General features: G+C 37.4%; 1 protein-coding gene across 1 annotated transcript; it reads right to left on the bottom strand.

Annotated features, from left to right (window-relative positions):
- Positions 1 to 55,783: 55,783 nt before the first annotated feature.
- Positions 55,784 to 115,820, bottom strand: LOC131041585 (monooxygenase 2). Its single transcript, XM_057974719.2, has 6 exons — positions 115,462 to 115,820; positions 113,733 to 113,879; positions 112,724 to 112,789; positions 79,209 to 79,371; positions 56,766 to 56,994; positions 55,784 to 56,504 (listed from the first exon to the last, which is right to left on the bottom strand). The coding sequence occupies exons 1-6, from the start codon at positions 115,677 to 115,679 to the stop codon at positions 55,978 to 55,980; spliced, it is 1,350 nt and encodes a 449-aa protein (XP_057830702.2). The 5' UTR covers positions 115,680 to 115,820; the 3' UTR covers positions 55,784 to 55,977.
- Positions 115,821 to 144,179: the final 28,359 nt, after the last annotated feature.

The raw sequence follows: 144,179 nt of genomic DNA, 5'->3' as shown, positions 1-144,179 counted from the left end.
TCAACAACACCATCATTTACTGTGTTCTTGTTCTTGTTCCAAAATCATGGCTTGTCCTTTCCTTTAAAATCTTATTTATTCTCTTTGAATATCTTGATGATACTGTATGCGGGAAAAGCGGGTCGATAGAACTCAATATGTAAAAATATTCTTAAAGACTTGTCCACACACACACACAGGACTTCTTCGTGCAAGCTATGGAGTCATGAAGTATAACTCAGCTTCCCAAGGTGGGTCCCATGGTTCTCTATCTTACAATGTCCCTCAAACCAATATTTTTGCTCTCAGATCACTGAGCAAAATGGTTTAGGGATGGCAAATGCAAGAACGAGGGATGCTTTGATAGATTTTAGAATAAAATGCATCCTAAGCTATGCATGATCTTAGAAATGCAATAAACTAGATGATAAGATTGACAAGGTTAGTATGAGTACTATCCTAACATGATATATTTAGTCTATGATTGAGCTAAATGATAAAGAAAATATTCTAAACATGCATATTTAGACTAATTCCTGATTTAAAAGAGGCTAAAATGATGAGCATAAAAATGATATGAAAGCTTGAATGTATTTGAGCATAAGTATGATACTACAAATTTGAAGGATGATCTAAAATGGAGGAATGAGAGCTCTATTTATAGCAAAAACAGGGCAATGGATGGTCAGGATTGAAAGAGTTGATCAAGGGTTGAGTTTGAAAGTTGGGGATCCATGTTTGTAATTGGCACCAATGAAATGGTGACAAGTGTCAACATAGGGTTGGGTTGAGAGAAGGGGTTGGAGGCATTAAATGCCTGAGAAGACCTTATGGTTATCTAGAGGGTAAGGGTCAAGTCTAAGTTAAGATTACCCATTGGATTAAGAGTTAATCCAAGGATAAACCCTTGTGCAAATGATTAAGAGATAATCATGGTCAAAGCATTAAATGCTTGATGAGACCCTTGGGTTGGATGAAGGTTGAGTTAAAAGAAATTCTTTAACCATGTAAGAGGGTTTGAGTTAACCATTAATGGTTATGAAGACTTTGGGGAATTAAGTGGTTGAAGGCTTGAAGCCTTTAATGGTTATCAAAGACTTTGAGGAATTAAGTGGTTGAAGGCTTGAAGCCTTTAATGGTTATCAAAGACTATAAGGTTTTGAGAAGTGACTTCCCTTTGCTTAGGGATGTGACAAAGTTTAGAAGATGGGTTAGGTTAATTAGAAGCGATTAGAAGAGTCTAGAAGGGATTAGATAGGGGTTTAGGATGCAAGTGGGAGATGTAGGAAAATGCAAGTGGATGGAGGGATAATAGGATTTAATTGAAATAAAGTTAATTTAATTCAATTTGGTTGTAATTTGGGGAAATTAAATAAATTAGATTTATTTAATTTGGGATAACTATTTAATTAAATTTGAATTTAATTAAAGTGGATAGGGGGGATTTAATTGAATAAAATGATTTATTCATTAAATGGTAAAAAGAAGTCTAGTGAATTTAATTTAAATAAATTGAGTAATTTACTTAATTAAATAGAGGAATGTGGATAATTTAATTAAATTGGATTTAATTAAATAGAGACATGAACATAAAATATTCATTTAGGAATATGGTCATTTTTATACGTCTACATTTTGCCCCTCTTTGAAGTGACGTGTGTGCACATGTTATTTCAAAGAAAATGATGCGTTATCATGATTTATGATCAAATGCAATTTTTGTGTTGCTCTTTTGATTTGCAAGTCGTGCCCCAGATTTGATTTGATGCGTGATGCCCTAGATTCGATATTTTGATGGTGATGCCCCCTCGGGAGATGAATCAATTTTTTTGAAATTTTTTGATTTGATTTGATGAGTTGCGTGTGATGTGTAGGATTTCATCTATGTAAAAGGTGGGTAAATTGATTCATCTCCCGATAAGTTACAAGTTTTCGGGTATAAGGGAGACCGCGACTATAGTACAGGTCCGTTTGGCTAACCCTAATTTCATTTTCCTCCTATAAAAGGGGAAAATAGCTTTGATTTGATTCATTTGTGCCTTGTTGACTTTGGAGAAAGAGAATTTGGTCTAAAGAGAAAATGTCTATTTCGTATTCCAGACACCATTTCGAGCGCGTTCGGAGGTACCGGAGACCTGCAGCGTATGGACCACCAGTAAGTCAACATTTTTGACCCTCTTTTGATTTCTGATTTGGTCATTTTTAGTCATTTTTTTATTTTTAAAACTCGGTTTTAGCGTTTTAGCGCGTCAAAGTCGTAGATTAGCGCATACGAACTTTTAAGTAGCGCATCAAGTCTATTTTAGAGGTGCGTCCGAAATAAAATAGGGTAGCGCATAGGAAATATGGGTTAGCGCATAGATGCAGAATAGCGCATGGCGATAGTCGAGTAGCGCATCAGGTCAGCAGGTTAGCGCGTAGGGTTAACCTAGCGCATATGGGTCACAGGGGTTCGCATGGGTAAGGGGGTTTAGCGCGTAGGGCTAACCTAGCGCATAGGGTCAAACAGGTAGCGCCCGAGAGGTATAGATTAGCGCGTGGGTAGGGTTTAGTGCATAGGGTGGGTTAGGTGGCGCATGGGGGGAAAAGGTTAGCACGTAGAGGCAGTCTAGCGCATAGGGTAAATAGATTAGCGCGTAGGAAAAATAGCCTAGCGCGTGAGTAAAGTTTAGCGCAGCGGGAGTCTGTTTTAGCGCATCTGGAAAAAATTTTGCAAGATGAGGTGTTTTGTAAATTTGTTGTGTCTGCTGTTATGATTTTATGGATTTGTCCAATATGAGTGTCGATATAACTTGTTTTGATTTGCGATTTTTCAAGTTATGTATAGATATCAATGTGGTGTTTTGATCAAAATATGATTGATTTGCATACCCTGTTTCAAGTTCAATGTGTGAAGCCTGATTTGTGTTACAAGCTGGTATGGGTTGGAAACTTGAGTTGTGTTACAAGCTGATATGGGTGGGAAACTTGAGTTGTTTTACAAGTTTATGTGATTGTGGAGACTTGAGTTGTGTTACAAGTTTTGATATGGTGTTTGATAACTTGAATTGTTTTACAAGTTGATATGAAATGATAGGATTTTGAACTTGATGTAGATGAGCAAATTGTTGCATGTTGTTGATGTGAGTTTGATTTTGATATCTTTGTTTTAATGTGGAAACTGATATTGGATTTGTTTTGCTTGTTGACAGGAGCGCTTGGGTGTGGTTCAGTCACGGGAGAGATTTTCGAGACCGTGGACATTGATACCGCAGTTGACCCAGGCTTATCTGGACATCATTGAGAGATGTGGGTTGACCTGCCTTTTGGATATGCCTCCAGGTCAAAGGGATTCTCTATGGGATGGGGACTGGTATTGGAGGAGATGGTCACACAGGGGCGGAGATTTTCATGGGGATCAACTATGCTGGCCCATCTGTACAGGGGCCTACATGAGGTGGTATACCTCAGTTACGGCAGTTTGTCAGCTGGTGTGACACTGTTACAGGTATGGTGTTGGGAGCACATTCCAGCGGCGAGGCCACTAGCAGATAGAGACAGGCCCGTGGGATGCGCATATACGTACGGATACAGGGGTCTAGTTGTCCAGTGCAAGCTAGGCAAACTAGAGCATTGGAGGAGAGTGTTTGATGATATAGATACGGTCACCTGGCGACGGTATACAGGATGCGAGGTGTGGGCAGAGGATGGGCTGGAGATGCCCTTTGTTTTTATGACCAGATACCTGATTGGGAGGACCCTGTTTGTGATAGAGAGGTTTGTGGTGACCCGAGTTTTGAGACGGTTTGGGCACCAGCAGGGTATTCCACAAGGAGCGTGCCTATATGCACGTCGGAGGCAGGATGTAGCAGATTGGGGCCCGACCATTGATAGCACAGTGGCGGTGGAGGAGTTTGTCGGGTTGGCAGGGCAGATATGGGATTATGCCCCAGAGATTCAGGATGCGGGCATGACTGATGAGTTTGCTAGATTGTTTGTTGCGCGGGCGATGGCCAGGATATCTGATCCTAAGGAGATGCTGCTAGCATTCGATGATGATGATGAGGAGGAGGGAGAGGGAGATGATGAGGATGATGGAGATGATAGAGGAGGAGGACAAGGGAGAGGAGTCAGAGGGAGACGGGGAGATAGAGGGAGGAGAGGAGATAGGGGTGTGGAGAGAGCGGTGAGACAGGGGGTGATAGACAGGGGGAGAGGTGGATTAGCTATTGGAGCTGGTGGAGAGGGGAGAGTGGGGGAGGTGCTAGCTGCAGTGGGGGGTACTGATGAGGCGAGGCGAACAACACAGAGGAGGAGGACGGATGTGCTCCCACCCCCAGCACCAAGGACAGGCAGGGTTGGAGGGGTTGCCCCTGCACAGGTACCACTACGGGTTTGGGTCCCTACACATATTGAGGATGCGCATATCTGGACCCTACAGGTGACTATACAGCAGCTGCAGGCACATATTTTGACATATCAGTGGTAGATCGCGCAGTTGACTACTGAGCAGGACACCGAGATAGAGCGGAGGGGGCGAGCGGAGGAGCTGGTATCCAGCATGCAGAGAGCAGCGGCGGGTGGTCCGATGAGAGACACCTTGAGAGAGCTAGCATTGAGAGCTCAGGAGGCGAAGTATTATCGGTGGCACTATGAGGCTGCGGTACCCAGGGACCGGCGAGTACAGAGCTTTACACAGTCGAGATCCAGTCGATCTCGAGATACTGGGTCGCGGTCTGAGAGCCGAGGTGTTACAGGGCCACCGAGACGGGACCCTCTCGGAGATCCAAGGGCAGGTGCATCTGGAGCTAGACCATCTCCGTCAGAGGATAGTCATACTTGAGAGACGTGGTCTCTTTTGTATTTTTGATCATTGTTATTCTTTGTACTGGACACAGTGTTTGATACATTTTGTACCTTTTGATCATTTTTGAGATATATATATATATATATATATATATATATATATATATATATATATATATACGACACCATTTTCTTTGATCATGTGGTGTGTTTATCTAGATGCATGTTATGTGGGTTATTTCTTTACTTTATGATAGTGCAATGCTTAAAAATATGATATAATGTATGATGCAAGATGTATGTTTGTGAAATGTATCTTGAAAATGAGATGTATGATTATGAGATGTAAAATGTAAAAGGATATGCAAACATGTTAAATGATATGCAACTAATGGTAAAATGATATGCAACTATGTTTTTGGTAGCATCCTCATTCTGTATTTGCCATCCGATATAGCCATATGTTGTTTGCTTTCTTTTTAGGTGTCATCATTGAGCATTGATTTGTTTAGGATATGTTGAAAATTTATACAAGTATAATGGTATAATTGAACCATAATGACTTGAGAAAATTTTACATGATATTTGATTTTGCAAGATAGCACAAGCGTCAAGGTATAATTGAACCTGGACGACCTGAGTGCGTATTGCGTAAACAGACAAGATTAGATCATTTGTATGCGTGAAGTGGAATCAGACCTTTAGTGATATTCGATGTATCACGTCTCGAGGCAAGTATTCACACAGTACAAGTGATCGCCTCCTAGACAGAAGACTAAGAAAATATTGGAAGTTCTTCATGATCTATAGCCTTTGAAGCTTTTAGTGAGAAAAGGAAGAGAATCCAATAATTCAAAAAGTTCAAAAATGCAAAACTAGTTAAGATTTTTATGCGATAATGCAACATTTAATACTTCAGAAAATCATCCATCCTTGGTATTTCTGGTGAATTGTTTTGTTTTGTTTTGCGATGAAGCGTAGTTTTTGGTTGTTGGATGTCATGCTTTTGAGTTTGGCAAATAGTTTTGATGTCTTGAATGTTTGCAATATTTAGACGATTTGAATGCCCCTAGCTGAGTGTGCCTCTTGATGTGAATATGTACAGTGATTTCCAAGCCATGGTGAAAGGTGGTAAGAGGATATATATGGATAAACCAGGATAGGGACTACGGTAAGTATGTTTTGAATGGATATGTGCTAAGTATCGGGCGATGGCCGATAGTGTTTGTATGGATAAAATGGTATGGAGATAGATAGGAGAGTCGTTCTTTCACAAGAGCACATGTTTACCAAGTTTTCACCATTTGTTTTTATTGTACTTTGTTTTTGCTTTTTTTTGGATTTTTTTTTTTTTTTTGCTTTTTCCGTGCACTAGGCTACTTAAGTGTAGTATTTCTTCAGATGGATGTTGTTAGTTGGTTCGTCAAGCACATCTCCTTCTGAATTTGTTAGTTGATAGGCACCTAATCCATAGACTGATATGATAACATAGGGACGCAACTAGTTAGGTTCAAATTTCCCTTTCTTTTCCCGATCTTGCTGATTTCTTGGATTTTCTTTGAGTACTAGGTCACCAACTTTGAAGTTGCGGGGAATGACCTTGTGATTGTAGCTCGTGCACATGCGTTGTTGATATGCTTTGAGATGAGTGTAAGCATGCTGACGTCTTTCATCCAATAGTTCGAGTTCTTGCAGTCGATTAACTCGATACTCTTCATCTGGGATTAAGCCTTTCAAAGAGACTCTGAGAGATGGGATTTCTACTTCCAGGGGTAAAATGGCTTCTGATCCATATACCAATGAGTATGGTGTTGCTCCTGTAGGTGTGCGGATGCTGGTTCTGTATGCCCAAAGTGCTGGATTGAGTTGGACGTGTCAATCTTTGCCTGCATCATTTACTGTTTTCTTGAGGATTTTCAAGATAGTTTTGTTAGATGCTTCCGCTTGACCATTTCCCTGTGGGTAGTATGGTGTAGAGAACCTATGTTGGATGTTGAATTTTTCACATAGTTCTTGGACATCTTGATTTTTGAAAGGCCGTCCATTATCTGTGATGATTGAACTTGGAATTCCATATCTGCAGATCAGATAATTGAGGATAAAAGAGGCAATTTGTTTCCCAGTCACTGTGGTCATGGGAATTGCTTCTATCCATTTGGTAAAGTATTCTGTTGCTGTTATAATGAACTTGTGCCCATTTGAAGATGAAGGATGAATTTTGCCCACTAAGTTGAGTCCCCACTGACAAAAAGGCTAGGATATTGTAAATGGCTGCAGTTCCTGTGCTGGTGCATGTATCAGATTACCATTGATCTGACATTTAGGACATTTCTTAGCGAAGTGATATGAGTCTTTCTCCATTGTAGGCCAGTAGTATCCCATCCTTAGAAGCTTTTTAGCAAGAGTAGTACCACTTGAATGTGTGCCACAAATACCTTCGTGAAGCTCGTGTAAAGCAGAATTGGAATCATTACGATCAAGGCAACGAAGAAGAGTACCATCTAGACCTCTACGATACAAAGTATCAGCGGTAAGGGTGTAACGGGCAGCTTGTCGAATAAAGTTACATTTTTGGTTATGGGATTGGTCAATTGGTAAGATATTGTGCTTGAGGTAGTCGTATATTGGTCCATATAACGAAGAATCTGAACCAGTCAAGGCATAGATAACCCGAGATTCAGAGTGGTCATAGGCGGGGGAGAACAGTTGCTCTACCAGGAACTCGTAACGACTCTGTTGCTCTGGAATTTGTAGTAATGAAGCGATAGTAGCCATTGCATCAGCTTCTTTGTTGTTCAATCTTGGTATTTGCTCGAAGGTGATGTGCACAAAATACTGTTTGAAGTCATCCACCATTCGCTTGTAGGGTAGTAGCTTGTCATCCTTTGTCTAATAGTTGTTGTTGATTTGATGGATGACCAGTTGCGAGTCCCCATAAACTTTCAACTCTGTGATTTTCCATTCGTCGACCATTTTGATACCTATAACTAATGCCTCATATTCAGCCACATTATTTGTGCATGGAAACATAAGTCTATATGATCTTGGTATAGTGTGTCCTTCAGGAGTGATGAACAGAATGCCAGCACCTGAACCATGTTGTGTATAGGATCCATCAAAATATAGGGTCCATTGTCTGGTAGAAAGAGCAAGAACGTCCCTGTCTGGAAATTCAATCTCCATGGTGTGTTTGCCTGGTAGCGGTGCTTCAACCAACTGATCTACAATTGCTTGTCCTTTGATTGCTCATCTTTCTGTGTATTGGATGTCAAATTCATTGAGAATCATGACCCATTTAGCCAATCGGCCTGTAAGAGCTGCTTTACTGAGTAGATATTTGAGAGGATCAATTTTTGCAACTAGCTTAATGGTGTGTGCTAGCATATAATGTCGGAACTTCTGAGATGCGAAGACCACTGTTAGGCAAGCCTTTTCAATGAATGTATAGTTGAGTTCATAGCCATTCAATGTCCTACTGATGTAATATATGGCGCGTTCCTTCCCTTGTTGATCTTCTTGTGCCAATAGTGCCCCCAACGATATATCTGTTGTTGAGATATATAGGATAAGAGGCTTTCCGACGACTGGTGGTACTAGAACTGGTGGATTCATCAGGTACTGTTTGATTTGGTAAAAAGATTCTGCACACTTGGTCTCGCATCTGAATGGTACATTTTTGTGTAGTAAATGGTTAAATGGTAGACTTTTATCTGCTAGTTGAGTGATGAATCACCTGATTGATTGAAGTCGTCCTTGTAGAGATCTGAGTTGACTGATATTCTTTGGTGGTGGCATGTCCATAATGGCTTGTACCTTTGCTAGATCTACTTCAATACCTTTAGCTGAGACTATATAGCCTAGTAACTTGCCTGATGTAACCCCGAAGACACACTTCTTAGGGTTGAGCCTGACTTGGAATTTTTCCAACCGATCAAAGATCTTTGTTAGGATGCTGAGATGTTCTATTCTGGTGAAGGATTTAGCTAGTAAATCATCCACATAGTCTTCCATAAATGTGTGCATCATGTCATGGAATATTGTTGTCATTGCTCTTTGATAAGTGGCCCCTGCATTCTTTAAGCCAAAAGGCATAACATTCCAACAATACGTTCCCCAAGGACAGGTGAACGCGGTTTTATCTTGATCTTCTGGGGCTATTTTGATTTGATTATAGCCTGAGAAACTGTCCATTAGTGAGAGTATTGCATGGCCTGCTGTGAGATCTACAATTATGTCGATACTGGGCAGAAGAAAGTCGTCCTTTGGACAAGCTTTATTGACGTCTCTGAAGTCAATGCATATTCTGATACTACCATATGGTTTTGATACTGGAACGATATTGGAAATCCATTCTGCATAGTCAATGGGTCGGATGAATCCGACATCTAATAATTTCTTTAGTTCAGTTTTGACCATGAGTGCCACCCGCGGATTCATCTTTCGTAGCTTTTGTTTGACTGGTTTAACTCCTAAAGAGATGGACAAGTGATGCATGATTAAGTGTGGATCCACTCCAGGCATATCAGCATATGACCAAGCAAAGTTAATTTGCTGTTCTTTAAAGAAAATAATGAATGCTGACCTTTCTTCCTCTGTCAGAGATTCTGCAAGGTGTAGGTTTCTGACTGCTTCCGTGGTACCAATGTTGATTGATTGAGTGGGCTCAATCAATATGGGTGATCGCTCATGAAAGTGCTCAGGAAGAGTGCCAAGTCTCCCATCGTTAGGTGCCTTAAAAAGGTTTTCACCCTCAGATGCGTCCTTTATTTTTACTTTTTTGTGATCTAGAGCTGCCATTGACTAGTTTTCAGCATCAGATTCTTGATTTGGTTCATTTTTGCGACTGAGAGACTTGGCACTCCCTGGTTTGTAGACATCATTACTTTGTTCACCGGTAGAGCCTATTTTCGGATTTACGGTACATAGGTAATGGATAATAGACTCATCATCTGGGAAAATTGGTAGATCATGGATTTCCGGTTCATCCCAGTCGATGAGGTCAGGAAAGACAAGCGGTAAGGAATCGTTAGGTGGATCAAGTTCGGCTACTGTGAGTGTTAGGACAGAGTTTTCATCGTGATTGTTCTTGGTTTTAAAGAAGTCCAGGATTTCGTTGAGGTCTTCGATGGTATTATCTTCCACATAGACTTGCTCATAATGTTTCTGTTCGCTTTCCGTGGCATCATAGATATTCTACGGTCCAAATTCAAGAGGTCTATCTCTTGCGCTATGTTTTTCTTGAGAAAGAGATATAGAATCAATATCATTAGGGATATCTGTAGTAGCATTGGAGCAAGTACTCCATTCATATTCATTGGAATCAGTCTCCGAGGCATCATCCCAGATTCTATCAGTGCTGTAAACTGGTATGTTATATGGTGAAAACAAATCTTTGATGATAGATACCATTTTGATAGTTTTTGTTGATTCTGTGTCAGAGCCGTCTTCTATTTTCTGTATTTGTTCATAGACTGTGCTTCCTCGGGGAGAAACAAAGGTATCCGGAGATGATTTTATTTGTTCTTGAGATATGGGTGTTTGAATATGAGCTACTGCTGCAGATATGTCCCTTTTGTGTTTTAGAAGCTTTTCCTGATGTAACTTCTGATCTTGACGTTCCCATGCCTTGCAGATTGTTTCTGCTGATTCAAAGAGTGTTGCCTACCAGGATTCTTCTTTGTACTTCGTCTTTACTTTCCATTGAGGTTCTGTAGTTAGGTGGGGTGGCCTTTTTAATAGGAAAGTGAGCTCACAACCCAATCCTGCTTTGTTTCTATTGGGTTGTGAAGGAAGATTTATAGGTTCAGTGACTCCTTCCTTGCGTTTCCCAATATGTCCTTTACCGTCATATCCCATTTGTTGCATGATTAAGTATCCTTTTCCATATAGGTGTGTAGGTAGAACAATGTCCAGAGCAGCTTCTCTATTATCTTCTTTCTCATCTTTGTATAACCAGCTAAGAATATCCTTGTCTTCTGATTCATGTGCTAGAGTACTCAATTGGATGAAGGTACCATCAAATTTGGTGATGGGCTGAGTGACCAGATGCGTTGATGTAGTAGGCAATCCATGAGATCTAGGTGATGTTGGCAATTTGGCCAAACATAAAGGCTCCAAAGAGTATCCTCCCATACCTTGGTCTTTGATTTGCATTTTCTGTTTGAAGTCTCCCCATAAGGAGTTGGATTTTGCTGTTTGTTGATCTGATGTTGAAGATCGCTGCTTTTCTCTATTATGAGGAACCAAACTGTCTTGGGCTACCCCCATTGCGTTGCAATGTTCAAATGGATTGTGATTAGCAGATATGGAGACTTCTTGTCCGTCATAAGGAAATTTGACACACTGGTGATACGTAGAAGGTACTGCTTGCATTTCATGTATCCAGGGTCATCCTAACAAAATATTGTAGGTGAGATCAATATCTAAGACCTAACATATAGTAGCTTTTTGCACTGGTCCTACTTGAATGGGTAATATCACAGTTCCTTTAGAGGACCTTTCCTCATCATCATATGCCTTTATGGTAATCTTCTTGCAGGGATCAATAGATTCTTCTGAGAAGCCTAATGCATGGATAAGCTTTAAAGTACATATATTAAGTTCGGCTCCTCCATCTATTAGGACTCTTTTTACTCAGTGTTTGCAAACAATGACTTCGATATGGAGAGGAGTATTATGCAGATGGCTTAAGGAAGCATCGTCATGTTCTGAGAAGGTGAAGTTATGAGGTCGAGTCATATGGGCGACCATGGCTTGAAATCTGTCTGTATCCAAATTTTGAGGTACATTGGTTTCCAATAGCGCTTGTTCTAATATGTCTTTGTGCTTTGGTGATAGTTTCAACAATTCTAGTGTAGATATTTGTGCTGGAGTTTTACGGAGTTGGCTAACCAGGTCATATTGGATTTTTGGTGTGGTAGTCGTAGGTGCAGTATGTCCTTTCAAGACATATTTCTGAGTTCGGGTTGTTACATTGACAGATTCATGATCACGCTTATCTCGGATGGTGATGACATTTACTTGATGATCTTCAGATGATATGTGATTTATGGTGTTGTTGTAGATATGGTTGACACGAGCTCCGCGTGTATTATCCAAGGTTGAAGCTCCATCTTTGTAATTTGGAAGAGGATTTTTAAAGGCTCCATAATCACCATTTGTTTTGAGACCATCTATTGTTAAGTCACCTCGATCAATCATATCTTGCACCATGTGTTTTAACCTCATGCAATCGTTCGTCTGATGACCCTTGTTACAATAGTAATCACAATAGTGTGAATCATTCCACCAAGGTGGTTTGATTTGAGGTTCATAGTTGTTGATTGAAGGCAAAGAAAGAATCTTGTGTGCCAAAAGTTCTTTGAATGTTGATTCTAGTGATTGCCCCAGTGGTGTGAAGATACGTTTTTGGAAATTGTTTGTGTTGTTGCGTGAATTGTTGCTAGGTCCTGGATTCATGTTTTTGCTTTGAGTATTATTGGTGTTGTTTCTGTTGAGTTGTCCTTGATCGGTGTTTGGTGCATATGTGTGAGCATTTGGATTAGCAGTTTTAGGATTTTTCGTGTTTTGAGGATTTCCAAATAATGCGAGCACTGGTTGCTTAGATTTGGGATCATATGATTCATTGTTGCCTTCATTTTTATTTCGAGTCCAAAATCGAGATTTGTCAAGGTTGGTATTATTCTGGTTATTGCAGTTTGATGAGTTTGTTCCTTCCTTGTAGAATTTGAGTGTTCCCTTTTTGACACATGCTTCCTCTACTTGAATGTCATTCTCAATTAATTTAGCGAAAGATGGTATGCATTGAAGTTTTAGTCTATAACTCATTTCACTATTCAAGTTATCGATGAAGATTTCCATTTTCTCCTTCTCGGGAATATCTCGAGGATATCTGGATACCATACGTCGTCAGCGTTGAAGGAATATCATGAATGTTTCATTGTTCTTTTGTTTGGTGTTGCAAACATCTAGCATGGTTATGGCATGTTGGATGTTGTAGGAATATTGGGCTATGAATTTGTTAACCAATTCATCAAATGATCTGACAGGTGGTGTAATTTTGGATAACCATTCCATGGTTTGCCCTCCCAAGCTTCTTGGGAATAACCTCATCAAATAGGTGTCATCATGAGCAAATTCAAGGCTCATGGTGCAAAATTCTCGAACATGATCTCGGGGATCACTTTTCCCATCATATTTATCAAATTTGGGAACGTCAGAGTTTGGAGGAAAAGGGATCATGTTTAATCTTCTGTCAAATGGATAAGGACAGATTTCGTTTAAAGAGTACCGCACTGTTGTACCTTGTTGCATATCCTGTATTTGCCTTTGCAACAGTTGCATTTGTTGAGTAAGGGCAGCCAAAGGTATATTGTCTTGTCGAGGGAAAATTTCTTCCCTTGTATTTGTTCTCAGCTGAAAAGGTGTGGTAAATGGTATATTTTGCTCTGGTGTTTCTAGTTCGGGTATACGCATTTCTGGTATGCATTGTTCTGGAATGTGTTGCTCAGGTATGTGTTGTTCAAAGTTACGGGTTTCTTCTTCTCTTTGTTGTTCTTGATATGCATATTGTCGAGATCCAGTTTTAAAGATGTTTGAGTCTAAATCTTCAGGAAGTTTAATGCCTTTACTTGTAAGCATGAGCAGATATTTTTCTTTGTCATTTTCCATGAGTCTTTCTACAAGCTTTTGGAATGAAGGGTTTTCCTGACATTCCTGAAGAAGTGCTTCAGTAATTTCAGGTTCTTCTAAGGGTGGAACTTCAAAAGGATTTGACAATCTTCGATTCATACTAGACTTAGCGTGTGTCTCGCTTTGTTGGTTTCTTTGAGAGCGAGTAACAGGCATTTTAGTAGAAACTCTTAGTGATGAAAGGGACAAAAGTCTCGTTGATATGTTGCTAGGGGGTGGGTGGTTCTAGTCGAGGTGTGTTATAAGTGATACACTTGTCAGGTAAGAATGTTGGATTGATTTTACCTCCGTGGTTTATGATTTGATTAAAAGCAGACTTTTGACAGTAGGCTCTTGTCTTCAAGGGTTCTTTGTCAAATTCGTTGGATTTGTTTTGGATATAACATTTGACGTGATGAAGGAATACCCGATGAGATTTGAATAGTTGACGATTGATGTATAAAAACTTGTTTCTCTTGATGAATTTGGAAAAACTAGGTTGTTATTTCTTCAACGTGATGTTACGATAAAGGTTCTTTCTTCTCAGAATATGAGGATTAGTCATGCATGAGTAATCAATGGTTTCCTTTTGATTTGTTTGGATTCAGTTGATCTTGTTTGAAAAATTTCAAATCTTACTTTATCAAAGTGAAGGTTTAGATGCCCTTTCACGACAAAGTGTGTCAAATGATATGGATAAAAGTCTCCCGATATGGAGACTGGATTTGACAACTTGAAAATTTTAAACAAGTGGTTTTTGTAAGATAAAATCTGTAAGATGGTAAAGGATTTTGTTGATACTAATGATGAGATTTTCATATTATGATAAGATAGACATGTTTTATCGTGCGATTCATTTAGGATTTTACAACGTTTGTTTTGACACAAATTTAGCTCAAGAAATAGTCTTAACGGTTTGTTTTTGCTATTCTTGTTTGATGAAAAATGATGTTTGATGAAGAAGACTTCGGAAAATGTTTTCAAAAATTTTAAAATTCCTCACTGTTTTTGTGTTTTGGATCACGTGCTAAAATAGAGACTATATGCGCTACAAAATTTACCCCACGCGCTAAAACAAGGACCACACGCGCTAGGCTGCCCCTAGACACGCGCTAAAGTTTTGAATGTTCAAAAATGTTTTCTATTTGTTTTGAAAAATCTATGCGCTACCCTGGGCCTGCAACGCGCTAACCTGTGAACCTGATGCGCTAATGTTTAGCCTCCACGCGCTAAGCTGATGCTTCCACGCGCTAGACAGTCTTTTTGATGCGCTAAAATGATTTCACACTATTTTGCCTTGAGATGAAACACTACTGTTTGGAACCGACGCGCTAATTTAATGTTTTGATGTGCTAACAAAAAGTCTGCACGCGCTAAGAAGTTGCTCTTATGCGCTAAACTGCCCTGATTTTTCCTTTGGTTGGTTTGTTGCAAATTTTGAATTTTTGTCGTGGATTTTTCAAGTTTGATGGATGATTTTCTGAAGTAGTAAATGCAAGCACGACACAAAAAGTACAACCATTTTGCCTAATCTAACAAAAAGTGTATGTTCTGCGAGGATGTGTTCAAATCCCCAATGTTTTAACAGGTTTTGATACGAATAATACACTTCAGAAAGACTCTTTAGTCAAGGGTCATAAATAACATCATAGCCCACTAGTCTCGATACTCCGTCAGCTCAAACAGCCGTGTCACCCCCTAGAGGGCGCCCGTTTTTTTGCCTTTTGCTAGAAATTAACCCAAAGTGAATTGCTTCACAGTTGAGTAGTTATCTTGGGAGATATACGGTGAGTAATCTTGGGGGCAGATTCTTCCCCACCCTTGCACTATGATGTTATAAATATCTGGTTACTGACTCGGTTCAAAGCTTCTATTTCTATGGTTCGTAATCAGGCTTCCCGTTCAGCCGTTAGTGATAAACTCCCTCAGGAGGCTTCCCAACCTTTAGAACAAAGGCTTTACGTATCTCAAGGATACTGGGGGAAGGCTAATCGCTGCGCGCAACCGTTGAAAAGGACTTTCGTCACTTTCCATGTTTGATTATAGTGGGTTGGAATTCTTGGCGTCAAAGTCGTTCCCCACTTAGGTCGTTCCCTTCACACCGGCCATAAACGACTTTAAGAGTTGATTTCAACTCCTCGGGAAGGCAGGCCTGCTAAAGGATTTAAATGCAGTATGACTGAAAGCGTAAGAGTAGGCCGACTTTTTGATCACCTAGTTAAGGGGAGAGCATATACCTTCTACTTTCGAGACAAGGCAAACAAGGTTCTTTTTATCTTTCAAGTCAATGATTTTCTAAGATCTATATGGAGATTGTTACTCCATGAAAACATGGTGTTCTTTTTATTTCCTTCAAAGCAATGATTTTCTAATCTAGGGAAATTATGTGGTCAACAAAGCAAAATTTTGATCTTGGTGGTCAACAAAAGAAATCGATAAAAGGGGAAGGACTTCCCTCTTTGATTTTAAACAAAATTTAAAGTGAGGTTCTTTTTTCTTGCAAAATGTAAAATTGATCCTTTTAAGCACCAAAGGATGGTGATATTCTTTTTACCCCTTTCTTGCAAAAATAAAGATTGTTTTGTTCCTTTTAGAACCCAAATTTGAGAAAGTTTTTCCTAGAAAAAGTAAGAAAAGATTGTTGTTGTGGTTCGTTTTACAGCCCAAAGTAAGGTGAGTTCAATTTTATTCAACAAGAATTAAAATGACTCTAAATTTTAACTAACTTAACTAAGTTAGCAAAAATCTAAAACTATTTGTAATTCTACAAATAAAATCCAGCTCTACCTGCAAGAAATCGTCAGAGTCCTGTAAAAATTCCAATCAAATAGTTAGAAAAATTTGGATTTTAGTGGACTTCTACAAGTCTAAATTTAATTTTGGTTACAATTTTAATTTTTGCCTTCTGTCTGTGATGCGCTACAGAAAAGACTGTACGCGCTACAATATAACCTAGATGCACTAAAATAATGTCCCAATGCGCTACACTGTTTACTGGATGCGCTACTCTGTGTGTCGAAAGCGCTGCTCTGTTTTTCTCCCACGCTGATACCTACAGGAAAATTAGTGATTTGATGCGCTAAAAGATGGACTTCATGCGCTGGATGATGAACTCCACGCGCTAAACAATGGACTGGATGCGCTAGGCTGTTAATCGGATGCGCTAGGCTGTTAACCGGATGTGCTAAACAGTGATCTTAACGCGCTAATTCATTTTTCCCGCATGCCTGCAAAAGTGGTTAAATTCAAAAACCGATTTGATATATGGGGTTGAGCCCCACGGTGGGCGCCAGAAATGTATGTGGGAAAAGCGGGTCGATAGAACTCAATATGTAAAAATATTCTAAAAGACTTGTCCACACACACACACATGACTTCTTGGTGCGAGCTATGGAGTCATGAAGTATAACTCAACTTCCCAAGGTGGGTCCCATGGTTCTCTATCTTACAATGTCCCTCAAACCAATATTTTTGCTCTCAGATCACTGAGCAAAATGGTTTAGGGATGGCAAATGCAAGAACGAGGGATGCTTTGATAGATTTTAGAATAAAATGCATCCTAAGCTATGCATGATCTTAGAAATGCAATAAACTAGATGATAAGATTGACAAGGTTAGTATGAGTACTATCCTAACATGATATATTTAGTCTATGATTGAGCTAAATGATAAAGAAAATATTCTAAACATGCATATTTAGACTAATTCCTGATTTAAAAGAGGCTAAAATGATGAGCATAAAAATGATATGAAAGCTTGAATGTATTTGAGCATAAGTATGATACTACAAATTTGAAGGATGATCTAAAATGGAGGAATGAGAGCTCTATTTATAGCAAAAACAGGGCAATGGATGGTCAGGATTGAAAGAGTTGATCAAGGGTTGAGTTTGAAAGTTGGGGATCCATGTTTGTAATTGGCACCAATGAAATGGTGACAAGTGTCAACATAGGGTTGGGTTGAGAGAAGGGGTTGGAGGCATTAAATGCCTGAGAAGACCTTATGGTTATCTAGAGGGTAAGGGTCAAGTCTAAGTTAAGATTACCCATTGGATTAAGAGTTAATCCAAGGATAAACCCTTGTGCAAATGATTAAGAGATAATCATGGTCAAAGCATTAAATGCTTGATGAGACCCTTGGGTTGGATGAAGGTTGAGTTAAAAGAAATTCTTTAACCATGTAAGAGGGTTTGAGTTAACCATTAATGGTTATGAAGACTTTGGGGAATTAAGTGGTTGAAGGCTTGAAGCCTTTAATGGTTATCAAAGACTTTGAGGAATTAAGTGGTTGAAGGCTTGAAGCCTTTAATGGTTATCAAAGACTATAAGGTTTTGAGAAGTGACTTCCCTTTGCTTAGGGATGTGACAAAGTTTAGAAGATGGGTTAGGTTAATTAGAAGCGATTAGAAGAGTCTAGAAGGGATTAGATAGGGGTTTAGGATGCAAGTGGGAGATGTAGGAAAATGCAAGTGGATGGAGGGATAATAGGATTTAATTGAAATAAAGTTAATTTAATTCAATTTGGTTGTAATTTGGGGAAATTAAATAAATTAGATTTATTTAATTTGGGATAACTATTTAATTAAATTTGAATTTAATTAAAGTGGATAGGGGGGATTTAATTGAATAAAATGATTTATTCATTAAATGGTAAAAAGAAGTCTAGTGAATTTAATTTAAATAAATTGAGTAATTTACTTAATTAAATAGATGAATGTGGATAATTTAATTAAATTGGATTTAATTAAATAGAGACATGAACATAAAATATTCATTTAGGAATATGGTCATTTTTATACGTCTATAGATACATTGCTCAATTAAGACCTTATTTGTTGCTAAGCCTCTCTCAATGACTTCCTTAAAAGTGGACAAACAAGCTTTCCTCAAGTCATAACCAATTTCTCTGTTGACATTCTGTGTAAACATCTCTACCATTTGTTTTTTGTGGAATCTTGCAAGAGCATTTGTTGCCTAAATTCCTCCATCTTTGTAAGAATGATGAAAATGACTCCCCATCTTTCTGTTTGGTATTGCACAAAGTGGCAACTGATATATCTGTCTCTATGTTATATGAGAAATGTTGGATAAATGCCTTTGCTAAGTCACCCCATGACTTAATTCCAGGTGGAAGTTGGGAGAACAATTCCATAGCTTGTTCACCTAGTCTTTGTGGAAACAATCTCATCAAGTATGCTTCTTCTATTGCTACCTCAATACAAGCTATGAAAAATTGTCTTATATGTGCCTTAGCGTCTCCTTTGCCCCTGTACTTTTTAAACTTTGGTGTTACGAAGTGTGTAGGAAATGGAGGCATTGAAATGTTTCTATCAAATGGATAGGGACATATATCTCTCATTGTGTAAGTTGGTTTTGGTATATTGATGTCCTCCATCTTCTTTTGTAGGTCCTTGATCTGTTGTTCCAAATTGTTTTTGGGTGGAGACAGACTTCTTGGACCATATCCCATGCCTGAGCCACCGGGTGGAGGAGGAGAATAATGCATATATGGATGGTATTGATCGTAAACATGTTCATATGGATGGGATCTATAATGATAATGCGTGTAGGGACCACCTGATATAGGGTCATAAGGTATATCATGAGTTTTATCTTGTGTATTTCCCCCATATTTGACACGGGGTTTTCTTGTATCCAAATGTTGAGCATGCCTCTGGGTCTCCAATTTCTTTTGAGTTTGGTCCTTAGTATTGGTATGTGGTTGAGTGTATTTATCCACATAAGATTTCCATAAGGGTCTGTGTAGATGGAATTGTTCATGAGATGTTCTTTCTTGAGTATCATAAGCTTGACCATGTGTATTTGGGATCTCAGGTTTTTGAAACAAGGATGATGGTGACTCAAGCACGAAACGTGGTCCTATATAACCTCCACTATTAGGTCTCGTTTGATCCATGTTGACTTGATTTTCTTGAGTAGGACGATTTTCTATTATTTGGGATATGTCAATATCGTGAGGTATCTTAGCTCCAATTTGTGCCATCACTTGTAGGAAATATTGTCTATCTCTTCTCATAATTTCTTGTGTCATCTTGTTGAAATGAGGATCCATGATTGCATCTTCCACCTCTGCTAAGTGTACTGAAATGTTGTCGACATTATCATCTTGTGCATCATTGTTGTTTGTATTATTTGTGTTCTCAATATTCTGAATGTTTCTATAGATGTCCATGTCAGGTAATGTGGTATGATCAGAATTAAAAATATATATCATTGTCGTACTCATAGCCACTCATGTTTGCGGACTCTTGAGCCTCTTTAGCTTCCCTCCAAGATTTTTGGGAACAAGTTTCAACCATGAACTAGGTCTTGACCAAGATGTGTGAGACTAGATGAAAATGGAAAGAGTATGGAAGACCAAGAATTGGATAAAATGTAAATGCATCTAAGGTGTACTTTCAATGTCCAAAGTGTAAGACCACGTATGTATGTAGTAGAGTAGGTTTGACTTCCAAAGAGATGATAGATTTCTTGATGAGGTAAGTTGACCTTGACTCCAAGTAAGACCAAATGAAACCCAAAGGTGATAGACCTTGATGAGGGACCACTTAGCAAAATGTTGTTGTACGTATTGTGTTGACAAAGTAAGATGGGGACAAAAAAGTGACCTTTTGACACAAGTTTAGACAAATGTGACTATAATGCAAGGTGTAAAGCAATGATGAACTCTGTGAGACCCAAAAATAGGTTGAATGTTGGATGAAAACCTGGAGAAATAACCTAGGAAGCACAAGAATTCTGAAATTGATTGCTCTTGTTTACTAGATTGTAAGTTTTCCCAATACTGAATACAGACGTGCTTGTATCCTTCACAGACGCGGTTATTAAACACAGACTTGACTAGATACTACACAAGCGCGTTTCTAAGAATCTTATGAATATATAGTTTGCTGCGATGACATGAATGCGGTCAAAGTACACCAATGTGTTTTTGTAAGACACAAACGTGTTTCTAAAGCCTGAGTGCAATTTTTCCAATTTGTGAAGTTGTTGTTGTGACCAAATCTGAATTTTTGACCATTTTTTCATGACAAGAGGACACAATGTTGATGAGGACTCTATGTTTGCAGGTGTTTAGACTCAAAATGAATCAAAAGAAAGTGTGTTGTTTGATGTAAAAATGTGTTGCATACACTTGAAGAAACAAAAGACACAATGTTTTGATGTTTGGTCTTGAATGTTTGAATGTTTAAAAGAAGACAAGCACAATTCCTATGGTTGTCCAGGACAATAGTTGTTGATCCCACATGGGGTTTCCCTCGAGGTTACGCTATTCAAAGTGGATACTTAGGTGCTTGACCCCACTGGCTCCACCCTTGGCACTCACTTCTCCGAGACAACCAAGCACCAGTCCCCACAAAAAATCCCCATGACGAACCTTGTACCTCTACTAAGAACCGTATGTGTGTGGGCCACTCCATAGGTTCGACCTCCTGCCTCAACAACAAGAAGAATGTTGGCTTTCTAAAACAAAAAAGGTGCTAGTAAGGGCATCCGCTCATGTGGCTATACATGCAACACTTTCAGCTCTGTAATTATAGAAGGCTCCCAGTTGGTAAGGGTTACACCCTACTATTGATCAAATAAATTTGATCAAACGGGTTTATGGGGAGGCATAGTGTTGATATGGACTAATAAGCACACGTTACCCATGGCTTTCACCATGGATACAATTATTTATAGTGGTTCGGAAGAGGGGGGTAGTGCCTCGCTACCACTTGGGTCATTCCCTCCTCACTAGTAGTCCTAGTGACCACACGAGGAGGCAGGCCCTCTAAAGATTAAACTGAAAGAGCCTATTGCTCAAGACACAAAAGACACTGGTTCAATTTTAGTGCACCAATTGAAGTGTTTTCTAATCTATGAAAACAAAGCACACAATGAAAATGAAAATGAAACCCTTGCCAAGGTCCTGCAACAAAGATTTGTTAGTATTTTGGATTGTTTCAAATGATTACCCCTACCTGCAAGCAAACAAGTTAGGTTTATTTTAACAAAATCCCAAAACACTTTGTGAAAAATAGGGGCCTTCGATGCACAATTTTCTTCCAAAGACAAGTTGCACCACTTTGTTAGTTAGATCACAAGATATTAGCTTAAATGAACCAAATCTAAAACCCTAAATGCAAGATAAAATGATGAAATAGAAACCCTAAATGAGGAACTGAAAAATGCAGAACACGAAAAACAAATGTAGAGAACACATACACTATTAAACCAATCACAAACGCAATTTAAACTCACATATGCCCCTCAAGACTACACAGATGCAACTGAAATGAAAACCTGCAATTTGAAAAATAAAAATGTTGTCGGGAACACAGACGCAATTTTGGAATGCGCAAACGCGATTTAAACTCACAAATGCCCCTGAAGACTACATAGATGCAACTAAAATGAAAACCTACAATCTAGAAAATAAAAATTGTTAGGAATAAGGTGTCTCAACCTTGGATAATTCCTATTCTTATTATTTGTTTTTTAAAATGTATTTCTTGCAAATAATGTAATTAAGTGTGAGTGTACATGTCTAGTTGGCATGTTGATGTGTCACTCCACTTGATGTGTCGGCATCTTGAATTGTGTGTAAGGAGATCATGGCTGAAACGGTTATGACGGATTCCTATGACACGTAAGAGCTATTTCTAGGAGATTTCAATGACGGGTGAAGACATGCAAGACATGTGGCAATTGATAAAGTTGAGAATGGTAAAACCCTAATATGGCTATCTTTGGAAGTTGCCCTAAAAAGGAAAGCGCATAAGCATTTTTTAGGGTTACAGACTGTGATACAAAAAGAGTGTATTGTTGGTATGATATCGAGCTATTGGATTTTTGTCTTAAAGTGTCGATTGTCTCCTGAAAGAACTTGCATTGCAAGTGTGTTGTAACCGTTGTGTTGAAGATAATACATTGTGCAGGTTTTGGAGTGCTGGGATTTTTTACCGAAAGGTTTTCCCTAGGGTAAATCATTGTGTCATTCTCTATTTTCTGTATGCATGGTATATGGCTGCAATATCTTTGTTAAAGTAGTTAACGAATCTGAAATTGTAAGGATTTAAAAGAATTTGCACAATACTTTCCTCTAGAGATTAGTGTAGGAAGCTGTTTCCGCACCCGAGTTTCCTTACAAAAATGTTGTCAGGAACACAGACATGATTTTGGAATGCGCAAATGCGACATAAAAAGAAAAACGTGATTTCAAAGGGCGTAGACGCAAAAAGTCAAAATGTTGTCGGAAAATGTTGGATCTGCAACTTCAAAAAATCAAAATCTACAACAAAAGATGTTAAATGCAAAAGGGACAAGAGTCCCACCAGGCGTGCCAAAAGGTGTATGGTGAAAAGTGGATACTGGAAACAACAATATTGAAAGACTAAATGAATTCAACCACAAAACCCTAGCCTAACAACAACAAAGATCCACCATAACATATGAAGATTACCTAAGACAATGCAAATCAACAAAATCAAAAAGATTATACCATCACATGTCCACTAGGGTTTGAATCTCCACTATTCCTATCTCCATTGATCTTGCTTGATATATTTGCTCTCAGATTTTATGTGTGCATAAGAGCTCAACAAAGAACGAAAATGTGGTTGATAACTTGATTGCAAAAGATTTATTAGAATGCTCATTAGCTGAATAAGATGCTTAGGGTTGATAATAGAAGAAACATCTCCTTATATAGAAGACACTTTAGAAAATAAAGGGATAAGATTAAGAGGTGTAAAGGATAAATGGTCAGCTAGGATTAAAGGGTAGGTAGAAGAAATCATAAAATAATAAACGGGGTAGGTAGGAGAAGAATTAAGAGATGAATGACATGTGTTATGGGTAGAAAAGGCTAATGAATTAATTAAATAAATAAAGATCTATTTAATAAATAGAGGAAATGGGATCAATTAAATAAATAAAATATATATTTAATTTAGGAAAAGGACAATTACAAATAAATAAAAGATTTATTTAATTAATAGAAGACTTGGGATAAAATAATTAAAAAAATAAAAATATTTATTTAATTAGAGAGGACAATTTTAGGTGTCTACAAATATATTTAAAAGTCGTTCCAATATTAGCAATTTATAAATTGTTCAATGTATGTTTATTATTCATACGTATCATTGTTTTCTTCTAAAACATTTACATGCATTCACATTATTACACAAGAGGTCAATTTAGTCCATGCTTCTCCCAATTCTTGAAATAACCTATCCATCTAGTGAAAGATATGCCAAACAATCAAGTTGATCTTGGGATTCATCTTAACGAAGGATCCCAACTCCTCACCATAGATGACTACATGAAGCTATTAATAGAGCAAGACAAGAGGAAGAAGGAAATTCATCTTTTAAAAGATAGGAAGAGAGAATAGATAGAACAATGGAAGTTAGAAAGAATTGTGACAATGAACTTTAAGGAGCAACTCAAAATTGAAAAGGACCTTCAACGACAAGAAAATGACACACAAAGACAACAACAAAAGATAGAGGATAAACAAAAAAAAAGAAGCAACAAAGGAAAGAATAAAAAGTGTCTAAAAAGGAGAAAGAAGATGAAAGGGCTAGAAAAGAGGTTGCAAAGGAAAGGCATCTCAACGCTACTTCAAATCCCTTGCCAAAACAACATAAAATTTTGAAAGATCTTCTTTCTATTCAATGCCCCTAGTATTGTCCATCATCGCCTCAGACATGTATAATTGAAACCCAATCAAGTTCCATTCTTACAGATTCTGAGATAACATACTTGGATGGAGAGTTTGGTGGGAAAGCTTTAGAGGATAACAATACATCAATAGAAAGATTCCCATCATCTGGATTCTCTTTTTCAGTTTGGTTTACATGATATGAATGTTTATTATTAAGGCAAAAACAGGTTTTGAAGGGACCCGAAACCCTTTACAATAAGATTTTGAATGGATCTGGAACCCTTAACTAGAAAGTTGCCCTAACATAATGAACATGAAAGCACCAAACAACCATGCATAAAAATGGCACCCATAGACAAAAACATGGGTTTTTTCTAAAATAGGCTTCCACAACCTAAAACAAAGCTGCAAAAAGAACAACTAGGAGTCAGCTAAAAACCAGTCCCCAACCAAGAACCATCAAGATTTACATTTAGAGCTACTCTTGTGGGATCGAAGAGTCATGTCAAAAGAAGTCTTAGAGAACTTAGCTTTCTTGCCCTTAACAGAAATCCAACCCTCTTCCACTTGTGTTGCCTTATCATGCCAAGTCAACGCACCATTATCCTAAGACTGAGTGTCTGCAACCACTATCTCAGAGATATCATCGATATTCTTCTCTGCAGGCACGACCTTATCAGAAAAGCCACTAGATTTGATAGTTGGAACGCTATCACCAGAAATTGCAGCCTGAGGCTCATTCTCTCTCACTTTAGGGGTTTCAACATGATAATCTTGCATCACTTCAGCAACCCCACCATTAACATCAAGAGAGCATGCCCCTAGAACCTATGATTCCATCGCAACCACCTTAGAAAAACTCCTATGTTGCCTAGATTTCTTCTCGACCGTGTAATGTTGTGGAGAAGCACCTATCCACCAAGTGGTCATCATTGCCTTTTTCTCAAATCCACATTGTGCAGCCACGTGACCTGTTTTAAAACATCTTCTACATCGAAAGGGAATCCCTTCATAGTCCAAAGATTGAACCCAAGAACGCTTAGAAGATTTAAGTAAAATCTCAACAGGCAGGCCTTTTGAAACATCCATTTCAACCAAAATGCAGGCTAAGGTGGAGTGATAAATATCACATGATTCATCATCCACCATAAAAAAACCTCCAAGGACATCACCCACTTCTTCTAAAAGAGGATCAAACCATAAATGAAGGGGGAGATTAGGAAGCCGAACCCAAAATGGGATCTTATTGAATGTTTCGGAAGAAGGGTTGAAATTAGAGTGCCAAGGTGGTGCAGGAGCACCTAGTTTTTAGTGCATTTTCAAATTTTTGGTGTGATAGTACTTATTTTGGATTGGGTTTGTGAATAATAGACTACTCAGAGGTCCAGATGTGTGTTGGATATGCATTTAAAGGATGATTGTCAACTAGGTTATTTGTTTGCTAAAATTTGGCCTATGAGCCCTTGTAAGCCTAAAATGGCATGAATTTGCATTTTGATGTAAAATATCTTGGAAAGCCTCATTAGGCATTTAGGAATGTCATTTTAGTGTTATGTAGTCATCCTGGGAGGTTTAGGATGAGTGGCAATGCATAAAATGTAAAAATGCACATTTTAGCAAAAGTTGTCATTGTTGCTCGACAACATTTTGCAACTTTTGAGCAACGTTTACATTTTTTAACACATCGGTGGTTAGGATCCATATGGCATATAAAATTCTTTGAGATGGATTGTAAACGGGTTGGCAAAAGCCTTGAGCAAGTTAGAATAGATCGTGAAGACATTTTCCAGATTTTACCTTGCATTTTCTCAATTTTTGAGCAACAGTCCGTACATAATGGATTGATTCTACTACTATTCTTTCATGATTGATTAGTGTATGAAATTGAAGTGCTCAGAAGGTGTTTGTGATTGTTTTTAGTGCAAGTTTGAAGTGTGTTATTAAATTTGCATTGCTCTTGCCCTAAGCAAGGGTTTAAGAGCCCAAATATGGTTCCAACTTGAAATCCCTTGAGTTTTGCTCAATAACCCTTGGGATTAAACCCATGGAACCCTTGTAGAATGTAAATATGTTTTGTATTGGCCTAGAAGTTGTTGAAAAGCCATTTTCCATCATTTCCTAGGTGAGCTCAGTCATAGCCCGGTTAGGAAAATGATTGAATTATTGCATATGCTTGTAGAGATGACCAGTTGTGAAGATGCCAAGTGTTTGGCATGAGAAACTAATGTGTGGAAGAGCCTATGTGGAAGGGTGGAGGTGTGACAGAGTAGAGAAGACCACAAACCCATTGGAGAAGACTGTTAAGTCCCAAAACCCTCTATAAACATCATTTTTTGGTTCCATACCAGTACGGATAGACCTGATTATCTCACTCGATGGATTCAAAAGTTCATCCAAAATGGTACTCAGATCACAAAAGAGGTTGGAAGGTTATTTGAGTGATTTTTGAACAATTCCTCAAAAACTGGTAAGGTAGGGCTTATTGGGGCTCTAGGGCTACTAGCCCTAAAAAATAGGAGAAAGATGGAACTATGAAGAAATGATGGTAAGCCAATTGAAGAACCAGTTGAATGACATGGAAACACCTTTAGAACGCCTACTACAACCCCTGCAAGTACATGTTAGAGGATTACATAGCTTAGAGAATGGATTTACCCTTGTGAATCTCAACCATGCTTGAAGCAACTATTGAGCACAATTTGATAGGGAGCACTCCTAGAGAGTTTGAGTGTTTTGGTTTGTTAAATGACCAATAAAGAGTGAAAGGAGTCCACTAAAATATCACCCAACTACCTATTGAGAAAGGTGAAACTCTCTTTGAGAGCCCCTCCCCATCAAAGTGGTATCAGAGCAACTAAGATTTGGGAAGAAGCCAGTTCATGTCAGAGACTGAGTCAGTAGGAGAAAATAGTCTAAGGATGGTGACCAATGCAAAGTTAGCCAAGAAGGTAGAAGATCAAGAGGAAGAGAATAGACTCCTCAGGGTAAGATTACAATAGTTGGAGAGAAAACTAGATGCATTTGAAGACAAGACTGAGAAAGTGACAATCAAAGTCAATGAAGGGAAGGGTAAAGAAGTAGTAGAAGAGGATAGCACACCTGAACCAGATCCTATTCTACCTAAAGAACCTTTCCTTAGAGCCATAAAGGCCTTAGGAGGAAAATCCTTAGAAGGAGTGCCACTTTTTTGTGCAAAAATGGAACCAAAAGTAGTCATGGAATGGATTGAAGGATTGGAGAATCACTTTGAATGTGATGAAATTAGTGAGGCACAAACGGTGAAGGTAGCCAAATCTAGATTGAGAGGAGCAACCTTGACTTGGTGGAAGTTCATCCAAGAGGAGACGCAAAAGGAGGGTAAGACCCCAATAGCCACTTGGAAAGGAATGCTAGCCAAGGTGAAAGAAGCATATATCCCTGAAGATTATGAAATCCAATTACACAAGAGGAGACAAAACTTGAGACAAAGACAACTAGATGTGAGCAGCTACACTGAAGAATTTAAGAAGTTGTGTTTGAGATCCAAGGTAGTGGAAGATGAAAGCATCAAGGTAGCCAAGTATTTGAATGGCTTGAGATGGAATATTCAAGAAGAGTTGAGTTTGTTATGTCCTAGTACTGTTCATAAGTGCTATCAATTGGCACTCAAGGTGGAAGAGAAGAGGAAAAAGAAATAAGAGCAAAACAACAGAGGTAGAGGTAGGGGAAGAGATGGCAGAGGTCATAGAGATAGCTATGGTGGAAGAAGTGTAGACCAAAGATCCCAAGGGGAATCCAAGCTGGTAGAGCAAAGTGGGGATTCCAATAGTAAGAGAAGCTATAGAGGAGGGGGGTCTAGAAACTCTAGTAGAAGAAGGTCTAATGGATCAGGAAGAGGGTCCTATTTCACTAGAATGAAGTGCTACAATTGCCAATATCTTGGACACCCAGCCTATATATCTCCTAAGAAGTCTTCTTCATCCCAAGGAGTTGAGAGGAGAGTGAATTATGTTCAAGAAGATACAACAAACATGAAGGCATCAGAAGTGAGTTTAGATTCAGAGGTTGGAGAAAATCTCACGATAAGAAGAGTCTTGATTAAAGAACCGATTAAGGAGGAACCTAGCCAAAGAAGATCCTTGTTTAGGATAAAATGCAAGATTATGGGAAAAGTATGTAGAGTGGTGGTGGATTCAGGGTCCACTGATAACACAGTGTCAGAAGAAGGAGTGAGTAAGCTCAATCTACAAAGAATACCACATAGTGATCCTTATAGGGTTACTTGGCTCAACAAGGGGCATCATGTTCTTGTGAATGAACAAACTTGGGTGGAGTTCACTATAGGAGGCTACAAGGACAAAATCTTGTGTGACATCTTACCAATGGATGCTTGCCACCTACTCCTAGGTAGGCCTTGGCAGTTTGACAAAAAAACAATACACCATGGGGAGAAGAATGCCTATACTTTTCAAAAGGATGGAATCACCTATAAAATTCAGTCCATAGGAGACCAAGAAGAGGGCAGATCAAAGGGTCCTAATGTGCTGCTAGTTGGTAAGAAGGAGTTCATTAACACACTCAAGGAAGGAGAAGGAGTGGGGTTTGCAATTGTAGTAAAACCAAAAGAAGAAAGCAAGGAGAAGAAAGTATGCATTCCCAATGAAGTGCAACATATCCTAAATTAGTTTAAGGACATTATCAGTGATGAAACACCAGCAGCCTTGCCTCCTCAACGTGCCATAAGTCACCAAATTGACTTCATACCCGAAGCCTCATTGCCTAATAAGGCAGCCTATAAAATGACACAGGAGTAGAACAAGGAGGTAGCTAAGCAAATACAAGAACTCTTGGACAATGTTATGATAAGGAAGAGCATCAACCCATGTGCAATACCCATCGTTTTGGCCCCAAAGAAGGGAGGTACTTGGAGACTTTGCACTGATTCTAGAGCTATCAACCGGATTACAATAGGTATAGATTTCCCATTCCAAGGATTGAAGATTTGATGGATTGTTTAGGAGGTACAAAATACTTCACCAAGATAGACCTCAAGAGTGGTTACCACCAAATTAGAATCAAGGAGGGAGATGAATGTAAGACAACATTCAAGACCACATAAGGACTTTATGAATGACTTGTTATGCCATTTGGACTCACAAATTCTCCTAGCACATTCATGAGACTCATGAATGAAGTACTCAAAGACTATATTGGTAAATTTGTTGTTGTTTATTTAGATGGCATCTTGGTTTTTAGAAAATTTAAAGATGAACATCTTAAACATATAGAGATTGTATTGAGGAAACTATGTGATGAGCAACTAACCATCAATTTGGAGAAATGTGAGTTTATGAAATAGGAATTGATATATCTTGGATTTGTAATCTCAAGAGGTGAAGCCATAATCAGTTGGCCTACACCTAAGACAACGAGTGAAGTAAGGAATTTTCATGGCTAAACACAATTCTATAGGAAGTTCATCAAAGGATTCAGTGAGATATGTGCACCCATGCTTGACACAATCAAAGGAGGTGTGAAGACCAAGTTTCAATGGACAAAAGAAACACACAAAGGATTTGATCTCTTGAAGAAAAAGGTGGCTACTCAACCGGTACTAGTTCTTCCAAGCTTTGAAAAGCTCTTTACCATTGAATGTGATGCAAGCAACATAGTAGTTGGATCAGTCTGAAGTCAAGACAATAGAATGGTTACATTTTTCAATGAAAAGCTCAATGATGCCAAGAAAATGTATTCTTCTTATGATTTGGAGTTGTATGCACTTATTCAATCCCTTAGGAAGTGAAGGCATTATTTGTTGCCTAAATAATTTGTGGTTTATACTGATAATCAAGCTCTTAGCTTTCTCAATTCTCAAGAAAAGTTGAATCATAGGCATATTAAATGGGTAGAGTATTTGTAGTCATATACCTTTACCATTAAACACAATAAGGATCAGTGTGATAAAGTTGTTGATGCATTAAGTAGAAGGTTGCTAACAATGCAAGAAGTGCAACTCAAGAGCATTGGAGGGGATAGTTTCAAGGGGTTATATCAAGATGATGAAGACTTTGTTGCTGCCTACAAGGTTTGCCAAGAGTTTAGAAACCATTTTCATAGTGAATATGCAGATTTCACCTTAGAAGATGGTCTTTTGTTTAAGGGAGGACAACTTTGTGTACCTAAAGGGTCTATGAGAGAAAATTTGATGCAAGAGAAGCACAATGGTTGCCTAAGTGGACATTTTGGCTTGAACAAGACCTTAGAACTTGTCCAAAGATTATACTATTGGCCTAAGATGCAAAGGGACATCAGGAAATATGTGGAGCAATGTGTGGTTTGCCAAAGAGCTAAGGGTACCTCTTCTAATGTTGGTCTTTATCAACCTTTACCTATTCCAAACCGGCCATGGGAGTGTGTAAGTATGGATTTTGTTGTTGGTTTGCCTAAGACCAAATCAGGTTTTGATAGTATCTATGTTGTGGTAGATAAATTTATCAAGATGGCCCATTTTATTCCATGTAAGGTGACTCATAATGCTAGTCATATTGCTCATTTGTTTTTCAAGGAATACATTAGGATTCATGGCTTACCTATCAGCATAGTATCAGATAGAGATGTAAAGCTTATTGGTCATTTTTGGAAGACCTTATGGCAAAGATTGGGTACTAACTTGTCTTTCAACTCAACCTATCATCCTGGATGGCTAAATAGAGGTGGTCAATAGAACACTTGGAAACCTTCTTAGATGTTTGACAAAGGAGTATGGACAAGCTTGGAATCAAATCATCTATCAAGCTGAGTTTGCCTATAATGACAGTGTGAATAGATCAACTAGTAAGAGCCCTTTTGAGATTGTGTATGGCCTTCACCCCAGACATGTTTTGGAGCTCAGAGATGTTGGAAATATGGGACAGTAGAGTGGACATTCTATGGACATGGCTCAATCCATGCAAGAGATTCATGAGCCGGTTAGGACAACCTTACTAGACACCTCTCAAAGGATCAAAGAAAAGGTAGATGAGAAAAGAAAGGATATACAATCTATTGTTGGGGACTTGGTCATGGTTCATTTGAACAAAGCAAGACTTCAGAAAGGTGTCCCTAGTAAACTTCAGATGAGGAGGATTGGACCTTGTAAGATCTTGGCAAAGTATGGAAACAATGCTTACAAACTAGATCTTCCATATTCAATGTTGCAGATTTGGTGCAGTATAAAGACACGCTTCCAAAGGAATGTAGAAGAGTCTCAGAGGTATCTTAATCACTTTCAGACCTGCCCTTACCACCTGCAACCATGCCACAAGCCAAGAAAGTGTTAGATTCTAGAGTTCACAAGAAGACAAGGCATACTGCCTATATGAAGAATTTGATAAAATGGCAGAACCTTCCATCATCTGAGTCTACTTGGGTACCTGAGGCAGAATTTTCTAAGCTTAGAATTCCCTTTTCTTTGTTACCTAAAGGAGACACTTGACTTCTTTCTCATTCGGGGAGTATGGTGCAGGAGCACCTAGTTTTTAGTGCATTTTCAAAATTTTGGTGTGATAGTCCTTATTTTGGATTAGGTTTGTGAATAATGGACCACTCAAAGGTCCAAATGTGTGTTGGATATGCATTTGAAGGATAATTCTTAACTAGGTTATTTGTTTGCTAAAATTTGGCCTATGAGCCCTTGTAAGCCTAAAATGGCATGAATTTGCATTTTGATGTAAAATGTATTAGGAAGCCTCATTAGGCATTTAGGCATGTCATTTTAATGTTATGTAGTCATCCTAGGAGGTTTAGGATGAGTGGCATGCATAAAATGTAAAAATTTACATTTTAGCAAAAGTTGTTATTGTTGCTCGACAACATTTTGCAACTTTTGAGCAACTTTTGCATTTTTTAGCACATCGGTGTTTAGGAAATTGATGAAGAGTTGGTTAGGATCCATATGGAATATAAAATTCTCTGAGAAGGAATGTAAACAGGTTGGAAAAATCCTTGAGTAAGTTTGAATAGATTGTGAAGACATTTTCGAGATTTTACCTTGCATTTTCTCAATTTTTGAGCAGCAGTCCATACATAATGGATTGATTCTACTTCTGATCTTTCATGGTTGCTTAGTGTATGACATTTTAGTGCTCAAAAGGTGTTTGTGATTGTTTTTAGTGTATGTTTGAAGTGTGTTATTAAATTTGCATTGTTGTCACCTTGAGCAAGGGTTTAAGAGCCCAAATATGGTTCCAACTTGAAATCCCTTGAGTTTTTCTCAATAAACCTTGGGACTCGAGCCATGGAACCCTTGTATGTGTAAATATGTTTTGTATTGGCCTGGAATTTGTTGAAAATCCATTTTCCATCATTTCCTAGGCGAGCTCAATCATAGCCCGGTTAGGAAAATGATTGAATTATTGCATATGCTTGCAAGGATGACCAGTTGTGAAGATGCCAAGTGTTTGGCATGATAAATTAACGTGTATCAGAGCCTTTGTGAAAGGGTGGGGGTGTGACAGAGTAGAGAATACCACAAACCCATTGGAGAAGACTATTAAGTCCCAAAACCCTCTATAAATGCCATTTTTGGGTTCTGTACCAATACAGATAGACTTGATTATCTCACCTGATGGATTCAAAATTTCATCCAAAAGGGTACTCAGGTCACAAAAGAGGTTGGAAGGTTCTTTGAGTGATTTTTGAACAATTCCTCAAAAACCAGTAAGGTATGGCTAATTGGGGCTCTAGGGCTACTAGCCCTAGAAAATAGGAGAAAGGGGGAACGATGAAGAAATGATGGTAAGCCAATTGAAGAACCAGTTGAATGGAATGGAAACACCTTTATAACACCTACTACAACCCCTGCAAGTACATGTTAGAAGATTAAATAGCTTAGAGGTTGGATTTACCCATGTGAATCTCAACCATGCTTGAAGCAACTATTGATCACAATTTGATAGGGAGCACTCCTAGAGAGTTTGAGTGGTTTGGTTTGTTAAATAACTAGTAAAGAGTGAAACAAGCCTACTAAAATATCACCCAGCTACCTATTGAGCAAGGTGAAACTCTCTTCGAGAACCCCTCCCCATCACAAGGCTTAATCATTAACAAAAATCTGTCCTCCCAACTACAAGAAAGATCACATAAGATTTTGTTTCGATCCTAAGCATTATCAAACTTAGCAATAAAAAACCCCTTAGCCATGGGGAAAATATGAACTTTACCAATAATAAGAGGCTCCCATTGTTCAGAGATCTAGGTGTGCAGTTGAGGGAGGCTAGGCCAAAAACCCCTAGACTGACACATCACACCATGCAAGGAGAGAACATAGGCATTATGATCAATTTACTCTTTTGTCTCAGCTTTCAGATTAATGGAAATGGCATTTGCAACAATAATGAACCCACCATAAAATGACCTTCTCCCTTGTTGAGACCATAGAGCCTCACCAATCCACTTCTGCCCAACAGACATAGTCGCCAGCATCTGACAGCTTTCCAGAAAGCCACACACCCTGCAAACCACCAACAACAGAGGCACGGGGGCGGGATGAAACATCCACTCCACCCATAGGGGAGGAAGCACGCCTAGAGGCAATGCCACCGAGATCCCCAGTAGGAACGACGAAGGTCGAGGGTTGTGAAGCACCATCATCAGTTTTTGTAATCGCCCTATGGGCAGGAAGAGTCATTGCAGAGTAAAGCGCCATAACTAAATGATATGAATACGTAATTATGGTGTTAATACAACATGATAGAATGCATGCCAATTTTGTATTTGTCAATGTTTTCAAGTTTTTCTTAACATTGAAAGAACCAAGTTCTCATCTCGAGAATTGTTGTGTTATGTGAGTAACTAGTACATCTGCAATACCAATATAGTTGACCGTGTGTTATCAACAATGAATGATCAAGATTATAATGTTGTTTCTTGTTTATTGTTTCTCTAAATAGAAACGAATATATAAGCATCCATATGTATATGTGGTAATCAGTTTCAAAAAGGATTTCTTATAAAGTCTATATGGATTCATGTATTCTCAATTTTGTCATATCCAATGTTCTAACTCTAACCATTTATATTAGACATGCATTTGTATGCACGAATGCATGCATACATACACATGTCTATGTATTCATGTATGCATGAATGCATATAGATGTATGTATGTTGGCATCATACAAACATACATATATTACATTTGTTGATGTCAGTTACATGCATATCACAAATATATAAATCTTAAGTGCAAACAACATTATAACAATAATAATTAGAGCCTCAATGGATTCATGTAAAATAAACAAGGCTAAATCTAAAATGCAACAATGTAAATGAACAACGCTAAATGTTAAATGAGACAATGTTTATATACGTCTATAAGATAGTATAATTGAAGAAGCATGCAATACAATTTAATCCAAATCAATGCAATTGAATTGGTTTACATATAAATGTTTATATGTGATCATATCCCTAGTCCAAAATTCTATCATTTTCCTAATTGTGTGATCATATAAATTGAAAGAAGTCATGCATAAAACACTTAACATTAACCCATAAAAACCAATATATATGTATGTGTGTATGTATGTATATACGTGCACACGCACACACACACACGTGTGTGTATGTGTATGTGTATGTATGTATGCATATATGTATATACATGCGTATATATTTACATATATATGTACATATCTATATGTATCTACATATATATAGATATGTGTGTGTGTGTATAATACATGCATATATGTACATTTGTGTGTGTGTGTGTACACACACACACATGTATATATATACATGTGTAAATACGTTACATATATTTTTATATATGTATATATATACATACATCTATATATACCTGTGTGTATATATATATATATATATATATATATATACATGTTTATGTATATGTATATATATGTACACACATACACACATGTATATGTATATGTATATATATGTACACACACATATATATATATATATATATATACATATGTGTATGTATGTATATATGTATATGTGTATATGTGTGTGTGTATGTATATATAATACATGCATATATACATGTGTGTATATATATACATATACATATAGATATATGCATATATACATACATATATATGTATATACATGTAAACACACACACACACACACACATATGTATGTTGTTTATTAGCACTATTTTTCAGCTTGAAGACCCTCCTTTTTTAATTTTATTTTGAGCATTTGGAGGAGTACAATTTGTGGGGGCTTTCATTTTAGTTTCTAATTTCATCTTAGAAATCTTATAACATTTTTTTGGCTCTTATTTTGTTGTGGCTCACATGGTTGTAAGCATTTTTTTTTCACACACACACACACACACACACACACATGTATATTGATACACACACACACACACATACATACATACATATACATATACATATACGTATACGTATATGTCTATATATATATATATATATATATATGCAATGTCCCATTTTTAGCAGTTATCTAGCAATTTGTCGTTAGCCCTTTTTGCCTTGGTCCCAAGGGCTAACCAGCAGGGATTAGTGTTGGATTTGGTTTAGGCAAATTCAATTTCTGGCCAATCAGAGTTGATTTGACAGGGTTTTCAAAAACTTACTATTAGTTTGAACATACTGTCAAGTGAATTTTGGAGCGAATTTGGTTGACTTCATTTTGGTGCATTTAATTGTCTGTTTGGATTGCATTTTAAATGGACAAATCAATTATTCAGGCAAAAATCAAAAGTTTCTAAAGTTAAATTTAATTATTTAACTTAAGGGGTTATTTAATGTTGAAGCTCATGTTAAAAAAATAAATATTAAAAGTACCCCTTCTTTTTGGAGACATAAGGGGATAATAATATTTTATTCTACTTTCCATTTATCTCACATTGTTAGTGCCTTGGGATGTGTGCCAAAGAGAAGTGATAAATATGAGCATTTAATGAGGATTTAGGCATATGAGGAAATGGTGTATTCTTGAAATTTGAGTTTTCTGGAAGTTCTTTCTGTAAATCCTTTGGCTTTTGAGGACGTTTCCCCTTGAAGGTAGAATTCTCTACGCCTATGAAAGATCAAGTCTGGAGAATAAATCCAATTGGAGCATTGAATTAGTGTTAAGAGATGCACTTTTAGACTATTCTGTGTATGTTCAGCTGTGGAATCAATTCGCAGAATTTGAGGGCCAAAGTTTATCTTTTCATAGCATTATAGTTTGGTCTCAGGTAGAACGAACTTGAAGGAGAACAAACTACATCAATTATCTAGTAAGAAGCACTTCCTAGCACATTATATTGGGTTGTTGTTAATACTACAGTTTGACAAGCATGGGTATTATAACATAAAATCGTGTGGTGTTGTTGGAGTAGCGTTTAAGCATTGCGGCTACAGAACTTTAATGTTTCATAGATATAACAGTGGCGTAACTTGGCTAGGTGTTAATATTCACTAGATGGGCGTGAAAATACCTCTGCTGGAGCGTGGTTGTATACATTCTAGGCGTGACCAATTACATTGGTTGTACTTGGTTTTAACCATCAGCTGGAGTGTATAGGTATTTGTTTGGCGTGAACACCACCTTACATCTGTTCTTGACAATCTGAATTGGTGGGCGTGGAAATACTCCCTACTGGTTGTGTGAGTATGTAGAGAGTAGAAGTCAACAAGCCGAAGCATAGAGAACGTTAAGTTTGGAACGTGGTGCAGGAGGATAGATATCTTCTTCGGCTTAATTAAACCAGGTTCCATTTGCAAAGGATATTATTTTTTTTGAATGATTTTGGAGTTGTAGTGTCATAAAATTGTAACCCTTGCAATTTTCAACCACATTAGGGTCTTCATGTTGGCAAACTGAATCCCTAAGACTGATTGGAGACCCGAGACTTGCTCAATCCTCGAAACTGCACCTTTTTCTGCCCTCCACACTACCCAGAACCTGCTTTATGCCCTGGATAAGGGCAGGACAAGGGCGTGGCACCCCTGTCCCTGCCCTATTTTGGGCCCCCCTCTATCATATCTTTGCATTGAGATTTGCACTTAAAGCGGTAAAACTTTCCCTATGTCGACCGATGACGACAAATTAGTCCAATAACCCTAATTGACGAATATATAAGTTGCATTTACCTTCCCATTTGCAAAAAGGGAAGAAAGTTAGAAGTATCATTGATCACAAGTTCAAGCAATCAATTATTCAAGAGCATTTGAAGCATTAGCATTCTCAAGTGTCTCTTCAAGGCTAGGTGTTGCATTCAAGTCAAGGATTCAACCATTGAAGAGGAGATCCCTTTGAACATTCAATTTCACACAAACAATTCTATCTACAACCTCCCTTGAGGTGAATTACATTTCAGTCTTCCATTTACATTTACTTGCAAGTACTTTCTTTCATCATTTGGTTAATTCCAAAACTGGGGTTTAACCTGAAGGCAAACTCTCAATCCCAACCCCTTTTCCTCTCTTTTTTGTGTGTAGGTTGCAGGTACACAATTGTATTTGCAGATTTGGACTCCAATCACAAAGGCGGAAAAAACCTTTTTGTTTCGCGGATTTTTCGAGGGACCTGTGCACTTTCAACACGGTCATGACAACGTTTCCTCAAATTTGCAAGGCGGCTTCGTCTTGACATATTATAGTTAGATCCAGGTGCACAACTTCATCCTACACTTCTATTTCAAGTTATAATCAGTTCTTTGCTACTTTTACACTTAGTCTCAAAACACATAATTGAACCATTTTCCATTCTAAAAGAGGGGTTAGCTTGTCATTTCTACCTCATTATCAATTCATTTAGTATTCAATCCCTTTCCTCAAAGATTGGATCTAGTGAATTCCCCACCTCTTTTAAACACTTTATCCACATTACAAGAGTTTGATGTAATATTGGAAAGATAAATAGTTGACAGTATTTTTTGGCGTAATTTGTGAGTTCATGCTATTGTTTTAGATTATAAGGCGAATGTTCATTGGGCTGAAGACTGCATAATATTTGGAGTTTATTTTCCAGTCATTGGAATTATTATTGATTGTATGTGAATGGCAAACAATGTAAAAACCAAATGCATCAGGTTCAACCAAATATCAGTGACATCCAAAAAGCAAACCCTCATTCCCATGCCTGCCAATAATTTGACGAAATGCTAAACCAAGTAAACTGAGTTATTTAGTGCAGAGGGACAGGGGTCTTTACAATATATGTACACACACACACACACCCACACCCCCACACACACATCTATATATATATATATATGTGTGTGTGTGTGTGTGTGTGTGTGCATATGCATATATATGTATATCTATATGTATAAATACATATATGTATAGATATATACATATGTATATATCTATACACACACACACATACATATACATATACATATACATATACATATACATATACATATACATATACATACATACATGATATGTATGTATGTATGTATGTAGATATATATACATATACATATATACATGTGTGTGTATGCATAGTTCTAAGATTTTGTGTTGATTGTGTAGGACAACATTGGGCTCCTATGTCCAAAGGGATGCTCAAGGGATGGTTGGAAATGGAATTAGGAAGCTCTATAACCTATCTCATTAAATTTTAGGTTAAACTATTAGGACATGGATGTTGGGTGCCCTTGTCCTCAAGCTTTCATCTATTCAAAGTTAGAAACTATTTGTCACTATTTGCTATATTGGATTTTATCACTATCTCGATTGCAATATTTTTATTTGATCTTGCACACATGAAAAGAGGGGAAATGTTGTATTGTATAAGGGCTTGCCTAAGTCAAACCCTGTGTTGGTGTTTCCAACTCAATAGTTATGATAATTGATAAAGATTGTGTGCCCTCAAAGGAGTAGAGACAAATGAAAAACATAAACTAAAATGATTACCTTAGGCATGAAACCCTTGGTTGAATCTCACGTATGGTAGTCTTGACTTGGTCTCACAAAGTCCTACGAAAAGGTTAAGACAACATAATAATAACAATGAATCATAAACAATGAATGATACTTGATAGTAGATTGTTGTATGTTTAATATTGCGCTCAGACTTCTCAATTTGATTGCTTAAGACTAGAGAGAGAGATTAGTAGAAGGTGTTGCAAATGAGAGAGGGAGTGGCTTTTATATGCAACTAACACCTTTTCACAAATAGTTGCTTGCAAAGGTCGACAACAAGGAATACAACCATTAAAGTTGACATTCAAATATTTGAATTTAGAGACAAATTGGGAGGACATGGATGATGGGTGTCCTTGTCTAGTCCTTTCTAGCTACACAAAGGTTTAGGCACAAGGGAGAGAGACCAATATTGCATATTTGCACCCAGATTGAGCTTGTTTTCACTAAGTCAAGTACAATCTCCAAAATAGGTGCTAAACACAACATGAAATTATAGAGGGTATACAATGCAAAACTTTACAGTCCTTACCTTAATGCCCCCCTTAGTTTTTCACTTCTCTTCATCAACACACATATCCCTACCACCAAGCTCAGGAGACATACAAACCCTAGCTTCTTTTGCCACAACAGTAAAAATGGACACAATGAACCTACCACTGGAATATAATTTAGTATTGACAAATTATTTTTTGATCATTGAAAGGCAAGGATTTTTAGCTTGGCCTGCACTAAGTGAGGCCATAACTAGGGAACCACATCCCCAACATTAATGCAACAACAACAACCAAAACCCACGAGTGCCCAACAAGGGTCTTGGCATAGGCCTTAATACCTGTTACACCAACATGAACAATAGTTCACAATCAACCTAGAGGGGATTTGAACCTTGATGGCACCATCAACAACACAACAACTTTTGCAACACACTACAAGATCAACCTTTAGTATTGACAATTGTTATTATGAACCAACCTCCACTCATAATTATTAAAAAAATAGCAAAGAGTATACAAAACAAGTCCATGTCATTAGCCAACACATCCCCCCATTATAAGAAAGTGCATCTAATAATTTGATACATTTTTATCTTCAATATTTGACGATTCAAATCCACTTACATTCTTCATTTAATATCTTATTTGAATGTTTCCATTTAGTAGGATCAAAACTTTCTAAATATGAGAAAATTGTTTGTGAAGACCCATGATTAGCCAATAGGTCCAATTCATGGTTTTATTCTCTCATACAATAAAAAATTGTATAGTACTTCAAATTCACTGCCCAATTAACAAGAATCTTCCAAAAATAATTTGGATTTCCAATCAGGACAAGAATGTTTATTGACTACATTCACTATTATTTGTAAATATCCTTCAAATTTTTATTTCATTCTAATCCACTCTTAAATCAACTTATAAGCCAAGCAAAAGCGCAAACCGTTCTACTGAATTATTAGTAACACTACCAAAAAACTAAAACCACCTAGCAAGAAATGATTGTAAACCTTTAACCACAAAACTACCACCTTCTAAACCTAGATTATCCTTTGACGAACAATCAAAGTTTAATTTGACTCGTCTATGAATGCTTGAATCGGATTAGAGAAATTAATCTCCTAGTGCCTTGTAATGTTTAGCTAAAACATGGATAGACTTTTCCAATTTCTTATTAGTTGTTCCTTAACATTTTCTTTAACAACCACTCATTAACATTTTCTTTAACAACTACTCCAATTTGGCTCTAACATCTTTTTAGAGGAAGTTCTTTGCACTAAAAAAAGATACTATTTCTTTCTATCCAAATACTTTGTAAACCACTAAACATAGTAGCTTGCTACAAGCAATATAGACTATCAGGACCATTAGGCTAGCTAGTGAGCAATTTTTGCACCAATATCAACATCGCCCATAATATTTTCAACTTTGATAGTAACCTAAACCGACTTTGCCTATAATAATCATAGTATAGAATCATATGATTCACTTATTCCTTTGCACTTTTACATATAATACACCTAGAAGGAAGAACAAAAAAATTCATTTCATAAGGATCATATTGCTTGCAACTAGTCAAGAAAAAGAGCAATCTTTTGGAGGATCCTTAGGGTTCCAGATTAACTTTGTTGGACAGTTCATTTTAGGTTGCACTATATCATTGAATTTAATTTCATATCCTTCTTTCACCTTATAACTAACATCTTCACCATCTCTCCAACAAATATCATGAAACCTCTAATGTGTTGGAGGTCGAATCTTTACCAAATATTCATTTAACTTTTGAATAGATTATTGTTCTATGTCATAGGCATCCAATTTTTTGACTTTATTCAAAGAAAACATTCACCTTCTTCCAAAAATCTTTTTACGTTACCTAAGAATTTGTTTAAATGTCTCTTATTTATACCAAGTCATGATTACTAATCGAGGGACAATGACCTCCATAGTTGTCACACTTGAAATTTGTTTGGCATTTTGTTACCTATGCTCCATCACAATATAGCACAAATCAAGTCTCTTCATTTGACCATAAAAATTCATAATGAAAAAAGTGTGCTAGTCTCCTCCCTAAAGAATAAGGCAATAGGGAGCACAACCAGATATTCCCATTTCAAAATGGAACTCAATAGTTACTCTTAATCTTGTAAAAACCTCCAAGCTATTTTGGATCCCAAAGCAACATTTTGCAACAAGTTTTTCAATCTAGCACCCCCTTTGGACCTTGAAAACACAAATTTTACTCCACTTCAATGAAAAATTCTTGGTGCCCCAAAAACCTTGTCATAAAATTTTTATGCATGTAGAAGATTATTCATGATTTAATATTAGAATTTAAAAAATAAGTAACATATAAATCAAGATAGTTTGCAACATACTTTGATCTTTAAAAGTACTCTCACCAAGCTTATACATTTGTCATTTTAAGAAGATAATTTTCATTGAATTTTGTCTATTATTTCTTAGCAAAGAACTTTACTAATTCTTCTAATGAAGAAAAGAATACTCAAATGCTTTGGAGGAAGTTGTGTTGCATTAAACAATTAGATATGCGTTAATAAATTGTCTCGAAACCCTAGAAAAAACTTTGAGAATTTATTTAAAATTTTTCTCTCTCGCAAACAAGCAACCAAACAAAGAGGTATCATCCATAAACTATAAATCTAGAAATCCCATATTTGTACTAACCAAATATAAATTTGAATCTTATTATTGATCACTACTTTTATTGATCGTCTCGGGGCTTTTACTATAATTATAAACAAATATAAAGCCAAAAAATCACCTTGTCTAATGTCACGCATGTGAGTAAAATACTAACTACAAACTCACTCACCAAAATTGAGAACTAAACTTCAATCACACTTTTCATCACCTAATGAACCCACCCATTTATGAAACCAAAAGAGAACAATTGTTTTTACCAAAAAGACAAAATAACTCTATTATAAGCCTTGGATATATCAAGTTCAATCATAATCCCATGAGACTGAAATATACATGAAATCCAAAATATCATGAAATACCATAATACAATCTAATATATGTTTACACATTATAAAACTAGATTATTTGAGGACATTAATTTATGCATAGGACGTTGTTGGCATATGTGCAGAATATGTTGACATGATGATATTGTGTTGTCATTGATATCAATATGCTGAAAGAGAACCGGTAATATGATGAAGAGTGAACCGGTAACATGACGAAGAGTGAACCGACATATGTGAAAAAAGGTGAAGCGGTATGCTTGTCCAAGTGAACCGGTATGATGTTGTGAACGAGAACAGGTATGTCAGAACGAGAACTAGTTTAAGGAATGTTTTGTATCTAGGGTTCATATGGCATGACTACCGGTTGGTAGTCTCAGCTTCAGGGTTTCCAGTTGAAGTGTTTCGAGCCTGTGTGATGAGTTAGCATTGTAATGGAGATCAGACCGTGTTGCCACGTTAGCCTCGTGCACATGAAGGATCTTGCATGAAGGAGATTGATCCTATCTACCTCGGGAATGTGCGAAGTCTCTGCAAACGGTGGAGAACGCGTGATGGGTTATCACCTCCAAGAAGCGGTGAAGAACGAACGATGGAGAATGTCTTGAGATCTGTTCAAGACTGTTGTATTCAAATGCAAAGTGTTCAATGGTCCGGATTGAACCGACTAAATTTCTCAGCCTAAGTGTTTAGGGTTTAGGGTTTATGCTACCGACCTATCTGTTTCCTATAAGGTCGATATGGTGTCTCATGTTGAGGTTGTTGGCAAATGTTGTGTGTGTATCTATGTGCAAAGATACGCGATTCTTGCCAGACCAATTGAGAGGATTGATACCTACATAGTGTGTGTGCAGAAGGAAGGAACTAAAGCGGATCTGCACTGGCATTGAGTGCTATTACCAGATCATTGTAATACCTGTTGATCTTTAACTACTTCAATAGTTGGAAAATCCCTTAATCGGGTAGCTTTAACCAGCTTGCTGTAAATCCTTTAATAGGGTGACTCAAAGCTATTGAGTTCATAAAATCCTCTAACAAGGTAACCTCTAACAGAGTTTAACCCTTAACCGGGTATTCTAGCCATCCCTTAACCGGGTGATCCCTAATAGGATCGGTTCCTAACAGAACCTGTTGTAACAGTCTTTAACCGGACTAGGCTTCTAACAGAGCAGACTTCTAAAGAGTTCAAAATAGCTTGTGGGTATTCATCCCCACCGTAGTTTTTTCCCAATTGGGTTTCCAAGTGAAAAATATGTGTCATATGTGATGTCTTTTTCATGTGATGCTTTGTTGTTTTCTGTTAAGCGGTGAATCATGTTGATCTAGCTAGTTATTGTATCTCTGATGATAGATTATCTGTTTATACATAAGGACAAAGTGGAAATGAGGGAGTAGGTTGTATGAAAAGTTAAGAAGATTGACCGGTTCATGTCTTTCACAGTTGCACTGTGTTTAACCGATAGTAATATGATTTGGACCGATGTTAAGGATTGCCAGTAGTTTTTAGTCTGCAATCAAACCGGTAAAGGAAAAGTTTTTTGTGCCTATACTGATTCACCCCCCCCCTCTCAGTACCGGTTTGGTACTCACTTTTCATCATTGAGTTAACAAATGGTATCAGAGCATCCTCCAGGTCCTCTGTGTTGTAAGCTTAACCACTTGAGGGAAAGATCCTATTGTAATGATGAAGAGGGAAGGTCCAAAGTTCAACAGAGATAACTTTAAAATATGGAAGGACATAATGAAGATATACATCAGAAGCATGGGTGCCCAACATTGGAGCTATGTTGAGAATGTTTATGTTATCCCTACCGGTACTCTCACCGATGACCAAAAGAGAGAGATTCAGGAGAATGGGCAAGTCATGGAAGCCCTAATCGGTAGCTTATCTAACATTGAGTTTATTGATGTCCAGGATAAAGACAATCCCAAAGAAGTATGGGATACTCTTGAGAATATCTATGGCGGTGATGAGCATGTAAAACAAGCTAAGGAAGAAAGCCTTAGAGGGAAGTTTGAAGACATGCTTATGGTTGAAGGTGAGACCACTCAACAATATGGAATACGAATCAAAATCGTTGTTGGAGATATCAAGAGTGCAGGTGGTAAAATGGAAGATTCCACTGTTGTCAGCAAAGTTTTGAGATCCTTATTACCGGTCTATGCAATAAGGGTTGCTGCTATTCAAGAGTTGAGATCAATAGACAAGACTAAGGCATCCCTAGACTCCATCATTGCAAAGTTGACAACCTATGAGCTAAATAGTTTTGATGGCAGTGTTCAAAAGACTGAATCAACTTTTAGAGCATCTGTTGCACCATCCAGAAAAGGAAAAGAAGCAAGCACCAACGGTGAACCAAGACAGAGCAGAGAAATGGATGATAAGGAGATTCTGATGGAATTTGAAGCTCTTCTTGCCAAGAGACTTCCTAAGGGAACCAACAAATACAGAGGTAAGCTTCCTTTGAAATGCTTTTCTTGTAACCGGATATGACACATCGCTATAAACTATCCTAATGGTGATAGCAAGGACAAGCCAGAAAGGTTTAAGAAATTCAAAGGAGGAAACCAGAGAAACTGTTTTGTAGCAGTTGATGAAGGTGTCACAGATGAGGAATCAGAAGATGAAAAAAAGGAAGATATTGTGTTTGTTGCAGTCAAGGAGGATGTGTCAGACAAGAAGGCTCTTGTCTCCCGCTTTGATAATTTCAATGAGTGGATTATTGATAGTGGTTGCTCTCACCATATGACTGGTGATCGGAGAAAGTTTATATCCCTGGAAGAGTATGATGGTGGTGTGGTTCGTTTTGGTAATGATGCACCATGTATGGTCAAAGGCAGAGGGTCCATCTCTCTAAATGGAAAGAGCAGTGCTGACAATGTGTATTGGGTGGAAGGTCTCAGACACAATCTATTGAGTGTTGCCCAACTAAATGACGGTGGACTCACTCTGGAATTAAAAAATGGAGTCTGCAAAATCAAAGGAAAGAATGGTGAACTGATGGCCACCGATATGCAAACCAAAGGTAACTTATTTTAGCTGAATGCAAATATAAGTACATGTCTTATGGAGAAGTTTGATGATAGCTAGATATGGCATAGGAGACTCTGCCATGTAAACTTTGATAACATAGTAAAGGCCAGTAAGATCAAGGCAGTTAGAGAACTATAGATGCTGAGCAAACCAGAAAATCCTTTGTACAGAGAATGTCAACTGGGGAAAATATCTTCCTCAACCTTCAAAGGTAAATCTTTCACTGCTGACAACTTACTTGATCTTGTGCATATTGATTTGTGTGGTCCTATGAAAACTAGGAGTGTGCAGGGAGATAGGTATTTTATGATTCTTACAGATGATTGCTCACGAATGATGTGGGTCACATTCTTGAAGGACAAATCTGAAGCCTTTGGAAAGTTCAAAGCTTTCAGAGCACTGGTAGAAAAGGAAAGTGGTAGAAGAATCAAATGCCTTAGAACTGATCAGGGAGGGGAATTCACTTCCGGTGAATTCAACAAATATTGTGAAGAGAATAGCATCAAGAGGCAACTGTCTGGCCCCCGGACTCCACAGCAGAATGGCTTAGCAGAGAGAAACAACCGAACTGTGGTTGAAGCGGCTAGAACTATGTTGATCCAAGGAAAGGTCGCTCACACCTTTTGGAGAGAAGCGGTGAGAACTGCAGTCTACACAATGAACCGGGTACTCATCAAAAAGGGAAAGGATAAGACTCCTTATGAGTACTAGACCGGTAAGACACCAATGGTAAGCTACTTTAGAGTGTTTGGCAGTAAATGTTATATCAAGAGGAGTGAACATCAGAGCAAGTTTGATGCTGAATGTGATGAGGGAATATTCCTAGGGTATTCCACTAAGAGCAAAGCTCTCAAATGTTTCAACAATAGGACTCAAAGAATTGTTGAAAGCATCAATGTTAGGGTTGATGAAAACTCTAAAGAATCAGAGGAAACCGACAGAGAGAATGTTGGAGATGAACCGACAGTAACCTTCTAGGAACCAGTTGCTAATCAGCTTAGTACTAGTAATTGTGCTCCTACACCGGTAGATGTTGATGCTGATGAAGATGAGGATGATGAAGAAAAGCAAGAGGAAGCTGTTAAGAACATACCTAGGTATGTCAAACTCAATCATGATCCAAAGTAGATCATAAGAGACAAAGATGCAGGAATTCTTACAAGAAGAAAGGTCAGAGAAAGCTCATGTATGATCTCTGAGTTTGAGCCTAAATCATTCAAAGAGGCACATAAAGATGAAGACTGGATCAAGGCAATGGAGGAGGAATTTGACCAGATAGAAAAGAATGGTACATGGTCTTTGGTACCCAAACTGGAGCATAAAAATGTCATCGGAATAAAATGGGTTTTTAGAAATAAGCTAAATGAGGATGGCACAGTGGTAAGGAACAAAGCTAGACTAGTATGTAAAGGATATGCCCAAGAAGAAGGAGAAAACTATGGTGAAACCTTTGCTCCTATAACAAGATTGGAAGGAGTTTGTATGCTTCTTGCATATGCAACTTTTAAAGGATTCAAGGTATACCAAATGGATGTAAAATCTGCATTTTTAAATGGAATACTTGAAGAGGAAGTGTATATAGAGCAACCAGATGGGTTTGCCCTATCACAGGACAGTGACATGGTGTGTAGGCTACATAAAGCCTTATATGGACTGAAGCAAGCACCAAGAGCATGGTATGAACGCTTGTACTCTCATCTTGTGAAGATATGATTTGAAAGAACAAGTGAAGATAGAAATATCTACTTGAAATCAGAAGGAGATCAGATTCTGATCTGCGAAGTATTTGTTGATGACATAATCTTTGGTGGAGATGATAGGATGAGTCATGACTTTGCATATGAGATGAAAAAGGAGTTTGAAATGTCACTCATAGGGGAAATTAAGTTCTTCATTGGACTGCAGATTCAACAAATGAAAAATAGAATCTTTATTACTCAGTCCAAGTATGTCAAAGAGTTTTTGAAGACCTTTGGCATGGAAGACAGTAAACCGGTTGGTACACCAATGGTGACCGGTTGTAAACTATCAAAAGAGGATGACTCAGCATTGGTAAATGAGAAGGAGTACCGATCAATGATTGGTAAGTTGCATTATGTAGTGCATAGCAGACCGGACATTGCACATGCAGTGGGTATTACCGCTCGGTTTCAACAAAGCCGAAGAGAATCCCACTTGGTAGTAGTCAAGCGGATTCTTAGATATCTGAAGGGAACTATTGACTATGGGTTATGGTATCCATACAATAATGATTTCAACCTGAAAGTGTTCACAGATGTTGATTGGGCTGGTAATGTAGATGACCGGAAGAGCACAACCGGTGGTGCATTATTTCTTGGTGGGAGACTGGTCTCATGGATGAGTAAAAAGCAAAGTTGTATCTCTCAGTCTACAGCAGAAGCAGAGTATGTTGCAGCTTTTATGAACTGCACCCAGACTATTTGGATGAAGCATGTATTGAATGGCTTCAAAGTTCCTGTATCTGAATCGGTAAGTATATTCTATGACAATACAAGTGCAATTAACATTTCCAAGAATCCAGTTTTACATGCTAGAACCAAGCACTTTGAATTCAAGTATCATTTCTTGAGGGAAAAGGTTCAGAATAAAGAGGTGGTATTGGAACATGTTTCCAATAAGGAGCAGTTAGCAGACATATTCACCAAGCCTCTACCGAAGGCTACTTTTACCTATCTAAGAGGTGAGTTAGGGGTGCTGCCCCTTCAAGAGGTAATCTAAAGGTTTGTGCTCCACATCAATCAGATCTTACTTTGCTATATCTTCTTAGGATTGATGTGTTGAAGGATGCTACTCCTCAGGGGGAGCAGCGTAGTGGAACAAGGAAGCTTGTGCCTCCACTTTGGCATTGTTGTCAAAGGGGGAGAATATGTGAAGTGGAAAAGATATTTGCAGTATTAAAGAGAAGATGTGATGTAGAAAGAGAGATATCTTTGTATATTGCCATCAATGTCAAAGGGGGAGATTGTTGGCATATGTGCAGAATATGTTGACATGATGATATAATGTTGTCATTGATGTCAATATGCTGAAAGAGAACCGGTAATATGATGAAGAGTGAACCGGTAACATGATGAAGAGTGAACCGGCATATGTGAAAAAAGGTGAAGCAGTATGCTTGTCCAAGTTAATCGGTATGGTGTTGTGAACCGGAACCGGTATGTCGGAACGAGAACCGGTATAAGGAATGTTTTGTATCTAGGGTTCATATGGCATGACTACCGGTTGGTAGTCTTAGCTTCAGGGTTTCCGGTTGAAGTGTTTTGAGCCTATGTGATGAGTTAGCATTATAATGGAGATCTGATCATGTTGCCACGTCAGCCTTGTGCACATGAAGGATCTTGCATGAAGGAGATTGATCCTATCTACCTCAGGAATGTGTGAAGTCTCTGCAAACGGTGGAGAACGCGTGATGGGTTATCACCTCCAAGAAGCAGTGAAGAACGAACGATGGAGAATGTCTTGAGATCTGTTCAAGACCGTTGTATTCAAATGCAAAGTGTTCAATGGTCCGGATTGAACCGACTAAATTTCTCAACCTAAGTGTTCAGGGTTTAGTGTTTATGCTACTGACCTATTTGTTTCCTATAAGGTCGATATGGTGTCTCATGCTGAGGTTGTTGGCAAATGTTGTGTGTGTATCTATGTGCAAAGATATGTGATTCTTGTTGGACCAGTTGAGAGGATTGATACCTAGATAGTGTGTGTGTAGAAGGAAGGAACTAAAGCGGATCTGCACTGGCATTGAGTGCTATTACCAGATCATTGTAATACCTGTTGATCTTTAACTACTTCAACAGTTGGAAAATCCCTTAACCAGGTAGCTTTAACCAACTTGTTGTAAATCCTTTAACAGGGTGACTCAAAGCCATTGAGTTCATAAAATCCTCTAACAAGGTAACCTCTAACAAGGTTTAACCCTCAACTGGGTGATCCCTAACAGGATCGGTTCCTAATAGAACCTGTTGTAACAGTCTTTAACCAGACTAGGCTTCTAACAGAGCGGACTTCTAAAGAGTTCAAAACAGCTTGTGGGTATTCATCCCCACCGTGGTTTTTTCCCAGTTGGGTTTCCACGTGAAAAATATGTGTCATATGTGATGTCTTTTTCATGTGATGCTTTGTTGTTTTCTGTCAAGCGGTGAATCATGTTGATCTAGCTAGTTATTGTATCTTTGATGATAGATTATCTGTTTATACATAAGGACAAAGTGGAAATAAGGGAGTAGGTTGTATGAAAAGTTAAGAAGATTGATCGGTTCATATCTTTCACAGTTGCACTGTGTTTAACCGATAGTAATTTGATTTGGACCGGTGTTAAGGATTGCCAGTATTTTTTAGTCTGCAATCAAACTGGTAAAGGAAAAAAAATTTGTGCCTGTACTGATTCACCCCCCCCCCCCTCTCAGTACTGGTTTGGTACTCACTTTTAATCATTGAGTTATCAGACGCTTCATGCGCGTAGCCAAAACCTTAGAAAAAAAACATCATGGTACAAAGGGCTATAGACCTATAATGTGTATATGAAGAAGCAAATGCCACTTTAGGGATAATAGCTAGATAAGTGCACTTAAAACCTTTAAGAATCCAAATTTCTCTAAAGACGCATTTAAAGACCCAAAGATAAATCATCTAAGTCCAAGGCGCTAAATTTTTAAATCCATAATAGCTAATTGGGCTTCATTTAAAGAACAAGGTGGAAAAATAATTTTAGGATTACACTTTAGAAAATCTCCAATCTCTTCCTAAAGATCATTATCTTTTTGTAACGGTTTCAAAAAGAACTTTGTCACTAGATAATTTATCTCCTTTAGATTTGAAGTGAATATTTCCCTAGGATCTTTGATTTATATGGTTTTTTTTAGCATTTTTCATCTTGAGACACAATGAAAATAATTATTATCCTCTTGTTTTACCCATCTATATGTAACGCTTTGTTGCCAAAATATTTCTTCTTTTTTCAAAATGTCTTCTTGCTTACAAAAGAACATTTTCTCCTTATCTAAAAGGTCATCTATTACATCATGTTGCTAAATTAACTAAGCACTTGCTTCCAACTCCTTTATTTTTAGCTTTGTCTTAAAACATATTACCACTTATTTATGTGTTCCATATTTTTAAAATACTATAATCATCTTCAATTTCATATTCAGAATGAACATAACCTATGGATGTAATACATTGCACTCCTTACACTATTTTTCCACTATTTCAAGAAACAAAGGATATTTTAGCCACATAAATTATAATGAGGAATGATCCAATTCCACCACAAATAATATCTCCATGCTAGGTTGTCAAATTATTAACATCCAAGGTTGTGACATAAGGAACCGATCAAGTCCACTATTTAAGTAAACCCTCATTTTCAATTGTTATATGTATAAAGACCATGTTTGGGTCTTGTATCAAATAAATTGAATTAAAGAATTAAAGTCATAAAAAGATATAGAACTTTTAGAAATAGAACGATAATTATCTTTCATAGAAACAATTGTGTTAAAGTCCCCTCCAAGAAAGAAAGCTTGATCTACAAAAAGCCTAACCTACTCTTTTATTTCTTGCCAAAATCTATTTTCTTATCGGAGAATTTGGGCAATATGCAACAAAGAAGTAGCCAACAATATATTGAGAGCAACTCTGAAAAGAGAAACATACCCATGCTTGCCAAACTACAAATAAATTAACTATTAAGACCCTCGAATGCCAAAACACACCCATGCCACTTGAAGCTCCTTCTAAATCAAATACAAGATGGCTATTTGGGCAAAAAAATTAGCCATTTCTTCCAAAATGAATTTAAAGCATTTTGTTTCTTGTATCAAGCATGGATCTAGATTGCTTTCTAGGAATAGGTTGTTGAAGAAACTTCTTTTGTTAGGGACATAAGACTTTCATCTCTCTAAAAGAAGCCCTTTCTTCCTCCTCTACTAGAATAAAAGCCAATCTTTTAGTTATGTGCCCACTCTAAATTTCTCCTCCATTTCCTCCTTAAGAAACATGGCTCCCAAGTTTCAACATGTTTTATGCTTATGCTAAAGAGTTTCTTCTTCATTGGTTATTCCTCCTAGTTCTCTAGATGAATCAACCTCCTCCAAGCAACCCAAATTAAGAGAAAAAATTTCCTCCTCTAGACTATCCTCATGAACTTTTCTTTTATTTGAATGCAATTCTTACGTGTTACTTTCTAATGGTTTTGATTATTTGCTTCCTTGTTAAGCATAGCAAGTGTGTCCTACTTTTTCATAAAGCCCAACCATGATGAAGGATGTGTTTCTTAAGAGAAAAACTAATCATGATTTTGGGGTTTTACAAATTGTTATCTTAGGTCATTTGTCTTAACTTGCCATTTGAGCCAAGGTAGAACCATGTTTCCATTCTTTTTATTTTCCTCACACTTTTGCAATATTGGCCAATCTTGTGACATCTATAGCAGCTGAAGAGCATTCTTTCATAAGCTACTTTGAATAATTTCCCCACTACCCATCTTCCAATGATTGTTCTATCTTGGAGTGTAGCGAATTCTTACTTAATAATACATGGATCTACTTGCATAGATTGCAACAAATGTCCTACACTTAGCATTTAACAAAAGCTTTTTCCCACATCATTCACTTTCCAATCTCATGCAAGATTTGGTAGAGTTCTTATCTTCCTTTTTCCTTTAAAAGAGATTTCACCTTTTCTCAAATGTTGCAAACCCTTCAAAATCATTTGAATATTAATAATTCAAGAAGTACCTAATATATTTCACTCACTTTTCCATGTGAGGCTAATCCATAACATTTTTGAATAATTTCCCCATTACCCACCATCTTTAAATGAATATTAATTAGAATCAACAAATCTGAATCTTTGCTTATGTTGACTCTCACGTACACTATACTTATCCCGATTAAAGAGTTGGAATCTATTTCTTTAAGCTCTTCTACTATTGACTAAAAACAAATTTCATTCCAAAGTCTCGTAAGTAAACTGTAGAATATCACCCATGAAGTATCATAAAATGAGAGAGGGGAGCTAGAAAACCCTACTTTCTAAGGCATCACTTTTATTTCTCAATCTTTAAAGCTCTTGACATGTTTTATCATCCTTCCCTTTAAACCTGGATCTAGAAGCAAGAAAACAAAATGGCCTTTGAGGAAAGTAAATACCTCTAACTCTGTTGACCATTCTTGCTTAGCCCAATCAACAATTTCCTCCTTCATTAGCCATTTATCTATTCATCTTTCAATGATTGTTCTAGCTTGCAATGTAGCCAATTCTTTTCCAATAATACATGGATCTACCCACATAGATTGCAACAAACATCCTACACTTAGCAATTTATCAAAAGCCCTTTCCCGTGTCATTCACTTTCCAATCTTACACAAGATTTGGTAGAATTCTTATCTTCCTTTTTCCTTTACAAGAGATTTCACCTTTCTCAAATGTTGCAAACCCTTCAAAATCATTTTGAATATTAATAATTCAAGAAGCACCTAATATATTTCACAAACTTTTCCATGCAAGGCCAACAAATTGCATGCTAAGTCTTCCATAATAGACATAAAGTTTTGTACCAATGAAGTGTCACATGCCTTGAAAAAAACCACAAGGAAAGTTGTTCGAGCTAGGAACTTTCTCATTAGCCATTTGCATTCTTTCTCATTCGCCATTTGCATTAAGTGCAACTTGAAGCTCACAATGAATAAATCATGTCACAAGCAACTTGAGAAAAATAACTTAGTTTGGTAGGAACAACATCCAAGCACTATTGTAAAGCTTAAGTGTATTCTACACTCTCCTCCTAGACTTCAAAACTAACCTATAATGATCCATGAAAGTCTTGGCTATCCGTAGGAGTTGTGAGTTGTCCACGAGCAAGCTAGATAGCTTTGATTGGGGTTCTAACTTGCTTGAAGTGAAGGGCTTTGAAGAAATCCCTAGAGTCTATTCCTAATTTCAAACCAATGAAGGCATGCTCTAATATAAGTTCCTTTGGCTTAGTGACATTCAATGAGCTTAAGCTTATGCTTCAATTGAATAGCCATATTAAAGTTAGAAATCAAAGGGATGACTTTCCAATTGAGTGGAAATCCTCACAAATTTGCAATCATAGCTCTCTTGCAAGGTCCTCACCACTACTTACCAAATTTTCATACAAAGGCAATTGAGGGCAATCACAACATTCCACAGCCTGATGCAAATAGCAGCATACATGGCTCAAGGTTCCACACACAGATACATGTTAAGGAAGAAATGAGTGCTTCAACAAGTTAAAAAGTGAAGGACAATAATTAGACAAAATGATCTCTAGATGTACTTTCATGGACTGCCCATAATCGGCAAGGTGGAACACATATTACTCATAAATTATGACATGATCCAACAAATTGAAGACTATCTAAACCTCCTCAAAGGGTAGACCATGTGAATCAAGAGTCTAACATGGCAAACCACCACCAAAACTGCAAGCTTGTGTCATATTGATTATCTTAAACTTGAAAAAGCTTCCCCAAAAGATTAATTAATTCTTGAATTCCAAGGGGTGCCTTTTTAAGCTGCTAATCTTCCTAGCATGCTTTGTATAAATACAAACATAAAGAGTTTTAAATCACAAGAAATCTATGGATCTAGACATATTTGTCAAAAGAATCAAATGCAAGAAATAATATTTGGGTCTCATTTGTCTTGTTCAAACATAAACTGCATCAATAATTGACATACTTTACATCATCACCATTTCATCATCATTTGTGTATAAGATAAATATATTGGTTGCAATTTCATTAGCACCCTTACATGTCCAAATTATCAAATGCATGAAACAATACGTAAGCCCCATTTTGTGTGTTTAAAATTTTTAATATACTAATAATTGACAGATTATATGTCACTGTCATTTCATCATGCTGTGTAGAAGATTAATTTATTGGTTGAAAATTCATGTGCACCCTTACATGCTAAGCTCTTTGGAGAAGGCTACATTGGATACAACACACCAAGGAAATCAAATACCATAATGATAATTGCAGTCCAAAATCACACAATAAAGTGACACAAGAACAGTAAAGTAGAGCATAAAAGAGTGGATACAACAAAACAATGTGCAACATCATCATTAGAATGAAGGTGTCATTGAGCATAAAGAAATCACACAATGTGCCAAACAGGACCAAAATAAGTATGAAAAAGAGCAATTTTCTGGCCTCCAACCAGTATCTTTCAAAACTTGCAAAATACAGATGATTTCATCTATAACAACATCCATTTTCAACCATTGTCATGGCTGTTATAGACCCATGGGCAATTACAAATCCTTATTGGACCTAACTATACATCCTGATGATGGTTCACACTCACGTATTGTGACCTGAAACATTGATGCAAAAGTGCTTACACAGTTGAATCCAGAAATCAACTACAATTATTAACATGAACTGTGGAAATCTAATAGATCTAACTAAATATACATCATTGATATTACGAAAGTTGTTTAGTCATTGATATCTCCTTATTTATAGTGTCCTAAAGTCCACTACTATTGCCTAAATAACTAACATTCTATATTACCCACATGGAATTTACAGTCCATTAGCATGTTGCATTCTTGCATGAAGCTATGTTGCATGTACTTCTTTGTCCACTAGTATGAGATATATGTGTATGGAGTTGATTGGTTGTAGTTAACCCACTGACATAATGCTAAGGGTGTGTCTCACCGAAATTCTGCCTATGAAATAAATTGCTAATCATCCTTTTGTGGGTCACATTTCCAGCACATAAAAATTTGAATGCAAAATTGCAACTAAATAACCAGTCATGTTATTTGATAGATTTCATCAAGACCCATATATGCATGCATGGAGTTGACTAGATTTACTTAATTCATGCACATTATACTAAGGATTTATCTCCACTGACATTCTGATCGTGTATACGGTATACCAACATGCTGACCATCCTTTCGGGAGTTGCATTTTGAAAAGAAAGAACATTAAAGTATGTTAAGAATTGAAAATGTAAGAAACTGCTATGTTTTTCATGGTTCTTATGTTCTTCATGAGTTTCATAAATATTAAAAAACTATGATAATTTATTTATAAAGCATCAATTATCCACTAACAAAGAAGATTAACAATCATCGCCATCTATGAATAACTTACTACTTTCCATCATTTCACATTGATAGAAAGAAATGAATTTAAACTATTGGAATACTATCCAGAGAGCTTGAAATCAACAACAAATTTACTATTTTGAGTGTGAAGCAAATGAATAATATATTCTACCTTTTTGGCAATGTGGGGGGAGATGTACATAGCAAAAAAGAAATAAATGAATATCTAGTGGAGATATAATAGAATTAGTACCATAACTTGGGCTAGTAGGCAAGCCCAAAGCCTTGAGAGTCTCGTAAGATTACCATAATTTACTTTCATTCCCATGCACTGAAAATCTCAAGGATTTGTATACAACAAACCACAGTCGTATTTTGTGTGTTCTAAAAAAGGTTCTAATTGTGCAACTTTTGGTATAATTATGTTATCCCTTACTGAACAAATCAACTCATTCTCCCACTGCAAAAGAGCACCGACAATATTAGCTCTAATGGCTAGAGGAAAAATTCTAGACCATCTTTCATTTGTATAGGATTGTAATGCTTCCTCTACATTTAAATTGTTTTGTTCATCCATATCAAGTGCTTCCTTTAGCTTCCTAGCAAGTATAATAGAATCCTCTAGTGCACAACATCCTCCTTGCCCAAGATTTGGTGTCATGGGATGCCAAGCATCTCCTGCTAGTGCAATGCCACCTTTTGTTGACTTTGGACTTACAATAGGCCACAACCATCTGTCTACCAAAGGAGTTCGCAAAATGGCCCCATCAGGTGTATTCTCAATAGTTTGAATGAGTTCTCTAGGCCACTCACGAACAAGTTGAGAGACTTCCTTCCTTAAGATAGTTGGATCTGTCATCTTTGGACCTGCCCGGTCATTTGGTAATGAAAATTGGCAATAAGAAACCAAAAATATGGATGATGACACAATTTCTGTCTTGTCTCCTCTTTATTGTGAAAAAGGCTGTATCACTATAAACATTTACCCCATGTAAACAAGAACTCACTAAATTTATAGATCATTGCATGTACGTAAATGAAAGTGCCAACTACACATCAAATTCCTCTAATTTCATGACAAAGCTATGAATTTAAATTTTTTTTCACAGGTTTCCTTGTGAAGCAAACCTGGTGAAGGGCTATTGAAGCAGACAAACCAGTAGACTTTAGTAGATGTAATGGGGACATAGCCAGCACGAATTCCCTTGCCATAGATATAATGCACTTTTTGTGCAAACGGTTGTCCACTAGGATAAACTGCCAATCCACGATAAGCACAATATCCGACATAACGAGGTTCAGAGAAGCCCATCCATCTTGCAACAACTGAACGGACCCCATCACAACCTATAAGAATCTGTAGAGTTCAAACTTGAATTAATCTCATAAACGAAAGAATTTGAACAACAAAAATCTTCCAAGAAACTTTAGATCTCACTATAAACTATAAGAATTACTCCTAATTACCCAAGGGTGTTACTTACATCAAAATTCTAGGCATTTCAATATATTCTCCGACTATGAATTGAAACATGTCCGTTATCGCATTATCATGAGTAAGATGCTCCAAATGTTACTATTTTTTAAGAGGATTGTGCAATTTTTTTATTGCATCCAAGAATAGAATGAAGTAATTAAAAATAATCAAGGCCCACATAATTGTATGTAAAGACATGCCAGACTTTGTAAATTTTCTATTTACACAACTTCTAAGGAAAAATATGAAACACCTCTTTTCATTTTTCTTTTGTTCAATAAATTGTATAGCACTCTCACCCAGCACCTTTCATACACAAGAAAACACACCATAAAGCTCAGACAACTTTTTTGGCTTTGAAGCTGCATCTAATGGGTACCTATTCTATCACAATTCAACATAAACTTGCACCCAGCCTTGTGTGTTTAAGCCACATTATCGTGAGTGCTTTAGCACTTCTGGCAGATGCAGCTTGACCATGGGTCACCAGTATGCCAATTGTTTTACCTTACCACAAGACCCTTACCCATGCTAAGAAACACATCCTTTCATATTGAAATGAAAACAAAAAACAAATATTATTTACTATATATACAATATATAATAATTGCTTGGAAAGAGAGCTCTCAGTAAAGCAGTATACTAGTAGCTCTCACATCTCCAATCAATATTAAACCCAAAAATGTACAATGAGTTACAAACATACACAGGCCCCCTTTTGACATTCTAAAAGGAACAGGCTGCCTAACTCAGAGTAAACCCATTATCAAAGAAGCCATACACATTCAACGCAGTATGTTAACTAACTTAAACGTCTTTCTAAATTCTGTGTTGTTATGAAAGGAAGAGAAACAACAACACCTAGTCAAAACAAATGCTTATCACAAAGACAATCATTTGAATGATTCTCCTTATCAAGATGGGTGACATCAATCTGGTTGAAAATGTAAGAGCCAGGATGACATCAATTTGGTTTAAAATTGGAATATCAAAAAATGCCATATTTCTAGCTTTATCATTCTGTCTATTAGTTTTCTCAAGGCCACATATTCACTGCCTTCTTGTCACGTCCCATGTTTTCTAACATTTTTCTTTTAATTTTATGAAAAAATATTTCATGTATTTTAAAAATTTTTAATAAATACATTGAATCGATATCTTTGATTTTATTTTCAAATAATGAAAAAAGAAAATATTAGATTAAAATAAAACATTGCAATTTACAATGAATAAGTATCCGATATTTTTAAAACATTGCAATTTACAATGAATAAGTATCCGATATTTTTAATGTCATTTATGGTTTTATGTGTGTTGGGGACACATGATTCCATCATCAAGAATGGCAACTAGTGAAAGACAAGCATAAGATGAAAACACAATCCATAAGAGAGCACACAACCACTTAGAAAGTATGACTAATTGTCATCATGGGAGGAATGAATCTTATTTACTCTTTTTGTGCTAATTGTTGCACAAAACTTGTATCCTGTCTGACAGCCAAAGCTGACTCATTTGGCCCTTCCATGCAGGGCAGTGTAGCATTACAGCACCCTGAAGGTAAATGTCCACTTCCTCAACCTCATCCAGCTTTACCTCACCTTGTTTGACAAGGATGGAAAACTGGCAGAATGCCTGAAAATTGCAGTTGCAACTTGTAACATATCTTCAATATGCCATTTTTTTGGGTTGATATAAGCAATTGCAGCTGATGCACCTACAGCAGTAATTGCATTCCCAATCTACAATTTAAAATAGGTTTTAGTGGATCCAGATTTCCCCCAAAAGCTTTACCAACAACCCCCATTTTGAATATATCCAGAATTAACGAGTGCCTTTTAAACTTTCTTGGTCATGTTGAGAAATTTGTCAACGTGATGTGAGCCTTTTGTATGCTACCACATTTTCAAATCATGTCTGATGACAATTCACTTCCAAAGAATTTTAGATGGACCTACAAACCCAGATGTATTTTCTTAGTAAATACCAAGGCTTGATAACCAATGGCTGCTATCCATGAGATAACAATTTGAATTCCTTACAAAATATTTAAACCTCCTGCACACATCCTACTATCTTCATATTCCATGAGACAACACTTGGTTGAGATAATTGTTAAACAATTTTATTTCCCTCTATACTTCAGGTGTAAAACCTTTTCCAAACAATTTTGTTGAGGCTCCAGAACCTGTTTCAAAGCTGTAAGGTTGGTATCATGATGAAGATGGCATGCCTGGTTTATGCCTGTTAGTTTTGTTTGACTATAAAAAAGCAAGGTTGCAACCAACAAACCTGAATCAGCACATCCAGTAAAGGTTGCAGTCCCAAAGACAACATTTCAGTGAGGCTGGCTTTATGAAATATTCATATCATTGTCAAAACTTTGTTTTGTTCATTATCATGGTACCCATCTGTATACATCCACATTTTGCTTAAAAGTTAAATGTCTAACAGAGCATTCACTGCAATCATCTATCAGGGTACTCAAAACTGTTTCAGACATACATTAATCTATTTACAGATTAGCATGGAAACTAATACAATATCTAATACAGATACTGCAAATTTCCAAGACCCCCTAATACATATATTTCTTGTACTTTTTGTATGAGTTATCTTTTGATTCAATATCTTGTCATTCCTCGCGAGTTTGCCAAATCTTAGTTTCCCATGTTCACAGACATCGTTCTTTCAAGCCCTAATCATTGCTCCTGCACTAACAACTGAAGAGATTCTGATGTGTCAAGAGGAGGTGAAGAGCAGAGCTCGAAAGAACATGAAATTGGTCTTCTGCAGCCTTGGAGCATGCCATAAAGCATAGTGTCTACTTATGGACCAAAAAGTGAAAAGTCCCAGATATACTCTGGTGTGCACCTCTCTAAATGATGTCCATGCTTGTCTTAAACCCAGAGAATGATCATTTACCTGGAGTGCACCCAGCTGTAATGTGCCCAGTTTTTAATACTAAAGATAAAGAACGTTTTTCATTGTTAAGTTCAGTCTTCCATTTGCAAAGAAGAGCACAGATTGACAGCGGATTGTGAAAAAAAGTTAAAATGCCATGGCTCACTACTGGAGTCATTTTCTTGAGTTTATTGCAGGCCATTAATGGTTTGGTCATCGTCACAGAAAATAAAATTAAGTGATTTTCAGATGCTTCAATCTGCTTTTCCATCATCAAAATAATGCATTTCATTTTCAAACGTTCTAGGGTTTCTGAAACATCTAGATGGCAGATTTTGGGCATTATTTAGGGGTTCAGGCTCTGTTGTTTCAGAAATGTGAATGGCAAGAGACATGTTTCAAGGATGGCGATCTGGAGGGCCATTTTGAGGGGATGGTGGTTAAAAAATTTAAATATATGTGTAGGGAGACTTACTTAAAATTTTACAAATTTAGCTATACATGACATCAAAACATAAGTTTAGAAATTCATAATTCATATAATCTATCAAAAGAAATAGCAGCATGTATGTTCATTGATTCAATTATAGCAGCAATAAAAATAAACATATGTGATTTCAATGTTTCAATGTTCACCATCAAAATGAAAATACACAACTAAGCCTCATTTGGGTTTCCAATATCAGAAAAGACCTCTAAGTTACCATTTATATCAAGTTGTGACTCATCCAATGGAATCCCAGTTGTCAATCTATCTACCATTTTCAACATCAACATCGCATGCAGCTGGAGTTTGATGCAGATTCCTTGGGCTTTAAGTTACTATAAATTTCTTTTGGGAACTACTCTTTCCTCAAGTGCACCACTTCTATGCTCATCTACATGTGCTTTATATTTAGCTTCTAGCTGCTTCTTGACTTGCAAGTGGATGTCTTCCATATGTGGCTCCAAGTCCTCAACCTCTGCACGAATGTGCTTGCCCCTTTTTATTCCCAACAACTCAGTAACACCTTTTGAGGAAGTTCCATCCACCACCTAGAATGTGTCTTTCTGTTTCATGTAGAACTATTTACTAAATTGTTGTATACAAACTCTGCTTGCACCAACTCAAAATGCAGTTATGCAGCCTTTTCACCTACTAAACACCTAAGTTGCCATGAATCCAATTGGCAACCTCTGTTTGTTTGTCATTTTGGGAAATAAGTAGAAATGTAATTCAGCCACATGCCCAATTTCTTCAATAAAGTGCATCAAAAATGTCTTAAGAGCTTTGTGCATCCATCAGAAGTAATACTTCGCAAACAACAACACAGAAAAATTTGGGTGATGCAAGATTGCTTGACCCCTTGGATGCTCTTGCATTAGACACCCCACATAACAAAATCTTGAACAAGGTGCTCAAAATTAAGACTAATCCAGCTACTCACTTTTGCTACTAAAATCCATGAGTCTTCTTCAAGTCTTTTACCCTTCAAATGAATCAAACATTATTTGTACTCACTCCATCAAGTTTTCTTTTCCAATGCAAGAATCCAAAATTCATGTATTCTCCTATTTTACCTCTCATGCATATGTTTCCTCCAGTCTAGTACTCCTTGGCTACATGAAATCATCAAGACTAGACACATGGTAGGAAAACAAGTTGAGAAAATTAAAGGTTGCAATATGTCAAACTCAGTTGGCAGCTCAATCTCAAATGCATTTTCTGAAAATCTCCGTGCAAGACATATGGACCAATTTTCTTGGGTTTTTGACTTATGATGAATTTCTTTTGGGAATTGCTATTTCCTCAAATGCACCATGACTAGCTCACCCTCTATGTAAGTCTTTTCTCATTTGCAAGTGCTTTATATGTAGCACTGTTAGCTTCTAGCTGCTTCTTGACTTACACGTGTATATCCTCCATATGTTGCACAAAGTCTTAACCTCTACACTAGCATGCTTAACACTTTCTAATCCAAACAAATCAATGACGCCTCTCAGGAAGTTCCATACACCACCTAGAATGTTTCTTTTGTGTAGACTTGTTTACTAAAACTATTGTATGCAAACTCTGCTTGCACCAACACAATCTTGTTGTGAAATTTTTTCACCTACTTGTCATGCCCCAACTCTAGACCAAATGACAAACTAAAAAAGAAAATATATATATACAACATCCTGGTTAGCAATCCCAGAACTAAGTGCATAAAGTTAATTCTAAGCAGCAGTCATCCTTAAACAAATCATAACAATAGTGCTTCAAATAGCTACGATTTAATGAAGGGTCAGCAGGTAGTATGGAGGAGATGCCAATTTTGGGCAAGAGACATTACCATGGGAAAGAGACATGGCTCTTCACTTTTCTTAAGGCTATATAAGGCGGATCTTCACTAAGGAAAAATCATCAACACGTCGGCAAAACATCAATCACAAAAGCAGATTGAATCCTCCAGCACATACAGACTGGAACAGTAGCATCAAGTGTAATGTCCCCATCCTAGTCAAGGACAGTGGTTTGAGAAGTTAGCCTATTTTTGGACCCTTGTAGGCTAACAGGGTATTAATAAGGGGGTCAGTGATGCAGTATCTTGAGGAGTGGTCTGTCTATTTTTTCTAGTTCAGTGTTGAGTTCAATTCTGGTCTTCGTTTCATCATTTCTGACATTATATGAGGATTTCCTCATTTTTAGGGAAAAAGTGCTAAAAATAGACATGGTCCTATTTTCATTGGCATGGCGAACTGTGGCCCCATCTTCTGACAGATTCAGTTTCTGAGCAATAATGAGGGAGATGTGAATTTTTAAGTGATTTCCACCGGCAATTAATGTTTTAATGAAATATTAAAATAAAACCACAAAGTGCATCACTTAAATTTATTTAAGTGAAAATTTAATATCTCCTAAGTTGGGCGTTTCTTTTAGGTTTAAGTTGGGAACCCTAAAAGCAAGTTATGATTTTTAAAAACCTAATTGCCAAAAATCGTACTTTTTGGGTATTTAGGCAGCCAAGATGAAATTAAATCTCAGTCATTGATATTGAGCATTTGACATTTCTTCTGAGCACTAGGCTATGGTGGCTAGGGTTTGGATCTGTTTTGGAGAGTGTGCATTCTTCAGAATTCAGTAGCTTTGAGATTGTGAAAGATCAATGGAATTTTTGCAGCTTGGTTGGCTTCTTTCAGAAGACAAATTGAATTAAATTGGGGCAGATTTGGCTTCTTACAAGGCAGATTTGTTGTAGGTTTCCTACTTACTGTTTTGCTGTTAATTTTTCTGTGGTTTGGAGGTTTCTTTTCCCAAACGCACAACTTGCTCATTTATTGGCGCCATCTTCCACTGTTTGGGTGCCTTAGTATTAAATAAGAGCAGATCTGAATTGTTTTAGAATAAAAAATCAGAACTTTGTAAGTTGCTGATTGAATTCTTTTAATTCAATAAATTGGCTAAGGACCTACGGGTATGCTTCTAAATTCTCCAGTTTATTGCTTCAGTTGATTCATTTCATGTATTCTTTCAATATGTGTTGAGAATTAAAGAAACCCTTCTACAACTTTTATCTATTTCTAAAAGACCATCTCTAATATTTAAAACACACAAAAAAAGAATAAAAAATTACAGCAGGTTGAAGGATTGAACCAGCAAGGGTTCATCTCATCAAACATCAAATCAGTCAAGGTTACAACAGGTCAATCAAGAAAGAGCATTTGAGAGATTTCAGTATAATCCTCACAATCCAATATTCTTGGTATAAATAATACTCAATATATTTGTCAATCCATTATATATATATGTTGATGATGCTTAGTAAGATTAATGCTTAAGTGTATGCCTCTATGGTAGTAAATAGATATGCATACTGTCTAAAATCCACCTTGTAGGAGAGAGCTTGAGGTGTAAGAGAAGGGTGACAAGCAGGCTCCTAAGTAGGCCGTCCTAGAAGGACCATAGCGGCCTAGAACAAAGAGGACATTTACAAAGTCAAGGAAACCCATTACAACCTCCCCCCAACCCCACAAGATGGCACCTCTCTTCCGGAAGATGAGACATGAATGAGGAAGTAGGTACAAGCTGTCAAGCAAGCAAGAGGGTTGTGGTAGACATGCACTCTTGGGCTTGGTGTAGAAATGGCTTTGGGCGGACCCATCATGTCTCTTCCTCTAAACCCTAATATCCTTGTGTAGTATTATTGTTGCAACTACGATTTTTAAGGCAAATTGGGAAGGAGACATCACACTACTAAACACCCAAGTAAGTTGCCACAACTCTAAATAATAACCTTTTTTTGCTCATCATTCCATGGATGATAAGAAAAATCGTAAATCAGCCATATGCCCAATTTCTTCCACAAAGTATGTCAAAATGGTTGAGGAACTTTGCGTATCTATATTAGGTAATATTTTATAGTAATATATGTAATCACACAGCTTCATTGAAGAATTAATTTCATGAACCCTAGAATCATCATTCATCTTCTACCAAGGAATGATGTGCGCCAGTTTTAAAAACTATCAACAACAACAAAATGGAGTCATTACCTTACTCTGTGCACAACAATCCAAGGACAATGTTCATGACTAGTTTTTGTCATAGTCTATCTTGTGTGTGCAATGGCTTATACAATCCTGTATTATATACCATTCCTTTTCCCACCAAACATTAATACAACACTCAACAAATGTGTGCTCATCTTTGCACAAATCAAGCTAGTGGTATCTCTCCTCCAATATTGTGCCAGTTTTAACCATTCATTGTTGTACTGCATCATTCTAACATCAACAAAAGCAAATAATATTGTTAACTATAAATTGATGTTGGTTGACTATTATAAATGCTAAACTTCTACTGTTATAAAAACTCCTTTACAATTTTTTAATTCATATGTGATTGACTCCTATAAGTTGTCCTAGTGAGGTGTCACATGAAACTCATTCCAATGTGACACTCAGTATTGGTTACACTTGTAGATGACTATTAGTTGTTCCCTTGTGGCTGAGACCTATTTATTGTCTATGTTGTTGAAGCCCCTAACGCACCCCCTATGATTGACACTTTAAAGTCTTGTGGGAATACCTCAGCATTGATCTTGTTGCTTGATGCTCATATGCTGTCCCCTTTTTGCTGACACCAGTATATAATCCCATGAGTATGTGCACTTGATTGATGATTGTAATTTCTTAATAAGAATAATGGTGCATACACATGGTTTGTAGCGATGAATGATTTCTTCAATACACTTTACATCACACCATGTTTAATTCCTGCTAAAAGTTTGTTCTCCATCCTTGCCCAGTGATTAAACATTTTTTTGATGTGAAGTATTGTCCCTAAGGATCATGTTAAAAAGTTAAAAACAACATATGCCAAGTCACCTTAGGCGGGTCTTATCACAAATGTTATTTGAGAAGCATTTTTGCTCTTCTCAGCCAAGATTAAAAGAAATAATTGTGGTCAAAGGAAACTCTTAAAAAGGTATCTTGTTTTAGTAATGCTAAATATTCATGAATATTATATATTCATATGGCTTCAAATGATAAAACCTATAGATAAGTTTCATTTTCAAAACCTACAATTCTTTTCAAGTTAAAAATGTAACATTTCCTTGTATCAAGATTCACTATTTCACAAATATGGCTTATATAAATAATAGTCTCTACTCTCTTCTGAATACTAATTTTCTTGGCATCCACTTTACACAGATATTACACGCAATCACATGCAGCCGCCTGAGGTTGGCTCTCACAGATATTACACTCACAGGCGAGCTTTGTTTGACAGGCAGCCGGGCACCATGGGTGACAGGCAAGAGGGTAGCCCACCCAGAGGCAATAGGAATGAGGAGCAGGAAACAAGGGAATTTTTCAGAGCAATGGCTACAGGACAGCAGCAGATGGCTCAGGCCTTGCAGGCACTCACCACCATGATTGAGCGCATGAACCCACAAGACAGACATAATCAGGAGCAAGGAGATAACAGGAGTGCGGTGGGGTCACCTAGAGCTCATAGGACTCATTCCAGGACAGCAGATAGGCCTACACGTCCTACCTTCATTAGAGATGAGCCTGAGGTAGCACCTACAGAAGAACCAGGAGAGGAGATGTTCGCAGATATCCTCATGGCTGCGAATGACGAATGGGATTTATTAGCTCCACAGGTGCGAGAGAGGATGACATTCAAGAGGTTTGTTAATCAGAGGAGAGAGCATTACAAGGCAGCAAGACAGGATAGGAGACCTCATGGCCAGAATAATGAATTAAAGTGTGCTACAGGCAAGCTTTCCTTGACTACATTTGATGGTAGTAGCAGAATGACAACGCAGGCTTGGATTCACAAGCTTGATACCTTCTTAGCACTGAGACCTATGACAGAAGTGGAGGCAATAAAATATGCCACGCTACATTTAGAGGGAGCTACACATGATTGGTGGTACCATGGGATGGTTACCCTTCAGCATAACCAGGTGACTTCATATCAAGACTTCGTGGACAGGTTGGTAGAGAGGTTTGATAAGAAGGATCTAGAAGTCTACTTCAGGGAGTTGGCACAGTTGAGACAGACAGGCGGATTGGAGTATTTCATTAGTGACTTTCAGAGGCTATCCGTTATGGTGCCAAATATCTCAAATAGGAGATTGGTTGTTTTGTTCACTGAGGGATTATCTGAACCACTGAAGGGTTGGGTAAAAGCCTTTGATCCATTCAATTTGCAAGAAGCAATTAAGAAGGCTAGAAGTATGGAACAAGCAGCCCCAATAAATAAATTTCAGTCAAAGGGTGCATCATCTAGCAAAGACAACAAACCATTCTTCAAGAAACCTGAGAGGAATGAAACAAAGGCTGAAAATAAGGATAAATCATTCGCTCCCTTGGATAGAGAGACATTGAATGATTTAAGGAAGAAAAAACTCTATTTTTATTGCAAAGGGCCCTATGACCTGAACCATGACTGTCCTTTGAGACCAAAGGGGAAAGCAAACAGGGTTATGTGGGCTTACTATGATGATTCCGATTCTGAAAATTCGGACCAGCGAACTGAAAATGGGGAACCCAGTGAACCAAATGAAAGTTTAGATGATGAAAAGTTCAAGCAAATGTCTACCGATGAAGAGAAGGTTGAAGGTAGGCTTAAGGAGGCCCGCCTCACTAGTGTGCAGCAGGAGGGATCGTTTTGGATGAGAGGAGTGTTGGCTGGACAGCGAGTTATCACATTGCTAGATACAGGTGCCACGCACAATTTCATTGATTCCAAGTTGGTTGAGAGACATGGGATCCAAACTGAGCAGTTTGAGGGCTTGAGAGTGAGGGTAGCGGATGGCTATGTCCTCAAATGTGATAGAAAGATTACAGGTTTGCCATTGAAAATTAATAACTTTGAATTCAAGGCTGAATTCTATGTGGTTAACATGGGTGACACGGATGTAGTTCTTGGCATGACTTGGCTACATGATATTGGAGAGTTCACTCTCAATTTGAGAGAAATGGTGATGAAATTTCAGATTGATGGTAAAACTCACATTCTTACGGCCATCCGAGACAGTGAGTTTAGGATGATGTCTTGCAGGCGCATGGAGAGCTTGTTGCGTCATAACCAAGTTGAGTGGGCAGCCCGTTGCACATTGATGCCATCACAGGGGCAGCAAGAATCCAAATACCATCCAGACATATAGGAACTGAGAATCAAGCACTACAAGTTTTTCAGTGACATACCACCAGGTAGACCTCCAGATAGAGGTATTGAGCATATTATTGAGTTAGAGGGGGCTAAACCCATCATGATCACACCCTACAGGCATCCAAAGAGATTGAAGGATGAGATTGGGAAAACCATCAAGGAACTACTTGCTATGGGGCACATTAGACTGAGTAAGTCTCCTTTTGCTTCTTCTGTGGTTTTGGTGAAGAAGGATGGTACTCTTAGGATGTGCATAGATTACAGGGTTCTGAACAAAAAGACTATTAAAAACAGGTACCCCATTCCACGGATTGATGAGTTATTAGATGAGCTACATGGAGCATGTTTCTTCTCCAAAATTGATTTGAGATCAGGTTATCATCAGATCCGAGTCAGAGAGCAGGATATAGAGAAGACGACATTTAGGTGTCATTGTGGCCATTTTGAGTTTGTAGTTATGCCATTTGGGCTAACTAATGCTCCAGCTACTTTTCAGTCTACGATGAACAGGGTCTTTCAGCCTCAGTTGAGGAAATTTGTGTTAGTCTTCTTTGATGACATCCTGGTGTATAGTAGGACATGGGATGAGCATGTGCGACACTTAGACACTGTGCTGAGCATTCTAAGCAGGGAGTCCTTGTATGCAAAGGAGTCCAAATGTGATTTGGGATTATCAGAGTTATTATATTTGGGTCACATCATCAGTGCACAGGGAGTACGCATGGATCCTGAAAAGATTCGTGCTATTGTGGAGTGGCCTACTCCAGTGAACCTGACACAGTTGAGAGGATTTCTGGGGTTGTGTGGGTTCTACAGGAGGTTTGTTAGTGGATATTCCAGGCATGCAGCACCCTTGACGGATTTGATGAGAAAGGGGGCTTTCTTGTGGACTCCTGAGGCACAGGAGTGTTTTGATAAATTCAAGGAGTTGATGACTTCTTGTCCAATGCTAGCATTACCAGATTTCAGTAAGCCATTTGAGCTTCATTGTGATGCATCAGGTGAGGGCGTTGGAGAGGTGCTTATGCAAGACAAGCATCCGATTGTGTATGAGAGTAGGAAGTTCAAGGGACCTGAGAGGAGCTTCAGCATTTATGATAAGGAAATGTTGGCAATAATGCATGCTTTCGCCAAATTCAAGCAGTATTTAGTGGGCAGCAAATTCAGCATAAAAACTAACCACAATAGCCTGAAACATTTCCTGGGGCAGCGTGATCTTAATGACAGGCAGCAGAAATGGGTAAGTAAATTACAGGCATATGACTTTGATATTACCTATTTCAAGGGGACACAGAATGTAGTAGTAGATGCCTTGTCACGAAGACCCCACTTGAGCTTGATAACTGATATATCAGAGGACTGGAGACATTTGATCCTTGCAGAGTATGCAAAGGATACATGGGCATTAGGATTGGATAGTGATTTCACCCTTGTGAGTGAGCTCATCATTTACAAAGGGCACATTTATTTGGTGCCAGGGTCAGAGGTGAGGAGGATGGTGTTGAGAGTTTATCATGACTCACCTATGGCAGGACATCCAAGTTTTTATAAAACCTACCGGCAGATTCGTGAGTGTTTTCCTTGGAAAGAGCTCAAAGCTGAGGTGTTACAGTATGTTAGAGAGTGTCCTACTTGCCAGCAGAATAAACAGGAGCACTCTTATCCAGCCGGTTTACTTCAACCACTTCCAATTCCTGACAGGAAGTGGGAGTGTTTGTCCATGGACTTCATCACAGGACTGCTGAGAGCCTGTTGACGTGTATTTTGTACACCATCATACACAGAATAAAATACCTAAAGGCATCTTATCCTCTCTTGAATAAAGTCTCTAACTGCTGAAGATTCGCATGAAGGATCAGTTAGGATGACTCCAATGTTCTGGTTAGTAGGGTCTCTACGTGTGGATAAGCTCCAGCGGTATGATGTGATTTGCTGTGTTCTTAAGGGGCCTTACACTCCGAAAGTCTTACTAAACTAAAGAAGGTTTCAAAAATAACAAAAGGATAGGGTTTACAAGAGATCTAATCTATTCTAACCCTAAGAATGACTTCATGTAGACAAGACTTGGCAAGATTCTACCAACTTCAATTTCGCCATAAAATAACAACTTAATTGAAATTGGTGCGATCTTCTAAGGTAACGAAATGATTTTCAATGCATCAAAGATCAAAGACACTACCACGAAGGTACATATCCAAGATATAATAATGATTGAAGGTTAAGTGATTCAAATATCTCCAGTTGACCATGCAAGGCGTTCCTACAATCAGCAAGAAGCTAGTGGTATGGAAAGCGAATCCTACCAAAGATCAAGTCCAACACTTTGTCCTTCGAATTAACACACTACTTTGATCGAGAAATGATTCAAGAAAATTGAACAACCATGAAGATAACCAAGAGAATTGCAACAAAACACCATAACTTCAATATTTCATTGATTCCAAAGTCATCATGTACAACAATTGTTTGAATTCTTTCTTCAAAACTCAATCTTGCTACAAAAGTAAATTGCTTCTAAACTCTAATCTCTCTAATACATCAATAATCTAATCTTCTTCTCACATCTAACTTATGAAAATGAAATGAAATGAGGGTATAAATAGCATCCTCAATTACAATGAATGGTCCAGATCAAAAGTAGATCAATGGTCAAGATCATGACACCTAAACCCTAATTAGGGTTTGTTACAAAAGTTCCCCTTTTTATTGCACAACATTAAATGCATAGCCAATTATAAATTTGGCACGAAAATCTAGGAGACATAGACCAATGACAATTAAGGTGCCATGTCATCTATAGCAACCTCTCATCTAGAATCTTATTCCCTTTCCAATGCTCCTTTTTAGCATATGCAATGAATCTTGATACGATTCCCTCGATCTCAGCAATTGGAATCTCGGGAAGATTCTTCATTCTTTCTTCCAAGTGGATGACCTGATCAAATGCATCTAGAAGAGCTGCGTCCCATGTAAGTTCAAGTTCCTTAGTCTTTTCGATCAGGAGCATGGTAGCAAACATCTGGTCCTGTTGCTCATCTGTGATATTGACGTCCTTGCAAAAGATGACCTTGATTTTATCTTCCAATTCTTGCAAATCCACATCTGTCTCAACTTCGATCCTCCTGCCAAGAATGGTACGAAGTACCTCAAATACTCTGTCCTGGATCGGGTTGATCACCTCCTCAACATGACTGCATCTAGTACTGATGTCCTCGAAGAGAACTTCTTTCATCTGGAGTAAGGTTGACCACTGAAGTAAACTGTGAGGTCCTCCATCCATAATCTTTTCCTGCGCTAAGACCTTCCTCGACGTTTGTCTAATTACTTTCAAGACAGGAATGATAACATCCTTGGTATGAGCAAAAGCGGCTATCGTTATCATCAAATTGTGGATGATCTCAAGAACCTGAATAGCCCTATGAATAGTCTTCATCATCCTTGTTGCAAATTCTACGGCAACTGTATGAGATTTATCCATCCAAGTACTCATACGCTGGACCATACTCCTGAATCTCTCTGCCTCACCAATTGATTGAAGGGGAAGTGCCTGCATAGGTGATCTTGCTGGATCCTGACGTCCCAAAGGCTGATTGAGATGGCTGAAATACGTTCTCCATGCACCGACCTCCCTCTCAAGCTTTCTACTCTTCTCCATTTCTTCTCTAAGCTTGTCCTTCAATGCTTCAAAGGAATCTGTGGCATCATCTAGTGTCTGCTCAGCTGTGGATGGACCTAGCTCAAATGTCTCTACATCATATTCCTCTGCTAGGATCTCGCCTTCATATTTGTCCACTGCCGGTGTAGCTATCTGCAATTTTCTGGATCCAGTCTCATCTCTAATCATCTTGGACATCTTGGTAGCCTTTCTCTTTTCTGTCACTTCCTGGGAATGTCCAACAAGGCTCTCTAAATCAATCACATTGTCCTCGTCCTCTATTACGATCACCTTGGTTAATCTTTCCTTCAACCAATCTGGGATGGCTGATCTTGTCTCTTTGACCTGTATTTCCTTATGTAATATTTCTTCTTCTCTGTGAGGAGATGTTACTTCGTCATTATTCTTGTCTTCATGTAACTCATAATCTTGGAGAGATCCACTTGGCGACCCTTGAGGTACCTGTCCTTCTTTATCATTTTGAACCATCGACTCCATAGACTCTTCCACTTCAAGTGTCCTTTCCTCTTGTCGAGAAGATGTACCGGATGAACGATCTCGGCTGGCCTCTTGTTTCTTCTTGGAAGATTCTCTCTTTCCAGGTCTCTCTTTCCTCTTCGAGCCTCTTGGATGGAGATCGCCTTCACTTGCATTTCTGGGATTAGGATTACCTTCGCTTATACTAGCTCCACCTTCGGCTGGCTTCTCTTCCAAGGTGAAAGTCATAGCTATGCCCCGCTCTCTCAACTTCTGATGCTGCACATCAACCCATCTGCGAGTACAAGACAAGACTGGAGCCATCAAAGCATCTAGATCCACGACCTCGGGCTCATTCCAATCTAACCTTACTGATTTGCTTTCTCGATCATAGGATGACTGGAGATGTCTGCCACTGTCCTGTGCTTGGTCGGCCACTCTGTAAATCTTGCATTTCCTGATGAAATCCAAAGGCAATCTAGAATGCATCTTTCTTTTTACTTCAAGATCGTCTAAGAGATTCATCATAAAATCTTCAATCTGAAACTCATGCTTGAACTTCCTACCGACTGTCTCCTCTATATATCCATGTGGATCAAAGCTCTCCCTCAAAGCAAAGAATGAAAAGGAATACAAAGCTAACTCCTTCTCTGCGTCATCCATGGCTAAAGCATTAGGACATACCTCAACTGAATTGCCCAATATGATAGGTACCGGAACTCCATTTCCATGTCTGTGTCTAAATGCCTTCGCATAAGCTGCCAACTGTCTTGTTACCTCAAGTAACACAATTCTGTCTGTCGGATATCTTGGCAACATGTATGGAGGTAAAGGACATCCATGTACTCTGATATAAGTAAACTTCGGAAATTGAATAAACCAAGCACCATACCTCTTTATTAATTCCTGCGCATCCTGAGATAATTTGTTGTGAATCCCGCCTTGCAACGTCCTTGTGATGTTCATAGTGAAGGTATCATTAACTAACTTGTAGTTGCTTCCTGGCGGATGATGCAAGTGAACATAGGAATCACACACTCTGACCTCGCCGGGTCCTCTTCCAATCACTCCTCTGTGAGGTAGTCCTGCGTACTCGAAGCTCCTGATCAAGGCATAGATGACGTATGAACTCATGTGGAAGGACTTGGTAGCTTTGAGTCTCCTCAACTGTACGTCCAAGCAATGGCTAATCATTCTAGCCCAATGAATTGTTCCTTTACCTTGAACTATGACCTGGATGAAGTAGAACATCCACTTTTCAAAGTAAAAAGCCTGAGGGGCTCCTGTGACTCGGTTGAGCATTGTAATCAAATCTCTGTACTCCTCCTGGAAATCAATCCTGTGTGGTGTGTTCGGTACCTTGCTCAGGCGAGGACGACTCTTGAGTAACCAGTTCTTGTTAATGATGCTTAGGCAAGCATCTGGATCATCTTCGTACATTGACCTGGCTCCTTCTATGCTCTTGTAGACCATATCTCTGTGCTCTGGAAGATGGAAAGCCTCACTTATAGCTTCCTCTGAAAGATACGCCAAAGTGTTTCCTTCCTTGGACACGATCGTTCTGGATTGAGGATCATAATGACGAGCACACTCGATCATCAACTCATGACACTGTACTGCTGGAGGGAAGCCGGCCGCCTTAATGATGCCACTTTCAATTATCCTCCAGGCGACAGGTGATGGCTTGCCAATGTAAGGGACATCTCGAAACTTCTTCGTGCTGAAGTTGCCCAAGTTAGTATCTCCAATGTTGCTCCACTTCGACACGATCTTGGTCTCCACTTCTTCGGTCTTTTGATCTTCCTTCATGAGAGCTGGACGACTGGTGGATGCTCCCGCCTTAGGGGTCGCCATACCTACACAACATTTCACAATAAGTAACTGGATATTGCAATGCATAACATAGATTAGATTAATTTTAGGAAACCTCATGATAAGCCTTTGAGTTATCATTTCCTAAATAACGATTAAGCTATTGAAATTCAAAATTTCAAAATTCAAAACTTGAAGCAATGACGATCACAATTCTAAATTTAAAACAATAAATCAATATCGCCATACCTCAATTAAGAGCTTAACTCTTAAAATGCAAAACAAGAAAATCGCCTAGGCAAAAATCGAAATTAGATGGCTTCAACGTGATCTCCTTCAAATGAACGTCCTCGCCACCTTTGGGATGCCTTTGACGTGATCTTCAATGTCTTTCGCCTTAATTCAAACTTCACGTTCGCACTCCTTAGATGATGTTTACGCCTTCCTTTGATGAAATTCGCACCTTGAACACCACTCGCACCTCCTCTTGAATGATAATTTCGCACCACCTTTGGATACTCCAAATCGCACTTGAATGTGGATGATAAAATGATAATGTGAAAATGAAAATCTTCACCACCCTTTATAAGCGCTCACACCACAATTACCTTGAGGCCGACTTGGTAAAAATAAGGTAATTAAAACGATTTTTAAATAAATAATAAGGCCGACCTTTCAATCCAAGCGCTCCATTTGATTTTTAATTAGTTGATAATTAATTATTAAATGCCTTTGTTTTTTAATTTAACAAATTCGATTTTTTACAAGGCAAAAATAATTAATTAATATCTTGCGCAAATTTTAAATGCTATTTTAATTGAATTTTTTAATTTATCGAATTTAGCATTTAAAATAAATTCAAAAAAATGTTTGCTTTGGCGCCAAAATTTGAAGATGAAAAAATACAAACCTCATCGCCCTGGTCCCTGACTGAGGGACAGGAGCGATCTATCAACTTGGTCTTGGTTCTCGTGCTTTGGACGTTTAAAATCTCCATCCTTACGTTGAAACTGGCGTTTTTGCAAGGGATTTCGAACTTGAGTGACTTGACTTTGAAAATGAATGTCCTTTAGATGTGATATCGCCCTGGTCCCTTGATGAGGGACAGGAGCGAACCCTACGTTCTTACTTGAAATTCTTCGTTCTTGATTTTAACTCCTCGTTCATTACCTTTCAAACGACGTTTTAAACCCTTTGCAACTTTGTTTTGACATGATCTTCGAAGGATAACAAGTGTTTTAGCAAATATCGCCCTGGTCCCTTGGTGAGGGACAGGAGCGATCCTGGTGTTTCTCTCCTTGATCTCGCTTCTTTAATCACCAATCCTCTTTATATGGCAAGCAATGACATAGTTTCTCCATTCCACACTTGTTTCACTTGACTTCCACAAGGCATATAGATGTTTGGAGGATTATTGCCCTGGTCCCTTGGTGAGGGACAGGAGCGATCTTAGTGCTCTAGCCAACATTCTTCGTACTTAACCTTTAACTTCTCGTTCATTGCCTTCCAAACGACGATCTTGATCTTGTGCGACCTTGTTTTGACATGCTTTTGAAGGAAAATGAAGGATCTTGTGAGAATCGCCCTGGTCCTTGCCTGAAGGACAGGAGCGATATAGTCTCCTTGGCTCAATTGATAATCTTTCGACGTTTGAAACCTTTGTATATCATCCTCTTAAGACACCTTAGACCTTTTACCACCTCGCACAACCTTGACTTAACGTGATTTTTGAGAGATTTGGCCAATATGGTAAATATCGCTCTGGTCCCTGACTGAGGGACAGGAGCGAACTTCAATGTCCTGGGCTCATGCTTGCTTTTAACAACTTGCCATTACTTTCATCGTGTAAAATGAAGTCCTTTGATCCTTCTTGGTCGCTTAATACTTGTTAAACTTTCAAAATCTAGGCCTTTATGAAAATTTCGCTCTGGTCCCTGCCTGAGGGACAGGAGCAAACTGGGTGTCTTGGTGTAATTCCTTCAACATCGGCGACTTTGGATACTTCGTTCTTCATTGAGATGCCTTAAAACGTCCTCACCACCTTGTACTTCGTCTTGGAGTGTCTTGAACTTGGAGGAAAGGCAATATAACCATCATATCGCCCTGGTCCCTGACTGAGGGACAGGAGCGATCTTGCTCTTGTAGGCTTCATCTCACTTTGCTAACTTCAAAAATTATCTTCAATGGTCTTGTAGTGCTCCGTTTCACTCATCCATGCCTTGGAATTTGCTCTTACTTGGCAAGAAATTTGTCTAAGGTAAAAATCGCTCTGGTCCTTGACTGAGGGACAGGAGCGAACTTAGGCATTTGGGTCCCTTGTAGATGTTTTGTAATCTTCAATTTGTCTTCAACGGGTTCAATTCACCTCCTTTCTTGCCATCAAACTTAAAACTTGCTTGATCTTTGCCTGAATTTTGCCTTATGAAGAATTTCGCTCTGGTCCCTGGGAGAGGGACGGGAGCTACATTGAATTTCGCCCTGGTCCCTGACTGAGGGACATGAGCGATCTTGGCATTCTGGTCCACTTTTCTTCATGTTTGTGCCTCCAAATTATATTCATCTGGTAAAATGCACTCCCTTGGATCTCTCCAAATCGTCAAGTTGTTAAAATCCTGCAAGGACGAGGTGATGTTTGATTTTAAGCTCCGGTCCTTCACTGAGGGACAGGAGCGATTTTGCTTCCTGAGGCATTTCTGTGTTCGTGAAATTCTTCAATTTATATTCAACGGAAAGATCACGCCTTTCTTTACTACTTCCATTCGAAAAATCATCTTGATCCTGCAGAGATAGTAAGATTTTTGAAAACGAGCTCCGGTCCTTCACTGAGGGACAGGAGCGATTTTGCTCCTACAGGCCAAAATATCATGATTTCACAAGTTTAATCACTTCACAAGGCAAAAAAAAATCATTCCCCATGCCCAGGATCAGAAATCAAAAAACTCAAAATTTGGGTCAAAATTACTCAATTGAATAAAATTCACATTTTCATCATCAACACTTAGACAAATTAAGACTCTGCACTCAAAATTCTAATTGAAAATAGACCATTCTGGCGAATTCATTCCATTCAAAATTGCATCCTACAAAAGGAAGCTTAAAAAGCTCTCAAGACTGACTGGACTCTGGCCTGAAAAGACAGTAACGGAAACCCTAAGGCTTGACCCTAAATCCAGACAACTGACGAACTACCAAAACCCTAAAAAGCAAAGCGAAAGGCAAGCAAAAACGAGCAAAAAGAGGGGGTCCCCATTTTAAATGGGGCGATGTGTGAAATGGTCACAACAGAGCCCAAGGCAGAGACTGTATATATGTTGTTGTTGATCGGCTTACGAAGTTTGCCCACTTCTTCCCGATCACTGATACGCAGGTGGCAGATTTATTCTTCAGAGAGGTATTCAGGTTGCATGGCTTACCTCAGAGCATCGTCAGCGACAGGGACAACAGGTTTATGAGTCACTTCTGGCAGGAGTTGTTTAGATTGTGCGGGACAGAGCTCACTCCGAGTACTAGCTACCACCCCCAGATAGATGGTCAGACAGAGATAGTGAACAAATGGGTGGAGGGATACCTCAGGAATTACATAGCGGGGCAGCAGAAGGCTCGGGTTAAGTGGATATATCTATGTGAGTATTGTTATAATTCCACTTATCACATGTCTATCCAGATGTCACCATTCATGGCATTATATGGTTATGAGGCACCCAGTTTCATGGATTTGTTGCTATCAGATAGTAGAGTGCCTAGTGCTGGAGACTTATTACAGGAGAGCCAAGACATTGTAAAGGCTCTTAAGGAGAATATCACTAAGGCACAGAATCAGCAAAAACAGTATGCTGATCAGAAGAGGGCTGAGCGGACTTTTGAGGTAGGTGATATGGTATATTTGATGCTGCAGCCTTATCGCCAGTCCACTCTCAAAAGGAGTGGTGCCGAGAAACTTAAGCCACGTTATTATGGGCCTTTTAGGGTGATCAAGAGAGTTGGAGAGGTGACTTATGAGTTAGATTTGCCGGCAGATAGTAGAGTGCATAATGTTTTTCATGTATCACGTCTCAAGAAGGCGTTAGGACATCAGATTGTTCCTTCCACAATGCTTCCTCCCTTGGATGATGAGGGAAAGTTGGTGTTAGTACCTAAGGCTATCATTGAGTTCAGGGAAAGGAATTTGAGGAGGCGCACTATCAGAGAGTACTTGGTCAAATGGAAGGACATGCCGGTTGAGGATGCTACTTGGGAGAGCGAAGAAATTTTATAGCATCCAGAATTGAGATTGCTTGAGGACAAGCAATTTCAGGAAGGGCGGACTGTGATGTCCCCTTCTAGTTGACATTACGTCAGTTAAGTAGATTGGCCTATAATAGACCCTCATAGGCTGATGAGGTTGGATAGAGGGTCATTTGAGGGGAGCTTCTCCTTCAATGGTCAGAGTTATGCAGGATTGGTGTTCGTTTGAAGTCTTTTGGGCCCTGCATGCAGAACTTACTATTTATAGTAAGACAATGGGTGATCGAGATGGACCCCTGCTATTTTTAGAAATAAGGGTTGGTCATACGCAAAATCCTCATGCCAGTTTACAATTCAGACGGTGTGCAAAACAGATGAGTATTTAGAGAGATATTAATATTTGTTTTGTTAAATAAATATTAATAGTTTTGAGCTCATATTATTAAGTTATAATATGATTTTTATATTATAACTTAAATCACTTAAGTGAAAGGTCAAGTTCTCATAGATGGGGCCAAGTGAATAATTAATGTAAAAGGATTATTGGCGCACCAATTATGGAGTTTTAAATGAATTTTTTTTTGAAAGTGGGAATATATCTTTTATCCCACATTGGCCGGGTTAGTGTGTGAGCTCTCATAAGAAAAGAATAAAAGGGACTTAAGAGCTCATTCTCTGGCGAGGAAAAAAATATATTTGATCATTGTGATTTTGAACTCTGAGAAGGGTTTACAGCTTTGCCATTGGAGAACGTAGTTCTTCTATATGATCATCATTTGAGCCAGTGAAATACCTAGTGAATTTGATAATTCTGAGAGAATCTCATACGGAGGTTCTGATTGTGCTGCAACAGTATTTATTTCAGTGTTCATCGAATTCACAAAATAAGGGAGAGATAAGGTGCAGCTGTGAATGGTTATTTGCTACAGTGCGCGTGAACAGTGACACGTGAACAGTACCCGTGAACAATACCCATGAATAGTACCCGTGAACAGTGACGCGCTACAGTACCCCGTGAATAGTGACACGCTACAGTGCTGCCGTGAATAGTAAAATGCTTCAATTCCGGTTGAAGGCAAAGAAGAATCAAATAAAAATCAGGTTCCATGTTGTTGCTGCCATTGTTTTTATTATTAAAAAATAATGTATTTTCCCATCCTCTTGAGAAACAAAGATACATTGCAGCAGTAGTTCAGTTGTTTCAAAATTTTCAGATTATTGTAATTAGTTTCAGTTTTAGGTTATTTGTTTTCAATAAACTCTCAAAATACAAAAAAACAATATATCTATTCAAAACACCAAAACAAATTCAGGCAGGGCATTCAGTAGTAGAGCAGTATAGAAGCAAAGAACCAGTAGGGTTCTTACACATACCTTGGTAAGGATCTGTGTACCATCATCCAATAGTAGATTTATCTGGCCATTTTTTGTCTGCTCAATGGTTTTGACACATGAACCAAATGATATAGTATCTTCAGGCATACTATGAGCAAGAGATTCCAAGAGTGCCTTGCGTTCCACTCCTCGTGCTTCTTGGCTGTTGCATTGTAAGGTGACAAATATTAAGGGGAAAGCTAAAACACAGAATGAACCTAACATTTTTAAGAGCCTTTAATAAATTGAGGTGAAAAAGAACATAGGAATTGCTAATACAGTAAGTGTTGCATTTTCCTTATCTATAAATCAAGAAAGCTTATTCGATAAGATGAGACCTTGCAAGTTAAATAAAGCAACTATCATATGTATAAAGGAATGTCACTCGGTCAATGCTCATTAGTTTCCATTTCCAAACAATCACTGAAATTGATTGTTCCAATATAGGGCATAAAGTATTCATTGAATGATAAAAACCTGCAGCCAAATGTGAGGGATATTCAAATCAAAATGCTATGGACTTATATCCTTTTCTGTTACATTACCCAATACCTCTAAAGAAACCTGCCACCCCACCAAAACCAACAACAATCTGATCCTGAACACAGGTTGGAATCTCCTTGGAACCAAACCACGTCCTACAGAATTTCCAGCCCTACCTGGAAACATATTGTATACTTTGACTGCATTTCAGGGTGGTACTAGGAGGACTCTGCTGGAACATATCTATATATATGTGTATAATTAATAATATACAATGTGTGTGTGTGTGTACATAGAGTCTGATTCCGGACAGAATATGTAATTTCTCCTATTTGTGAATGCCCTAATTTGGCCCTAAATCACAATTTCCAAATGAACATGAGCAGGGTTAGAGATATCTTTCACCTGATTGAGACCCTGCAAAACAGGTTAGAAACCATTTACAACAAAAATTCATAAAACAAATCTTAATTAGGAATCATTACAGCATATAGCAGAAATATCGATTTCATCATAAGATATCTTAATTATGTTTGAGGAAGCTCAACCATAGGAGACCTAAGGTGACTTGATAGGGTTTCCTAGAGATCCTCTACCCTAGGCCCAAGAGTGTATACCATCCCTCTTGGCCTCACGTGGCCCATGCTATCCATATGAGGTGGAGTACCTAGTGAGGTGTCCTATACCTGGTCCCCCTTCATCTTGCCATCCATCTCTTACTTCCTATGATTGGACTTCTTGGTGTATTAATTCACCATGATAGAGGGATGAGGCGTGTTCACAATTGGGTTACCCCGGAAGCCAATCTCTTCTAAGCCCAAAGGTAGTACCCTTGTACCCCCTTGGCCTCATGGGACCATTTGGTCACCACCATGAGGTGTCATACTTAGAAGGGTACCCCATCACCGTTCCCCTCCTTGTAATCCCTTATCCCTCAACCATGATTGGAAAGCATCAATCAAACATATAAATGTTATGCATTACTATCATTATCCACAATATACAAACATTATGCATTATTATCCTTATCAAATCACAGGTATTGATATCCTTCTATGCTGAATCGGGCTGTGGATGCTTGAGGCTGATTGTCTTCCTGCCCTTCCTTTAAATGATCTCTCCTTTATACTTTATAGTGGAAGAGTCACCACCTTTCATAGAAATTGAGGCACCAACTTCCATAACAATTAAGTCACCACTTTTCATTGCTACTTTTATACTCCAAATTGATTTCCCTTCCCTCTCTTCCTCAAATGAACCTTCTTCCCTTTATATCTTCCCATGCAAGGGAGAGATCACATCTCTTCATCATGCCTGCCCCTTGGCAAGAGACCCAAACCTTCATAATTAGCACCCTTTGAAATAGTACAACCCTTCATAATTCTTGCCCTTTGAAAGAGACACAACCTTATCTACTTCCCATTCCTTTCTTCCTCCATTAATCCTTCCTTGATTCACATGCTTCATTCATTTCTTCCCTCCTCCATATCACTTTTTAAATGATCTCTGCTCCCTCTTATATCTCATGTTTGAGAGAGTCACAATCTTCATTCCATGCCTTTTGACCATTCATTAACTTAATTACATTTTAATTATATTATATTGTATTTTTATTATTTTATATCTATTATTATTTGTTATTAAATACTATTTCAAAATGGGGACATTATAATGAAATTTTGAATTACCAATCATGTGGCATTTTATCTAAATAGCTGATTCAAAATTAGATGTGGGAGTTTAGTATGCAGATTCATCCCAAAAATTTGGGAGTTTGGTTTGTTTGGGTTCGTCTATACTAAAAAAAAATATTAAAAATCATAAATATATACATATTTGCAGCCTAGAAATAGGAGTTAAGTTCAGAATACTGCATAAAAACTAACATATAAAAAATTATAGAAACCAGTTCATCCAAAAAATTTGGGGGCTTAGTTTTGATTTGGATTTGTCTATTCAAAACTAAAAAACATATAAAACTTATACAATTAACAAAACCACCATTAAAATAAAAAATACTACTTCAATGTCAGTTTGTCAAGTTCAAGCAACATGATAGATATTCATTGTTCAATATTAAAAAAAATTATCAGCAATCAACATCATATGGATCTTCAATAAGATTATCATCATCATTGAGATCAAATGACGTAGGTAAATTAGAAGAACCACAAGTAGTGCCACTGTCACTCACACTAAAAGTAGGCTGGCCATCTAACTTATCCACAAATGAAGAATGTAAGGAAGTGGAAGCATCCAAGTCAATAGGCACTTTGCAGTTTCCTCTATATCTCACAACTTTGTTTCCCTTGCGATAACCTTGTTTCTGCAAAAGAATGTGCAAGTGGGAATGCAGATACAAGAAGTTATTTGCACTTTTTTAGTGCAAGTTGGATGAGGGAGTATGTGCTCCGATTCTACTTAGATGTAGACAAAACGACAACCTATTGAAGTAAAGTTTTAGAGGCAAGAGTTATAAAACAATAAATGAAACTTCAAACATGAAAATGTTTGTCTTTTAGTTTAAAAAGATTAATAATTATGGCAATATAACTTTGAACATGAGAGGTTGTAGGTGTTGTAATGGTTGGCCATGGGCATGTAATATCCCCTTTTTGTAATAGGATTTAATAATAAATAATAATAAAACAATTAAATATAAAAGAATAAAATTTAAATATAATATAATTAAAATTTAATTAAGTTAATGAATGGTCAAAAGGCATGAAATGAAAAGTTGGGTTGCCTGTTGACGTGTTTTTTTAGGACTACATCTAACACAGAATAAAGTTTACCAATGGTCACTCTATTATCTCTCGATCAAGGTTATATCGTGTGCTAAGATTGCAAAAAAGTTCAAACAGCTAACCACAAGGTTCCTTTAAGCCTGGACGTGACTCAATCAGTTGATGAGTTTGTTGTTAACCCAAGGGGCCTTATGCATTCACTTAGAAGATAAACAAATTTGTACAAGTTTGAGGATTTAAATGCGAATGATCTAGCTTTGAAAACAATGTTTTTGCGAGACTTTTTTATTTGCAATATACTAAAAGTAAATAAGGCGAGGGTTTGAGAAACTAAACTAAGACTAACTTAATCCTAAGAACAAGGAGACGGGATTAATCATACAAAATCAAACCACACTTCAGTTCGCCAACAAAGAACAACTACACGAAGGCAGTGCAATCTTCAGAGGGTGTGTAGAGGTTTTTCAAATCACCAACGGAGACCATCAAGTCGAACAATTTTCACTAATAATCGAAGTTAAGCATACACATATAATAGGCTCAGGCTAACTTTGCAAAGTATGCAACAATCAGCTGCACACAAAAAGTATGAGCTCGAACTCTGCAATAAGCAATCCTATCAAATCCAGTTCTTCCAACAACATAAAGCATATCTACTTTAAATGAAGAGAGCGAGAACATGCAAGCTTCGAAACAACACAAGGACACACCCAACAATTGAACAATGTATTAAATGTTTGCTTCAAAAACTCTAAGAAACAATCTCTGAAAACAATCTCTCCCCCCCTAACAAATGAGGGGGGCACCCCTTTATATAGGCCTTGGGCCATGAAAACATGCAAACCCTAATTAGGGTTTCACCCTAAAAGATTCTCCACTCAAGATGCAACAAGGAGGGAATCAGCAATTAATACCCACAAAGCCCATATACAATTAATTCAAATTAGCCCAAAATGGCATCCATTTGTGCATTAAATGCACCCCATTGCATCAAATTTGCCCAAAAACTAATGAATATTCCCCATGCAAAAATAAATGTTATCATTCTCCATGCGACAGCTGCATGCAAAAGGAATCTATCATAAAATCATTAATACGACGGCTGCATGCAAAAAGATTCTTCATGCATTCAACATGCATTGATCGGGCCGCCGCTTAGTCAAAATATTCCAACAATAAATTTGCCGCCACTACTCTGTCAAAAGATTCTCATCCAAGAATGGACGACCATTATCCCACTCATTAATTGCATATGTGATGAATTTAGCGATGACGGTTTCCAGTTCTCCTACGAAGACACTTGGCACACTTTCAATGTCGAACTCCATCAAGGTGATTTCTTCCTCGCTCTTGGAAAAGAAGATTTCCCACTCCACCATCATTTCCTGTGCTTTCTTCATCGTGCTGGAAAATGAAGAAACATTTGCAAAATGTTCCTTAGAAAATGAACCTACGAAGAAGAATTCGTGCAGTTGGGATTTCAGGGAGTTCACTATCACTCCATCTTCACTTAGCTTCTTTGCAAACAATGTTTCAATCCCACTGATAATTTCTTCCTACACCCTTCTAATTGAGTCTTTTGAAGTTGAAGACTCCATGCTAAACTTTTCAAAGGTATTCCTTCCAGAGCAAACAGCACAGAACCATCGGGAAAAGTCATAAATCTCATTCTCCTGAATTACTTTCCCATCAATTAGTGTTTGCTTCAAAATCTTCATTAGAGCCCTGAGTCACAGAATGGTTAAGTCTTGATAGATGTGGATGTCCTCCCATAGACCTTCCACTACCTCCAATCTGTTTAGAAGGGCAACAAATTTTGAATGAAGACGAGCCAAGTTTTCAATAAACTTCCCAGCTGCAGTAAAGACATCTTCCACCCATTCCTTGGAACTTTGGGCCATTTCCCCGATTACTTCTATGTCATCAACGACTTTTTTAGGGAGAGAGGAAGGAGGAATGAATGAGGGATCTGCTTCTCTGAGCGGTCGCTTGAGACTTCTAATGTATTCACATAAGGCCCTATTTTCTTCCTTCAACCTTTTACATTTTGCCTTTGTTTTCTATATCTTTTCTCTCATGGCCAAGGAAGATCCCTCTAAGTCTTCTATTACCTGCCCGGTAGAAGCATGACCTAGATCAACTTGTCTGATTACATAATCTTCCGGCCTAATCTCATTCTTGTCTTTATCTACTGTAGGCCCAGCTATATGCAAAGTTCGGGATCCAGATTCATCCCTCACAACCTTGGAGAATTTTCGGGGAGCCTTCTTCTCTGTCGGTTGATCCATTCTTTTTAACAGCTCTTCTAACTCCCGTGCTAGATCAATTTCCTTTTCCGGCTCCTTCCTTAATCTATCCATCAACCAATCAGGAGTGGGAATAGAGTGACTATGAATTTCCATCTGCTCATGCTCCTATGATATTTCATCCATCTCCCCAAGGATGGCTTCCATGAAACTATCTTGGTGAGGTTCTTCCTGCTGAGGAGGATTTTCCTGTCTCTGACCTCCTGGTTGATTGGGCCTATGTGAAGCACAGACGCTAAGGATATCTTATGTTGGAGCACTGTCCGAGATGTCGCTTGGAGGTGGATCTATTGGATTCTCCTGTGAAAACATTTCTACCTACCGCACACTGGAAGAACTAGCTGGCAACTACATCCTTTCAACCCTTGCTCTTTTCTGCAGTGGCTCTTCCTGCTGAATTTCCCAACAGACTTCCTGTTGAGCATTATTCCTTTTCACCATTTGTGGCCTTTTCAGAACATTCCTTCCTTTTCCAGGATCAGCCTCCCTTTGTTGAACTTCCCCTTCTCCACCTTGGGCCTGTGAAGATCCTCTTGTAGCCTCACTGTGGGAATCAAGATTTCCCATCAATTGGAAAGTCAAGTGGACATTTCCTTCTTTCAGCCTTCTTATATGCCGATCAACCCAATGTTTCATAAATTTCAGAACCGGTCTGGCCAAAATATCCAAATCATCAATTTTGCGCTCTGACCAATCTGGAAGCTGAATGGGTTGATCTTTCACCTTTTCAAATTCAGGTTGCACTAAATCCGAATCTTCCTTCATTTGATCCGACACCTACATTACTTCACCTATTCTGATTGTTTGCAAGGGCAGCCTGGAAAACATCTTCCTTCTGACATCAAAATCGTCCCTTGCATCTTCCCAGTAGTCTTCTAGGTGAAACATATGTAAAACTTTAACTCCAGCAACCTTTCTGATCTTACGATATGGATCATAGTGAGACCTGGTGGTGTAATATGCCAAGCAGTAAAATGCCAATTCGTCAATTGCCTTCTCACCTGCCGCCAAGTTTGGGCATACTTCCACATAGTCCCCAAGGACGATTGGGAATTCAATAGATAGCTTCTTTTTCTTCTTCTAGATTTGGTCATAAGTTGTAAACTACCTCATAAGTTCTAACAGTATCAGTTTGTCAGATGGATACAGTGGCAGTTTATATGGCTGGAAAGTGAAACCCTGTGTCCTAATATAAGTGAATTTTGGAAATTGCAAGAACGTGGCCCCAAATTGCTGCACTACAGCCCTGGCTTGTGGCGACACTCTCGTGTGGAGCTCATTCTGCATGAATCTGGTCAGGTACATAGTGAAAGTGTCATTCACCAGATTGAAATAATTCGTATTGTAGAGGTGCAATTGGGGATAATTCTCATGAACTTTCAGCCGTGCCAGTCCGCAACCCATAACTCCTTTTCCAAGCAGACCATCAAAGCCTCCCATCCTTGCAAGCATGTAAATTACATAGGAGCTCATGTAGAAGGATTGGGACTTCTTTTCTTTCAAATCCTTCAGTTGTTCATGGACGTAGTGGCTGATTAACCTGGTCCAGTCCACTAACCCATTGGAATTCATAACCTCGCCGATGTAGAAAAACATCCATGGCTCAAAATTAATGGTATGTGGACACCCCATTATCCTTCTCAGCATCATTATCAGATCCATATATTCCTGTTTGAATTCGAAGATAGTGAGTTTCTTTGGCATTTTGGAGATGGGCGGTCTAGGCCTCAATAACCAATGCTTGTTGATAGTCTCCGCACATCTGTCAGGACCCACATCATATATTGCCTTAGCTCCAATCATAGTCAGATAAGTCATTGAATGATGTGAAGGAATTTCAAAGGCTTCACCAATTGATTCCAAAGCCAAAGTGGCTAATAGCTTACCACTTGATGTTGAAATTGTCCTCCTTTCCGGATTGTAGTGTTTTGCACATTCCATGATCAAGTCTGGACACTAGATTGAAGGAGGAAAACCGACTGCCGCAACAATTCTACTTCTCACTATCTTGGCAGCTGTGGGAGATAGACTATGCCCTGTTGTTCCAAACATCTTGATCCTTAAAGTAGCCAAGTTATAATGTTCCTAAATTCGTATCACTGTATCTCCTTCCATCTGGACACCATCTTGGATTTCAGAAGGAATCCCTTCAGCTCTGCTTTTATTTGCGCCTGTCTAGTGATGGTAGCCGCCTTGCTTGATTCTGCCATCTTGGAAAAGCTTCTTGAAAAGAGTGAAAAAGTCTCTTAAGTATGAGTTTCTTCACTTCCTCTCCAACTCTTCTTTCTGAAACTCGCACGTGAGAAATGAATTGTACCCTCATGCTTATATAGAGTTTTTCCAACGTGCTGCTACGTGATTTGGTGCCCTACTCCTGTCTAGGGCGGAATTTTGACCTCGAGAGGGAATTCACCTAATTGAGCATTCTCAATGAGCATGAGGTTTTGGCGCCCTCTATACTCCTTGGGCGCTATTTCACCCTAGTGGTGGAATTTTACAGTTTTTTCATCTTTCCAAGGCAATAGGGATTTGGCGCCTTGATTCTTCTTTGGGCGCTAAATGCACATTGGGATGGAATTTCACAAATTTCAACTTTTCCACAAGCACCCCAATTTGGCACCCTTCATCATTCCTAGACATCAATCCATGTAATGGAGGAAATCCTCGTTTCTTCTTCCTTCCATGCTCTGATGGATTTGGCGCCCTTCTTGGGGAATGGGCGTGGATTTCACTTAGCCAAGGAATTTCACCTGTTCTTTTCCACACTTGGCCAATTTGATCATTCCAGAAATGAAATGCCATTTTAAGAGAATTGAAGAAATTTCCTAGACTTGGATGATTTTTTAAGCTTTCCACTTCAGGAATGGATGCCAACACTTGGCCACTTTTGATCGATCTTGTCTTCTTTTGACTTTCCAGATTTCGACAGACTCTTTAGGAATGCTCAGTCTTCATCGTCTGCCTACGGGGACCTGTCACAAATGAACTTTCCAAAAATAGAAACTTTTTCAAAATGTCAGAGCTAGAGCCAGAACAAGGCACATGGTGACTTAGTATAAATAGAAACTTACTAAAAATAGTAAGTTTGATTTTTAGCAAAATGAAGACATTCCGAGACAGTAAAATCCCTAAAATATAGGAACTTTCTAAAAATAGAAAGTTGCTCAGAATTTGCTCAAATTTTACTGGGAGGTTCTGTTGTGATGTATTCACACATCGCCCCATTGCAAATGGGGACCCCTACCTTTTTGCTTTCTAGGGTTAGTTTAGTTTTCTTGGTTGCCTGGTGTTGGCTATTAGTCTTTGCATTGAAGGGTCGCCAGGGGGCTCATTAAGGTAGCAGGCTCTACTTGAGTCAGGTGGATCTCCTCAAGAGGTCAAGTCAATTGAGTGATTAGGGGTTATTTCAATCATTCCTAGGGTGTTTTTTGTGTGCTATCCAGTCGCACTTCAAGTTGCTAAATCAAACCTTGGTTGAATGCATAATGTCCTCCTAGGTCCCATCCCTTACATCAAGGACAGAGCGAATTCGCCTTGAGAAGTCTGGAATGTCATCCTGATCCTGAAATTTGACTACTTAGATAGGAATTATCCCAGTAGTGACTACAAGCTAGGCCCCAGCAAATATAGGCTCACTCCAAGATACAGAATGTAAATCCAAGCTAGATCCCAAGTAAACTACAAGTAAACAGTCTTATCCCTATTATCTTTGCCGCTACAAGAGTCCTCTAAAATAAATCCTAACATGCAACATCTCCAAAGATAAGAGTCAACAATTCTCAAAGTGCTTCATAATTTTAGTCTCAAAATAGCCACTCCAGAGAAATCACAAGGTGCCAATTTCAATGGTTGATGAGGAATATAAAATTGAAGAATCCTCCAAAAACTAGATTTTGCATTATAACTCCTGGAGGTCCGAAACCACTCTCAAACATCCTGACAATATATATGGAATATAACTTAAAAGTATAAGTGAATTTCTTTCTTATACTTAAATGTTATATTCCATATATGAATCCTGACGAAGAGACTAACATGTCAAATTTCCCTCCTGACCCTTCCAAAGGGTCCAGAGTGAAATTCTAAATAGGTCTTGTCCCTGGCCATGGTTTTGAGCGAATTTCTCCTTTCAGGCCTTTTTTGGGATCAAACAAGTGTTGTCTTCGTGTGAGAGGGATCCAAAGGTGAGAGTCAAAGGAAAACAAGGTAGGAAAGATAGAGCTAAGTGAGGGAAAGCAAGCAAACTATGAGTTTCGCTCCTGACCCTTCCAAAGGGTCCAAAGCGAAATTCCTCAAATCACCTAGTTTGCTCATGATGGAGGCTAAGATATGGATTCCTAGGCCTTGGTGGAGAGAAGACTAGTGTATGCTTGTCTTGGGAGGCAATTTGGAGTAAAGAAATGATGGAATTTGGACCTAATCAAAAAAATCGCTCCTGACCCTTCCAAAGGGTCCAAAGCGAAATCCTTTGAAACCCCTATTTTTCACCTTGTTTGAGCTGGGCAAAAGGCTAGTTGTGAGATCATGATGGGAGGAGGTTTGAAGGTTAAGTCTAGGATTGTGAAATGTTGAAAATGCGGTCTGATTAAGCTAAAAATCAAAAAATCGCTCCTGACCCTTCCAAAGGGTCCAGAGCGAAAGTCTTATAGGGCCTGTCCCTAGAGAGGATCCTAAGCGAATTCCATTTTGATGCCTTCTTATTAATGATTTATGGCCGGGATAAATATATCACATGTACTTAATCATCTTTTGGTTTGTTTTGCAGATGGAGGAAGATCAAGTCAGGACAAGGATGAACTGTTCCAGTCCCATCATCATCAAGGACACTTCAAATGCATAAAGGAGAACTCAAGGTGTTTTGAAGCGTTGGAAGGCTACAAGTGTTCGAGGAGTTGCAAGCTATCTTCAAAACCTCCATTATACCACATGAAGAGACCATAGGATGACAGAGAAGAATGACCTTACCAACACTTCAAGGCGAGGTATGCTACCGGAGAAAGAAGAACTTGACAGTAAGGAAGCCTCATCAAGAACATAGAGAATCAAGGAGTACATCATTCATTGCATCAAGGACGAAGGAGGATCAACCAAGGTCAGTTCAAGGGTACAGTGAAGAAGCAGATAATTTCAGAAGAGTTAATCAAAGATAAGCTTCTCATCAAATATCAAGAGATACAAGCAAGTACCAAACAAGGTGGTGTCCCAGCCACTATTCCTCTAGTCTGATAGGTCCACCTCAGCATGTCCAGATTCAATGTACCTGACTCACCAGTGATGGCACAAACTTCGAGGCACCTACCCCTATTTCCTATTGGTTCTCAAATATTAAATGTAATTATTTCATTGGCTAAAGGAGTTTGTTGTAACAAACCCTAATTAGGGTTTTTCATCTTGAAATCCTAGCCATTGATTCTAAGTCAATCAGAGCCATCAATTTGTAAAGGGCTCTCTATATAAAGCCCTGGCTCTTCATTTGTAAAGGTTAATAGTTAGGAGTTAGCAAAAAGAGAGATAGTCAATAATTAGTAGCTCAGTAGTAGATAGCATTTTAGAGTAGAGTAGAAAGAGAAGGCAAAGATTGTTGCCAAGAGATTGTTGCAAAAGACATGTAAACTTCATTGAAGGAATGGTGAATTCTATGTGTCGATTCTACAATTTGCATGGTCTCTATACTTCTGAAATTTAATTTCATGTTATTAGATGAATGGAAGAAATTTGTATGATCAATGGTGAAATTTGTATATCCATACTGCTAGCGGTTTGTTGATTGCAAACTTGCCTTTTGTAGTCAACTGGAATCATTTAGCTTAAGCTTAACTTCAGTTATCGCTTCTTCATTGATATGCATCAACTTGATGGTGTCTATGCTTGTAGCGGAGATTTGAACATCATAAAACTATCCTTAGAAGATCGCACTGGCCTTGTGGAGATGATCATAGCATGTCATAGCAAGACTTAGTTAGAGTTTCATCAAAGGTCATTCGTTGCTCCTACATTCTTAGTGTTAGAATTAGATTCCTCTCCAACCCTTATCCTTTTTTCCCTTTTTAAAAAATCAAGGATCAGTAAAGACCCACGTTCCAGTGATATCCAAAGTAAAAGACGCTCAGGTCATCAAATGTAAGTCCCCTTGTGATTCCAGCAAAATCACATCATACCACAAGAGCTTATCCACACGTAGAGAACCTACATATAAGAACATTGGAGTCTTCTCGAATGATTCTTAGGCGAAATCTTCAACATTTGAGGAAATTTTGTTCAAGAGAGGATAAGATACCTTGGTATTTTATTATGTGTTTGCATGTGCATAAAAGACACATCAACAGGTTCCTTGAAAGATCTTGATTCTAGTTCTACGTTCAGTTTTCGAAAACCATAAAAGGAAACCCCTAAAATCTAGGACTAAAGACAAAAACCCTAAAATTGACAAAACGAGCCCTAGACTTAACCAAATTTGCTCAAACAAAAAGCAGACTTGGTCAATTTAACCCCCAAACACTCGCGAAGCAAAGAGACCGAAGAGATTGCCACCAAAAGACCCCAAAAACCAAAACCAAAAGACCGGGAGAGCCTAAAAAGTAGGGGGTCCCCGTTTTGAATGGGGTGATGTGTGTGGTGCAGTCACGGTTAGGAGGGACCTCAATGAGATCTATCTGGACCATGCAGCAAGAGTAAACACAATGAAAGCAACACAAGATGATGGAGGCAATGCAAAACTAAATGAACTAGATCATGAAAACTGATTACAAATAACCAGTAATATCCGGATTACAAGATTCGGCTCACTGGCCTGCTACATACATGCTCAATTACAGAATCGGTCGACTCCGGACCTCTCAATCTTAAGATTTATCTTCTATATTCATTCTGATGATTTATGATGCTTAATTACATTGATTTATATGCTCAAGAGGGATCCACATTGGCCCAAGAGGAATCAAATGTCGAAGAACAAGATCAAACGTGTAAAACCACCAGGTCGCCTCCTGCCAAATAAAATCCTCCGAAAAATCCAAAGGAAGAAGTGAGGATCAGAGAGAAGGTCGGCCACACACCAAGGAACATTGGAATCAACAAATTGAAGTTCCACAAGCTACGGTAAGGATCTACAAGATTTGCCAAGAGCAAATAGGTCCAAGCGGTTCTGGTGTCTAAGCCAGAAAACTGTCTCGGAATCCGGAAGCGATAACTTGCTGGAAATGATCCAAACGTTCCGCGGTTCAGGAATAAGGAAGACGATCATGTTTACAAGACAAATCTAACTCCGCAAGATCCAGTGAGCGAATGCAAGAAAATGCAGAAAGAAATGCTAAAACTGCAAAATAGAAAACAAACTGAAAAGAAATGTTTTTGGTTGATGTAAGATTGCCAAGAACCGTGGATGCTTCTGCATCAGACATCCGGGGTTGTTGAGAAAAAGTGAGTCCCTCACTTTATTGGGTCAGAGGAAAACCAGGCGGTCTACCTCTGCCTAAGAAATCCAAGATGAAACTTCAACTGGTCTGTCCTTCCATTTCACAAGATACTCCTTGTACTGATTGCTCCTGGTACTACGCCCAATCCTACTGTCGAAAATGTCTTCAATATGATCTGGTTCCTTCTGAGGCAACTATCCGGTAACTCCACTTCATATGCATTTCCGGAACTAAATTTCCTCAATATCTTGCAAGGTCCAAACTTCCTCATCTATAATTTGTTATAGGTTCCAAATGGAAATCTTTCTTTTCTCAGATACACCATCACTTCATCACCAACTTCAAATTTCTTATGTCTTCTCTTCTCATTTGGTTTCTCCTTATACTTATACTTGTTGTTCAATGCCTCCAAATGTTGTTTAACCTCAACATGTAAGGCCTTCATATGATCTGCAAATTCTTCTGCTTCGACACTCCTCTTATCTTCATTATTGATATCCCTCAATTCTGATATACCTCTAGGGTGTGCTCCGATAACAATCTCAAAAGGTGTTCTTCCGGTACTTCTGTTTACTAATTATTGTAGGCAAACTTTGCTTGTGCAAGAATCAAATCCCAACTTCCGGTTTTCTCTCCTACTAAGCATCTCAACAAATTTCCCAAGCTCCTGTTTACTACTTTTGTCTATCCATCGGTCTGTGGGTGAAAAGTAGAACTGAACTCCAAATTTGTCTTCATCTTCTTCCAAAGTGTCCTCCAAAAATAACCAACAAACTTACTGTCTCTGTTTGAAACTATGCTCTTAGGTAATCCATGTAATCTCACTAACTCCTTGAAAAATAAGTCAGCTATATGCATTGCGTCTGATGTTTTCTTACAAGGTATGAAATGAGCCACCTTCGAGAATCTATACACCACCACAAATATAGAATCATTTCCTCGTTGTGTCTTAGGCAATCCAAGTATGAAATCCATGCTTATGTCCTCCCAAGGTCTCTTCGGAACTGTCAAAGGTTTATACAGTCCCGCATTCTGACTACTACCTTTTGCAACTTGACAAACTCTACAACTCTGCACAAATTTCCTAACATCCTTATGAATCTGAGGCCAAAAGTAGTGTTCACTCACCAATGCTACTGTTTTGTCAACACCAAAGTGTCCAGCTAATCCTCCACAACGTTTTTCCTTTATCAGATTTTCCCTCATAAAACTCTTAGGTATACACAACTGAACTCCTCTAAACAACATCCCATCCTGAATGAAATAGCCCAACCACTTACTTCTATCAACCATAACCGGTGCTCTACATGCTTTCCAAGGTTCTGCAAAATCCAGGTCATCATCATACAATGTCTTCAACTCCTCAAATCCTAATACTATCACTCTCATTTCTGTCAGCAAATTCCTCCTTCTACTCAATGCATCAGCAACTTTGTTTCACTTCCCACTCCTATGCTTCAACACAAAGGTGTAACTCTGCAAAAACTCTACCCATCTCATATGCCTCTGATTCAACTTACTCTGACTGTTCAAATACTGCAAGGCTCGATGATTAGTATACAACACAAAATCCTTAGGCAATAGGTAATGTCTCCACTTCTTCAAAGCTTGAACTATGACATAAAATTCTTAATCATATACTGAATATCTACTTGCATCATTCAACTTCTCACTGAAATAAGCTACCGCTCTCCCTTCCTGACTTAACACGGCTCTAATTGCATTCCCACTTGCATCACAGTCCACTTGAAATACTTTGTTGAAATCTGGTAAAGCTAACACAGGCTGCTCAATCACCTTCTGCTTCAACAATTCAAGACTCTTATTTGCTCTGGTTGTCCACTTGAATTCTTTCCTATCTCCTCTCATTGTTTCAGTCATAGGGCTACAAACTGAACTAAAATTTCTGATAAACTTCAAGTAGAAACTAGCCAATCCATGAAATGATCTAACCTCTCCAACGCTTTCCGATGTAGGCCATTCAACAATTGCTTTTACCTTTTCAGGGTCCATCTTCAATCCATCTGCAGATATCACAAATCCCAAATAGACTAACTCTTCCTTCATGAAACTACACTTCTTTAGATTTATCAGCAACTTCTCTTCTCTCAACCTCTGCAAAACTTGCCTTAAATGCAACAAATGCTCCTCTTTTGTCTTACTGAAAATCAGAATGTCATCCAAATATACAATAACAAACTTACCCAAGAATTTCTTCAATACCTTATTCATCAGCCTCATGAAAGTACTTGGTGCATTAGTCAACCCAAAAGGCATCACCAACCATTCATACAATCCTTCATTTGTCTTAAATGTTGTCTTCCATTCATCTCCTTCTCTAATTCTGATCTGATGATATCCACTCTTCAAGTCTATCTTTGTGTAGTACTTGGCTCCACTCAAACAATCCATTATGTCATCCATCCTAGGCAAAGGAAACCAATACTTCACTGTGATCTTGTTTATTGCTCTGGAATTGGTACACATCCTCCATTCTCCATTCTTCTTAGGTGCTAACATTGTTGGTACTGCACAAGGACTCAAACTTTCTTTGATCAAACCTTTCTTCAACAATTCCTGCACTTGTCTATTCAACTCTTCATTCTCTGTTGGTGTCATCCGGTGTGTAGCTTTGTTAGGCAAACTAGCTCTAGGAATCAGGTCCATGCAATGACTGATACTCCTCACAGGTGGTAATCCATCACGCACATTATCTGAAATGATGTCTTTATACTCTGTCAGCAACTCCTTTATCTCCTCTGGTTGTTCTTCATGCTCCGAGTTCTCAGTCTTCTTAGGAGCTAAGGCAAAACAAACGTTCTCATCTCATTCCATCCAAGAATTTCCTTCCATCCACCAAACAGATTTTAACATTCGCACAGACTTCACTCTTCAGGGTCTCCTCCAAGGGTAACAAGGATTGTTTCATCCCATTTGCTACAATAGTGTATATGTTTTTCCTTCCATCCTGTATTGCCTGTCTATCAAACTACCAAGGTCTACCCAACACGATGTGACAAATATCTAGAGGCATAATATCACACAAAACTTCATCATGGTAATTTCCAATTTTCAATTTCACCAAGCATTGCTCACTTACTAACAACTTATGATCATCTTGAATCCATGCTATCTAATAAGGCTTGGGGTGTTTCAGTCTTTCCAACTTCAATTTATTCACCATTTCTTCTGAAACAAGATTATCCGAACTATCACTATCAATAACTACTTTACAGCACTTATCGGATACCTTACATCTGGTCTTGAACAAATTTCTCCTCTGCAAAGGTTCTTCATCTTCTTTGATATGACACAAGGCTCTCTTCATCATCAACAGTTCTCCATCTTCCAGTTTGTTAGCTGATCCGGTGGGGCTTTCTTCTACTAAGGCTGCTCTCCCAATGTTCTCTGTCTTCTTACATTCAAAAGCACGATGTCCTTCTCCTCCACACTTAAAGCAAGTTCCTCTAAACACTCTCTTATCTTGTCTTCTGTCATCTTTTCCAAAACCTTTGTTCTGGTAACTATCAGGTTCTCTTCTCCAGTAGAAATTTTTGTCATCCTTCTAGTATGAACTACCATCCTTGCTTACTTCCTTGTCCTTGTTCTGATCAGTACAGGCTCCTCTTCCTCCTTGAAATCTTCCTTCGGAAAACCTTCCACCTCTACCTCTTTGTCTCTGCTCATGTCTTTTGTTCAACTTCTCTTCCGCTTTCAGGGCATATTGATAAGCTCCTTCAACACTCTGCAACTTGATCAAACTGAGTTCATCTTGTATAGTCATCCGCAATCCATTCAAATATCTCGCAACTTGTTCAACCTCATCATCGACATGTCCGAATCTGATATTCAACTTGTAGAATGCTTCGGTATACTCCTTCACACTGAATTCTTTCTGCTTCAAGTTCTATAACTTCCAAATTAGGTTCACTTGATAATCAGCTGGCACAAACTTTGATTTTAACTTGGCAACCATCCGCTCCCATGATTTGATCTTCTCTTTAACTCTTCTCTGCCTACCAACCTACAAATGTTCCCACCAAAGAGTTGCATGACCTTTTAACCTGGTACAGGCATATTTCACCTTTCTTTCTTCTGAGGTGTTCTCAAAATCAAAATACTTCTCCATCTCTGAGATCCAATCCATTAATTCATCTGAATCCAACTTACTATCATACTCCGGTGGGGTAAAATGTGGTTTAGTATTTGCCCTACTCAAAATCTTCAAGAACCTCTCCTCATCCGGATCAATCGTTTGCTAATTGTTCTGCCGGTGCTTCTTCTTCATCTTCGCTCACATCTTAAATATGTCAACCTCTTCTCTAGGCCGTCTCAACAGCTTCCAACCGGGTTGCAATTCCTCTCAACATTTCCATCACAACAAGGTCTGCATTCCCCCGCATTCCACCATTCCTATTTCCTCTTCGCGCCATCTTCACGCCAGTCCTCTGCAAGTCAGATCAATAGTCTGCCACCCCACAACAAAATCTTCAGGACAACGCAATCTCCGGAACGAAATCTTGCTTTGATACCACTTGGTGCAGTCACGGTTAGGAGGGACCTCAATGAGATCTATCCGGACCATGCAGCAAGAGTAAACACAACGAAAGCAAGACAAGATGATGGAGGCCATGCAGAACTAAATGAACTAGATCATGAAAACTGATTACAAATAACCGGTAATATTTGGATTACAAGATTCGACTCACTGGCTTGCTACATACATGATCAATTATAAAATCGGTCGACTCCGGACCTATAAATCTTAAGATTTATCTTCTATATACTTTTTGATGATTTATGATGCTTAATTACATTGATTTATATGCTCAAGAGGGATCTGCGTCGGCCCAAGAGGAATCAAATGCTGAAGAACAAGATCAAATGTGTAAACCACCAGGTCAGCCTCCGCTAAAGAAAACCCTTCGGAAAATCCAAAGGAAGAAGTGCGGATCAGAGGGAAGGTCGGCCACACGCCAAGAAACATTGGAATCAACGAACTGAAGCTCCACAAGCTACGGTAAGGATCCGCAATATTTGCCAAGAGCAAATAGGTCCAAGCGGTTCCTGTGTAAGCCAGAAAACTGTCTCAGAATCCGGAAGCGATAACTTGCTGGAAAATGATCCAAACTTTCCGCGGTTCAAGAATAAGGAAGATGATCATCTTTACAAGCAAAATCCAGCTCCGCAAGATCCGGTGAGAAAATGCAAGAAAATGTAAAAAGAAATGCTAAAACTGCAAAATAGAAAACAAACTGAAAAGAAATGTTTTTGGTTGATGCAAGATTGCCAAGAACCGGGGATGCTCCTGCATCAGTGTGATTAGGTCACAACAGGACTCCCTCAAACATGAGATATAAAAGGGAGAAGAGAACTTCATTTGAAAGGGGATATGGAGGAAGGAAGAAAGAATGGAGCATGTGAATCAAGGAAGGATTAATGCAAGAAGAAAGGAATGGGAAGTAAATAAGGAAGTGAAGGATTGTACTCTTTCAAAGGGTGCTAATTGTGAAAGGTTGTGAACCTTTCAAAGGATGGTAACTGTGAAAGGTTGTGACTATTTCGAAGGATGGTAACTATTAAAGGTTGTGACTCTTGCCAAAAGGCAGACATGATGAAGAGGTATGACTCTTGCAAATAATTTAGGATTCTCAAAAGACAACAATGGAGGAGGGTGACTCAATTCTTATGAAAGGTGGTGACCCTTTCACCAATAAACTATTAAAGGAGAAATCGTTCCAAGCATTCAAGGAACACTTATGAATCATCGCTCATGGATCCACAAAAGTAATCATCAATTATCAAGTCAAGCAACGCAATCAATCAGCAAATAATTTTACCAAATCAGCATTCATTCAATCATAATTCACCAGTACATCAAACCAGCATTCATTACATCATCACTCATCAATACCTCAAATCATACAATCAAAGGAATTCATTCAATTAATCAATCATTCATACAAATATCAATCATTCAACAACAATCATCAATCATCAAGTGAAATGGAATCATCAAGTCTGATTTGGAGAAGAATTCAGAAATAAACCCAAATTAGAAATTAAGAGAAGCAGTATACAATAAAAAGGAAAAGTTGGTATGCAAATATTATTGTATTAATCCCTATATAAATCTATTAGGAAGATGCAGCAATACTAGTCTTCCCTCATCAAGCATGCCACCTCAAGTTGGATGGACTGGAGGTCCTGCCAAACTACTTGTGAGCCAAGGGACTGAATGACTTGGAGGCTCATTCCGTACCCTTAGGCTTGGTTGAGGAAGAGAGTCTCCCGGTGTCCAAACAAGAAATATAAGATTAGTCAGTATTCATTTGATAATCCTATGCAATCATATCTGGGATTAGAAGAAACATGGTAGGGAGATGCAGTAGTACTGGTTCCCTCAATTAAGTAGACCACCCCAAGTAGGTTTGCTTGTGGACCAAGGTGTCGAATTGACTTGGATAGTTGTTCTATGCTCTTGGGCTTAGTTGTGGGGGATAGTCTCTAGGTGTCCTATTGTACTTTCCCATCAAATTCCTAATATGGTTGGCTATTGGAAAAAGCTATAGTATGGATCCCAATGCATTTAGGATGTTTTGTTTTCAATAGGGATTATTCATGATTATAATGTTTGATTTTAATGAATTACAATTTTCTTTTAGTTTAATTGCAATTATGTAATTTAGTTATAGAATATTCTTTCTAAATAAATTGTATTGTTTAAATTCTTATTTTTTGGCAAAAATCAGGTATATCCCCAAAGGGGGCATTACAAGGCGTACCACCAAATATGAACATCCTCTTTAAACTTGTCATAAAGAGCCAAAATGCTTTGACAATTCAAGTGTACAAAATCAGCAAACTCAAATGAGACTACATCCTCCAAATCGAGATAAGGGAAGAGCCTAGCAAACACTTACTTGTACAGTTTGTTCTGCTTTATTGTGTGGATGAAGAAGGAAAAAATGCTTTGACCATTGGAGTGTACAAAATCAACAAACTCCAGCAAATGCTTTATTGCGTGGATGTGTCTATATATTCCAAATCTAGATCAGGGAAGCGTCTAGCAAATGCTTGCTTGTGCTATTTTTTTGTGCTTTACTATGTGGATAAGGAGCATGAACTCCAATTCTGCTTAAATGTAGATGAACTAGCAATCTATTGAGGCATATTTAAAGTTAAAATATAAATAAAACTTAACAACTTTTTTAGAAAAAAGATTAAAAACTTATGTGAGGTAAAACATTGAATGCAAGAGGTTGTAGGTATTTAAATGGTTGGCCATGGACATACCACCAACCATGAGCATCCTTGTTAAACTTGTCACAAAGAGCAAAAATGCTTTGACCATTTGAGTACACAAAATCAGCAAACTTGTGACTATATCCTCCAAATCGAGATCAAGAAAGAATCTAGCCAACGTTTGCTTGTACCTTTTGCTAACTTCCAAATCTCTGTATGGTACAATCCTTGTTGGCACATAAAAGATCTCCACACTATACTGTTTTGGAATCAATCCAAAGGCAAGAAGATGTAATGGGGTGATCATTTTGTTTCACTACTCAACAATGATCTTGATCTTTCTCATTTATGAGGTTCTTCATCTTCTCGATAAATAAGTTGATGCCCTCATATATCTCTCCTAAACATAGCTTAGCCATGTCAATGTAATAGATCATGATCAAAATGGGTGTTACATCCCACCTGTGCCCTAGTTGATTTTGTGCAGTATTTACGCCCTGATACATGTTAACCCTAGTGCATTTTTGATATACTTGTAAGATGTATAATGTGCCTAGTTTTATGCTTTAAATGATGGATTTGTTCAAATGATTATGCATATGTGAATGATGATAATTATGCTTTCTATGATGATTTGATGTACTTTGATTGATTAAATTGATGAAATTGCAGTTAACAATATGATATCATGTTTCACTTTTGTCATGAATTATTAATTGTCAGAACTAGGCAAGATTTGGATCTAACCGATTTTCGTGGGACAAGTGTGTGCAGGAGACCGTCGTCCTCCACGAAAGGAGGGAAAGTATCATCAGGTCAAGAGGTGAAAGGAAGGAAAGGACTCAATGGCGTTTTAAAACCCTAACCTAAGCCAGGTAAAACTATGTTGATCTTTCAGACCTTGTTAGCCAGTGTGCTAGGTAACCTAGTAGGTCAGTGTAGAGAATTTAGGGTTCATAACCCTAAGGTTTATCGCGTCTCGAGGTAATTATTATTTTTATTATTATTAGTATTTAATTAATTATTTCATTAATTATTAATCAAGTTAACTAGGTCTAATGTTATTTTTTATTACATAAATATATATATATACATATATATATATGTTTATTTTAATTAATAATTTGCTTGACAAGATTATTATAATTAAATAAATTAATATTTTTGCCAACTTTATTTGGCAACTCAAATATTCAAGTGAAGGTTATTTGAGAGGGATATAAGTTTTTAAATTAAACCATATTTCATCACTTCACTTGCCTTGTTATTTTTATTGGGCACAAACGAGGTTTATAAAAATAAAAATAAAGAAAACTAAAACATGTTATATCGCCAAACCTTTATACATGAGATATCGGGCTTTTGCTAGAGGAAAACAAAAGGTTAATGAGAAAACACGGGATTAATTTTGAAGGAAAGATATTTTATTTTCTTTGGGCATTTTGGTGTGAGGAGTCGAAGCTTCTCCTGGAAGCCAAAATGCTAATCACGGGAAACATGAAGCATGCCTGCGTGACTCATTGGGCGGTTTTGAGAATCCCGCCTGGTATTAGGGCATAGGAATGAGGATAACGTTTTGGGCAAAAATACATAAACGGGAAGAGGGTTGATTATTCATTCATTCTTATGCTTGGACGACAAGAGACAGGGGTTTGGCTATGCAATTTCTATCATTCAGCTCTGCTATTTCGAAGTTTAGAGGGTTCTGCTAAAAGAAGAGAGCTGGAATATAGTCTTTGACGTGATACTTCATTTCATAGGTCATATTATCTCACACCTGCAATTTTCTCTTCTTCTTACTGTTATTCCTTATTTCGAAAATTAAAATGGGAGAAATGCATAAATACTTCTGTGGTTTGTAAATTTCTCGAAGTTTAAAAAATTTCATGGAATTTCATATGGGTTTGAAACCCTTTTGTGTTTTTATGAAACATAATGTTATTATTCAGTTCTTAGCAAGTAATATCCAACATGATGTTATTCCATGAATTTTTGTGTAGGGTTTGGGGTAGTTTGTAAATGAAATAAGAATGGAGGTATACATGCATATATATTTGTATATATAAATGGGAATATATACACAAACATATATGTAAAGATGCTTGCAAGTCTGAGATTTACTATTTTATTCATTTTAAACATGTTTAAGAAGAGAGGAAAGAAATTAAGAACTTATAACTCTGTTTGATGAGGGTTAAACTTGTGTAAAAAGATACATATCTATATTCTACAGTATTTTTATATTTAAAACAGATTTGTTCACTGTTTGGAATATTAAGGATAGTATGAGTGAATGTCATTACTTCTTACCTGTATAACCATGAAGTGCATACTTATATGTAAATATATATATATATATGTAGAAGTATAACCTTGTGAGGGCAATTTATTTAGAAAAGGCAAGACATCTCTATTATGATAATACTGTTGTTATCTTTCTAAACAAGGAAGTTAATTCTTCAGCAGCCTCGTTAGTATAACTGGAACCAAACATCAAACTGCAGGTCTATGAGATAGATTCACATGCATTCCGCAGTTAAACTACAGACTGGAATAAATCTTATCCATAGAATCTCTGCCTTTCATGAAATTTAAATTATTGTGATACAAAGGTTAAGGCCATTGTTAAGTTTGTCTAAAGTAAATTAAGCCGTAAACCTTAGACACCGAGAATACTCATTGTGCATGTGAAGATGCGTGTACAGGTGCACATATGTACACGTACTTTGGCATATACCGGCAAGTATGTACCAGTGTGATTATAACTGGTAATACTTGACGTATACGCAAAGGTAATTGTACTCATGTGTCTGTGTATGCGTATCTTAACATGCACTGGTAAGCATATTCCGGCATAATGGTGCAGACTTGTACCATTCCAGGGAAGGGTGTTCATTTCCGAGACAACTTAATGAAGATTTTGACCTCTTATCCAAGATTTCAGAACTTTCTTAGACTGAGATGACAAGACAGCTCTTAGATAAATTTATTTTATTGAGATTAACCTCTCTAGAATAAGGGATTTACCTATACCCTAGCCTAGGAAGGCAGTGGGTGGAAGAGCACTATTGTACATGATGCAGTTAGCATCACCATTGGGAGGTTACTCTCAAGAGGCCGGACACCAGAGACATGTCCGACAAGTTATATTCCATACTTGGGAATTGTACATACAATTGGCGGCTCTTATGCCCCCTAACTTCCCAAACCAGGGATTCAGTTGATACATCGTAAAACATTGCAGTCTTAAATGTCTTAAATGAGTAAGAAATTAACGATAACACTTTAGAGTACTAAAATTGTGTCTATTGAATGCTAACACAAAAGTTGGATCTTAGTTCCCTCTTGAGTTCAGTTGAACTCCTTGAACCTAGACTTATTGCCGAGAAGGGTGAGATCATTGATAGCACGTTAATTCGTGCTTACAATGTAAAACCTTGGCCAAGGTGGTGCTGCGTAATGCATGCACTCGTCTGATCTTTAGTACCAGATGCACCTCTAGTCAAACCATCATACTAGTAGGGAGTTACCCTTAGTGTATGACAGACTAAGAGTGTAGGTCCTAACACCAAGTCTCAGATGGCATTGAGTTCTCTTTTTCCTTTACCTCCCTGCGAAGGGCCAGGCCAATCCAGAAGGATATGGCACGAGGGACTAGACAGTCCGTGGTTGGGCGGAAAAGCACCCTAATGATACTTTTCCTCCTCACCAGTATCATGACAAAGTTTGAAGTTCAGAATTTTGCATCAGTTGAAAAGTACTCTCTAAACCCTTTCTCTCTTAAATTTTATGCAAGTTATTTATTTCTTAATCTTACATGTATGCTTAATCTTAGTTCAATGTAATTAATCTTTCAGTTATCATTTTTTCTTGTTTCCTGTTTTTTACAAAAAAAAAATATTCCCTTCTTTTATGTTACTTGTTAACGGCTATTTTTGCAATGGTTAGATTATTTGAATTGATATCTCTTTTAAATTTATAGCATGTTACAATGGGCTCAATAAAAAAAAGATAATATTCCACACAATCCCACCAAATGTCATCTAGGATCATCCACTTAATATTTGTTGCCCTCATTATTGGACTGCCTCCATATAGATGAAAGTTGGCTGATGACCATGCTAAAAAGTGCCTCCCAGACCTTCACATGCCATCTCAAGACAACTGTGTAGAAGGTAAAATGAGTCTCAACAATCTATTCAAAAAAACTATAAAAAAAAGAAAGAAAGATATTTAAGTTTACGAAAATAAATTAATAATATGAAACATAAAATTTATATTGTTTCACTTACCTTGAATAGATCCAATTTAGAGAATGTTTGAATATGCCCTACAACATGTGGCCATTAGTGATGAACATTTTTTCTTAAACCTTGAAATACACTTACTTGATCCAATCAATTTTGTTACGACTATAGTTGCATAAGTTTGATAAAGTGGATGACAAAATGTGTCTAAGAGATGTGTGAATAATGTGCCTCAACCAATGTTCCAACCACTCTACAATTTTTTGCATTGTTTATTATGACTTGCACAACATTACAAGACCTGACTTTCTCAATGACCAATATGAGGATGTCAATAATAAATTGTTCATCCTTTTATCAACCCCTCACATTCTACAACTCACAGAAATATTGCCCCTTTGGGGAGACTACAATCATATTGATCAAGGGCCAACTTTTGGTATTTTTCCATCCATTGGATATGATGTATAACTCTATCTCTTTCCACAAATTCCTAATAGGCTTTGATGAATCTTCTACAAATTTCATCTGCTTGTCCAATAAGATGCTATGCAACTTCTCATGACTTAGGCTCTTGTACTCTTTTGGAGCCTCATTATTTTTTTTCACCATTTTTTGCCAATATGACAAGCAAACAACATTGAAAAACAAACCCTTCACATCCATGCATCTTACAATGTGTTGATTGGCAATCTCTTGAGATTCATTTGAAATGTCATCTCTAATGGTCCCTTTGGTCCCTGATTTGAAGCAGGCTCTTCTCGGTGTGTGGCAAAAAATGAGTGGCTTCCTACCACAAGTTTAAGATTAGATGAGGGAAGAGCAAGCTACATTGCTCAAGATTCTTTCTTTGTCAAAGTATGATTTGTTCTACATCTTGCTACTTCATTTGCTTACTCTTGCCCTCTAATATATTCTATCACTTGAGTTGGTGGCATGGTAAAGAGTACACTATTCTTTCTTAGGCAAATTTTGATGCCAATTCCAAGAATGCCATACAAATGGGCTTTCACCCTATTTCACCCTATTACATAAATTTATATATTTGACACAACATACTTGAATCCAAACATATCCCCCACCACCTATAACCTATTTTATCATTTCAATATACTTCCAAACCAAAGAATTTGGGTTTGATTTGAAACATGGTCAGCACACAGAGCTAGAAGTGGATACCATTATAATCTCTATATCAACAAGTTTGGTAAACAACACATTTCAAACAAATGAAAAATATACATATAAAAAACAAAAGAATTTTTCCAAAAATATTCCTCTACGATCTCCCGGACAGCATATGAGCTCTTGCACACAAATAAGAATAGCAATCCAGCTACTTTAGAACTTTGAATGATCAATCTTCAACTCTATTCATGTAATAACAAGCAAAAATAAATGGTTTTCCTCTTTTGCATTCACAATGAGGTATAATGAATTTGTTTTAGTGTTCTAAATGGTTTAGATAACACTTTTAGTGTTTGATCTCCCATTTTTATCTTTCTCAATCAAATTTAAAGTCAAAAAATGATAAAAAAACAAATTAATAAAAAGCCATTTTTTTCTGCACTAGTTCATCGTAGATTTGTTTAGGTTCAACAGGATTTTTCCCAAGTCATCTGAAACAAACCCATTATGGTTTTTCCACATCCCTATGCAGATTCGCAAGCCTACCATGTTGATTGTAACTAGGTAGGATGCGGATTTCAATTGCCTTAAGGAAACATTGGAATCCGCCAAAGGGTTGGGCCCTTTCTCTCCCCTCTCTCACGCCACATTAAAGGGAAACCTGTTTCCCCTAATAGGGCCGAACCTATAACTAAAAGACACACACCACTCTAAGGGAAACCCGGTTCCCTCTAATAGGGCCGACCCTATAAACCAAAAGTCATAAAATAAATAAAAGGGATCAGCACCAAGCCGACCTCAAATAGGTTCTCTTGCCTCATATAAATGAACAACTACTTGACCTCATTAACACAATTATATCCTTCCTCTCATCATGCGAATTAGCTCTCAAGTTGAAGCAAAAATAGTCAGTTGTCTGTTGTGCATGAATGCGAACTACATCTGCTGCCTTTAGGTGTGAATATCTCCAGTGAAAGGTGCAAACTGTTGTCAAGAGTAAGGCGGCAAAAGTGCAGACGAGGTTACTGGTTAATGAAGACAAAAGTGCAGATCTGAGGTGCAGACCTGATACTGTTTAGTCATCTACATCAGCCCTAAAGTGTGGCCATTTCAGACCCCCTAAAGAGATAAGTGTTGTAATCAGAATATTGTATAATTCATAATCAGATCTGAGGATCTCTTCTTGCTGGGTTTTTCCTCCTAGGAGGTTTTCCCAGAGTAATGTTGTCTTGTCTCATTTTTCATTTGTTTGTTTGTTTGCTCTCTGTCATTCACTAAGTTGAAAACCCTAACAACAAACATCTATTTTCTGAGTTTATTGTTAATCTGAAAGTAAAACTAACATGGTATCAAAGCCCTAGGTTACATATATATATATATATATATTAACTTTCAGATTTCAGTAGTCTTTTATTTCTAGTTTACTGTTTCATTTTCAGTCAGGACAATGACACAGCTAAAAGTTGAAGATAGGCTCGAAGGGCCACTTAACTTTGCTGCCTGGAAGGTTCGCATCCTACTTGCTCTTGATGAAGATGATCTCCTTCAGTTTGTAAAAGATAAAGAGCTAACTGCACCCACAGATCAAGAAGAACTAAAGCAGTTTAAAAGGATTGCCCTCAAAGCCAGAAAGCTCATCATTGACTCAGTCAGAGATCACCTTGTCACCTCTATCTCCAATTCACTACAGCCAGAGAGATATTCAAACATCTAGAAGGTATTTATGAGATCAATAACTTCAATAGAGCAATTGCATTAAGGCAACAATTACTTCACATTAAAATGGCAAAAGAAGATTCAATTATGTCTTACTTCATGAAGATCTCTGAACTAAAGGATCAACTAGGCTCAATTGGTCATAACATAGAGGACAAGGACATTGTCATGATCTCATTGAATGGTCTCCCAGATTCATGGGATTCCTTCATTCAATCCATAAGTGGGAGATTTGAATTCCCAACCTTTGATCGTCTTCGGAACGATTGTCTTCATGAGAAATCTCGCCTTGCCACAAGAGGAAAACTCAAGAGTCCTAAAGTGGATGATCAGCATATGCTTGCAACCCAATACAAGAAAGGTGATAATTGGAAAAAGAATAATCCTAAGAGGAATAGAGAATTAAGACCGCCCAACTCTCACAATTCTTGAAAGAAGCCAAGAGATCTCTCTCGTGTTTGATGTTTTAGATGTGACAAATATGGTCACTATGCTAAAGAATGTCAGAATGAACCCTTGCAAAGGGAAGCCAACCTAAATGAGGTCTCAGAACAAAATGAAGACTTCTTATTTATTTTTGCCTTGTCAAGCAGCATACCCGCAGATAGTAACACATGGCTGATTGACAGTGGTGCTTCCAGACACATCACAGGCTATCGTGAGCATTTTTCAGACTTAGTAGAAAAGGATACCAGTCTACATGTGGTAATTGGTGATGATGCTTAATATTCGGTAAGAGGTTCTGGCACTACCTCTTTAAATTTAAATTATGGTATTTCACTTCACCTTAGTGATATCTTATTTGTTCTTGGAATTAAAAAAAACTTAATTTCTATTTCCGCTCTAGAAGATAAAGGTTATCAAGTAGCATTTTCTGAGGGTAAAGTACTTGCTTGGCCTAAGAAATCTAGTTTTAAATCTGCTCGTGTTATTGGAAATAGATATGATAGTTTGTATAAGCTCTCCACTAACCCTGTTCAAGCCCTCATTAATGAGACCCCTGAATCTTGTGAGCTATGGCATCGAAGGCTTGGACACTTACACTTTCAAGCTCTTTCTTCCCTCGGAAGGATAGTTAAAGGTATGCCTAAACTCAGTCAATTTCATGATGATACTTGTAAAGGTTGTGCTATGGGTAAAAATGTTAAAAGTTCTTTTCATAAAAGTGAAAGTAGAGCTAAAGAAAAATTAGAACTTGTTCATTCTGATTTATGTGGACCTATGTCCGTAGCTTCTCCTAGTGGATGTCTCTACTATGTAATCTTCATAGATGATTTCTCTAGGAAAACTTGGATTTATTTCTTAAAGACTAAAGAATTTGATGAAGTTTTAAATAGATTTAAAGAATTTAAGGCATTGGCTGAAAACACTTATGGTAAAAGAATTAAATGTTTAAGGTCTAACAATGGAGGAGAGTATACCTCTGGCAGTTTTTATGACTTCTGTGTTGAGTCAGGAATTAAGAGGGAGTTTTGTGTTCCCTACAATCCTCAGCAAAATGGAGTTGCTAAAAGAAAGAATAGGACTATTGTTGAGGCTGCAAAGGCTATGATCCATGATCAAGACTTGCAGACTTTTCTTTGGGCTGAGGCTTCTAGAACAGCAGTCTATATTCAGAATAGATGTTCCCACCGTGTTCTAAAGAATATGACTCCTGAAGAAGCCTTCTCAGAATCCAAACCTGACATCAGCCACTTGAGAATTTTTGGAAGTCTTGTATATGTTCATGTTCCTAAAGAAAAGCAAACTAAGTTGGAGCCTTCCGGAAAGAAGGGGATGCTAGTTGGATACAGTGAATCTTCCAAAGCCTTCAGGATTTACATTCCAGGTCAAAGGTATGTTGAGGTAAGTAGGGATGTTACGTTTGAAGAAGATATTGCTAAGAAATCAAAAGGTTTACTTGTTGTTGATGAGGTTAATAATAATCAAGATATGAATATTGATACTAACCTTGAGATTCAGAGGGAGTTTGTTGAGCCTCCACCTCAAGAAGAGCATAATGACTCACCTCAACCCATGAATCCCGCTGATATACCTAGTGACATTGTTGTTAGCAAAAAGAGGCCACTTTGGGTGAGAAACACCATTCAAGAAGCTGAAAGATTTGCAACTCCCAATGGCACCTTCAGAGAAAGCAAGAGACCTCAAGTATTCTCCTACTATGTTGCATTGATGAGTAATCTCATTGAGTCTGAGCCATGCAATGTTGAAGAAGCCTTGAACCATCATGCCTGGAAGCTTGCTATGGATGAAGAATATCAGTCAATCATCAAGAATGATGTTTGGGACATAGTGCCTAGACCCAAAGGTAAATCTGTTGTTTCCTTTTGGTTATTTAAAATTAAACATAATGCTGATGGTAGTATTGAAAAATATAAAGCTAGATTTATAATTCGTGGTTTTTCTCAAAAGGAAGGCATAGATTATGAAGAAACATTTGCTCCTATTGCTAGATATACCTCTATTAGAACTATAATAGCTATTGCTGCATCTAGAGGTTGGAAGCTACATCAAATGGATGTTAAGACTGTCTTCCTTAATGGTGTCATTGAGAAAGAAGTCTATATTGAACAACCTGAGGGTTATGAGATTCATGAAAGAGATACTCATCTGTGAAGATTGAAGAAAGCTCTATATGGCCTCAAACAGGCCCCTCGTGCTTGGTATGAAAGAATTGATAAATACTTGTTAACATTTACTTCAAAATATCCAATGATGAAATGCTAATTCTGGTTCTATATGTGGATGATTTATTTCTTACTGGTAAAGATGAGCTTATCATTAGATGTAAGAAAGAATTAACTTCAGAATTTGAAATGAAAGATTTAGGTTTAATGCATTATTTTCTAAGACTAGAAGTATGGCAAAGATCTAACGAAATTTTCTTAAGTCAAGGAAAGTATTCTATTGATATTTTGAAAAGATTTAGAATGATGGATTGTAAACCCATGTCTACTCCTATGGAATCTAACTTAAAGAAGTTGAGTGTTTCTACAGTTAACTCTGATTTTGCAGATCCATCCGACTACAGACAATTGATTGGATCCCTGATGTATCTAGTTAACACTAGACCAGATATGCTATGCAGTGAATGCTCTCAGCTAGTTCATGAGCATGCCTAGACATATTCATCTTGTTGCAGCCAAGCACATCCTAAGATACTTGTGAGGCATAGTTGGTTATGGGCTGAAGTATCCACTTAACACTTCAATAACCTTGGAAGGTTACTTAGATGTAGATTGGGCAAGAAGTGTCAAGGACAGGAAAAACACTTCTGGCATTTGTTTCAACTTAGGATCCGCAGTGATCTCTTGGGCTTGCAGAAAACAGTCCTCAATGGCACTAAGTACAACTGAAGCTGAGTACATTGCAGCAAGTATTGCTTCTAAAGAAGCGATGTGGCTTCGTAAGCTCCTTGCTGGGTTGTTTGGACAACCTTGGAAATCTACAATTATTCATTGTGATAATCAAAGTTGTATAAAGATGTCTATCAATCCGGTGTTTTATGACAGGTCAAAACATGTGGAGACTCATTATCACTTCATTCGAGATATGATGCAAAGAGGCGCCATTCAACTGAAGTATGTCAATACTGATGATCGGATAGCAGATATTCTTACCAAACCCCTATCGAGAGTGAAGTTTGTGTACTTCAGAGACAGACTTGGTTTTGTGGAAAATGAGACATTGGTTGAAAAGGAGTCTCAACCTCAGTGATACATTGTGTTGTATCAACCACCCTCTGCAGGCAATGCAAGGTGGTATTCTTCTCAGGGAGAAGAGCAAATGTAACCATCCTCTGCGGGTAATGTAAGATGGTAGAAAAGATCCTCTCCGCCCTCTGCAGGCAACGTAAGGTGGATCAATTTTATGCTTGTGTGCAAGATGGAAGACTATGTTATGTAATTCCAATCTATGCTTGTGTGCAAGATGGAAGACTACAACATTCTGATTATGTAATCCATTCTTTGCTTGTGTGCCAGATGGAAGATTATGATATTCTGATTATGTAATTATTTCCTCCCTAGTTAAAAGGGAGTGTTGATTGTAACTAGGTAGGATGCGGATTCCAATTGCCTTAAGGCAACATTGGAATCCGCCAAATGGTTGGGCCCTTACCCTCCCCTCTCTCACGCCACACTAAAGGGAAACGTGTTTTCCCTAATAGGGCCGACCCTATAACTAAAAGACACACGCCACTAAACGTGTTCCCTCTAATAGGGCCGACCCTATAAACCAAAAGTCATAAAATAAATAAAAGGGATCAGCACCAAGCCGACCTCAAATAGGTCCTCTTGCCTCATATAAATGAACAACTACTTGACCTCATTAACACAATTATATCCTTCCTCTCATCATGCAAATTAGCTCTCAAGTTGAAGCGAAAATAGTTATTTGTCTGTTGTGCATGAATGCGAACTACATCTGCGGCCTTTAGGTGTGAATATCTCCAATGAAAGGTGCAAACTGCTGTAAAGAGTAAGGCGGCAAAAGTGCAGACCAGGTTACTGGTTAATGAAGACAAAAATGCAGATCTGAGGTGCAGATCTGATACTGTTTAGTCATCTACATCAGCCCTAAAGTGTGGCCATTTCAGACCTCCTAAAGAGATAAGTGTTGTAATCAGAATATTGTATAATTCATAATCAGATCTGAGGATCTCTTCTTGCTGGGTTTTTCCTCCTAGGAGGTTTTCCCAGGGTAATGTTGTCTTGTCTCATTTTTCATCTGTTTGTTTGTTTGCTCTCTATCATTCACTAAGTTGAAAACCCTAACAACAAACATCTATTTTCTGAGTTTATTGTTAATCTGAAAGTAAAACTAACATACCAAATACAAACCAAACTCAGATCTAGGCATGATAGGGGACAAATCAGCTACTAGAGTTTTGTTAATTGATTTTATTCTATGTTACCATTTCACTAGGTTTTTCTCTCCCATCCGAATTTTGTTCATACCAAATTCAGGTTTTGGATTGATCCTGCTGCAAATTTGACCAAGGGGCATAAATGTCTTTGTGGGCTCATCCTGAAAAAACTTGAGCGAACCCACCTTGAACCCAAAGGAATTTCCAAGAAGCCACAGCAAATCCGACTTTTTTTTGACATTTTTTAATTTTGTTTTTGCTTTTTATTGAGAGAGACAAAAACAAGAGCCCTAATATTATTTCTTTGTGGCTAAAGAAGATGGAAAATTATGTCCCACTAGGTCTACATTGGGCTAGAGGTGACACAAGAGTTTGACAAAGGACAAGTGCAAAGCATTAGGCATTGAAAGAGGCCAATAAGAACATTGCCATAGAGAGACATTTATGCGTCATGGACAATAGGAGTTCTCTATCAATGTCGAGTGATTTATAGTTAAAAAGTTGTTAATGTCAAAGGACCAAATACCTGATAGTTGTCTATATAGTTGTGTAAACCTATACATTTTTTGAATAGTCATGAAAACATTTAATATACATGCAAAACATCGGTGAGGGATTTAAGAGGTGATTAAAGTTTAAACAACCTAATCTTTAATGTAATTAACTTTGTATTGTTTGTGCTTAACATAAACCATCCCAATATATAATTTATTTGATTAAATAGCCTAAGCTTTAATATGTAATTAATTAATTTATAATCTTTAATTTCTTTATAATTTTTAGTAAATAAATCTAATTTAGAGACATCAAAGAGTATAGCAGAAGCATTCACAACAGTGTAGACAAATGTATTTAGACTGCTAAAAATTAAATATGGTACAACCTGAGTGGGCCTTATGGTGAATGCATTTCTACTCTTTGGAGGAGGTCACGTGTTCAAATCTGGAGGGTAAGGTAGTACAGTTTGCTGAACAATATATAAGATAGATGAAAAAGCAATCCTCTTGTACGTTTCCACAAGGAGGTTTCATGCACCAAATCGGCGTCTCACTTTGTGGTAACCTGAAGAAACTACCTTTACCCATATAAGTTATATACTAACAACAGTAACCAGTTGAGATACAAGATTGAAAGCTCAAAAAATTACAAGTTAGTTTTGAACGCTCTATAGTGATTATACTACTAGTTTCTGTATAATATGCAAACTTCTGACCATGCTATATATAAGCCTAGCTATTTATAATCAGTACAAGACCTTAAAAATACATTGCTGCCTCAAGTAGATTATATTTTGTTATGAACATTTTACATGCACTCCTACGTTAATACATGTGAACAAAAGAACTATTGTATGATAAAACCTTTTGCCTTCGCCCTTTAACTGGAAAGATTTAAGTACTTTCCCCTTATCTGTCTGAATCTCCAACCTGCAGGATGGGAATACAGAAATATCAAAATTACCATATTGGTTTTGTAGTTTTAGCATTCTTCTCTACAAACCCTAGAATCATCGAAAATCTCAAATTCATTGTGGATAAACTAGATATATCATGATGCTATATTACTTCTTTCGATGTTTACATTAAGCACATTAAAGCAGCTAGTGTACTCTTCATCATACTATAATAGAACATGTAATAGGAGGAAAAAGAAAAGTGGTTTTGGTGAGAAGATAAAAAATAAAACTATTTCAGAAAGGATATATCATATTTTCATGAAAAGGGGGAAAACTAGTCAAATGGAATGAGCTCAAGTGTAAAGTCATTAATTTTTTATGGCGAATATGTGTTCAAATCTTAAAGTCATGTTATATGTACAAATGTTGAGTATTTAATTAACCGCATCCAATTTTGGTTGTGATGTAACTTAGTGGAGGTGCTCGGGCCTCGGTTAAATTTAATGGGAGAGATGCCCCAGAGTAATGGCATCTAAGCTGAAGGACCCACAAGACAAATTTAAAAATAAAGAAAACTAGAACACAAAAATCTATAAATATCTGTAAAAATAATGTATTGCTACAGTTGGCTGTGAGCTAAGAAAACCAAGAACTGAATTCATTTCTAAGCATACGGCAACACGAGAAAATGAACAAAACAAAATCTTGTTAAAATAATTTATTATAAGAATTTCAAATGAACTTCGTATTGAATTTTAGTATTTCCTTTTAGACAAGAAGTATAAAATCAGATGAAAAGATTATAAACTATTAGAATCTACGATCCTCACTTAATGAATCCACTAAAACTTGTGTGAAAATCATACTTATTGTAATTATGCCAACATGTTCTAAAAATAAATTTGCATGTAAAAGAATAAGATAAATAACTACTAAAGCTCTTCAACTGAATGATAGGGTTTATGGAAACAAACTCGTGTATTTCAATGAACTCTTTTCGGAGATCATCAGCTACTCCTAGAGCATCCAGCACACGCCATCCATTCTTGAAAAGAGTCAAAGAAGTCCCTCCAGTTCTTAGTGAATCGGCTTGCTCAAGCACCAATGATCTTAGACCAAGCCTGCATGTTTTTGAGAACACAACAAAAGCAATGTCAATCCAAACCCCATTTGATAGAATTGTGTGAAATAAAAAGATATAATGTATTATGCTTATTAAGCAATTCCAAGCACTTATCCCCTACAAATCCCTACTTTCATCAGGGCAATTACGTTCTACGGTGGCACTTATCCACTAAAAAATCGTAATAATCTTCAAAATTATGTTTTATAATAGCTATCCTCTTCTTTCTTTGTGACAATTATATTCTCCTATGATACTTCTCCACTACAAATCCCTAATAAGCATTGTTTTTTTGCGTTGTTTCTAAAAGCTAATATTCCTTTTTTCTAGTATAAAAGTTTTTCTTCCTTTATCTCTCACTAGACAAGATTCAATTGCAAGTATTTAAACAAAACTAGAGAAATAAACTTCTGCTCCAGGATTCCTAGATATATAAAGTAAATAGATCACAACATAATTGTACAAACTCTCTGCTTGCCCACGTTAAGACAAGAAACATGTTGGATGTGGCTTAAAACCGGATCATAGATATTCACCATCACAATTGATTAGCTTGAAACCATGACATCATGGATGGCGGTCCAGTCCATGAAAATCACTCAAACTTGAACCCAAGAGAACATTGTGTCAATTGCTCCACCTCGTAACTACATCGTGGCAATATGATGCGGAACTTGTAACCAGGGCATAATCATGGCAAACACAGGCCTACCGGTACTTAGACCAAGGTCATGGCAATCATTCCCCCTTTGCTGGCTTCCTTAACAATCGTGACCATATCGTGGCAAACATATGCCTGGGATTTGAATATGGATTGTTATGGTGGAATAAATGAATCATTTTAATCATGTTCAGGAGATCAAGCAGTCTATGGGATAAAGAGTTTCAGTAAAAGAACACCATGTAACACAGCCAAAGATACATGCCCCCAAGTCCCAATTAGTCATATCAAACTTTCAAACCCTTTTCGACTTTGGAACTTCTATCATGAATCTTGATTTAAAACTTTACCATCTTGACTAGTACCATCTCTCCACTCTCGGGATGTCTTCCCATTTGGATCGGATGTCACTGTGAAATGCACAAACTATGATTAGTGCCATTGTACCTTCACCGCACCCTTGTTAAAATAATTTGACCTTACTACTAAACCAAGGCAAGGTGGGATCTATAATATAACTAACTGTGTACACATCGTCATAATTTCAACCCCTACTTAACTTGTTCTATGGCTACTACAAAACGTCCAGGAGCCTATGGAAATGGTAAATTACCTTCAGGTGTTAATGATTTAATGGTAAGGAATTTATTAATTTTCTGAACATTGATTTTTCAAATTCCTCATGTTTTATATGCCACGTGGAAAACTCTACTCGAGGATCACCCATCAACCGTATCAACATGCAATCCTGGGTTTCGTGTTAACAATCTACTTGAAGCAATACCAAAAATTTGCAAACCAAGAATTAGGACGAACAACTTATACTGAAAGTATGCATGCAATCTCTGTTCATAATTTATACTTAAGTGTACTGCAAAATTTCGGGGTATTGGCAGATAACTAAAATGGAAAAAAGAACCTGTGAAGAGATAGAGCAGTAGCAAGGCCTGCGATACCAGCACCCACAATCACCACCTTCTCCTTCCTTTGCACTCGATTATCTTGATTATTCGCATTGCTACAACACCTTACACTAGTAATTTTTCTGTGTAGAAGAGGCTGACATATGGGATTGATGTGTGAAGAATGTTGAAACGGATGAATTAAGGAGAGGTTCCCTGCTGCAACTATGGCCATTGAAACCACGTACGACAACGGCTACTTGTCTGACTGCCTGCCCTTCCCTCGCCATCGCCCCTAATGCTTGAACGAGTGGTCAGAAAAATTGGTTCCAATCTCGCAGGATTTCAGTGGCGTATAATTGTTATAATTGTTTTAGTCAATGATCCCATCGAACGGCAATCGTTATAAATTCTTATAATTGTGTTAAGACCATGATCCCATCGAACGGGCTATCTAAAATATTTATTTAGTTGTCTTTGTATAACAGTACGGTTGTGTGGAATCTTCAAAATCTATTTTGAAGGTGAAAGAAAAAATAATGTAACATTATTGAATCAATCAATCAATTTTAATAATTTCTATGAGGTCAAAAAAGCAGTCTATAATTTTTAAGAGTAATACACAAGCAATTAACACAAAGGTCTTATAAAGTTTGTAATCTTTTCTCAAGATCAAATCTTTTGTAGTGAATTTTGATAAAGAGGTTTGTAATTTTGTCTAGACTTGCCTCTTCGAACAAGGTATTTAAATATCAACTTAAAGGTATCTTCATAGTTTAATGAATGTCACCGTACATTAGGCGATGCATGATGAAGTTTCATTTTGTCTCCATTGTTCCATTGTTGCAAAATTGGCATATTCTTTATTCTCATTTCTCTTTATGAACCACCCATCTTCTTGTTTCACATATGAGATGATGAGAGCTAGTCCTTATTTGCATTATCGACACTTTTGCTTTATGCTTAATATTTTCTCTTATGTAATTTTTTTCTTCATGATCCCCTATGGGGTTAAATTCTTTGATATAGTAAGCTTTTTTTCACCCTATTTGAGTTGCCCATATGGTGTTCCTATATTTTTCTCTCAATTTTTTTTTTTTAATTTTCTCATTTGAGTATGGACAATATATTAACATCCCACTTCTTCATCCAGTTTTAATTATGATTCATCCATGTGTTAACTCTTCTTCCATGTGTTCTTTCTTCTATTTCCACCAATAAAATCTCATATGGAATAGTAGTCTTTATTTTGAGGCTACTTATAATTAGATGCATCTAGATTCTTTTAACTTGTCTCTATTTTTTATTTGTCATGTTGGTTCCCCAATTTCACAATCATAGAGGATCACTAGAGTTACAAGAAGGCCAAAAAGTGTTCTCTTGGTTTTCCAATCCCATAATTTTGTATTTCTACATATATCTTCTAAGAAGTATAATGATTTCCATCTCCCTTGAATTATTTTTGCTCTAGATGTTTTCCAGTTAAGTTTGATGTGGAAATCAAGGCCCAAATATTTGTATTCATCCATAATTTCTAGTGAGTTGCTCTCAAAGAGAAAGTTAATTTTCTTATTTTTCCTCAACAATGAGAAGATCAATATTTTGTTTGCTACTGTTCACTTGCACGCCAACCTCCTAACAAAAGGTTTCAAGATCCCTCAAGTGTTGTCTCGGACTATGAGTTATTTTTGCAATTAATATGAGATTGTCTATATATTAGAATAAATTTATTATGTGCTTGGCCAACTAAATTCCTTCCCCGCCAACCTTGTTTATCCACTATTCCATACTATCAATGTACAACTCCAATAATGGTGGAGAAAGTAGGCAAACTTGTTTGACATCAATATCACTGCCAAAGCACTTTGGCATTCCCTCGTTGGTTCTAATTTTAGCCCTTACCTTATCATAAAGTCTATGGAAAGCCACTCTAAGCACACTTGGAACTCCTAGCTCCTCCATTCTATTTCATGGCTTGTCTTGTGGTGCTATGTCAAAGACTTTCTAAAAGTCTACAAAGTAGCAAAAAGCCTCATCACCTTAGATGTTCAATATTTTTTCAATCAAGAACTTGAGGGTAAAACCATGGTCAGTAGTGGAGTGTTTTGATCTAAAGCCTACCTTGTTGGGAGGTGCTATGTCAAAGACTTTCGAAAAGTCTAGAAAGTAGCAAAAAGCCTCATCACCTTAGATGTTCAATATTTTTTCAATCAAGAACTTGAGGGTAATACCATGGTCAGTAGTGGAGTGTTTTGATCTAAAGCCTACCTTGTTGGGAATTAAGGTGTCTCAACCTTAGCAATTCCATATTATGTATTTATTATCATTTTACATTTTCCCATGGTTATTTGGCATTCATGTAATTAAATAATTGTGCTCCAACATAAGGGGCGTGGATTTTATTAGTTGGCACTTTGTCGCATGTCGGTGCCTTAAAAATTAATTTTTTAGTTGTCGAAAGATGCCCATCAAGTGGTATAATATGTAAGGCCTATTTTTAGGGATGTTATGACGAATTTAATGACAACTATAAGGACTAAAAGTGGGGTAAGTCATTTTGGATGTGAGAATTAGTTATTATGGCATGTGTAAGAGGATCCTTACATTTGTTATTTATAGTCTATGACGCATGTAAGAGTATCTCCTATATTTGGAAGATTTTTATGACAACTTGTACGAAGGTGTAATGTCATGTAAAAGGTTATGTTTGGCATGTAAGGGTCGTATAGAATTTTATTATGGTCTTTTGGAACCTTGTTTTCGTCCATGGTAATGTTTTATGGTGGTAAATTGAGCCCTCGAGGGTCTATATATCGAGGGCTTGAGTTGGAAACAACATAAGTTATTTTACAAGTACACAGATGCTATTGAATTGAAACAAGATTGAGGAAATATTTTTGTATTATAATTTCTTTGAAAAGTAATACAAATTTTCCCTCTTTTCTTGGTAGATTTTTTTCCCAAAAGGGTTTCTCCATGTAATCATGGTGTTATGTGTTCAGTTGTCTATGGTATTATCGTGTTGTTGTTATAGTTTATGTTATTTTCATTAAAGAAACACTATTAGATCTAATTTACAATTTTATTTGAAGCTTCTATTATTGTTGTCCACCTCGTATTTTCTAACATTTGGTATTAGAGCCTAGCCAGTTATGTGTCTTGGGTGGTAGAAGGGAGGTTTTTTAGGCTTTTGTGGGAGTTCTGATTGATCTATTTTTTGTAAATTTGTGTTGATATCATGGTTGCAACTTCATCTCGTTTGGACATAGAGAAGTTCAATGGAATGGGTTATGAGCTGTGGAAGCTGAAAATGAAAGATCTCCTTGAAGAACAAAATCAATGGGTGGCTATAACAAATACAAAGAAACCTGATAAACTTTATGATGAAGACTAGGAGAAGGTGGATAAAAAGGCACCGAGTACTATCAGGTTGTGTCTTTCTGATTTTGTTCTTTTAAATGTGTCAAAAGAGATGTCGACATATGATTTATGGAACCAAATCGATGAGATATACCAAGCCAAAAGTTTAGTAAATAAACTTTACTTAAAATGGAAACTATTTTCTTTTAAGATGAAGGAAGGTGATACAATAGCGAAGCATTTGAATTCATTTAATTTAATTTTGAGTCAACTAGCCTCTATTGATAGTTCAATTGAAGAAGAGGATAAATGCATATGGTTCTTTGTTCTTTACCTAATTCATGGGAAAATTTCATTCTTGCTATCACTGCTAACCTCAAAGATCTAAAGATAAATGCACTTGTTGGAGCTTCATTGGCACAAGAAATGAGGAGAAAGGTTATGGATAGTTCGGGTGATGCTCTTAGTGTCAAGGGAAGGCCAAGGTCTAAAGGAGATAAGAATGGGCCTAAGGGCGAATCTAAAATTACTGGCAAAGAGAAAAAAGTAAAGTGTCGAAACTGTGAAAAGAGAGGACATGTTAAGAAGGAATGTGAGAATCAAAAAAAATAGTTTGATTCCTCTATAGAGAAATCCTTAAACTTAGGTGATGATGCTTTGATTTATTATATTCATGTTATAACTAAAGAACATTGATTAATTAATTTAGGATGCTCATACAACAGGACTCCTCATAAAGGAGTGGTTTTCCACATATGAGAAGTATGATGGAGGAGAAATCTACCTTGGTGATAATTCTTCATATCCTATTGTTGAAAGGGGCAAGATTCAATTGTGTCTCGATGATGGGAGAATAAAATCTCTTTCAGGTATTTTGCATGTCCCAAGTTTAGAATGAAATTTAATTTCAGTTTCTATGTCGAATAAAAAGTTGTTAGACAGTTTTTCCTATTTTGACAAGAGAAAGGAATTTTGTGAACATTGTATGTTTGGAAAACAAAATAGAAAGTCATTTCCTTCTAGTAATAATAAATCTAAGAGTAAATTGAAAATTATTCACTTATATGTATTTGACCCAGTGGATATCAAATCAATTGGAAGATTTACATGTTTTCTCTCCTTTATTGATGGTGTTTCTGGATATACATGGTTATATTTTATAAGGTATAAATCTTTCACTAAGTTTAAATATTTTAAATCCTTAGTTGAAAAGAAAACAAATTGTAAAATCAAAGTTTTAAGATAATGGAGGATAATACTATTCTAAGGAATTTGATGAATGTTGTAAGCATGCAAGAATTGTAAGACAAAAAACTAGTTTTTATACTCCACAATTAAATGGAGTGGTAGAAAAGTTAAATTGAACAATAATGGAAAGACCTAGAAGCATGTTAAGTGGTTCACGACTTAATAGATGCTTTTGGGTGGAATTTGTAAGTACTACTTGTTACTTGTTAAATAGATCTCCTTGTAAGGCTCTTGATACAACACCTTATGAAGTGTGGATAGATAATAAACCTTATGTTTCACATAAATATGGGTATTTGGATATGAGGTTTATGTCCATGTGCCTAAAGAAAAACAAACTAAGTTGGATCCAAAAGCTGAAAAGTGCATTTTTATTAGATATGGTGATAATGTAAAAATTTATAAGCTATGGAATCCACTAACCAAAAAAATTATATTTTCTAGAGATGTCATTTTCAAGGAACTTAGTGTTATTTTTTATCCTAAACATCCAAAAGAAAAAGATAAGGAAAAGAGTGTTGAAAACACAACGAGACTAAGAGGGGACGGTGAATCAATCTGGGTCTCTAACACAACTTTATTTCTGATCTATTTAACTTCAAACCATAACTAACATATTACTTTAATGAAATCATGAAAGCACAAAACACAATCAACTCATGCACACCAGATTTTCATGGAAAACACAAGAAGGGAAAAACCATGGTGAGAGTCACAGTCATAATATAGAGATAAATGATTACAATGATTAGGCCACAAGCTAGGGAGCTCACTACTTCGGACTTGCTAGCTAAGGTTCACAACCTTAGGGAAACATACAAAGGACTTGCACAATTGAAACAAATCGCTTCAGGACAAGATACAAAGAGCTACAAAGAGAGATACATTGTCTTACAATAGGAGTAGCTAAACTAAAAATGAATATGATCTCTTGATCATGAAATTAACCTTGATCCTTTGTGTCAAGTGTCCAATATCATAAAAAATACATTTGACCTCAAACTCTATTACAGAAGAATGTCAAATCTCTTCTCAACCAACTTTCACTTACCTTTTCCATCGAATTTGTTTGCATATCATTCGCATCCACATCACATCATTTCAAACACATCTCACTCTTTTGTACACTTCAACACATACATTTACTCATCCTTATATACAAAGATATTCATTAAAACTCTCAACTAGGTTGGCCCAAAATAGAGTATATTACATAAACTAGGCTATCCAGACCAATAATATCCAATGTAGTCCACTCCAGGAGAAAGAGGAGACCCCAAATTAGGAGCACACATCCTTCTTAGTTGGTTTCAAGGAACCATATACTCCAACACATCTTCTAAAGCCGGTTCCAAATGAAACGTGTAGATAAACATTAAAACTCAACGACCAGTCAACCCAAAAAGCATCTTCTAATGATAAACATTAAAACTCAACGACCAGTCAACCCAAAAAGCATCTTCTAATGATAATTACCTAATGTGGATCTCCACACACCATGGCGAGACCCAAAAAAATATTCTAACTCAACCACCAATGCATATCCGGACCAAAAAAGCATGATCCAAACAAGATAATCCATTTGGGCACACTGAGACCTAACACAACTGACCATACCAAGCACACACCATCATAAATCACTTGTGAAACAAAAACAACACCAAAGATTTGAACTGGAACACTGCATGAAGCAAATAAGCATGTCCTCCAATTCACCTCTTGAGTTCACATATCTAGAAGCCACTAAGCAAATTTTGGACAAGTATGACAAACACTCTCACTATCAAAGAACAACAACAACAAATCTCATCATCTGATCAACTAGAGGACCTACAAACTTGATAGTACACCATTCATAGAACATTAACATTATACCCAAGTCCACACACTATACTCTTCACAATTTAAAACAAAACATTCTTCCACCAGGGGATTAAATACTCTTTCATACATATTGAAACTTCTGCTACACTAATCTTTCAGAAATTCCTCATGTAAGCACAACACTTTCACCAAGCAATATGACATCTAAACACTCAATACTAGACCGAATATACCACTGCACATCTTCTACAACTTTATATAACTTACTGTAGCATCAATGACAATACAACCTCAACTAAGATACCAATTAAACTCAACAACATCACCAAGTAGCACATATTGACATCATACATCTCTGATCATCTTCCACAACAAACTCAACTAAGGCACTGATCAAACTCAACAACAACACCAATTTATGAATCCCTTAATCAATAGTACAAAATAGAGAAACCCTCGTATAGTTGCATTAAAACATAATAACAACTCACTTGACACCAACTATCACCAACAGTAGTATGTACAACACAAGACTATATCTGAACCAAACCACATTCAAACCAACAAGTTTGACATCAATGATAACACAACTTAGATTTCCAACAAAGAGTGTATTTTGAAATCAAGCATGAAAGTGCACCTTAGGAAGAACAAAGAGATGTACATTAGGATAAGGATAAGGATGAGGATGACGAAGAAGAAGATGAGGGTTCAGAAACAATTATTGATCAAACTGAAGAATAAGAAGAGGTTGAACAAGATCAAGAAAAACAAGAGTCCCATACTCATATTCTCAAAAGGTCCATAGGACAACGAAATCTAGTTGACAAGTATATCCCACCAAATTTATGTTGTATATTTGTTTTATTAAGCACTTGTGATGAACCTAGGTCATATAGGGAATCTATTTTAGCATATGATCGTAATTCTTGGCAACAAGACACGCTAGAGGATATGATGACGTGCTAGAATCATATGACACATGGGATCTTGTTTATTTATCAAAAGGAAGGAAAACCATTGGTTGTAAATGGGTCTACAAAAAGAAATTTGGAGCAAATGGTTCATTTGAAAAGTAGAAAGCTAGACTAGTAGCTAAGGGCTACTCCCAGAGAGAGGGAGTTAATTTTGGTGATATTTTTTCTCTTGTTGCTAAATTATCCTCTATTAGATTGCTTTTATCCATTGTTGTAGCTAATGATTTTGAGATTGAGCAAATGGATGTTAAAACTGCTTTTTTACATGGAGACTTGGAAGAGAAAATTTATATGCAACGACTTAAAGGATTTGTGATAAAAGGAAAGGAACACTTGGTTTGCAAGTATAAACAGTGTCTTTATGGTTTAAAATTGTCTTCCCGAATGTTGTATCAAAAATTTAATTTATTTGTCATGAAATTGGGTTCTATTAGAAGTGAAGAAGATAACTTTATAAACATTAAATGTATTGATGATCATATTCTTATCATTGTCTTGTATGTGGTTGATGTGCTACATATTAGCAATTTTAAGACAATGGTTAGTGAACTAAAAGCTCAACTTTCAGGGGCATTTGATATGAAGGATTTCAGAGCTGCAAGGTATATACTTGGAATGGAAATCAAAATAGATCGGGTAAATAGAAAGCTTTGGTTATTGCAGAGTAAGTATGTTGACACTTTTTTCAATAGATTTAGTATGCAATATTGTAAACCAATAAGAATTCCTTTACAAATTGGCACTATGATTTTGTTAGATACGTGTCCTAAGAATGATGATTATTTAGAGGATTTGTCTGATTTGCGTAATGCTATTGTTGTAGGAAGTTTAATGTATGCAATGGTTTGCATTAGACTAGATATTGCAAAAGTAATGGGATTTTTAGAAGGTTCATGTCTAACTTGGTAGAGAGAATTGGAATCATGCCAAAAGGGTGTTTATATTTGTAAAGAACTAATTATTATTGTTTAGAATATTCTAGGACTAACAATGTGGGCAAGATATTTGGACATATAGGGATTTGTTGATGCAGATTGGGTAGGTGACTTAGATAGTCAAAGTTCCACAAGTGGGTATGTGTTTACTTTGTTTGGAGGATCCATAAGTTGGATGAGTAAGAGGAAGACTATAGTTGCTTTATCCACCACTAAAGTAGAGTACATGGTTGCTACCCATGTTTATAAAGAGGTAGTATGGCTATAGAGGTTATGTGCAGGCATTGGTTTTAATTGCAAGACAATTCAAATTCGTTGTGATAGCTAGAGTATAATTCATTTAGCTAAGAATCCTATGTATCATGCATGAACTAAGCATGTGGATATGCAATACAATTTTGTCTGTGAGTTGATTGCAAATGGATAGGTTGAGTTGAATAAAATTGACACTTAGGTGAATGTTGCAGATTATCTCACCAAACATGTGAGTACATAAAATTTTACTTGGTGTAGAAAGGCCACATGCTTGTTTCTTGTTCCTAGTTGATTCCATGATGGTTTGATTCCTCTGCATCTTGAAAGACATTTGATAAGTGGGAGAATGTTGGGAATTAAGTTGTCTCAACCTTAGAAATTCTAGATTGTGTATATATTATTATTTTACATTTTCTCATGGTCATTTTAAATTTATGTAATTAAATAATTGTACTCCAACATAAGGGGCATGGGTTTTATTAGTTGGCATTTTTGTCACATGTCAATGTCTTAAAAATTAATTTTTTAGTTGTCAAAATATGTCATTCGAGTCATATAATATGTAAGGCCTATTTTTAGGGATGTTATGATGGATTCTATGACAACTATAAAGGTTAAAAGTGGGATAAATCATTTTGGACATAAAAAATAGTTATTATGGCATGTGTAAGAGGATCCTTACAATTGTTATTAATAGTCTACGATGCATGTAAGAGTATCTCCTATATTTGGGGGATTTTTACGACAACTTGTAAGAAGGTGTAATGTCACATGAGAGGCTATGTTTGGCATGTAGGGGTCATATATAATTTTACCATAGTTTTTTGGAACCTTGTTTTATCCCATGGTAATGTTTTATGGTGGTAAATTGAGCCCCGAGGGTCTATATATTGAGGAGTTGGGTTGGAGACAACATAAGTTGTTTTACAGGAACACAAATATTGTTGAATTATAGCAAGATTGAGGAAATGTTTTTGTATTGTAATCTCTTCAAAGAGTAATATAAATTTTCCCTCTTTCTTGGTGGATTTTTTTCTCAAAATGGTTTCTCCATGTAATGACGATGTTATTGTTGGCAACAATGCAACAAACTGAGAGGGGGGGTGAATCAGGTTGCTCACAAACTTTACTTAACTTAAACACAAATTCAAATTTGATAATTAGCAATGCAAGTACAAATCAACACCACATCAATAACACACATAACACCAAGATTTTTGACATGGAAAACCCAGTTAAGGGAAAAACCATGGTGGAAACCTACCCACAAAGAGATAATAACCTGTTGAAAGTAAGTGAAATATTACAATGGGGAATGCACATGCATTCAGGCACACTGCCTAGAGCTCACTACTCAAATCACAAAACAAGAAGGGCTACAACCCTTGGGAAGGCTCACTGCCTTACAAAAACATTCGGATTACATCCAGAGGATCATGAACTAATGAAATAGCATCTCCTCATGCCAGGTTATAGTTCTGGTTAAGCACATATACTTAAACTCTTCTCTTTCACACTTTTGCACACTTGTTCACACTTCTCCTCTGCTACTAAAAGATCAAATCAACGTTCGCACATGCAAATACATCTCTCAAATGAATATTACATGTATTTACACAATTCATCAACCTATATTTCAAGGTGGGCTCAACCCTTAACACAAATTACAAAACAATAACCTCACACGCTACAACAATATATGCGGACCAAAACAATGTCGGACATAGTTTGGACCTAAAACAACACCGCATGCAAGAAACACCTCCAAGAATTACGTCTCAAACATCTGCAACACGCTACAATCATCATGAATGTCGCATATCATGAAGAACACCATTGGATCAAGAAAATGGTCAATAACGCACACAACTATCAATGCAGACCAACAACATAGATAGAACACGATCTAGAAACACCCACAAGCAACGTGAATTACCACTTCAACAACCACAACATCACCACTTACTAGAATATTCATCATCATTATACCGAACCTCAATAAATTAACTCAACTGACTATCAAACTGAAAGATTCACTTGCGAACTTCCAAATCATGAACCATATGAATTGAGGACACACCTGAACATCCCAAACACTACTAAATCCGCAAAACAAGATATTGCAATTCTAGAGCAACGTGGAGCAAAATCCAGAATACCAAATAACATGAACAAATGAATACCAACCATAATATCGGATCTTATAACATGATCAAATTATCATGCAAACCTCTGAAAATTCTGTTGAATCAACTAGAGATACTTATCTCGAAACCTATTAATCCACAACAACTCATCTTCAACACATTGACCAAACCAATTCATCCAATCTAACTACAACACTGGAATATGTATAGGAGAATATGTTGACATCAATGACAACACATCATTCTAACAAACTTCTCAACAATATCCAATAATATCCCCCTTTGGCATTGATGGAAACATATCAATGTAAAAAACAATCAATACAAAGAAAGAAATAAATCAACAACCAACAATCTCCCCCTGAGATTATGTGCACATCTCAACATAGCTCTCTCCCCCATAGGGTTTTTCACATGACTCTCTCCCCCTTTGACATCAATGCAAAAGGAACATATGCAAAACATTAATCTCTTACCCATACCAAATAATCTCTCCTCAGAGAAAACTTACAAATCTGAACATCTGAACCACCACACTGACTACTCCCCCTGAGTATAAGCTTCACTCATCAATCTGGATCATAGGATATCTTTGTGAAGCTCACCAGACTGATGCAACTCCATGCATCTTAGTTCTCATCAGGAGGGGAAATGACCCCTAGCTTCTCTCTGAGATGCTCAAATGTATCTTTAGGCAAAGGCTTCGTGAAGATATCTGCAATTTGTTCCTTTGTAGATACATACTCCAATCTGACTTCCTTCTCATTCACCTTCTCTCTCAAGAAATGAAACTTGATTGATATATGCTTAGTCTTTGAATGCAACACTAGATTCTTAGAAATGTTAATAGCACTTGAATTGTTACAGTATATAGCGGTAGGATCATAAAAAATAACTCGAATATCCTTCAACATCTACTTCATCCAAATTACCTGAGTAAAATTGCTAGCAACAAGAATGTATTCAGCTTATGCAATAGATAAAGAAATAACATTCTACTTTTTTCTCATCCATGAAACCAATCTCTTACCCAAGAAAAATGTACCACCACTAGTAATCTTTCTATCATCAACATCACTTGCCCAATTGGCATCAGTAAAAGCACTCGAAGTTAAATCATCATCTCTAGGATACCACAAACCAAAATTAGCTATCCCTTTCAAATATCTAAAAAATTATCTTCACAGCAATAACATGAGATTCCTTAGGATCAACTCCAAATCTAGCAATAAGACAAACACCATTCATAAAATTTGGCCCAGTTTGAATCAAATACAACAATCCACCAATCATAGATATGTATCTAGTCTGATTCACTTTCAGAGATTCATCATCCTTAGTCAATTTACATCTGGTTATCATAGGAGTACCAACTGGCTTAACATCATCCAAACCAAACTCCTTCAACAATTCATTCACATACTTAGACTGTGATATAAAAATACCTTTATCCAACTAAGTAATTTGCAATCCCAAAAATAATTTCATCTCACCAATCATATACATCTCAAACTCATTCTGCATATCATCAACAAACTTCTTGCACAAACCATCATTTCCACCAAAAATAATGTCATCAACAAATACTTCAATAGTTAAGATGTTATCATTATCAATCTTGAAGTATATATTACTATCAACAGTAGCTTTTTTGAATTCAAGCTTCATCAAAGACCTATCTAATCTAGCATACCAGGCTCTTGGAGTTTACTTCAATCCATGCAATTCTTTCTTCAATCTGTAAACCATATCTTTTTGATCTATTAACTGAAATCCATCCAATTGCTCAATATAGACTTCTTCTTCTAGTTCACCATTAAGAAATACTGACTTGACATCCATCTGATAAACTTTGAAATCTTTGTAAGCAACATAAGCAAGAAATAATCCAACAACTTCAATCCTAGCTACCAAAGCAAAGGTCTCCTCAAAATCAATACTTTCCATCTAACAATATCCTTTACAAACATTCTAGCTTTATTCCTAACAACCTCATCTTTTTCATCCAACTTATTCCGAAAGACCTATTTATTTCCAATTACATTCTTATCCTTAGGTCTGGGAACAAGAATCCATGTATTATTCTTTTCAATCCGATTCAACTCTTCTTCTATTGCTTTAACCCAATTTTCATCTTTACAAGCTTCATCAACATCTTTAGGTTCAATCTTAGAAATCAAGCAATACTCTTTAGCAATTCTTTTCCTACTCATCACACCTCTATTCTTATATCACCTATGATCTGATTCTCTGAATGATTTAACCTTACATACTTGGGAGTCTTAGAATTTTCTTAATTTTCAGACTCTTGAACTCTTTCTTCTATACTAGCACTTGCACCTTCTCCTTCATTCTCGGGATTTTCTGGAACAATCTACACTTTCTTTCCTTTATCTGCATTGACATCTTGATCATCTGAATCATATCCGCAAGATCTGATTTGTCTCTCATTTCCTTCATCAACCTTCACATTAGCACTTTCAACTATCTTTCTCAATCTCTTATTATAACATCGATAAGCCTTGCTCTTAGTAGAATAACCAAGAAATATTCCTTCATCACATCTAGCATCAAACTTCCCTAGATCTTCATCTCTTTTGATATAGCATTTACTACCAAAGATTCTGAAATGTCTAATTGTAGGAGCATGACCAAACCATAACTCATAACGAGTCTTACCAGTATCACCTTTGATATGAACTCAATTAAAAGTGTATATTGCAGTACTCACAGCTTCTCTCCAATAGATATGTCAAACATTTTCTTCAATCATCATTATTTTAGCAGCTTCCTGAATTGTCATGTTCTTCCTCTCCACAACACCACTTTTCTAAGGGATCCACAAAGGAGATAACCATCTCTTCACTTCATGCTCTTCACAAAAATAATTGAGCTCACCAAAAGTAAATTCACCACCTCTATCAGATCTCAGACACTTTAGCTTTAGACCAGTCACTGTCTCAACCATAGCTTTGAAAATCTTGAACTTCTCCACTACTTTAAACCTCTCCCTTAAGAAAGTAACCCACATCATCCTTGAATAGTCATAAATCAGCAACATGAAATACCTGTCACCCTACAAGATTCTCACTCTAGAAGGACCACACAAATCAATATGCACAAGATCCAATATCCCATTAGAAGTATATTGTTTTCTTTTGAAAGAAACTCTTGTCTGTTTCCCTAACCGACATTCCTTACATACCAGATTAGAAGGCTTTACCAACTTAGGTAGATCTCTCACAACTTGGGTAGAATTTATCTTAACCATGCAATCAAAATTTGCATGACACATCCTTCTATGCCATAACCAACTTTCACCAATCTAAGCAATCAAATAACTTTTACCACCAACATTTAAGTGAAAGATATTACCTTTAGTCTTTGTACCTGATGCAATCTCAATTCTGAAGCTACTCAAGATCTTACATTTTCCATTCTTGAATTGCAAGTCATAACCCTTTTCAACTATCTATCCAACACTCAAAAGATTATGCTTTAGACCTTCAACATATAAGACATCATCATTGTTATGATTACCATCAAGAGAAATAGAACCTCTACCGTGGATTATACCAGCTTTGTTATCTCAAAATATTACTACGCCACCATCATACTTTTCCATACTTACAAACTTACGCTTATCACCTGTCATATGATGAGAGAAACCATTGTCAACAACCCATTCATCTTTTTCTTCAACTTTAGCAGCCAATGATTTCTCTTCAACAATGCATCTAGCATAATCAGTAGTCACCTAATCATCTTCCTTGATAGCAATGAACACTCATTCGTCTCTTGGATTTCTCTTCTCAAACTCATCATCTGTCACACCTTCATCAACAAAAAAATAACACTTCTTCTGATATTTAGGCTTATATGGCTTCAATTGTTTCTTAGGAATTCTTTCTCTTTTTGGACACCTTGAGGCAAAATGTCTTATCTTATTGCATGAAAAACATTTAAGAGGCAACTTACCTTCATACTTATAGACACCTTTGGGCAATCTTCTAGAATTCAAGGCTTCAAGCTCTTCAAGCTCTCTTTCTTCATCTTCAAGATCTCTCATCTCCTTCTCATATCTAGACACTCTTGTAAAACTTTCTCTCGGATCATATTTATGCTTTCCAGATACAGTAGCTTTGAATACAGATTCAGATTTTGGAGGGGCTTCACCAAATTCACTCAACTCAAAAGCAGCAAGCTTTCCAATCAACATGTCTCTAGTCACATATGTCACAGTCTAGATCTCTTCAATAGCATAAACCTTATGCTTGTAAGTAGGAGGCAAGGATCTCAACACTTTAGCTACAATCTTAGACTCTTCCAACACTCCATCAACACATCTGATATTCAACACAAACTCATTCAATTTCTGCATAAAGGAGGTAATGTTCTCATTTTCGCCCATCCTCAGCATCTCATACTTTCCCTTTAGGCTATGTAACTTAGCAACTTTCACATGCCTGTCACCTTCTTACAAAGTCTCTAGCATCTCCCAAATCTCATGATCAATATGCAAATCCATCACATTAGTAATCTTAGAATCAGACAAGGCACTCAACAATGCTTCCATAGCTCTAATATTGAATTCAGCTTCCTTAATCTCATCCGTAGTTGTAGGACCCTTATGAGGAGCATTATACACATTCTTAGTAATATTCCAATAGTCTTCACCGATTCATCTCAAATGACATTCCATTTGGTTCTTCCAGAGAGTGTAATTTATTCCATCAAACCTTGGACTATCATTCTTAAAAGAAAAGGTTGTCATCCTGGATCTCCTCAAGTGGTCAAGTTTATTCCAGAGGATCTAGCTCTGATACCAATTGTTGGAAACAATGCAGCAAAATGAGAGGGGTAGGGGGGGGGTGAATCCGTTTTCTCACAAACTTTACTTAACTTAAACACAAATTCAAATCTGATAATTAGCAATAAAAGCACAAATCAACACCACGTCAATAACACACATAACACCAAGATTTTTTACTGGAAAACTTGGTTAAGGGAAAAACCACCATGGGATCCTACCCACAAAGAGATAATACCCTATTGGGAGTAAGTGAAATATTACAATGAGGAATGCACATGCATTTAGGCACACTCCCTAGAGCTCGCCACTCAAATCACAAAACAAGAAGGGCTACAACCCTTGGGAAGACTCACTACCTTACAAAAACATTTGGATTACATCTGGAGGATCATGAACTAATGAAATAACATCTCCTTGTTGGCAATTGACACTCATCTAGTGGTTTCTGGTGGTTGATTATTGGTTTAGGGTTGTCATTGATGGAAACTCTTCATAGAGATTCGATCTAGTGATCATAATTCTTCTTATCTGGAAGTGGGTGTTAATCGATAGCTTGTTAACCGGTATTTCGGGAAGAACGTAGCATTTTTGGGTTCAGAACCTTTTCGGTGATTGTGGTGCATTGAATTGTGTTTGGGATGATTGGGATGACTTAGAAATATTATTTTATTATTTTTTGGTGACTTGCATTTATCCTTTGTGATCCGGTCAAGCCGACATGTGACTACATGTTACACAAGCAGGTTAACATGACAAATAACCTATTTTGTGGTTGTCGATATATAAGTTTGGTGTGGATGATCTTTTTGGTGAATGGTGTGATTGTATGCGAGCGAGAGGTGATCGAGAATCCATTTTGGTGCAGTTTCATGTGCGTATTCTTGATCTGGTAGCTGACTGAGACAAAGAACATGGCATAACATAGTAGAATAGAGAAGGTGATCCAGTCAGTGCGTTGAGTACTTAGCCGGAACTCATCTAGGCACTGTGGATTCTATTTCAGAGTTCATTCATTGTAATTCATCATTTTAACAACTTTGTAAGTCAGTAAGACTTCCCTGAGGGTTGTAGCCTTCTGGGTTATTGTAATTGAGCAGTGAGCTCTAGGCAGTGTGCCTGAATGCCTGTGCATTCCCATTTTGTAATATTGTTTTGCTACTAACCATAGTGGAATAATATTGTGGGTTCAAATCCCACCATGGTTTTTCCCATTTGGGTTTCCACGTAAAAATATTGGTGTTATGATCTTGTGGTTGTTTGTTTTATGTTTCTTCATTTCAGTTTCAAGTATTTGCTTTCGGTGGTTGAAAGTTAAGTTTGAAAATTTGCTAATTGGTAGATCACTAATTCACCCCTCCTATCAGTGATCCCTGATTCCAACAATTGGTATCAGAGCCTAGTTCCTTCGAGGAAGCTTAACTGCTTGAGGAAGGTCCAGGAGATTGATTCAATGGATTCTATTTTTCAAATACAACTCAATGTGGCACTTGAGGATCCTGATGCAGCTAGAAATGAGATCTATACCTTGAAGAAAAACTTGAATGTTGCTGATGTTTTGATCAATGACTTGAAGGATCAAGCGAACACTTCAAGAGACAAGAGGAAATAATTGATGGACAAGCTGAAGGAGAAAGAATATCAGATCATGGAATACTAGGGAAAAGCTGATGAAGTTAACAAGCTTGAGATAGAGAATGTTGCCTTGAAGAATGAGATGCAATCCATTGTGATGATGCTGACTAAAGAGATTGAGGACTAGAAGAAGAATGAAGAGAATCTAGCACAATCCTTGAAGGAAAGAGCATATGAATGATTCAGGCTTACTTATGAGAATGATCAGTTGAAGCTTGAGTTGACACAATCAAGGAATAAAGGTCAAGAACTTGAAAGACAAATTGCTACTTTAAGGGATGAACTTGCTACTGCCAATGAATACAAAGACAAATTCAAAGCTAGCTTAGAAAGGCTTGATGAGATGCTGGAAAGTCAAAGACATGGAAAGGGCATGTGAGGATTGGGATTAAGAAAGGTGAATCCTTTGGATCTGGACAAGGCAATGCAAAACTCGATCAAAAGAAGAGCAAGAATCCTCTAGTAAGACAACCTAATGCTCATAAATTAAATGGTAGATGTTTTACTTGGAATAAATTTGGTCATATGGAGAATCAATGTAGAAGTAGGATGAATAATGGAAAGAACAACATGAATAATGTTCCTGCCTTTATCGGTCATTGTTTCATATGCAATAATTTTGGACACAAGTCAAATATGTGTAGAGTAGTAATGAATAGCTTCCAGAACAAAAGGTGCTATGCTTGTGGGATGTTTGGACATATCTCTAACCAGTGCAGGACAAGACCAAAACAGATGAATTTCAGACCTATGCAGAATAATGTTTTTTGTCGTGCATGTAACAAAACCGGTCACATTGCAAAGTATTTTCAAAAGCAAGAACAAATCTGGTGCAGGATCTTCATCCGGTAACTAGGTCTTTATGCCTTAGGGGGAGCTTTTTATGTAGATTCTAAGAACCCCCTCTTTGGTGGTCTGCAATTGATTCTGGAAGGTTGTAGAAGGCTTAGATCATATATGCAGATGCTATCTGAAAGTTTTAGAGTAGATTTGATGCTCTGATATACGACCCTATGAAATTCATGGTAACTGGTTGCAACATTTATTATAGTAGAGAATTAGGTTTTCGAAGGATAAAAGTGCATTTTGAAGCTTCATTTGTCACAATTCGATCAAGTGAATAGTGCAAAGGAGAGACCAAAGCATTTTGGCGATTTCAGTGATCCTAAAGAAAATTTCAGTGCCCGATTGTGAATCAAGGTGTTTATTTGTTCAGGCTTTCAGTTAACCGTAGCATTTGAATTGGCATCATCTTTTGGTGTTGCTACCCCTTTGGTTGTGGATAGTAAGGACAGGGCCAGACCTATATTCAAGAAACACCCTTTCAAGTTGGTTGAGGATGATCCAGAAGGTGCATTTTTATCGATGCCCTATGGCGTACTTCATAATGAAGATATCATGACTTATATACACTGTGATCTCGATGAGCTTGGTAATGTGGATATGCTGGACCTATACAATAAACACCTGACAGACAGTTTGGGAAATCTCAAATCCGAGTACAAGGTTCTTCGGGACAAGAGTTTTTTGCAGTTCGTTCACTTTCTATTATTTGATGAATCAGAGTGGATTTGGTACATTCTTAGTCGTGTTCATGATGAGTTCATTTGGCTTGACAAGCCACACAAGATCACCAAACAGACAATCTGAGTTGTGACATGCCTAGCAGAAATCGGAGAGGTGCCCAGCTTGATAAAAGTGTCGAATGACACAGTGAAAGCCACCACTGGCTCCAAATTTGATAGTAGATTGATGACCATAAATGACATTCTGAAGAATGATGTAAAATTTTCATCGATGATGGTCGGTTACAAGGTTTACTAGTCAAGCAGGTACAACTGTGTCTCTGATATTGCCATTTACTCTGCATATCAGATGCTGAAAGAAGACAAAAGGTATGACTTGTGCACAACCCTCCTGCATGAGTTATTGAGCAATTTGAAAAAGTTCAACCAAGATAAAAAAAATAACACTTTCAAACATGGGACACTTCTTATTTGCTTGGCTTTATACTTCCTAAATGAGATACTCAGTGTGAAAGGAAAGGTCTAATGGGCCTATGATAAACTAGTGGCCATGCAGATCAAAGAAGGATTATGGGGACTTGGAGATGCAACAATGAGGATATCTTCTCTTTGGGGATAAGTTAAATCTTTCCAAGTGGCAATGATAGGCAAAAAGAGAATCCCTAAGGAAATAGTTGAAAAGTATGAGCAAACCATATGCTTTATGGTTGACAAAGATCAATGTCTGATGGAAGCTGTAGAACCCAAAATAGTGTGGATCATTCCGATGGGGTATGAAGTTTATTTTGTTACTCTTGAGGCATATTCCCAATACCTTATGAGTCAATCGATGGACCCTAAGAAAGGGAGATTTGGTACATTCAAGGAGAAGGACCTCAGTTTACACATGTAATTCACTACACCTACCCGAAAAAGGAAGGTTAAAAAGATGGCTGAGGAGGTGGCAGTTTAGATGGGTTTCACCTGGGAGGAGGTAAAGAAAGCAAGGGAAAGTCATGTGCAGAAAGAGACCAAAGAGGATACCAAGAAACCTAAGGAGACCAAGTCTTCTCCTGCTTCAGTGGCACAATTTGCAGGACCTAGCCCATTCGGGAAAGGTGTGTTGAAGGAAAAAGAGAATCCTAAAAGAGCCTATGTTGCAGTATCTCTGGTAGCTTCTGAAACAGTCTGAGGAGGAAGTAGGAAAGGCGAAGAAGAAAGGATAATTTGTTAGAGTGGTGAGGAAGCCACAGTCCGGTGGAGCCCAATAGAGCAAGAAGGTAAAATCGGATCTTGTTCCTGTCAGGAGGCCTAAGGGAGAAAGAAAAGTCAAAACTCAACCTAAGCAAGGTAAATTTGCATATGTTCCCTCATTAACAACAAAATAGTTAATTGATGAAATAATTGTGGATGGAAAATTGAAGAATCTTAGAGCCTATTATGAGAAAGTAATTGAAGTTGATCAAAGAAAAGTTGAAGAAACTACTGTACTATACATGCACAATTTTAGCAAGACATTTATTAAGTTGGAGAAGACCATTCCTAAGGATTTGTACAACCTTATAGATGCAAGGAGAATGACAACAAGTAAGATTGACAAGGAAATGAAGAAGAGAGAGCTAATAAATGTTTGTACCTGTATTACTCACGATGAAGCCAAGAGGCTAATTAAGGAGGCAAATAAGAAGGAATTTAGAAGCAAGAATGGGGTTAATAGACTAATGATTGGAAACGTGGAAGAAGTGATGAAAAAGACAAAGGATATATGGAGGAAAATCATTCAAAATGATCCCTTGTACAAAGATGCATTTAAGTCCTCTCAGCCGGAAGAGAAGCAAGGTGTTTTCAGTGGTTAAAAGGATGAAATTCAAACTGAGGATCACTTAGAAGATCGGGGTAATACTACACTTGATGTTGAGATAGGTGATATTCCTCCGATGGTTGATAATTTTGTAGCCCCTAAGATTCAATAGGTTGATACTGCACCAAGTGGCAACATCGGTGCAAAAGATAAAGGGGATGGAGAAGAGAAGAAGGATATTGAGACTGCAGAGACAAAGATTGGAGAGTCTAACAAAGGCAAAGGTGTAGCTGATCTAGCAATTGTCACTCCTCTGGTTACAGGTACCCCACCTCAGATCCCTATTAAACTTGATGGTCTATTGAACCTTGGAAAGATGTCTCCTGCAAAGAAGTGTATGCTCGCAGCTGTTGTGCAAGCTCATGCCAGACAGGATCTGGCGAAGTCTGAATTTGAGGACAAGAAGATAATTTTGATGTCGGTAGATGTTTTGCAAAAGGTGGATCCAAATTTATAGTTGGATTTCAATAACAACCCCTCTGGTAAATTGTTACAATTAATTAATAGTGTAAATACAAGTTTTGATTCTTTGGAGAAGACTGCTACTCAGAAAATTTTGGATAAATTTAAGGATGTTAGGATGCAGACATTCTGGAAGATGATTGAGGATAATAGAGTGAGACTAAATAAGAGACTGCAGATTAATTTCTAATACATTATCAAAAGGTGGTAAATTGTATAAATCTCACCTAATTTTGCCTAAGTTTATTGTTGACATAGATAAGCAAATAGGTATTTGCCAGGGCAAGGTTGCTAGTATTTCTCAGTCTTTTGATCCTAATGTAACTCTAACCTGAAGTGTTGAAGGGAAAATTATAGCTTTGAATGATCAGATCTCAAGCCTCCAAGCGGACAAGGACAAAATTTTGAGAAAAGTATGTGAACTCCGGAACCTGATTGCCCCTCAATTGGACACCATGTTGAGTAATAAGGTAGATTGTATGAAGGAGATGATTCATCCTGTGTCATCTGACCTAAGGGAATTAGATATTCATGCCACTATATTTAGTGCATTCATCACTGTTTTGGATAACTTGAAGAGTGGGTTGGATACTCACCTAGGATTTTTTAAGACTATTTATGCTGACATCTTCAAGTATTTGTGAATATCTCAATTTTGGACAACACCCCATTTTTGGCATTGTTGTCAAAGGGGGAGAGAAACGGTGAAAAATGTATAGTATTGAAGAGTGGAATTCTTTGTCTAAGGGGGAGCCTTAGAAATTCTTTTGATTCTTTTTAACCGGTGTACAATGCTCAACACTTAGTCATTTTTCACGAGTGTTGCCATCAATGCCAAAGGGGCAGATTGTTGGCAATTGACACTCATCTGGTGGTTTTTGGTGGCTGATTATTGGTTTAGGGTTTTCATTGATGGAAACACTTCATAGAGATTCGATTAGGTGATTGTAATTATTCTTATCCGGAAGTGGGTGTTAACCGGTAGCTTGTTAACTAGTATTTCAGGAAGAATAGAGCATTTTTGGGTCTGAAAGCTTTCAAGTGATTGTAGTGCATTGAGTCGTGTTTGGGATGATTGGGCTAACTTAGAAACATCATTTTATTATTGTTTTGGTGATCCACATTTATCCTTTGTGATCTGGTCAAGCCGACATGTGTTTACATGTTACACTAGTAGGCCAACATGATAAATAACTTGTTTTGTGGTTGTCGGTATATAAGTTTGGTGTGGATGATCTTTTGGTGAATGGTGCGATTGTATGCAAGTGAGAGGTGATCGATAATCCATTTTGGCATAATTTCACATGCAAATTCTTGATCTGATAGCTGACTGAGACAAAGAACAAGGCAGAATAGAGCAGAATAGAGAATGTGATCCAGTCAGTGTATTCAATACTTAACCAGAACTCATCCAGGCATTGTAGATGTTATTTTAGAGTTCATTCATTGTAATTCATTACTATAACAACTTTGTAAGTCAGTGAGACTTCCCTAAGGGTTGTAGCCTTCTGGGTTATTGTAATTCAGCAGTGAGCTCTAGGCAGTGTGCCTGAATGCCTGTGCATTCCCATTTTGTAATATTGTTTTGCTACTGGCCATAGTGGAATAATATTGTGGGCTCAAATCCCACTATGGTTTTTCCCATTTGGGTTTCCACATAAAAATACCAGTGTTATGATCTTGTGGTTGTTTGTTTTATGTTTTTGCATTTCAGTTTCAACTATTTGCTTCTGGTGGTTGAAAGTTAAGTTTGAAGATCTGCTAGCCGGTAGATCACTGATTCACCCCCCCTCTTAGTGATCCCTGATTCCAATACTCCTCATGGCAGGTTAAAATTTCGGTTAAGCATATATACTTAAACTCTGCTCTTTCACACTTTTGCACACTTCTTTGCACTTCTCCTTTGCTACAAAAAGATCAAATCAATGTTCACACATGCAGATACATCTCTCAAATGAATATTACATGTATTTATACAATTCATCAACTTATATTTTAATGGCTTAACATACCCTACAACAATACATGTGGACCAAAACAATGTCAGATAAGACATAATCTGGACCTAAACCAACATGCATGCAAGAAACACCTCCAAGAATTACGCCTCGAACATCTGCAACATGCTGTAATCATCATGAATCTCGCATAACACAAAGAAAACCACCGAATAAAGAAAATGATCAATAATGAGCACAACGCTCAATGCAGACCAACAACACAGATAGAACATGATCTAGAAACATCCACAAGCAACGTGAACCATCATAGCAACAACTGTAACATCACCACTTGCTATAATCTTCATCATCATTATACCAAACCTCAGGAACATCAACTCAACTAGCTGTCAAACTGAAAGATTCACTTGCGAACTTCCAAATCATGAACCATTTGAATCGAGGACACACCTAAATGTCCCAAACACTCTGTCAAATCCACAAAACAAGATATTGCAATTTCGGAGCAAAATCCAAAATACCGAATAACACGAACAACTAAATATCAACCATAATACCGGATATCATAACATGATCAAATCATCATGCAGACCTCTGAAACTTTTGCTGAATCAACTAGAGATACTTATCTCAAAATGCATTAAACTACAACAAGTCATTTGCAACACACTGACGAAACTAACTCATCCAATCGAACTGCAACACTGGAATACATAGGAGAATAAGTTGACATTAATGACAACACATCATTCCAACAAACTTAACAACATCCAATTGTTATGTGTTTAATTGTCTATGGTGTTATCATGTTGTTGTTATAGCTAATGTTATTTCCATTAAATAAACATTATTAGATCTAATTTATAGTTTGATTTGAAGCTTCCATTATTGTTGTCCACCTTTTATTTTCTAACATGCTTATCCTTTAGCCCTTTTCCCCTCTTTTTTGTCCCAATTGCTAATTTTACATCTAATCATTATTCAAAAAAATATTTCCAAAGAGAGGATCAATCATCATAGTATGGAAATTAGGTGGGCTATTGGTGTCACCACTTTTGTGGAGAGGAATAACAATACTAGTTGTCTGATTTCTCAAGAAACCCTCTTGAATAACATTATTGAAGATGCTCTTGATGCAAGGTGCAAGGACCTCAATACCCACTTTAAACATTCTCCTTGCAGCCTAGTAATATCACGCACTTTCCTTCCTACCAACCATTTTATATCATAATTGATATATTCAATGGTAAAAAAACTCAGAGGTTGCATCAATTACCAGAGGTCTAGGTTTATCTTGATTATGATCACATAGAATCTTTGCATAGTCAAGCCATTGTAAACTTGAGATATTATTTTCTATCTTTTATCTTTTATTTTGACTCCTTTCAAAAAAATTTGGGGTCATATTTTCCAAGGTTAATCGGCTCAATCCATGTATTCACATATTTTTCTTTTTTACACAGTAACATCTTTTCATATTCTTTCTTAGATATACTTTGGTCATTGCACCATCAAGTAACTTTCTGTTTGCTTTCACTCCTCATAAAAATGATTTCTTAAAAAAATATTTTTTTATCCTCTCTTGGATCTAGCCTATTACACCCATCTAAAGCCTCATTCATTAGAGGAATCAACATGTTCTTGTTTATAAGGTGGTTCCTTATGTAAGAAGAGTTACTCTCATATTTTTTAAAAATCTTTTTGAGGGTAGCCTTGAATATTCTTTAGTTTATTAATTCATGTGGATTTCACCTTGTGTTAGGGTTTTCTTTTGGTTGAGGGGACCTATTCCCCTTTTTGCATGTGTTGTGCGGATGTCTAGCTTGACATATATAAGATTATGATATTCTTTCAACTCCATTGATTATTATCTAACCACTAACTCCATTAACCTTGATGTATAACACCATAAAGACACATCAAACATTCTCTAGACAATACAATCCCCAACATGAATCTTCAATGAGGTCAAATTGACCCTTTGAACCTCCAAAAACCCTATTGGACTTAACCACTAGACAAGAGTGCCAAATAGGGAGCCTAACATCCTACTAAGATACTAGCATAGCGCACCTTAGTTCTCCACTCATGCAAGTGTCCAATTTCCATGCAAGCATCCTCTGAGATCAGTAATCTACATTATCATCCTCTGAGATGTGTATTCATCTAGACTAGTGAGCTTCCTAGTTGGTTCATTTAGTCCCTTGGATACCTAGAACATGGTGGTGAATTCCAAACACATAGATGATGCCCAAGGATAGAGAAATTATCAGAAAGGTGTGGAGATGAATTGATCAACCACATCTTCAGTCACTAGGTGATACCAACAAGCGATGACAATGATTGGGTGGTCTTAAAACATATCTAATCCACCCCCAAACTATCAAAGAGGCTCAAACACACTAATCATACCAAGAACCATGTTTTCCAATACTTGTATGCCAAGACTATCCAAAATGCATCCAAAAAGTCCCAATCGGACTCAATTTGACCCAAATCCACTCAAATGACTCAAGTCATTACAAGGAAGTATGGCAATCTCATGGGGGGACTACAATACCCTCTAAGACTACTTATATGCCAATAGTTTCATTTTAATTCCAAATGAATTTTTTTTATACATTCGTAGCCAAATCCAACTTGAAATATAAGAAAAAGGAAGCATATAATCCCATGTTCGCTACCAATATCGACACACATAAAACTACTCATATCAACTACACAACCATATGATTACATCATCCTTCATGAGGAGTTTCCAATATACATATACATCATTACATATCTTAGATTCAAATATCCATATACATACATTTACATCAATTGAGAAAGTACAAGAAGGAAGAGATAAGGATGAACTTGAAGCCATCCACAAAGCCATGATCTTTGATCCCTAATAGTGGTTGGCAACACCACCCAACCACGTGGAACCTGAAGGTCCACCCCACCATGCTTATTGAGATATACACATGACCCAAACACTCAAGAAAGCATACACAAGGATATAGGCTTCACACATGCCACATATAAAATGTACACATCACATGATCAAGAGCAAGAATTTTAACAAGGGGAAATACCATACATATCAATTGCAACCGAACGAGTAAGACAATAATACAAATACCAACACAACTATGTGACACATGGGTATCAAAGTAAGAGTACCATTCCACAACGAAGTATAAGGTAATATATATAACATCATGGGCAAATACACATGGAAGTCACATAGTCATCAAAGAATCAACATCAACAAGGAAGTCACAACATCTTCTATGTGCTACTCAAATTTATAGGGCTAGATGTTAGAGATAAAAAGTAGAGTATGTTATCACATAGCTCAAAGGGATGGCTCATGTGGAATTGAGTAGTACTCTCATGTAGAGGAGACTCAATCATGCCAGATCAACACCCCACAAATGCCCAAGCCTTCCAAACTCATCCTTACTCTCTACATGAACTCAAGGCATGAGAGGGGCATCCAAAATTATCTTAGTTCATTTTAATTAATTTTTTATTAGTTTTCACTTGATTACTAAAACATCCCAATGAGTTACCCTAGTGACCCCCATTATATGTTGTTACCATCATTATTCCTAATATCTACCCTAGGATCGATGAAATCCAAATCAAATCCAACATCAAACGATATCAACTATTCAATTCACAATTTTTATCAAAATAGATAACTTCAAACAATGTAAAATTTCACATGAAACACCACTATTCACATAAAATGCATAATTGATGAATTGACCAAATCTACGTGAAAATGGATCCAAATCAATCCCAACTCAAAGTTTCATATACAATTGTCGACTAGGAAAATGGGGTTAGAACAAAAATGACATCAATAAGCCAACCACAAAATCCAAATATCATGCAAATGACATCCTAATGTCATCAATGAAACTATGAAAGTGAAATGCATTAAATGAAATAACAAACACTATGCAAACCAATGCTATACATCTCCTTCATTCCATTCCATTCTTCTTCTTTATCCTCTAATTTAATGTGGATCTCAAATAGGTGAGTGCATGAATATGACAAAGAAAGGGCAATTTGACGACATGATCTTGAGGTTAATCGAAAGGACGTGGTTATGATAATGAGAAATAAAATCTCAATTTATAGATTTTGAAGGTCGATTGGATGAACAAGATTGATTGAAATCAATGGATAGGATTGAATGAAATGATGAGTTAAGTGAAGCCAAATGGGAAAGGTGGCATTTGCAAGTGGAGAGAGTAATGGAAGGTTAGTAGAGTTAAGTGGAGGACAATGAGGAAAGTGGAAGAGCAAGGTGGAGTTAGAAGTGGAGTTCAAAATAGAGTGGAATTAATAAATATTAATTCATTCCATACTAGTAATTATCCAATTAAATAACATTTATTTAATTGTGACAAAAAAATTAAAGCATAAATAAATAATGAATTTATTTATCCTAAGAAGGACATGTTAGGATAGGAAGGATCAATAGTTAAGTGATTATTTGGCCCTAGACATGGATTAGGATGAATTAATACCAAAGGGATAGAGATTGAATTTGACAAGATTATTTAATCAAATAGACAAGAAGAGCGATTTAGGTCAAATTGACAGGTGTAGCATCATAAATTGTATTCGCCTACAATTTTGTGCTCATCTAGGCCTCACTTTGGCATTTCAGTTTCCAAGGCCTTATTGCAATGTTGATTTTGCACATGCTACCTATCTACCATGCATTTTAATCATCTTCCCAATTCTCCCCCCATTATGGAGTCCTGATTTCTAGGACCAGGGCATACCATGCCCTGGTCCTAAATTAGGACTAGGGTGCACCACACCCTAGTCCTCTTAATTATGCCCCAAATTGAAGCCTCATAACGGTCATCACAAATGAGCAGGAATTTGGATCCCTTGTCAACCTACTTCGGAAATTTAATTAAAATTTTGAGCAAACAAGTATAAAAGGAGGTCTGACCCTCTCATTTGAATCTAATCGAAATAAATATCTCAATTACACTTTCCCAAATTTGAGAGAGCAAGCAATCAATCATTCATCAAGCATTGGAGCAAAAGTTAAGTCAAGTTCAAGCACTGAAGATAACATTCATGATCAATGTTTTATGAAGACATCCTACATGAAAACCTAAAATATTTATGCAAAGACAAACAAAACTTCATCAAAGTAAACATTGTCGTTTCAAGCATTACATTTCATGTTTAGTCTTTCCCTCAAAAGAAAAATACTCAATTATAGTCTTTCATTACATTTTTCAAATTCAATTTCATGGTTAAATCCAAAACTAGGGTTTGACCTAAGGTTAACCCCTATTCCCAACATATTTCCCTTTCTTTTTGTGTGCAAGAAATTGGCGTAGATTTGTACTCAGGAATTTCAGCAAAGTCAACAGTGACGAACATGTTCATCTTTTGATGATGAAAAATTCAGAGGACCAGGGAAGATCTATGCCACCCAGTCCTGAAAAATCAAGCCGAACTTCTTAGAACAGGCTCTAGACATCTCCTTTTACCCAGATCCAAGTTTGTGGCTTAGTGGGATATCTATAACTTACTATTTTTGTGAATTTACTTCAATAATTCATGGTTGTGCCCTAATTTCACAATTACATTGCAAACTCAATTAAGAAAGAGGCTAATCAATACCAACTACTTAAATCCAATCAAAATTCTAGTCTCTTTCCCATTGGAATTGAGCCTAGATCTATTGGGTTCAAGCCTCTTTCAATGTAATTTGGTTAATTGG

Source organism: Cryptomeria japonica, chromosome 8, assembly GCF_030272615.1.
Source record: "Cryptomeria japonica chromosome 8, Sugi_1.0, whole genome shotgun sequence".
Taxonomy (NCBI): domain Eukaryota; kingdom Viridiplantae; phylum Streptophyta; class Pinopsida; order Cupressales; family Cupressaceae; genus Cryptomeria; species Cryptomeria japonica.
Note: the sequence above shows the minus strand (reverse complement) of the source record. Positions and strands in the feature narration are given on the sequence as shown.

Coding starts and splice junctions, on each gene's coding strand:
- LOC131041585 (XM_057974719.2), bottom strand. CDS start 115,679: ATGGCCATAGTTGCAGCAGGGAACCTCTCCTTAATTCATCCGTTTCAA. Junction 112,790..113,732: donor GAGTTCATTGAAATACACGA/GTTTGTTTCCAT, acceptor CCCATCCTGCAG/GTTGGAGATTCAGACAGATA. Junction 79,372..112,723: donor TTAAAGGGCGAAGGCAAAAG/GTTTTATCATAC, acceptor ACAATGCAACAG/CCAAGAAGCACGAGGAGTGG.